This window comes from Carcharhinus amblyrhynchos, chromosome 9 (assembly GCF_965287045.1).
Source record: "Carcharhinus amblyrhynchos chromosome 9, sCarAmb.v2.hapA, whole genome shotgun sequence".
NCBI lineage: Eukaryota > Metazoa > Chordata > Chondrichthyes > Carcharhiniformes > Carcharhinidae > Carcharhinus > Carcharhinus amblyrhynchos.
The window spans coordinates 55,561,807-55,677,273 of record NC_137332.1 but is presented as its reverse complement, the minus strand read 5'-3'; the positions used below and the strand labels follow the sequence as shown (position 1 = coordinate 55,677,273).

The 115,467-nt window shown below is 42.6% G+C and overlaps 1 protein-coding gene across 1 annotated transcript; it reads left to right on the top strand.

Annotated features, from left to right (window-relative positions):
- Window positions 1-46,422: 46,422 nt before the first annotated feature.
- On the top strand, window positions 46,423-113,952 carry LOC145347823 (laminin subunit gamma-1-like). Its single transcript, XM_080195712.1, has 23 exons — window positions 46,423-46,711; window positions 62,953-63,141; window positions 69,555-69,675; window positions 72,326-72,424; window positions 75,036-75,172; window positions 77,589-77,711; window positions 78,691-78,880; window positions 79,370-79,482; window positions 82,074-82,295; window positions 86,923-87,090; window positions 88,685-88,918; window positions 89,559-89,734; window positions 93,389-93,545; window positions 95,019-95,224; window positions 96,294-96,370; window positions 96,488-96,625; window positions 98,707-98,851; window positions 102,159-102,308; window positions 103,173-103,287; window positions 103,745-103,944; window positions 105,254-105,412; window positions 109,221-109,320; window positions 110,722-113,952. Exons 1-23 carry the CDS (start codon window positions 46,618-46,620, stop codon window positions 110,973-110,975), a joined length of 3,567 nt encoding a protein of 1,188 aa, XP_080051838.1. The 5' UTR covers window positions 46,423-46,617; the 3' UTR covers window positions 110,976-113,952.
- Window positions 113,953-115,467: the final 1,515 nt, after the last annotated feature.

Here is a 115,467-nt window from a genome sequence, read left to right as displayed (position 1 = left end):
GTTGTTCATTCAGCAGCTTTCAAAGCTGCTGTTTTTCTGTGAGTTCTTTCTAATTGGCAGAGACTTGCCGACAAATTGGCAATGCAGGGTTTGTGTTCCTTTCTGACTGACGATAAGTACAGGTTCCTGTTGTTGATATGTCTCAACAGCAGAGTGAACAAAGGTGGGAATGTACAAAACAAGTCATTATACACGCTGGGTTGTGTTAAACCACAAGGGATAAGGCAAGCTTGGCTAATTGGCCGTTTTCGTTACATGGCGTAATCTCAGAGTTTATGGTGAAACCAGATGAATTAAGTTCAATCAGGATGATAATTCAAATTTTATTGCTGCCTTCTACGTTGTCTTTCCATTATAAACGAGTCCAATTTTCCAGCAGACATTTGAACAGGCACAACTCACAAGCTTCACAAAATTGCTCAACTCCTCACCCACCCCAACCACACCCCATCCTCAGACGTACACTTAAAAAAGAACTACATTATCCCATTGGATAGCTGGTGGTTTATTTCCTGCTTCATAATGCTTATTAAACCATAAAGATGGATCCATCCTTAAACTGGATAAAACATCTCATCCGAAATGTTAATCGGTTCCTTCTCAGATGTTGACTGGCCTGTTGTGCATTGCCAACATTGTCTGTTTTAGAGCACTTTTACATTCTGAAAATAGTCTTTAAACTCAGAAACTCAGAACGGGTTGCATGGTGGCGCAGTGGTAGCATTGCTGCCTCACAGCACCAGAGGCCCAGGTTCAATTCTGGCCTCAGGTGACTGGCTGTGTGGAATTTGCACATGCTCCCTGTGTCTGCGTGCGTTTCCTCTGGGTGCTCCAGTTTCTTCCCACACTCCAAAGATATGTGGCTAGGTGGATTGACCATGCTAAATTGTCCCTCAATATCAGGGGGATTAGCAGGGTAAATGTGTGGAGTTAAGGGGATTGGGCCTGGGTGAAATTGTTGTCAGTGCAGGCTCGATAGGCTGAATGGTCTCCTTCTGCACTGTAGAGATTCTATGAGTATGTAAGAGTACGTTCAATGTTTATTCGTTAGAGACCTGGAAAAGCATGCGTGATGCAAAGTGGTATATTATAGTCTTATGTTCCCACACCAAAACTGAACCTTGGCTCAGAGGAAGAACATTTGAGTTGGAAATCTGTGTATTTAAGTTCTACTCCAGGCATTCAGGCATGTAATCTAGCCTGACACTTTACTGAAAGAGTGCTACCTTTCACAGATACTATCTGAAACTTTGAAATTCCCTTCCTAAACCAAATATCCTGTGCCAGTGTTTAAAGAGCAGTGGAGTTCTACTGGTACTGGGGTCAACATTAATTCTATTACCAACATCAGTAGAATCAGATTAGGGGAGATAGTGATGGTTTTAAAAAAAAATTCCATTGATTGTGCGCATCACTGGCTAGTCCAGCATTTATTGCCCATCATTTATGACACAAAGGTTGGCCAGGTGGTTAACAGTGAGGCTGAGTGTCTTGGAATGCAAGAAGGTAGGAATGGGATGGTCAAATGGGCAGATAAGTGACAGATGGAATTTAACCCTGAAAAGTGTGAGGTGGGAGGAGTAATTTCACAAGGAAGTATTCAATGACTGGGAGGACACTAGGTAGCTCTATGGAACAAATGGACCTTGGTGTGCTTGTCCACAGATCTCTAAAGATGGAAGGACATGTTAGTAGGGTGGTGAAAAAAGCATATGGCACACTTGCCTTTATGAATTGAGGCATAGCAGCTAAAGCAGGGAAGTCATGTTGGAGTTGTATAAAACTTTGGTGAGGCCACAGCTAGAATACTGTGCGCAGTTCTGGTCGTTACATTAATGTGATTGGAAGGATGTGATTGCACTGGAGGGAGTGCAGAGGAGATTCACTAGGATGCTGCCTGGGATGGAACATTTAAGTTATGAAGAGAAATTGGGTATGCTTGGGGTGTTTCCATTGGAACCGAGAAGACTGAGGAATGACCTGATTCAGATGTGCAAGATTATGAGAGACATGGACAGGGTGGATAAGGAGCAGCTGTTTCCCTTAGTTGAAGGGACATAGGTTCAAGGTGAGGGGCTGGAGATTTGGTGGGGGGGAATGTGAGGAAAAGCCTTTTCACCCAGAGGGTGGTGACGGTCTGGAATGCGTTGCCTGGGAGGATGGTAGAGGTGGGTTATTTCCCATCCTTTAAAAAGTACCTGGATGAGCACATGGGACATCGTAACATTCAAGGGGATTTTCACAGTAACTTCATTGTAGTTTTAGTGTGAGCCTACTTGTGACACTAATAATAAATAAATAAAAGGCTATGGGCCAAGTGCTGGTAAATGGGATTAGGTGGTGGGAGGTCATGTTTTCGAGCATGTTGATGCAGACTTGATGGTTTGAAGGACCTCTTTTTCACTGTATGATGCTATGATCTGTAACTGCCCTTAAAAAGGTGGTGATGGGATGTCTTTTTCACTGCTATAGTCCTAAGGTGTAGATATACCCACGGTGCTGTTAGGGAGGGAGTTCCAGGATTTTGATCCAGTGACAGTGAAGGAATGGTGGTATATTTCCAAGTCAAGATGGTGAGTGGCTTGAAGAGACCTTGCCAGTGGTGCGAGAGATTTCAGGTTTGGAAGGTGTTGTTGAAGGAGCTTTGGTGAGTTTCTATAGTGCATCCTTTAGATGGAACACATTGTTGTCACTGTGCGGTAGTGATGGAGAGAGTGAATGTTTGTGGATGGGGTGCCAGTCAGGCTTTGTCCTGGATGGTGTTCAGCTTCTTGAATGTTGTTGGAGCTGCACTCACTCAGGCAAGTAGAAAGTATTCTACCACACTCATAACTTGTTCATTGCAGATGTTGGATAGGCACTGGGGAGTCAGGATGTAAGTTATTCATCACAGAATCCCATGACTCTGACCTGCTCTTGTAGCCACAGTTTTCAGATGGCTGGTCCAGTTCAGTTTCTGTCAGTGGTAACCTGCAAGATATTGATGGTGGTGGATTCAGCGAAAGTAATGCCATTGAATATCAATGGGAGATGGTTAAGAACGTAAGAACATAAGAAATAGGAGCAGGAGTAGGTCATCTAGCCCTTCGAGCCTGCCCCGCCATTCAATAAGATCATGGCTGATCTGTCGTGGCTCAGTTCCACATTCCCGCCCTCTCCCCATAACCCTTAAACAGACGTTAAACTAACCGGCCTATAATTCCCTGCCTTTTGCCTGGCACCCTTCTTAGAGGGAGCGAGCTATCTTGGATCTGGTGTTATGTAATGAGGCGGGTAGAATTAGGGGCCTTGTGGTGAAGGATCCTCTTGGGGAGAGTGATCATTGTATGGTGGAGTTTCTGGTGCAGATGGAGGAGGAGAAAGTGGGTTCCCGGACACGCGTCCTTTGTTTGAACAGAGGGGAGAACGGTAGGATGAGAGAAGAAGTAAATGGTCTCTTGTTGGAGATGGTTAATGCCTGGCACTTGTCTGGTGTGAATGTTGTGGTGATGTCACTGGATTTTAATCCAAAGGCCAAGGCTAATGCTTGGGCTAATGGGTTCAAATCCACCATGGCAGCTGGTGGAATTCAAATTTTATTTGTAACTCTGCAATCTAAAACTCGTCTCAGTAATGGTGACCATGATAACTAGCATTGATTGTTGTAGAAGAAACATCTGGTTCAATAATGTCATTTAGAGAAGGAAACCTGCCATTCTTACCTGTTCAGGCCTACATGTAACTTAGCATGGTCGACTCTTTGCTGACTTCTGCAATGGCCTAATAAGCACAGTGAGAAGTCTCACAACACCAGGTTAAAGTCCAACAGGTTTATTTGATAGCACAAGCTACAAGCTTTCAGAGCGCTGCTCCTTCATCAGATGAGTGGGAGTTCTGTTCAGAGAATTCTTACTGTGCTTATCCCAGTCCAATGCCGGCATCTCCACATCATGGCCTAGTAAGCCATTCAGTTTAATTAAGGATGGGCAGCAAATGCTAACCTTGCCAGTGACACCCACATCCCAGTAAAGAATTTTTAAAATTTGGCATTTTATCCTGAGATTGTGGGGGCTTTACTGTGCGTCATTATGCACTACAATTTTGCTACATTATTAGACTTCAAAAATACTTCACTGGCAAAACGCTTTGGGACGTTCTGTAGGTGTGAAAGGTGTTATATAAACACAAAGAACTTTAAAAAATACAAATTTTGGTTTCTCTCATTTGGAGTTCATATTTGCTTCAGTTATACATGAATTGAAACTTACAATCGACAAATCACAATTCACCAGATCTGAAAAGACAGCATCGTTTTAAAATAGCCTTCTATGTTTAATTTATATGTTGTTGCACTTAGTTAGCAGGGTTTGCCAAGAGATGGCAGCCTTGTACATTGCACAGTCACAATGAGGCAGAGTAAAGGTAAATGTGGCTCCTCCTCAGTTAAGTAAATTCATAGGATCTACACAGACAGAACACCTTTAAAATTATTTTGACTCAATTTTCAGTTACTCTCAGACTCTTCTACTCAATGCCTGTTTCTCTTCTCTGAACCACCTTGAGACATTATCTACATTAAAGGTGTTGATCTGGAATGTTCATTGTCAATGCCAGCAGCCCTTTACCACTGAGCTATCATCCTAGCTATATGCTGAAATCCTGTGGGTGTCTGGGCTTGAATTCACACTCAGAGACTTAGAGACACAGAGGCATCTGACTTCTCTCCGATGAGATATTAAGCCAAAACTACGTTTGTCCAGGTGGATATAAAAGATTCCATTATTACACAGAAGAGCAGGGAAATTCTCCCCAGAATCCTAGCCAATGTTTATCATAAAAACAGCTTATCTGTCCATTATTGTATTCTGTTGGACCTTGCTATGGTCAATAAAATAAAAGCAAATTACTGCAGATGCTGGAATCTGAAACCAAAAGAGAAAATATTGGAAAATCCCAGTAGATCTGGCAGCATCTGTAAGGAGAGATAAGAAATGGCATTTCGAGTCTGGACAAAGAGTCACCTGGACTCAAAATGTCGGCTGTTTTCTCTCCTTACAGATGGTGCCAGACCTGCTGAGATTTTCCAGCATTTTCTCTTTTGGTTTCTTGCTATGCTCAGATTGACTGTCGTGTTGTTTTGCATTTCCAAACTACTTCATTGACTGTAACATGCTTTGGGATATTCTGTGGTCATGAAAGGTGCTATATAAATCCTTTCCTTTTGTTCATGTATAGGTATTGAGTGATACTTTTCAGTCAGAATGGGTTACTGGGCAACAGTCAAATGGCTCATCTCTTTTCACTTTCACAGCTTGGAGTTGCTGAGCTTAACTTGTTTACTTGTTTGTTCATTTGCCAACTTCTCTGCGTTGTATTTGCAGTATTGTGGATCATGCTCATTATATTATTCACAAAACTAGATGCTCTAAAGCATATGTCCAAACAATGTATTAATAGCCTCTATCTTTCACTGTCCCGTGTGGCCTGGCTGGTTAATTTGCAGCAATAAATGAGTAGAATTATTTGCACCAATGATGTTAAGCATTGTCCTTTCTGCTTGTCTCTGGTGACTTTTCAATTATTCTCCTAGAATTGGCTCTGGTATCTCAGTTGATCTGAGTAAAGGATTCCTGACAGTTCTAGGTGTATTCTAAACTGTGCAAACTCCTGCTGCTTCCCATCTTTGATGATACCTTGTCTAACAAGATCAGTGACAAATCTATTTGATTGCAGATCTCAGAGCTGCTGCCCAGTTGTTTGAATTTCACTGTCACTTTAATCAACTCACAGCCCTCTCGCCACCACTTCTGTTAGCTGCTGAGGTTGTGACTGGCCCACTGATTGTTTGGAGTTTGCAGATTCAGTTTCAGTTTGCTTCCTGAGTGGGAGAATATTTCTCCATCAATTGGATCTTTTGGTGACCTCCAACTTTCCTGCCCTCCAGCTGATTCCACACAAGCCCTTTCTATGGAAGTACCTCCCTCAGTGAATCTCTGACACTCTACCCTCAAATACTTTCTAGACTGTGTTTGCCCTCCACTCCTGCCGCTGAGATTTGACAGTCGCCTGGCAATGCTCCATGCAGACTCTGCTCTATTTATGTTAACTTTATCCTATCACGGAGCCATGGGATTTTGTTTCCTCCCCCACAAATACCAGGATGTTCATTTTGCTAGGCAATCAGATGTAGGTATCGTGGGATTTTCCTGTGTCTATTCGTGTGCATGTTTTTGTTGCTGCTCCAGGGGTTTTATGCTAATCTTTCTGACATCTCATCCAACTCACTGTCCCAGTTCTGGCCGTGTGGACTCTGCTACCAGCTCAGCTCTTCCCACCCCTCTCTGTAACCCCCTGCAGAAAGTCTGTTCAAGGCCCTTGTCATCTACAAGCTTATTGATTTGCTCAGCCACACCTGAACCCTCCACCTCTGATGCACGAGTCCTCAGTAAAAATCACTACTCTCTCTCTCACACCTTAGACCTTAGTTCCCCCGGTACAGCGCTTATTTCTATTCCCTTATGTGCAGGGAATGTGGACTTCCGCAAGTTTGTCAGACAATTGGCTAAGGCATTCTTTACCAGGTTGCGTATAATGTTATTGGATCCTGCTGATGTCTGCTAAAACCCTTCATTAGAATCATCCAAGAATATAAAGATAACCTCTGACTTCTTTTCTCGCCTTGCCCACCTGGCTCCTCGATACAGGAGACACCCACTCAAGGTTGCAGTGAAGGTTATGGCAACCCTAAACGTTTTTGCAATTGGGTCCTCACAGACTGCCAACGGGGACCCTCTGTGTGATCTCCCAGTCCTCGGTCCACAAGTGTGTCTGCAAGGTGACGGAAGCCCTATTCACCGCAGCGGGCCAGTACATCAATGTTAACATGGGCCAGGCCCGGGCTGCAAGCTTTTCCCATTGCCAGCATGCTGATCCTGCAGAGAGCTATCAGTTGCAGACAGATTGCCCTGTGGTCCCCAAAACATCAGGCAATTCGTGAACAGAAAGAGGTTCCACTTCCAGAACATGCAGATAGTGTGCAGCTACAGGATCAGTAAAATACATGACGGCTTCATCCTGAGGAGCTCTGACATCTCCGGGGTCTTCAAGAACCAGCCCAGGCTGCGGGGTGGCTCATGGGGTCAAGGGCCACATGCTAAAGGCTTGACTGTTGATGCCATTGCGAAGACCAATACAGAGACTTGATACAATGAGGCCCAAGCAATCAGCTGGTCCATTGCCAAGCAGTGCATCAGGCTCCTGAAGGTGTGGTTTCGCTACCTGGACTGCTCTAGTGGGGCCTTCCTGTACAGACCCTGAGGTCTCCTGCATCATCATGGTCTGCTGTGTGCTCTTGGAGGAGGAGGGAGCTCTTGAAGACGTGGAGGAGAAAGAGGCTAAGGAGGAGGCCAGGAGATGAGGACATGTGGCGGCAAGGATCCATAAGGGCAGGGTAGCAAGGGGGGCCTTCAACACCACAAGGCTCAATCACTAGAGGGCGGGCAATCCACCACCTCATAAGCCCACGCCGTGAAGCCTGCAGCCCCCAACCTCTGATGTCCATATAGAATCATAGAACCCTACAGTGCAGAAAGAGGCATCTAGCCCATCGAGTTTTACCGACCACAATCCCAATCAGGCCCTACCCCCATATCGCTACATATTTACCCACAAATCCCTCTAACCTATGCATCTCACGACACTAGAGGGTAATTTTAGCATGGCCAATCAACCTAACCTGCACATCTTTGGACTGTCGGAGGAAACCCATGCAGACACGAGGGGAATGTGCAAACTCCACACAGATAGTGACCCGAGCTGGGAATTGAACCCAGGTCTCTGGAGCTGTGAAGCAGCAGTGCTAACCACTGTGCTGCTGTGCAGCCCCGCCATGGCTCCCATTGACATCACACCAGGGTGATGAGCCTGGGTTGGTCGTGTAAGCGAGTTACTGGTCCAGGCAGAGGGTGATGACGACTCACTACGTGGCACACCATGGTGCTGCCCTGTTGCAACACAAGTCTGACTCCTACTTGTTTTATGACTGCACACTGGCACCTGGGCTCATGATTGAGTGAGGGTTGGGAGCACCACTGTCCAGTTCAATGCCTGAGTGCAGGTGGGGGGAGGAGGTGCTGCTTTGTGGGGGTGTGGGGTGCATACCCAGAGCCCTGTGGATGTTGGGAATGTCATGCCAGGTCGTGTGACACAGTGGGCCTACAGGGCACCCACTTCTGGCACAGCTTGGGATGAGCACTAGTGCCACACCAGTTATGGATCTAGCACTGATGTTGGTAAATGGGGATTGTATACTTGGTGGGCCGAAGGGCCTGTTCCTCACAGAGTGATGCTATGAGCCTCTCTGGTATAGTCAGCTTATGGTCTTCCCTATAGGAGGCAAAGCACAGACAGATTCGTCACAGCTTTGGGGTTCAATAACATGAAGTGATGATATTTAACAGCCCAATGAAACAGTTATGTGTGATCCTCGACATTAACTATTGCCCTAAACCTAACTAGTACAGCCCTTCACCTGTGCCCTCTTGGTGACCCTGCAACTTCTTAATCCTACATGGTTTACCGCTATTTCAAGGTGTTTCCCCAGGATGTAGATTAGAGGAGGAGGTGGTTAGCTGTATTCCACACCCTCTGATGCCCTTGGTGGGTGTCCTCTGGAGGGCTGGGACCTGGAGGGCCCCAGCTGACTTTCTGGTAACACAGATGTATCCGTACCATCCTGTTTATCCCACTGCCTGTGTGATATCAGGAAGGCGGGATTCAGAGGCCTATTGACAGCTGGAGTCTCCCGAGTAGAAGGCCCCAGCATAGGTCCCAGTGTTTCCTCCTCCCTCCGGATGCCCATTGGCTCTAGGTCACTCCATGGGAATGGCAGAGCAGTTGGATTGAGCTCCAGAAACCCTGGCACCACCTGGCCCTGCACAACTGATGCCAGGGTTTCTGGAGCTCAGCCCAGATCCAAAAACACTCTCTTGCTGCCCAAACAAGGGCATTTAGTTTCTTCCTGCACTGGTGACCAATTCTCCATCCTAGTGTACAGGCACTGACTGCCACCACTACCTCACAGGCCCCGTTGGCCATGCAACCCCTGGCTCGTCATCCCTCCTAGAGGATGGAAATGTCCCTCCTCTCTTCCAAAGCATATGGCCCAGTTCTCCCTTCATGAATCATAAGAACATAAGAACATAAGAAATAGGAGCAGGAGTAGGCCATCTAGCCCTTCGAGCCTGCCCCGCCATTCAATAAGATCATGGCTGATCTGTTGTGGCTCAGTTCCACTTTCCCGCCCTCTCCCCATAACCCTTAATCCCCTCTCTTATCAAGAACCCATCAACCCGCTTCTTAAAAATATTTAGCGAGGCAGCCTCCACCACTTCAACGGGCAGAGAATTCCAGAGATTCACCACCCTTTGAGTGAAGAAGTTCCTCCTCAACTCCGTTCTGAACCGCCTCCCCTTTATCTTGAGGCTGTGCCTCCTAGTCCTACTGTCTTTTTTGAGCGGGAAGAGTCTCTCCACCTCTATCCTATCCATCCCATTCATCATCTTATACGTCTCAATGAGATCTCCCCTCATTCTTCTAAACTCTAACGAGTACAAGCCTAGTTTATTCAGCCTCTCCTCATAGCTCAATCCCCTCAACTCCGGTATCAGCCTAGTAAACCTCCTCTGCACTCCCTCCAGGGCCAAAATATCCTTGCGCAGGTGCGGCGCCCAAAACTGCACACAGTACTCCAGCTGCGGCCTCACCAATGCCCTATACAGCTGCAGCAAGACCTCCCTACTTTTATATTCAATCCCCCTCGCTATGAAGGCCAGCATCCCATTTGCCTTCCTGACCACCTGCTGCACCTGCAAGCTGGGTTTTTGTGACTCATGCACAAGGACCCCGAGGTCCCTCTGCACCGTCGCCTGCTGCAGTTTTTTGCCCCGTAAGTAATAGTCCTTCCTACCATTCTTCCTACCAAAGTGGACCACCTCACACTTGCCAACATTAAATTCCATTTGCCATTTCCTGGCCCATTCGCCCAGCCTATCTAGATCCTTCTGCAGACTCTCCACACCCTCCGCACAATTTGCCTTTCCCCCAATCTTGGTCGTCTAGGATCCAGCTTCCTGGCATGACTGCCTGTGTGGCTATTGGTAGTGCTTATATGCAGCTCTCCGTTGTTACTGCTGTACAGCTTCAGCCACTTTGAATGAGTGCCGGAGGGTCCATGCTGACAAGAAGTGCATCGAGGTTCCTTTATTGTACTAAGTGCTGTAAGATTGTGATTCACGGCTCTCTGAAACAAAGCAGTGCCCTTCACTCCTGTTTTCCCATTCCTTCAGTGCTAAGTTCGCCCCCTAAGTCTCAATTATGATAGTATGTTTTAGCATCATTGCTGATTTTACTAAATCTCATTGTCTTCAGCATCCCTATGGGACAATCTAGCAGCAATAAAATATTAATGTCAATGAATATATCAAATGTTGCTATGGCAGGGAGTAATGACAATCATTTCAATCCCAGAGGTGGCACAGATAGGTTGAATGGTGTCTTTCTGCCCACATTATATCAAAAGAACTGTGTAGGTGAAGGTGAAAGTCTAAGCAATTTTGTACAACAGATTGTGTTTCATTCTTCAAGCTCCAAAAGTGAAGTTATGGTCCAGAATTGGGTACACTTTGTTTGTCCTCACCACACCCCAACATACCAACCATTCAGGTATCGATAGTCTTGAGGAAAAACAAATGAATGAGCTTTACAGTGTTTACGAATCAGACCTGTGTGACTTTGATGTGGAGCAGCAATGTCCCACCTATATTAAATATGTTGTGTGATGAGTTGAGGATAGTTTAGTGTTTGAAAAGTTAAACTTTTCATGTTGAAACAAAGTCAGGATTGGTTTGAACAAACGTGGCACTCCTTTCTGGACAGCTGTTCAAATAGACCCTTTGGAACTAATGAGTACATTTTAAGAATTGAAGCTGTTGTGATCCAGCCAGATGATGACAAGTCAAGTAAACACTTCCTGTACACAGCAGACTACCACTCATTTTTCATTAGCTGTCATAAGTGTTACAACCAGGTGAGCAGTGAAACACTCCCCTTTATTCAGCCTCTTGGTTAGTCACACAAAGACTTTTTCATTTCTCTTTCCCCATGGACACCTTTTCAAATCCTAATTAATATTTATTATCTGTAGAGTAAACAATACGCCAATCACAGGATTTCTTGTGCCAAAGAAAGAGCAAGTTAATCAGTTACTAAATCACATGCAGCACACGCACATCATACGCAAACTACATGCAAACATATGCACGCCATACACACCACACACACGTCACATGCACACCACACACACTCACCACATACACACCATACGCACACATCAGATGCAAACACATGTACACCATGCCACACACACATGCACTGCACATGCACCCCATGCACATTGCATGCAGGCACATGCACACCACACACACGCACCACACGCAGACCACACATGTAGCATATGCGAACATGTGCACACCACACATACACCACACATGCACACCACACACAAACACATGTGCACCACACAAGCACCACACACAAATAAGTCCACACACACCACACACACACACACGCACACACACAACATGCACACATGCACATACAAATGCACACATGAGCACACCACATAACACACACACACACACACACACACACACACACACACACACACACACACACACACTGAAGCAAGCATGCACACGTCTCAGAAGTAAGGAAAATTAGGGTCTAAATAAGAAGTTGAAGAAATATATGGTTAAGTCCTTTGCTCGTCCTTGATGTGTAAATTGTTGAATGTTGTGGTCATTTTAAGTAATATGTTTCTTTACAATCCTGGAACTGAATTGAAGTCCATGTAGGTGTATTTTGTAAATCTGTAACCCGGCTTCCAGAGATTGATGAGTTCCTCATGAGGCTCTTTCCGATGGACATTCATTATCTCTATTGTTGGATCTTTAGACTATAGAATGGGCTTTTCTTAAATAGAGAGAGAGAGAAAGAGAGAGATACTTTGTACAAGTGCTACAACACTGTCCAACTATTTGGAGCACTCCACAGCTGTGTGACCGACCCATCCTTCACAACACCGGGAGCAGGGAGAACCTCAGTAAATAGTGACATCTGGGGAGGAATTTTACGTTCTCATCGTGCCCTCTTTGTGGTGGGAAAAATTTCATAAAATGGGGCATGATGAGATTAGCGGGATTGACGCCTGTTTTGGTGCCCATTCCCAATTTCCCAGGAAAAATAAATCGTCGTGATCATGACCCAGCCCAAAATGGGTGAAATGTCAACTTGCACTTTTTTTGTATTCATTGTAATGTAATTAGTGAGCTTCACTTCCAATCATTCCAGCTCTCCTGCCTTAACCACCTCGCTCACTTGCAGCTGGATCAATCAGGAAAACACCTCAAGGATAAAAGTCGCATTGGAGTGCTTGAGTTGAGAGGGTGAGCGAGGAAGTAAACCTCTGCTTTCAAACTGTTTTGTGTGCTGCTCAGGTGAGGGCTGTTTCATGGTGGCCATATTGCGTTTTGGGTTAGTGGGGGCCTGTGAGTGTGGGGTGGGGGGCTTACTGTTGTTCATGGGGTCTTCAGCCTCTCAGGATAGGCCTGGTTCAAAGCGCTGACCGTGGTTCTTAGCGCTGACTCTGGGTCCTAGTACTGGCAGCAGCAAGCACTGTTGCTGGTGTGGGATGGGCTGGAAAGGGCAGTGCTGCAGTCTCAGGACTTTTCAAGCAGCACTGTCTGTACCAGTACTGCATGGATTCTGGAGGTGTGTTTGTCAGAGGGGGTGGGAAATGGTGGGGGTGGGGTGGGAGCTGTTTTGCCATTCTGGTTTCTATGGAGGGATGGGGGAATGTCTGTTGCTGAGCTGGGAGCAGAGTTCTTTAACCTCTCCAGATTCCCCAAATCCCACCACCTCCTTCAGATTGACAAGATGCAACCCTGCTGAGGGAAAGTGTGTGCCCCACCTCGCCTCCACCGCCTCCAGCAACCTGGCCAGGTCAGCATCAGAAAATCGGGGAGCTGCCTCCCTGGAGCCCATTTCTTCCTGCACTGCCTGCCTGTCTGTCCATCCTTAGGGCTTTTATGGAGCTGTTCTGTGTTAAGGCAGATCAGCTACAGGCAGTTTTTAAAAATTCATTTGTGGGACGTGGGTGTTGCTGGCTGGCCAACATTTATTGCCCATCCCTAGTTACCCTTGAAAAGGTGATGGTGAACTGCCTTCTTGAATCGCCGCAGTCCATGTTCTGTGGGTTGACCCACAACGCTGTTAGGGAGGGAATTCCAGGATTTTGACCCAGTGACTGCGAAGGAACGGCGATATATTTCCAAGTCAGGATCGTGAGTGGCTTGGAGCGGAATTTACAGGTGGTGGTCTTCCCATTTATCAGCTGCCCTTGTCCTTCAAGATGGAAGTGGTCGTGCGTTTGGAAGGTGTCTTTGGTGAATTGCTGCAGTGCATCTTGTCAACAGTACACAGTGCTGCTACTGAGTGTCGGTGGTGGAGGGAGTGAATGTTTGTAGATGTGGTGCCAATCAAGTGGGCCACTTTGTGCTAGATGGTGTCAACCTTCTTGAGTGTTGTTGGAACTGTGCCCATTCAGGCAAGTGGGAGAATTCCATCACACTCCTGACTTGTGCCTTGTAGATGGTGCACAGGCTTTGGGGAGTCAGGAGGTGAGTTACTCGCTGCAGTATTTCTAGCCTCTGACCTGCTCTTGTAGCCACTGTGTTCATGTGGTGAGTCCAGTTGAGTTTCTGGTCAATGGTAGCCCTCAGGATGTTGACAATGGGGATTCAGTGATTGTCACACCGTTGAATGTCAAGGGTGGTGTTTAGAATGTCTCTTACTGGTGATGGTCATTGCCTGGCATTTCTATGGTGTGAATATTACTTGTCACTTGTCAGCCCAAGCCTTGAAATTGTCCAGATCTTTTTGCATTTCAGAATGAATTGCTTCAGTATGTGAGGAGTTGCAAATGGTGCTGAACATTGTGCAATTATTGGCGAACATCCTCACCTCGGACCTATGACAGAGGGAAGGTCGTTGATGAAGCAGCTGAAGATTGTTGGGCCTAGGACACTACCCTGAGGGAGTCCCACAGAGATGTCCTGGAGCTGAGATGACTGACCCTCCACAACCACAACCATCTTCCTATGTGCCAGGTATGACTCCAACCAGAAGTACATGTTTGATTGAATCACACGTCCGTTACAACATGCCAGCGAGTCTGATGCAGTTTGCTTTGTTACCATGGAAGGGAGGACGTCAGCACTTGCAGGTTTTCTGATGGAGGGGAGGTGGAGGAGGAATGGGGGTTGGGGTGATGGTGGTGAATCTGTGTGTTTGTGATGATGGGGGCAGGGGATAGAGAGTCAGATAGTCATCAGGGCTGGGGTTGTAATGAGGGGATCATGTGCAAAGGGGTCCGGGGTGGGGGGGGGGGGGGGTGGAGGTGGTGCTGGGATTTGGGGTTTTGAGAGAGTCAGTAATGTAGTGTTGGGGTAGGTGGTCCCTGGTATCTGTGGGGGGGGAGGGAGCTGTTGCATTCTCTGTTTCTGCCACAACTGGTTGATCAGGTTCCACATCCACAACTGGGATCCCTACTCCCAATCCAGGCAGATCTATCTGTACTGCTGCAGCCACCCACTAATCCCCTGTATCTGGCACCATTCTCATTTTCAGGTGATCCACATGCTGCTTGATAGGATATCCTTGCACCTCTACAATATAGGAGACTGGTCCTGTACTTTCCATGATCTTCCCAGCCATCCATGCTGGTCCAGCTGCAAAATTTCTGACCAGGACTAAATCCTCATCTCTGAAGACTTTGCTGCTCTTCCTTGAGTTGTGACTCTCTTTCTGAGAGGGTTGCATTGCCTCCACCTTCCCTGTCAAATTTGGATACAGAAATACCGTATCCAGTTGGGGTTAAAGGGACCAAGAGATATGGGGGAAAGACAGGATCAGAGTATTGAATTTGGCAATCAGCCAAGATCATAATGAATGGTGAAGCGTTCTTGAAGGGTCACATGTTCTAGTTTCTATGTGTGTTCCTATGTAAATCTAACTGTGTCCTTAGACCATGCCCCATTCGCATCTTGGCTGGCATGACTCTCCCATGACTGTCATCTAAGATTTCTGTGATAGAGGACAGGAAGGACTGGGAGGCCAAACTGTCTGTTGATGCAGCTGAAGCCACTGCCAACATACTTCTTACTGATGGGTTAACTTCCCCAGACTCTTCTACTTGTGCTTGACAAACCTCATTATTAATGTCCTTCTCGCTGTTCATTCCAAAGAAATTTGATTACCATGTCTGGTCTACTCATTGTTGTAGAGAAAGTCATCACATTGTAATGTTTCATCTGAGAAACATTTGATACATTTCAAGATAGTACAATCCGAGAGGAGGTGGAATTCTTTCATCCTGCACAGGGAGTTTGAATGCCTGTGGATTGTATATCCTGTTTGGCATTCCCCATCGTCTTGATAGGATTACAGTTGATTCAAGTCCTCCACTTTGCATTTTAATATCTTCTTTAACACTGGGTTTTGATGTCTGTAGATTACCCAAAATATCCCTCCACACTCGCTGGGTAGTCTTGTTTTTTCTTCTCAAGTTCATCTTGAAAGGGGGTCTCATATTTTGAAAGCAATTTGTGTTGGCTTAAAATAACAGCATTTAAATCAAAGGTTTTTTTAGAAATTGAGATTTCTTTTTGTTCATTCAAGGGGCATGGGTGTCACTGGCTGGCCAGCATTTATTGCCCATCCCTAGTTGCCTGTGGGCAGTTGAGAGTTAACCACATTGCTGTGGTTCTGGAGTCACATGTTGGCCAGACCGGGTAAGGATGGCAGTTTTCTTTGTGAACAAGGTGGGTTTTTCTGACAATTGGCAAAGGTTTCATAGTCATCAGTAGATTCTTCATTTATATTGAATTCAAATTCCACCATCTGCCATGGCGTGATTCGAACCCAGAGCGTTAGCTGAGTTTCTGGATTAATAGCTTAGCAATAATATTACCAGGCCATCACCCCCCATGTAGTTTCATACTTGTGGTTTAATGCAATGAAGATGTTTTCAAGAAAAATATCTCTGTTTATGTAGCAAATGCATGTCCAGTATCAAATCCATTGAGAAAATGTGACAGGAAATTCCAGTCAACTTCTGGACAAGTAAAAGAACTGGCGTTCATTGCCCAATGATCAGTGAAGGGAACATCACAGCATGCTCCCCACCCCATGCCACGTGGAGAAGCACTCCTACAATGGAAAGTCTGTTTTTGTTAAGTTTCTGAATGTTACATCTATAGTAGGGAAATCCAAATCCGGCTAGGGACCCTTCCTCAGCTGATAGCAATTCAGTTCAGGAAGAAGTCTTACAATAGGTGTTTGGTCTTTTATTAAAATATGCAAGTTTCTGAATGATGGTTTTAGGTGACTCCAGCGAATACTGCAAAAGTAGTGCGGGTCTGGATATATTCAAGCTGCCTTTGGGATGCGGAATCACAATAAATTTGTTTCGTTTTGCTCCTACTTTCTGCCTGGAAAACGGGCATAATCGAGCCCCCATTTCGACTTCTCTTGATTTTGGTCTTTTATATATTTGACAATCTCATTCTTCATCTTTTATCTAATATCCATGTCATTCCATCCATTGTAAATCATCTTCTGTCCTCCACAGAACTTACTTTCTTCTTTGTGTGATTGTTGTATATTTTATTTCCATTCTTTCCCTCTTTCTCTTATTCATTTTTACACCTGTAACATCTTCCAATTCTGAAAGAGGGTTCAATACCAGAAACATTGACTGTGCTCCCTTGGCAGATGTTGCCTGACCTGTTGAGTCTTTGCAGCCATTTCATTTTTTTTGCTTCAGAGAGTGGTTGGAGTTCATTGACTTTGTTTACAATATTTGGCAGAAGCGTTGGTTTTTGACTGGAAAATTCTTTCCTCAGCTGTGCTGCTTCAAGAATGGATGCTGCAAACTCCAGCAGTTTCAGGCAGGGAAATATTTTCCTTCTCACCATTGTGTCACAGAGTCCATCCCATGGGTTCACTGAGTGATCATTCCCATCTCTGTCTGTTATTATGGTGTAGGAGGAAGAGGAAATGAGAGAGACATAAAAGATAAGGTTACATTCAGAGGGAGGACCAGAGTCCACTGACCATAATCTCCCTAGGGAGGCCCATTAAAAACATTGTATCCTTTTACAAGTTGATATCCAAACATCCTTTTAAAGACAAATAAACAACTTGGAACACTTGGCTTCATATCACAAAATAATTTTACTGTATACAACCATTTAGGTGTGCATGGTGGCATAGTGGTTAGCACTGCTGCCTCACAGTGCCAGGGACCTGGGTTCAATTCCAGCCTTGAGTGACTGTCTGCGTGGGTTTCCTCTGGGTGCTCTGGTTTCCTCCCACACTCCAAAGGGTTAGGTTGATTGGCCGTGCTAAATTGCCCCTTAGTGTCAGGGGCACTAACAGGGTAGATATGTGGGGTTACAGGGATATGGTCTGGGTGGGATTATGGTTGGTGCAGACTCGATGGGCCGAATGGCCTCCTTCTGTACTGTGGGGATTCTATGATTAATGCAAAGTTACATTTCTAAACGTTAACAGTAAAGCTCTTTCAGCTACTCAACTTTGATCGTTCTTGTCGCTTGGGGAATCAATATAAGGTGTCTCTCCCTTCAAAGTCCCAAACCTCTATTGCCTTTCTGTGATGTTACTAAGACTTCAGGAAATGTTCTGTCTGTGTGTTTGGATTATTAGTGGTGCATTGGCTGCACTGTGGTGCCATGAGTCTCTGGGGACTGTGGGTTTGGGTCCTGAGAACTGGCTTCAGCATGCAGCACAGCAATACAGGTGTGTGGATGGTTTAGTCCTGCATCCTGATATAGGTGTAAGTAGCTATCTGAGGGTACACATGAGCGATTCACGTGAGCTTCTATGAGGACAAGGTAGATTCCAAACATTCATTTGGAGTTCTGGATCTGAGTGCCCACAGCATTGTTACTAAGCCTTCTCTGATACTGGCATTCAGGTTTTAATTTTTGAATGGATTGGGAGAAACAAAATAGTTGAAGCAGTGAAGACAATGGATTTCTAAACTGTATTCAGGACAGTGTTTGAAAAAAAGGAAGTCTTAGAATTTAAACCAACATTGCCTATACTTGATTTAGTGGTGAGTAATCAATCATACCCACTTCTGATGGTATAGAAACATTAATGCTCCACCATTAATAGAAACAGGGCGGCACAGGGATCCGAGTTCGATTCCTGGCTTGGGTCACTGTCTGTGTGGAGTTTGCACATTCTCCCCGTGTCTGCATGGGTTTCCTCCAGGTGCTCCGGTTTCCTCCCACAGTCCAAAGATGTGGGGGTTAGGTGTGTTGGCCATGCTAAATTGTCCCTTATTGTTGAGGGACTAGCTAGGGTAAATGCATGTGGATAGGGCCTGGGTGGGATTTGGTCTGTGCAGACTGAATGGGCTGAATGGCCTCCTTCTGCACTGTAGGATTCTGTGGTTAGAAAAGCTCTTGAAAAGGTCACAAGCATGATGAACTGAAGAGTATCTAAGAATGTTGTCTAGAATCCAAGCGATCATTAATAAAAAATGAAAAGGCTGAAATGACTTACCAAGAAATGTGTGATATATTGAAAGCTTACTTCATTCCCAAGCCATTGATGACTACTGAGTGATTTTTGCTTCTATAAATGAGGCCAATTCAAAGGGGAATCCATTTCTCAATTCGTAGCAACTCTGAAGGGACTGGCAGAGTGCCGTGAGTTTGGAAACATTCTTCAAGGCTGCCTCACAGGACTGGCTGGTTTGTGGCCTCCACCATTCAGGGAAAGTTATTGGCTGAAAAGAATTTACAGTTTAAGTCTGCATTGGACTTCCATGGAATTAGCTGCCAGAGAAGCAGCAGAATTGGGTGTTAGTGACCAGGTACATAAGGTAACGGAGGCCCCATAGGTTTTGGTGCCTCAAGCGAATGTCACCAATGTGGCAGGACAGGCCAGAAGGAATCGAATTGCTGGACATGACAGGCCCAATGTTGCAAGTGCAAGTGAGTGGGTCACAGTGCCTGGAATTACCAGGAGCAACTAAGCCCAGGAAGCCGGAGAAAATGGTCCATATTGCCAACCATTGAGAGGAGAGGGAGTCTGCCTGCTCCACAGGGAAACAGACAATTCAGAGAAACAAGAGTTCGGTCTGAACATTCTGTCGGTACAAGGTGGAGGGGATCAGTTCTGGGTTCTCCCTAAACTGGAGAGGAAAACCGTGAAAGTGGAAGTTGATACTGGGGTGGTAGTGTCCATGATACCAAAATCAGTGTACAGGGAAAAGTTAAAAACCCCGCTATTAAGGCAGCCAAAACCACATTCTGAACATATACTGAGCAAGTAGTTCCTCTCAAGGGTGTGTACTGGTGAAGGTGCAGGTGAAGGACCAATGTGCAGAATTGCCACTATATGTGGTGAACTGAACTTGCTCCACCATTCATTAAGATCATTTTGATCTTCTAACCAAACTCTTCTTTCCTGCCAACATTGCCAACCCTTCAGGATTGGCCTGGACGCTCCAGGATTTGAAGGTTTATTTCCAGGACACTGCTTTGTGCTACTCTGGAGAAAAATCACAGGGACACCAAACATTTTACTTTCTCAATTTCTTTAAACATTTCTCTTTGCCAGATATAAAAATATCAAAAATAGAGAAAAAAGGCTGTTTGGCTGGCAGTCATGGCCAGCTCAGTCACGGATCGCTCAGCTGGGTAATGAGTCTCTTTGTTTTCCAATTGCAATAAAAAGGCTGTGTTGGATGGATGTGATGGCTGACTAATAGCATGATCAATAGCAATAATGAAACCCGCAGGAGTACATTTAATCACCGTTGGCAACCATATTTGCTGCCCTTTCTGAATATCCCTTTATTATTGTCAAAAATCTATCCGCCTCTGTCTAGAATATACTCATGATGTGGAGATGCCGGTATTGGTAAACACAGTAAGAAGTTTCACAACATCAGGTTAAAGTCCAACACGTTCATTTGGTAGCAAAATCCACGAGCTTTCGGTGCGCTGCCCCTTCGTCAGATAAGTGTACTCTCCACCAGACACATTCACGTTCTCACATACACGCTCATTCCCACACACATTCACCCTCTCACACATATACTCACTCTCACCCACTTACCTGATGAAGGAGCAGTGCTCCAAATGCTAGTGGCTTTTGCTACCAAGTAAACCTGTTGGACTTTAACCTGATGTTGTGAAACTTCTTACTAGAATATGCTGATCATTAGAACTTTCACAACTCTCCCGAGTAGAATATTCCAAAGATAAACAACCCTTCACAAGTGAAGACATTTCTTCTCTCTCTCCTAAATGGCAAAGACATTATAGTAAGACCATAACTGTTAGTTCTAGACTCTCCAGCCAGGGAGAACAGCCTTTCAGCATCTACCTGACAGAGATCTGCTGGCCCCTTCAGCACCTCTTTATGTTGCTTTGAACAAGATCAGAAGGTCACCACCTCAGGAAATATGGGAGCTTATCAAGGATCTTATACTTTATAGCCCAGGGAGTTGTTACTCCAATCTCCTGCATTCCTGGGCTATTACGGTCCACAAAACAACATCATGTAGGCGTTTAATTAACCAACAATAGATTTTTTTTGTTTTATTGTGGAAGATTTGTAGCCTACTTACTGTAAGGGAGGTCGCGACTAACCCAATCAGCTGATTTTGAGTGAGTCAGTTAGTTGAATTCTCTGATTTATGATGGGCTCTGTTCTTTGAAGTTAAATGGAAAAGAAATGATATGTAGGAGGAATTTAGATTGTATCAGAAATAGTTAGAGCCAAATTTTATATAGCTCATGGCTATTAATTAAACCGGAAGATTAAATTACTACCTTGATTCCCTCTAGGTATTTTTATGATATGTACATTCTGATAGTTCTATGCTGTAGTTGCTTTCAGTTGTTCATCCTACACCAATCACATCTCCCTGTATACTTCCAGACTGTTGGTTGCTCCAGGCCATTATATATGAAGACTTGCATATCACTTGACTAACCATTTGCAACAGCATGTAGGATTTATGGAAAAATGGGTTCGATTCCTGGCTTGGGTCACTGTCTTTGTGGAGTTTGCACGTTCTCCCCATGTCTACGTGGGTTTCCTCCAGGTGCCCTGGTTTCCTCCCATAGTCCAAAAGATGTGCTGGTTAGGTGCATTGACCCGAACAAGTGCCAGAATGTGGCAACTAGGAGAATTTCACAGTAACTTCATTGCAGTGTTAACGTAAGCCTTACTTGTGGCTAATAAATAAATAAACTTTAAAATAGACTTTAAAAATAATTAGTGGATACGAATGACCAGAATGTGCTTTGGTTCAATTGTTCAATAATCTTTCTTATTTCATAGGTTTTGTATCACCCTCTATTACCAGCATCATTAATACTCTGCACAAAAACTAATATGGTTCACGTACAAATCAACATAGGTCATGTTCAAACCATTATAAAAATATTAGCATGCAAACAAGCACAGCTTGCACTGATGATTCATTATGGAATTCAACATATTTAGTTGAAAACAATGTCCTTGAAAAAGAAGGAAATGCGACAAAGCATAGCGTATAGTGGGGAATCATTCTCTCCTGGCCTTGTTCTTTCTATTTGACCTCAGGAAAATGTACTGAGACCTTTCTTGGCATACATAAAAGACCTTCCCAACAAGTTAAAAAACAGGGTGTGATTATTTGCGGATGACTGTGTGGTTAATACATCAGGGAAAACACAAGATCATATTAACTCATTGCAAGATGATCTTCAGGAATTGCAAAAATGACAGGACCAATTGGAGATGATATCCAATGCCAGAGAATGCTATAGTGTGTGCATTACTGACAAAATGGATTCAACAACAAGTAGTTTTTGGTTCATAATCAAATTCTCCATCAGGTAGACACATGATCATACCTGGGGGCTCATTTAAAAAAAAATGTTCAATGGAAATTCTACGTTCATCAGATTACATCTAAAGCAAACAAGGTTCTTGGATTTCTGAGGAGGAATCTTTGGTAACGAAACAAAAGTATCAGTGTTGCAGCTTACCAAACATTTGTTTGCCCAATCTTGAAGTACACAAGTTGGCAAGACATATAAATGAGACTGAAATGATCCAAAAGCATGATTTTGCATGATTCAGTATGGTTAGTATACCAGTTTCACATTCTTGTTCAAAGATTTGGAATGGGAATCATTACAGCAAAGGGGGAAACAAAATAGACAGACCATGTTCTATACAATATGGAATGGCCTGGTGGGATTTGGTAGAAGCAAGTATCTTGGTGTTCTCTGGCAAAGACAAAACAGAGGTGCCTATCCACATAAATTAAAAGACCATGAGTGGGACTTTCCAGTTCTTCCTACTGATGGGACTTTCTGGTTTTACTGAAGATGGGTTCCCCGGCAGCAGGACAGACAAGTGAAGCAAAGGCCATAGACTTTGGCGGGACAGGAAGACCCCATCAGCAGCCAATGGTGAGTTGTCTTGTCAAAGGCCTTACTGAAATCCACATAGACAACATCCATTGCCCTACTCTCATCAATCATCTTCGTCATTTCCTCGAAAAACTCGATCAAGTTCATGAGACACGACCTCCCCTTCACAAAACCATGTTGCCTCTCCAAGTGGGAATAAATTCTGACTCAAAGAATCCTCTCCAGTAATTTCCCTCCCATTGACGTACGGCTCACCGGCCTGTAATTACCTGGATTATCCTTGCTACCCTTCTTAAACAAAGGAACAACAGTGGCTATTCGCCAATCCTTTGGGACCTTTCCTGTAGCCAGTGAGGATACAAAGATTTCTTTTAAGGCTCCAGCAATTTCCTCCCTTGCCTCTCTCAGGAATTCTGGGGTACATCCCATCAGACCCTGGGGACTTGTCTACATTAATACCACCTCCTTTTTGACCTCAACATGATTCAAACTATCTACACATCCTTTCCCAGACTCATCATCCACCAAGTCCATCTCTTTGGTGAATGCTCATGCAAAGTACTCATTTAATACCTCACCCAGTTCCTCTGGCTCCACGCATAGATTCCCTCCCCTGTCCTCCCTGGCTCCCCTCTTGCTCTTTATATATGTATAAAAAGCCTTGGGATTTTCCTTAATCCCGCTGGCCAATAGCTTTTTGTGATCCCTTTTAGCCCTCCTTACTCTTTTCTTAAGTTTCTTCCTTTTTTCCTTGTATTCCACACTAGCTTTGTGTGTTCCCAGCCTCCTAGCCTTAACTAATGCTTCCTTTTTCTCTTTACCTCCCACATGCCAGATGTTAATTTGCCTTGAAACATCTGCCCCCAATCTACATTCTTCCATTCCTGACAAATATCATTGCAACCAGCCTTCTGCAATTTAGCACCTTCACTTGAGGACTACACTTATCTTTATCCATCAGTACCTTAAAGCTTATGAATTGTGGTCACTGTTGCCGAGCTGCTCCTGTACAGAAACATCGACCACCTGGCCAGGCTCATTCCCCAATACCAGATCCAGTATTGCCCCTTCCCTAGTTGGACTATCTATATACTGCTTCAAGAAGCCCTCCTGGATGCTCCTTACAAACTCCACTCCATCCATGCCCCTAGCACTAAGTGAGTCCCAGTCAGTATAGGGGAAATTAAAATCTCCCATCCCAACCACCCTGTTACTTTTACATGTTGCCAAAATCTGCCTGCATATCTGTTGCTCTATCTCCCGCTGGCAGTTGGACAGCTTATAGTAAATCCCCAAAATTGTGACTGCACCCTTCTTATTCCTGAGTTCCACCTATATTGCCTCGCTGTATGAGCCCTCCAAGGTGTCCTCCCATAGTACAGTTATGATATTTTCCTTAACCAGTCGTGCAACTCCCACAGCCTTTTTACAACCCCCGCTATCCTGCCTGAAAAATCTTTATCCTGGAATGTTAAGCTGCCAATCCTGTCCTTCCCTTAACTAAGTCTCTAAAATAGCAACAATATCATAGTTCTTAGTACTAATCTAAGCTCTAAGTTCATCTATCTAACCTGTTACACTTCTCACATTGAAACAAATGCACTTCAGTCCACCAGACCCTCTTTGATTAGCAACCCCACCCTGCCTACTCTTCCTCTGAGTCTTACTGGTCCGACTCTCTAGATCCCCTTCAGTTAATTCACCTTTGCTTTGGTTCCCCCCCCCCCCCCCCCCCCGCCAAACTAGTTTAAACCCTCCCGTCTGACGTTAGTAAACCTCCCAGCCAGAATATTTATGCCCTTCCAGTTTAGATGCAACCTGTCCTTCTTGTATAGGTCTCACCTGCCCTGGAAGAGATCCCAATGGTCCAGATATCTGAAACCCTCCCTTCTACACCAGCTACAGACATGGTTATACCTTCCCTTCCTCTCCCGAGGGCTGTTACATGAGCACTAGCCCGGGCAGTGATGTTATTAGTAGGCTATTCCATTGTGAAGGGCACAGATAGTAGAGCTCAATTCTGTGCACACCTTTTCAGCAGGAATCACTGGACTGTGATCAGAAGCAGAAAATTGGACTGACTGGGGGACAGTTCTCCCAAAAACATTCTAATTGTTGAAATTGTGGGAAAACTGGAGTAGTTCAAACCTTTTTTCAGTGGGAGTTCAGAGAAGAATCTCCCATACTCTGTGCAATGCAGAGGCTACCAGCATGAATATCATTAAATTTCAGGGGATGGGGCCTATTTCTGCAGGTGCACAGTGGTCCCAAACTGTCAGCCTGCAGTTTGTTGACCAGCCTGACTGCTGACCAGCAGGGACCCCCACACTGCTGCCCTCCTAGACTCCCCATGGCCTGATGGTGACCCCTGTCCATTTGTGGACCAGCCCCAAACCACGCCATCACAGCCCACCCCAATCTCCAGCCCTCCCTCTCCCCGGCAAGCAGACACCCCACCCCCTGCAGATCACCTCCTACTGAGCCCACCTTGATTGCTGGCCTCCCTCCAGCCCCGACTGGATCCCAATGCAGAATAGTAGTGAGATCCCCAACTCCATCGGTTACCCCTTGGCCCTGTCCATGCAGGCCCCACTCCCTAGGCACTGCTCTGACAGGCCATGCCCCCTTGGCACTGCCCCATGCCCAGTGGGCAGTGCTAAGGTTCCCCCTGGGCATTGGCATTTTCCCCCTGGCCAGTGCCAGGGGGGACAGGCTGGCTCTCCTAGGTAGCTGTGCCCAGGGAGCACCCCTCCCATCACCTGACCGTCTAGGGGCTGGATTGCCTCCTTCACTCCAATGGGGTTGTCCTGCTAGATCCCTGAAATTGGGAAGCTACAGTAATCCCCGGTGGAGTGAAACACTCTTGTGGGATGGGAGATGTTAGTGGGCCCGGATAAGCCAGTTCCGGGCCCACTAATAGCATTTAAGTAGTATGTTAAATACTATTTAAATAGTAGCCCCGCCTCTCAGCTGATTCCTGGCATGGCACAGACGCTGCTGGAAATCTAGGCCTGGGAGACGCTAGCACGATGCGAAAGCTTACGGGAATCCCACAAATCACCTGACTCACGACTCTCCTAGCCTGCTACGTTTAATAATTAGTGCAGCCAGATGGGAGAATCACCCCATTATTTCTCCCCAGTCTAGGTTTACTTTCAATCATGTCACTGTTGCCCTGTATGGGGTCCATTCATTCCTCAAATAGGCGGAGGGGGCACTGATATGTTGAGTTTCTTTTATTGAGCAGAATTTTAAATAAACACATTACAGAGAGTGAAAAAACAAAGAGAGAGAGAATGAGATACTAACAAAAGCCTGTCCTGATACAGACTTGACCCAAATCTCACTAAACACTGTATATAGAATTATAACTTTTCCATTATGTGTTGTGAATTTGCTTGATACAGGCTGTCACTAACTTTCATAAATAACTTGCAGCTGTGGCCATGAAAGCTTTGTTTTGGCTTGCTGTTTCTGCTTGCATTGTAACTTCGAAGAATGCAGTCAATTTCTCAAGCTAATCCCAGCATGCCTGCCGAGTTCACAATGTGGCCAAGTTAACTTTAAAAACTTAGCATTTAAATGTAATTACATAGGCAGAAATACCTTTATATGAAACCTTTGCCTAAATGCAGCAAACCATACACAGGGTCCACAACACCATGTCTGAGAAGATCTGATTGGGATCCTTCAGTTACCTGTTGTTCAAACAGATCATTGAGGGAGGATAATCTTAAAATATTTCTATCTAGGTTAGATATAATACATACTTGCCATTGAACTGGTGGCCACAGATCCATATAAAATTCAAAATCAAAAATTAAATACTGACAATAAGACTTGTGCATAAATAAAGGTAACAAGCTCTTTAATTCACAAATTAAAGCTGTGGCACGCAATGTTATTCCCTACTGCCGTCTCCAGCCTAGCTTAGTTGGTAGGACAATTCTCGTAAGCACAATCCTTCATGCTTAAGTAGAATTTGTGATGTTAACACTAACGGCTGCTGGGGAAGGTGAGAATGCCACATGATTCTACATGTACTGGGGGCATGACATACTCTCATTCATTTCCGTTCTACGTATATTTCAGAAGGAAAGGCAATTATTAATGTATATTAGTCATTATTCGTATTGCCAAACAGTGGCACCCAATCATGACAACAGGTTTACTGGACTGTGACTTATCAACATCTGATTAACTTATTTCCAGACAGAACACAAACACCAGAGAATGGTATATCATTTCTATGAGACAGAAAACTATTAGCTGGCTTGTGTGTAATCACTTCTCATCTTAATTAGATTCTCAGCCTCAATGCTTTTGCCTCACCACAGCACCATGTGGGTGATATGGACACAAATCTGGGTCTCGCTACTCATTTTCTAAAAATAATCCAGCCATAATGTTGAGCTGCAGTTAGTGACCTAGTTTATAATGCAATAAATGGAAAGTGTCTTTAAATTGCACTCACAGCAATAAGTTTCAGTCATTCTGGTTTCTAATTCCTCTTGACTCTTGTGTTTTCACGATCTCAGTTTATTGCCATGGAGACTCAGACTGCTGCTGTCATCACTGCTGCAGCCGCCAGTGTTCAAAGCAGCTTTCAGGCACTTGCTGTCTAAGATTGCTGAGGGGGACGGGGGCAGGAGAGGAGGGGGGAGGGGAATAGCAGTGAGTTTGTGCAGAATGAGTCCCTCTCAAGAAGACCCCATTCATCCTCCCACCATTGTTGCTCAGCCGGTGTCCTTGCTGTTGTCAGTCAGTCACAGAGCTGTAAAAAATACAGGTGCTACAGGGAGTTGCACTTTTCAGTCTAAGTATTGAAGGGGAGGTTAACCCTGGTCAAGTTACAGTTAAGTGTGGCCTACAGCCACCTGCTCCTTTGGTCTTCAGCATGAGTGCAACATGCTAACTCCAGCTCTAATGAAGAGGCATCCAGACGTGAAACGTTAGCTCTTCACAGATGCTGTCAGACCTGCTGAGATTTTCCAGCATTTTCTGTGTTTGTCGTTGATGCTAACCCCATGCCTAGCTTATGCAGGACCAATCAGGAAAGCACCCTGCAGCATGAAGGTATTCTGTGCTGCAGGTGGAAGGAGACCATGAATGAGCATGGGAAATGGCTCTGCCTTCTCTCAGCATTCTGCAGAGGCTGCTCCCTCCAGGACAACATAGTCCATTCCTCTGATATACCCAACACCTCTACCATCACTCATTATACCTTCCCATGCAATTGCAGAAGGTGTAACACCTGTCCCTTTACCTCTTCAGTGCTTACTATACAAGGTCTAAAATATTCATTCCAATTAACCAGCGTTGCACTTGTGCTTCTTTCAGTTTGATGTATTGCATTTGCTGCTCCCAAAATGGTCTTCCCTATATCGGAGAGACCAAGTGTAGACTGGGTGATTGCTTTGTTGAGCACCTTCAGTCTGTGTGCAATCAGGATCCTGACCTTCTGGTTACCTGCTGTTTTAACACATGGTCTTGCTCCCATACCCACATGTCTGTCGTTGGCTTGCTGCAATGTTCCAGTGAAGCTAAATGCAAACTGGAGGAACAGCATCTCATCTTCCAGCTAGGCACTTTACAGGCCTCCAGTCTCAACATCAAATTCAACAACTTCAGATGATTTGCTCTATCTCACCTTGACCCCCCCTTTGCTTTCATTCTATTTTATTTAATTTTTTATGTTCTCAATCTTTCATTTCTTTATTGTCTTTCTTCATTTTTCTCCCCCCAAATCTTCTCCCTACTTCATCCCCCATCTCTTACCTTTTTTCCCCCCGCATCCCCTTTTCTACAACCTACCTCTGTCCCATTTTCCCCCCCGCCACACCCAACATCTTCATCTGTCACAGGTTATAGCTTCTCTGCTGTTTGGCCATTCACACACTTTATTCTCTCTGTGAACAGCTATTAGCAGTCTTTACCCTTGGTTTCTACGGCTATGACTCATCTTTCATTCTCTCATCCTGCAGCATAAATATCTTCCACTTTCTATGCCTTTTAGTTTTGACAAAGAGTCATTTGACTCAAAGTCAACTCTTTTCTCTCCTTACAGATGCTGCCAGACCTGCTGAGATTTTCCATCATTTTTTTTGTGTTCTGTTATATAAGATGAGGCTGGAGAGTCCAGTGAAGAGTGGTGAAATGATGGTAGGAGTAATAGAGAAATTATCTTGTCCAGGAATACAGTTTATCTTGGGTAACAATTTAGCTAGCTCAAGGTAGGAGTGATGCTTACTGTGGTTAAAAAGCCAGTGGAAAATCAAACAACTGAGTTGTTGAAGGACGCATCTGCTGGGATTTTTCCTGATTGTGTAGTAACAAGGCTACAAAGTCATAGGTTAAGACAAGAGGAGAAATCAAAGAGTGAAAATAAGAAAGTTGAAGTTCAATTATCAGAAATGATTTTTGATCAGATGGTTGGAAAAAAACAAGAATGGGTGGAGGATCAGGTGGATATTTTTAGTCCTGAAAAATTGGCAGAGTTACAACAGAAAGATATAGAGATAAAACAGTTGTTTCAGAAAGCATACATGGAAGACGGAGCTGAGTGTTTGCCAAAGTGTTATTACCTTAAAAATGATGTTTTAGTAAGGAAATGGAGACCTTTACATATTCAGGTGGATGAAAGTGGGCAGACGTTCATCAAGTGGTTTTTTGATAATTTTAGAAAGGAGGTGTTGAGAGTAGCACATGAGGTACCAGTAGGAGGTCATTTGGAAGTAGGGAAAAATCAAGCTAAAATACAAATACATTTTTGTTGATCTGGACTGCATAAAGATGTGGTTAAATTTTGCCAGCCATGTCACACATGTCAAGTAATGGGGAAAACTCAAGTGGTGATGAAACCAGCACCCTTAATACCCATTGCAGCATTTGAGGAACCTTTTACAAGGGTCTTAATTGATTGTGTGGGACCCCTCCCTAAAACAAAAAGTGAGAATCATGATCTAATGACTGTAATAGATGTGTCTACTAGGTTTCCAGAGGCCATTCCATTATGCAATATTATATCTAAAAGGATTGTATAGGAGTTCCTTCAATTTTTTACTAGCTATGACTACCCACAGAAATACGTTCAGATCAAGGATTACATTTTACTAAGTTATTCAAAGAGGTAATGGAAAACTTAGGAATAATACAATTGAAATCAATTGTGTACTATCCAGAATCGCAGGAAGTGTTAGGGAGGTGGCATCAAACTTTAAAGACATCTCACATCTAAAATTCTGCTGCTTGTTTCTTAACCCACACACCTGGTATAATGTCACAGAGCTCTGTGCTCCGTTCCAATTATGAATTGGACAGTGAGTCCACATTGCAGATGGAGTGATTCTCTGTACCAGGGCTTTCAGGCCTGATCTGCAGCCTACCATAGCTACAGCACCAAGAGTACAAAATCCAACCGGGTGACCCCAGGGGATATTTTTTTCCTCACACTGAATATTCCTTGTGTCAATTCATGTTCAAGAAATGGGAGACTTCTTTGAGAATTCTATTTCGTATGTATACTCCACAAAGCCAACATGTGCGCATCACACCTCTCTCTCAACAATTTGAAGAATTAGATGCATTTCTGGGGCTGCATGATTCTTGATTAGCTGCAACTCTCTGCTTCATCGTGTTTTCTGAGAGGGGAACTGTTACAAGTCTTTGCTTGCACCATTATCCCCCACAGTTATCTTGGATTGTGGCAGGTAAAATCAAAGTTTCAGCAATTGTGAAAGGCTTCTCAGCCTGTGCAACCTGTTGGTGACAGTGTATGTGACCACTATACTACGTGCAGGATATATGACAGTATGTTTAATCATAGTGATCACACATACTATCACCATCACATGCACTGTCACAGATCCTGCACATAGTATAGCGATTACTTTCAACTGGAGCAATATCACTGACAGGTATAGTGGTTGGAGGGATGAGGTGTGGTGGTAACCCCACTGGTTCTGTGTGCGGTTTTTGGTTCTCAAATGATCCATGTGTTTCTTTACTGTTTATCCTTGGACATCTATTTCATCCGATACTGGGTCTGTTCTGGGGATCCAATTTGGATTGGTACCAAAATTCTTCCCATTATCAAGTCATCCATCAAATGCCTTCTCCATTTTTGTTGAGTCATGATGTTTCTTCTCTGCATTCTGTATTCCCTCTGTCCTCAGGGCCAAATTCAGAAATACAAGATCTAATCTTGTCTATTATGTCTGTCATTAGTCAATCAATAGGTGTAACACTTGGGGTGTTGTTCTGTAGGCGGTCACGAAATGGACTAATTTGATTTGTAGAGAGGCTGATGACTGTTTCTGCATGATGATTTTGAATGTTTGGACTGCTCACTCGGTCAGCCCATTTGAAGCAGGGTGGTAGGGTGCAGTTCAAATATGCTGAACACCGCTGCTTCTCATGAAACACTGGGATTACTAGCTAGTGAAAATAATCCCATTGTCAGATACTAGCACCTTGGGTAACCCATGGGTGATGAATGTCTGTTACAATTTCTTGATTGTTGCTGATAAGGTCATGGACTTCATTTCATGTATATCCAACCATTTGGAATGCGTATCTATTATAAACAGAAACATGGTGCTTATGAATGGTCCTGCAAAATTGACGTGTAGTCACACCCATGGTTGACCTGACCATTCCCAATGGTGCACTAGAGCTTCAGATAGCAATTTCAGCTGCATTTGACTTGGCCATATTGTTTGACTGGATCCTCAATGTTGGTATCTACCTCGGGCTATCATACATAACTGCATGTGAGCATCTTCATTTTGTATTCCCAGGATGGGTGCCATGCAACTCTTGTAGCAATAACTTTCTAATGGGAGTGGGAATGATCACCCTTGTTCCACATAATAATACACTGTCCTCACAACTTAACCCGACTTTTCTTATCTGAAAGGGCCTTAATTGCTTAGACCTTTTAACATAATGCCAGCCGTGGAGGACTGTAAGCTTAACTCAAGATAATACAGGATCTTTCTGGGTCTAAAACTGAACCAGTTATGCTGACACAGGCATTGTATCAAGAAACTTTAGGGCAAGATTAATTTGCTGTGGTACTGGAGCAGTAGGGGAAAGTAGCCTAAAGTGTCGGTATTTGAAATATGTGTGGCCGAGTAATGTTGAAACGTATACCCATAGGCTGCTAATGATAGAGCCTAGTGTTGAACCTTCATTGAAGTTATGGCACAAATGGCCTTATTCTCTTAAATAGGCCCAGTTGGTGTTAGAGGTCAGTGACTACTATGAAACGTTAACCATGAAACAACTGATGGAGTTTCTTCACTGTGAAGATGACGGTGAGTTCTCCTTTTTCGATTTGAGAGTGAGCTTTTTCAGCATTGGTCAGAGTCCTTGAGGCGTAGGCGATAAACCCTTCTGCACCATCCTCCTTCCTTCTGTAAGGAAACCTGTCACAGAGAAGAATAATCTCTTTTGAAGAGTCAAGATGGACTAAGAGACTGGATAACTACAATGTCAGTCTCTGGCCCAATTGGCCAGACAGATCACATAACCCTTTAAGGGGCAAGCTACCACATGTACATTTGTTCAGCAGTTATTAGTGGACATTAAAGATTTATTCTTGTCAGACGCATCACATATGCAGTGTAATGGTTTGTTCAAATGCTTCAGTATGGTATTGAACTCTGACTGAAAAGCTTTCAGGAGATTAATTCTCCCTGACATGATCCTGGATAGGTTCCAATCACTGTAGTTGATCATTTGTTAGTCACATTGAAGTGGAGAACACACCCAGGTTCCTCGCTGAGGCGTAGCCTGTGCTGGGAGCTATAGTAATTGTTAAAAAATAAACACAGCAATGATGGAAAGTCCAGGTACAGCAAACCGCCTCTGGGTGAACTTTTTTAACAGATGTGATCGTGGAAAATCCTATAGATTTGTGGAATCAAAATTGAGAAACTGGAACTGAGAGGATTTTCTTTAGAAATGTGCCATCTGGTTACATGCCACTGATAGAATCATAGAATCCCTATGGTACAGAAGGAGGCCATTCAGCCCATCAAGTCTGCACCAACCACATCTCCAGCTGAGCCCTATTCCCATAACTTTATGTATTTACCCTACTAATCGTCTTGAAGCTAGGGTCAATTTAGCATAGCTAATCAACCTAACCCACACATCTTTGGATTGTGGAAAGAAATCAGAGCACCTGGAGGAAACCCTGTAGGCACGCAAACTCCACATAGACAGTGACCTGAGGCCGGAATTGAACCTGGGTCCCTGGTAGTGTGAGGTAGAAATGCTAACCATTAGCTACTGTGCCACTGTACAGTGGAAGGAGGCCATTCAGCCCATCAAGTCTGCACTGACCACCTAACCCACACAGTTTTGGACTGTGGGAGAAAACCTATTCAGCTGAATAACAATGGCATTCAAATATCCTATTACCACCCTATTCTCAACAAGCTACTAGATACGTTGAGCCAGGAAAATGACAGGATCAATCCTTGGTTGGTGCTAAGTTTACCAACCTGAGCAGACTGTCAGTCTTTAGAGCATTTAGAGATAAACTAATAAGATCTTATAAAAAAAAATGTATTTTAAAAGTATTTCATTTAAAACCCTAATGTTATTGAAAAGTTATTGAGTACAAGGTTATTGTGGAAGGTCTTGTTAAGCCAATGAAGTGTCCCTATTACTAAGTTGTTCTTGTTAAGAGTACACCCATTTCCTGTTAGACCATGACTGTGGAGAAATGATACCAATGCAGACAAATGATACATAAGTTAAACAAACAATATAATGGTGTGGAATGTAATTGAGCAGATGGCACATCAATCCTCTTCCTTCCACTGAGGAGATTTTATTTTTCCTTATCAGAGGTTTCATTGTGCTTTATGTTAGCTGATAATCCCTCCCACTACCTGGAAAAGGCCAGGCAGTGTGCCTTAATGACTATCGGCTGGTGGCTCTGACATCCATCTGGCGGCAGCCTTAAATTTTTACACCACAACTTCCTTCCAAACCGCCAGTAGTATTTTCCAACCATCGATCCGCAAGTGTGCCAAAGAGGCAAAGAACAAAGAACAACACAGCACAGGAAACGGGCCCTTTGGCCCAACAAGCCCCCGCCGCCATTTTAACATTCAGTGAATGCCTCATTCCAATCCTCCTTCTACCTATGACTTTTGCCTACGCCTCTTGGATTCCACAATAAAGGTATGCAAATTTAGAGAATTATATGTGTGCCAGATTGAGGGAGGTCCAATTTAGGGACAATTTATTAACACCAATCATGATCTGGGGTGTAGGAGGAAACCGGAGCACCCAGAGAAAACCCACGCAAGCACGGGGAGAATGTGCAAACTCCCACAGACACCGACCCAAGTCAGAGATCCGACCCAGGTCCACGTATCTGCACAGCAAACAGTGATAGTCACTAAGCTGTCGTGTTGCTCGTCAGTTAGTCCAGTTTAACCGTACACTAACGACGTGAAGAACTAGGCAACTCTCAAAGCAACATCCAAGAGTAGCCCTCGCACGACCCACCGTGTGTATGCCCCTTGTTGGTCAACAAGGTGGACCGAATCACCTGTGGATGTAAAAAAAATCAATAAACATACACAGCTTATACAGACATTCACGGAAGATCCCCAGAAGCTCAAACATAAGAGGTGAGCCATACAATATGTTGGACAGCCCATAGGAATCTATTGATTCCCAGGAATGTCCTGAGGCTCTTGATCCTTATTTAGAACAGTCTTTTGTATCCCTCCATCTCTAGTCTGCTCATGCGCCTATCTAGGCAAGCCTTAAACAACTCTAGAGTGCCTGCTTCCACCACCCTACTTGGCAGTGCATTTCAGGCTCCCACAACCCTCTGTGTGAAAAACCTCCCTCTAACATCTGAATTATCTCACCCCTCTCACCCTAAGCCCATGGCCCCTCATGATTTTTGTATCCAACCTGGGAAAAAGCTTCCCACTGTTCACTCTATCTATATCCTTCATAATCTTATACATCTCTATTAGATCTCCCCTCATTCTCCGTCTCTCCAGGGAGAACAGCCCCAATTTGCCCAATCTCTCCTCATAGCTAAGACCTTCCATACCAGGCAGCATCCTGGAAGCCTCCTCTGCACTCTCTCCAGGGTCTCCACATCCTTCTGGTAGTACGGTGACCAGAACTGGACGCAGTACTCCAAATGCGGTCTAACCAACGTTCTATACAACTGCAACATTAGACACCAGCTTTTACGCTCTATATATCCCTTCCTATAAAGGCAAGCATACCATAAGCCTTCTTCGCCATCTTCTCCACCTGTACTGCCACCTTCAAGGGCTTGTGTACTTGCACATCTAGGTCCCTCTGTGTTTCTATACTCTTAATAGTCCTACCATTTATTGTACTACTCCCCCCATGTTATTTCTTTCAAAATGCATCACCTCGCATTTATCTGGGCTAAGTATGCCCTGTATGCTTGAGCTGGCCAGTACATTAAATTAGATCTGGACCAGCCCCACCCTGAAGCCCAGACTACAGGATTCCCAACCATCACAGGGATGCCAAATATGAAAGGGCTATTGACTGCACCCATGTTGCCCTCAAGGCCCTGGTCAAGAATCCAGGAAGATTCATGTACAGAAAGGACTTCCTTTCAATGGTGTGTGACCATCAGCTGAACATCATGCTAGACACCCTGTCAGCGTGTATTATAGCTTCATATTGCGGACTTCGTATATCCCGGAGATCTTTAAGGAGGAGCCTAGGGTGCAGAGATGGCTCTTGGGAGACATGGAATACCCACTTTGTACTTGGCTGACGACGCCTGTGCCGGGGCCTGAGACTGATGTGGAGAGCTGATATAATGAAGCTCACATCATCACCTGTTCAATAGTGGAACGGTCCATGGGGCTCCCCAAAATGCAGTTCAGATGCCTGAACAGCTCTGGCAGGGCCCTCCAATATAGCCCCCTGATATAGACCCCTGGCATTGTGGTGGTGTGCTGTGTCCTACACAACTTGGCGCAACAGCGAGGAGACCTTCTTGTGGAGAAGGAGGAGGGTGTGGAGGCCACCCAGCCGGGTGTCGCTGAGAAAGAGGCCACCCAGCAGGAAGAGGAGAAGGAGAGGAAGAGGAGGGGGACGTAGGGCAGGACAATGATGACAAGCAATACCACTCTGGCGCTGAAGGGCTAGCAGCAGCAAGGATCAGGCATGTGAAGATGGTGAGGAACGCTCTGATCACCAGGGGCTTTGGTCACTAGGGGCCTGTGTTGCCTCACGTGGGTTCCATTCTGCCGCTGGAGTTCTACAATCTCCTGCAACATTGTAACACCAAGGTGGTGGGCTTGGGTACACTGTGTTAGTGAGTTTCTGTGCCAGGCAGGAGGCTGATGATGACTTGCTAAGCACCATTGTGATGATGCTGTGGTGCAAACTAGTCTGATTCATACCTAAGCTCCGCATGCACGCTGGCAACTGGGCCCATGTCTGGGTGGTGGGTGAGAGAGCACTAACTCCCATGCAAGGCCCCAGGGGTGTGTGGTGGGGGAGTTGGGGGGGCAGGGGGGAAGGGAATTTCTCTTGGGTTCTTGGGATGATGGGAGATGCTATAAGCCGCTGCCAATGTATGCCACCCACTGTAGGCAGTGAATTATTTGAGTGCCTTGATTTTCTCAGTAGCATTGCATTGAGCAGCCTCCCCCACTGACATCAACAGGGCCCTTCTGTCGGCCATCAGGATAGGTATATTCCTGTTAGAGGCTAATTAGAGGCAAGTTAGTCACAGATACGGGGTGAAATAATATTTATTGTTGTCAATAATAGTGTTTTCCAAATAAGCGATAATATAAAAACATATGAACGTGAGGCTTTAAAGTGCCTAAATATTCTATCTACATAGTGTTGCCCTTCATCCGTGCCATCTTAGTGCCGCTACAACTTCTTTATTTTTGTGGCCTACCTCTGGCCTGTGATGCCCTTGGTGAGCATCCTCTAGAAGGCCTGGACCTTGAGGGCCCTGGCTGGCTTCCAGGTATCAGGGACATATGCATGACACTTTCTTCATCCCGCTGCCTCTGAGGTGCCCCGGTGTCAGGAAGGGGGGCAATCAGAAGGTTTAACCACAGCTGCAGTCTCCTGGGCCCTTGGGTCACTCCATGGGACGCCGGTCCTTCTGCAGTGAGCGGGACCAGAAGATCTCGCTGGCCATTGATTTGAAACTCGTTATCCTTGCCTGTAAATCCATCCAAAGCCTCCCCATTTCTTTAAATTTCTCTGGCCCCACAATCCTTGGAGATATCTGCAGTCAGCAAATTCTGTCCCTAATTTTGCTTTCTCCATTTGTGTTGGACAAGCCTACAGCTGCTGAGGCTGCAATCTCTAGGATTCACTCTCTAAACTTTGCTTTCTTCACATAAGCTCTTTAAAACGTACACTGTGACCAAGATTTTGGCCATTTATCCTAAAATTGTGTTCCATTGCTGGCTGTCTAATTTTGCTTGAGAATGTTTCTTTGAAGTGCCTTGGGGTGTTTTATTACAATAAAGATATCGGGTATGATTCTCCCAGCCCGCTATGCTGCTCTAGCAGAGCAACAGCTGGAAGACTCAAGCGGAGGCTATGTAGTGGGTTCCCCATCGGGCGCCATGGCCTCCGCGAGTCTCCAGCTCCAAGATTTCTGATGTAATCAGCGTGAGGAGCTGACTACAATATCGTTAGCGGGTCTGGCATTGAGGTCTCCAGGCCCGCTAGTGTCTCTCCCCATGCCAGGAATATTTCACTCCAGCAGGGTTTACAAAAATGCCCCACTTGTGGGGAGCTGGTGGCCCGACCCACTGGAGTGATTGGAGGTGTCCTGGGGGTAAGGAGAGGGTGCCCCTTGGGCATTACCAGCTCAGCTGTGCCAGCCTGGCCCCCTGGCACTGCCCAAGGGGCAAAGTGGCAATGCGCCTTGGCATAGCCCCCCAGGTATTGTGTAGTGCCAAGGAGTGGGGGCCAGAGGGGGCGGGTCCTAATGGGGGCTATTGGGTCCATGCCTCTGGGGGGGGGGGTGCGGAATCATGAGGCTTCCTGCTGCCATTTTGCATTTGGGATCATAGGCAGTAAGAGGGAGAACAGCGATTGGGGATGGCCATCAGCTTCCTTTTGGAGCTGTGGGACCCAGATCTTATGGATGTGCTTCTAAAAATAAGACTACTTGAGGAAATTTACACCTGTGTAGATATTTTGAGGTCAGTCTTCAAGAATGTGGGTAATTGGAAGTTTGACGCTGGAGTCTATGTTCTCATTAATGGTAACAATGGAAGCTTCTTCATTTTTGCGTGCATCAATGCAGCATATGGCATCCGTACTGGATTCTGCAGACGTTTCCAGGAATTTGTCATTGATTTCTGCTCCACTAAGGTACAGCCAATGCTGATGCCGAGAGGCAAGACTATACATTTCCTTGACTGGACATTTTAGCATCTTTTAGCACGTAGCATATTTACAATTTCAGCAGATAATGTGAGTAAATAAAATGATGACAATTGTATTTGTAGTATTGTACCAGACATTGACCAGGGGCATTCTTGCCAAGGTAGCTTGAATCAAATGTCTTTCTTTTTGTGAATGATGAATGAAAATTCCATGAACTTTATAAATTCCTCCAAGTTGAATTTCTCAAAAGGTTCTTTGTAAACTATTTTTGTGTAGATTATGCATTTTAATAAGCATGCAGTACAAATAATTTCATTATTTCCTTGCCCTGGTTTTCTCTCTTTTTCTCTCTCTCTCCGACTTATTTTGGCTGTTCTATTCAGCTGTGAGAAGCATCACAGTGTAATATATTCCTGTATCCAAGCACTTTTCTGCAATACTCACAGGATAATGATCCAGAAAAGCAGAATTCCTGGCTAATTGGTAGGTTCTCTGTTTAACCTTGAGAGATTAAACTGCCTTTGCAAGATTCAATTTTACATCAAGCAGTGCACTCAAGCCTTTGAGGAATTGGAGGACCTCAAATGATATAATTCTGTACAACATGTCACATAACTTCAGTTATTGTCAGGACAGCCTCAACTTGGGGAGAAGGGAGACAAGAGGTCATGGCAAGTGTCAGTATAGTGAGCTGTTTTTTTGCTTTGCAATTGCATGTTATCTCTTGCCTAATTCCACAGAAGTTGACATTGTTTTATTTGTATCCACCACCTAAGCAGAGTTAAATGAAAATTCCACTTTCATTTGGTATGCAGGGAACTCCAGCAATGCTAAATTCACTGTTATTAATTCATGTTTTCTCAACAAGGAAATGAATAATACATCTCAGCATTCCTTGGTGAGGGAAGAGATAAAATAATCAGCTTTTACTTCAGTTCACAGTGATCCCTGTATTCCGGAAAGTGAGCGGACACTAAGTAACATCAAGATCAGGATTCACTCTGTTGCCATGGGCAGTCAGGTAACTTGCTGCTGTGTCATGTCTACAGTCACATGATGCATCATCACTTGGGCTAAGTACAGGAAGGTTTATGGCTGGAACCACAAACCAAGATGAAACATGTCTTTTAGAAAGGAGGAGAGAATTTGGAGAGTTTGGATTAAAAATTGAGTTTGCAGCAGATTGTCTGGAAACCTGTATTGTGTTGTTAAAGGCATCTTGTTTGTCTTTTTTTTGCTGTGGATCACTATTGCTTTCCCATCCAACGTGCCATAGAATAGTTATGTATGGTAAACAAAATTCATTCAGATCTCACCTCACATCACATATGCATTTAAGGTTATTTGTCACATATTCCAAAGCCATGAGTGTACATTCCAGACTGAACTTTATTTTAATGACTTCATTTTATTATCAAAAAATCTAATCGGCCTCAAATGCTCCTTAGTCTAAAGAGGAAGAAAAATAATCAGCTGCAATGTCCACTCTAGATCACTATTTAATAGCCTCTATTGGCAAAAGAATTTGATAGTGATGCTTTCCATGGTTGAATAATCTGTTGACGTTCATTATCAAGCCTCATTTTGCTCAGTTCGTGTGAGTTTTGAGGAGTAAAACAGTAAATGTAGGGGATAGGTGATTATACAAATTGTCCTCAGTATGTTATTTTGAGAACTATGAGGTGGGCATGCAACCTGCCAATCTGATGTAAACTGGCATTGCAATGAAATCAGCAAGACTGGCAAATTGGACAGTTCCTATAGGCCCACTGTATTCACTGCTCCCAATGTGGTCTCCACTACATTGAGGAGATTAACGGTGACTGTTTTGTGGAAGGCCTTTGTTCCATTGATAAACATGACCCCTACCTTACAGTTACTCATCATTTGATTTCAGTATCTTGTTTTCAAGCCCACATGCCTGTCCTTGGCCTGCTGTAATGCTCCAGTGGAGCCCAACGTAAACTGGAAAAACAACACCTCATCTTCCAATCAGGCATGTTACAGTCTTCTGGACTCAATATAGAGTTCAACAACTTAAGGCTGTAGACTCCACTGCTCCCAACCCCACACCCTCCTCCCACATCTAAGAAAAACCCACTAATTTGATTTTCAAGTTTGCTGACGACACCACTGTAGTAGGTTGGATCTCAAATAATGACGAGACAGAGTACAGGAATGAGATAGAGAATTTGGTGAACTGGTGCGACAATAATAATCTCTCCCTCAATGTCAACAAAACAAAGGAGATTGCCATTGACTTCAGGAAGCTTAAAGGAGAACATGCTCCTGTCTACATCAAAGAGGATGAAGTAGAAAGGGTGGAGAGCTTCAACATTTTAGGTGTCCAGATCACCAATAACCTGTCCTGGCCCTTCCATGGCGACACTATAGTTAAGAAAACCCACCAATGCCTCTACTTTCTCAGAAGACTGAGGAAATTTGGCATGTCAGTTACGACTCTCGCCAACTTTTACAGATGCGCCGTAGAAAACATTCTTTCTGGTTGTATCACAACTTGGTATGACTCCTGCTCTGCCCAAGACCGCAAGGAACTATGAAAGGTCATGAATGTAGCCTAATCCATTACACAAACCAGCCTCCCATCCATTGACTCTATCAACACTTCCTGCTGCCTCTGCAAAGCAGCCAGCATAATTAAGGACCCCACGCACTTTTGACATTCTCTCTTGCACCTTCTTCCATCAAGAAAAAGATACAGAAGTCTGAGGTCACGCACCAACTAACTCAAGAACAGCTTCTTCTCTGCTGCTGTCAGACTTTTGAATGGACCTACCTCGCAATAAGTAGATCTTTCTCTACACCCTAGGTATGACTGAAACACTACATTCTGCACTCTCTTATTTCCCTCTCTATGAATAGTATGCTTTGTCTATATATCAAGCAAGAAACAATAATTTTCACTGTATGCTATTTCATGTGACAATAATAAAGCAAATCAAATCAAATATCTGAACATTCCCTCCCCATTTTGTAATTTGATCTTAGTTTTTTTCCCCCACTAGCTTGCCCCAACATAACCCCATCCCTCCCCTACTTGGTCACTTGTCCCTGACTGTTTAGTTTCTCCCATTAACACATTCACCTATTGCCACTATTAGGCTTCATCCTTTAATGGCACTATTGACATTCCCATTTGTCTGATGACAAATATGTCCATATCTCCTTTGCCCTGACCTATCCCTGGTCTTCTACTCTGCCCTAACTCCTTCACTGCATTTCAAACTGTATAACTCTGTACGTTTCTATCTTTCCTCAGCTCTGTAGAAGGGTCATTTAGTTCGGAACCATTAACTCTGTTTCTCTCCACAGATGCTGCCAGATTGGCTGAGTTGATTTCAGCATTTTCTGTTTTAATTACAGATTTCCAGCTTGTATATTATTAGGAGTGAGGTGAATTTTAACTTGTAGGACTGTTGGATTTGGGATCAGTTGGGGGTTAAATCTGAGCAAATTGACAGTGTGTAGGGAAGCCAACTCTAACCTGTGACTTCCACATTGAACTCCAATACATTAGGCTGTGTGTGCACAAGCCCTTTTGGGGAAGGAAGCTTGTTTGTTCAACATGTTACTCACTTATTTAGAGTGATAGTAACATGGTTCCTAAAAATATGGACTAGGAAGAAAGGTTGAACAAACCTGGATTGTTTTCATTGGCGTGTCAGAGGATGAGGGGGAGACCTGATTGAGGTTTATAAGACTATGACAGACTTGGATAGAGTGGATAGTCAGAGTTTTTTTTCCTCGGGACAAATGATCAATTACTCAGGGGCATAGGTTGAAAGTGAGAGGAGGAAAGTTTAAAAGAGATGTAAGGAGCAAATTTTTCACACAGAGGGTAGTGAATGCCTGGAATGTGCTGCTAGAAGTGGTGGAAGCAGATTCAATAACAACGTTCAAGAGGCATCTGGATAGATTGTAGAAGAAACAATCATAGAAACCGTACAATGCAGAAGGAGGCCATTCGGCCCATCGAGCCTGTGCCAACCACAATCCCACCCAGACCTTACCCCCATATCCCTACATATTTACCCGCTAATCCCTCTAACCATCTCATGACACTAAGGGGCAATTTTTAGCATGGCCAATCAACCTAACCCGCACATCTTTGGACTGTGGGAGGAAACCGGAACACACAGACACGAGGAGAATGTGCAAACTCCACACAGACAGTGGCCCAAGCCGGGAATCGAACCCAGGTTCCTGGAGCTGTGAAGCAGCAGTGCTAATCACTGTGCTACCACATATATGAATAGGCAGAGAATAGAGGGATATGGACCACATAGAGGCAAGAAAATATTAGATTAGAGAGACATCTATGTTGGCACAGACTCGTTGGGCCAAAGGTCCTTTTCCTGTGCTGTATTGTTCTTTGTTCTTCTTTGGTTTTGGCAACTTAACTTTGGGTCCACTGGTTTCCCCAGCTGCCTGGAATTTGTCACTGAAAGCAAAGTGGGAATGCAAAGTGAGGGGGCTGAAGATGTGACAAGGAGATATGCCAAGAAGCATTAAAATCCCCATTGCTGCTTCCTGACTTTCCTGTGTGACAGGCTTCGTTCCCAATTCTTGAGCTGGATGGTTGGGCTGAATTTTGATTTGATTTATTATTATTGTCATGTATTAGTATACAGTGAAAAGTATTGTTTCTTATGTGCTATACAGACAAAGCATACCATTCATAGAGAAGAAAAGGAGAGGGTGCAGAAGGTAGTGTTACAGTCATAGCGAGGGTGTGGAGAAAGGTTAGCTTTATATGAGGTAGGTCCATTCAAAAATCTGATGGCAGCAGGGAAGAAGCTGCTCTTGAGTTGGTTGGTACATGACCTCAGACTTTTGTATCTTTTTCCCGATGGAAGAAGGTGGAAGAGAGAATGTCTGGGATGCATGGGATCCTTAATTATGCTGGCTGCTTTTCTGAGGCAGCAGGAAGTGTAGACAAAGTTAATGGATGGGAGGCTGGTTTGTGTGATGGACTGGGCTACGGTCACAGCCCTTTGTAGTTTTGCCACTTGATTAAAAGTCCCACTATCAGTGTTGAAAATGGAAAGTCATCTCTCTTTGGTGGTGGTAGGACCCAGCATAGCAATCAAACATGATGGGGTGGCTCATTGCCATAAGCTGCCAGTCCCAACAGAAAGACCAACAGCTTAGAAGATGCAGCAGTGCCACTACTCATGCTGGCCATTGCTAAGGAAGCAGCTTCACAGAGGTAACGGCAAGTTCTGTTGAATATTTTTTGGTTTTCCCTCTTCCTTGGCATGAGTTCTATGCTGCAACATTATATATTGTAACTGGGTGATGGACAGCAGTGCATATTATTTCCATTGAGGGTTTCCATGATGAAGCATTCTCTCTTGTTCAGGCAATAGGCGACATCCTTATCAGTCCACAGTTCAAAGTGGTCTGAGCAATTGTGGTCACGATAAGATTGCTCCTAAACATTTTCATGAAGAATTTGACCTGAAGATCTTAGACATGGGCTGGAGATGACATTCTCACCAAATACCCACAGTTAGCTGATGAAGAGTAATTGGCCCTGGACAAAGGTCCATCTGAGAATTGGTAAATCTCTGTGGGGGACAATGGGTGAAGGGGTTCATGAAGCACCACTGCTGCTGGGAGGCCCCTCCATAGGCCTATCAAAAAGGAGACCATGCAGAATCCACCAGGAGGCTGCCAGGTTTATCCAGAGACTTCCCCACGTGGGGATGTACCCACCGGATGTTGGCAAAATACCTGTGCATGTGCACAATTAAACATAATTGGCCATTTAATTGGCACAACTGGGGGCAGCTGAGCTGCTGACTTTCCCATCGCTGGCAATATGGCAAAGTGATGGAAACACATCTGGCTCCCCTCCTGATACCATCCCCCACCATTTTAGCAGCCATCTTCTCTCCCAGTCCATTACCAATGGGGCTGTGAGCAGGTGATTGAGTGGGTGAAAGTGATTGAGTGAATGGATGAGAGTGCCTAGGTGAGCGAGTGAGTGGCTAAGTGATTGCATGAGTGAGTGAATGAGTAGCGATTGAGTGAGTGCATGAGTGAGTGAGTGAGTAAATGCTCAGTTATGGCCCTCATCCTGCCAATGCCACTGCTGATATTCACCCTCTGATCGGTTGGCAGCTCATGGGCTGTGTGGTTGTTGGATGATTGCTTATCTCCAGAGTCCTTGATCCTGAGGAAATCTTGCCTTCTACCCTGGGGCACTTCATACCCTTCCCCAACAGTGGCAATGTGGGACTTCCAGCAGTTCTTCATCCTGTGGGTGAGACCCTGCTGTAAATATGAAATCCTGCCTCATGTGAAAATTCAAATCTTCAAAAATTCAAAAATAGTGACATTGATTGAGATTGGCACTGAAAGGACAGAGTGCAGTAACAGGAGTAAGAAATAGCATTCAACCGGCTGGCCTCACTGATAGGTTTTCACGCCATATCATGTGCTCTGGACATAATAATTATTCATCCATGGGGATCATGCCATATTAGTGACTGGGCAGGCAAATCTGATTTGTTCAAGCTACTGTGACCTCAGAACTCCTCATCTCCGAGTGCTGTACGTGAAGGATGTCCTGCATAGAATTGAACTCTCTCAGCTTAGTAAAGATTCACATGTGTGGAAGCATGCAGCACCCAAATATAGTGATACCTCATTGGAGTGTGTGCTGGACAGGCTGGGCCCACCATGATGTCCCTTGCTCTGACCGTAGGGGCTCCCGCAAGATTACCAATCCAGCTCCAGCAGCGATCACAGCAGTGTTCAATGCTAATGCCTTGCAAAAGAGGGAAGCCACCCAGTGCAGGAAGAGGATGAATGATGTTGTATAATCCCTACAGTGCAGAAGGAGGCTATTCAGCCCAACGAGTCTGCACCAACTCTCTGACAGAGTTTCTTACCCAGGCCGTCTCCCCCACTCTATTCATGTAACCCCATGTATTTACCTGCTAATCCATGTAACCTATAAATCCTTTATAGGGCATACAAAGGCACACACTCAGTTTACAGTTTAAACTGTGTGTCTTTATATGCCTGTTTGTGATCAGAACTCCCCACTCACCTGATGAAAGGGAAAAGTCCCGAAAGCTAGTGGCATTTGCTACCAAATAAACCTGTTGGACTTTAACCTGGGGTTGTGAGACTTCCTACTGCGTTTACCCCAGTCTGACGCTGGCATCTCCACATCATGTAAACAACTCCACAGAACTTGCCCATAGTAAAGCCAGGAGGATGGCAGCGAAGACGCCTGTTCCCCACTTCACAAAGCGAGCCCTTACTTGCCTACTTAATGCCATAGAGGAGAGAAGGGGGACAATCTACCCTTAGACTGGTAGAAATGCCTCTAGCAAAATCACAAACCCTGCCTACGACATGGTAGCAGTACTGCTCAGTGCCAGTACCCTCCACAAGTGGACAGATGTGCAATGCCAAAAGAAGATGAACAGCCTATTCCGTTCTGCCAGAGTAAATGCTCCCTGTTTCCTCTCTACACTCCACCTTGCCGCCACTTCTTGGAGCAGGAGCGGGCCTGTACTGAGAGAGAGATGGGTCTATGAAAGAAAAGTGAGGAGCCAATGCAGTTTCATCCAGATGACCAAACTCAAGTGAGTTCTGTGTATCCCAGGTCATTACTCTGGCCATGTACTAATACCATGTTCCTTTCCTTGCATCATCTCATCAACCTGGCATATCCACCAGCAGGGTCCCAACCTCAACACCACCCTAGGGGAAGTCTTAGAGGACAACAGGAATGAAGATTCACAGCTATCACCCTATCATCCACTATCGCAGAGACATACACACTTGCATTTATATAGCACCTTTCACAATCACTTGATGTCTCAAAGTGCTTTACAGTGAATGAAGTACGTTTGATTTCTGGGTACTAATGACATCACGGTAGATGGAGATGAAACGGGAAAGTGGCTACTGGTGAGATACCCCTCCCCTACATTACTCACACTCAATGATTGGTCACTTGTGTGGTGCAAAATGGTGTCCGATACCTGTGAATCATATTATAGCATGAATCTGTAACCCCAGGATAAGAGGATGAAAGAAACCTCACTTACTTTGGCCAGAATCCAAATCCCACCGATTATGCTAATAAAACTAACTTAAATCAGCTTGTTTCCTTTAACTGCTCACATGTACTGATAGATAGTAAGTTACTGCAAAGCAATTCCAATATTTTGTCATTGTTTTTATTTACAAAGAGAACAAGGGCTTGAGTATTTATTTTACAGAAAGTGATGAGGTAGAGTGGAATGGCTCCGAAAACATTGGGAGCACGTTACCTTTCTCTGAATTGGTATCTTCCAAATGCTTGGCATGGTTCCAGAAATGATCAGCAAGGCAGGGCAGGGCAGGGCTTGATATTTTGCAAGAGTTGAGATTGGTTCTGAATGTTGGAGCAGGACATGTCTGATTACTGAGGGCTTGGCTCCTGTTCACGTCTGAATCACATTGGGAGACTTCGGATTGTTATTTGCTTGCAGGGAATTCTGAGATGTGTCAGAATTAGTCAGACAGGAAGACAATATAAGATCATTGAGTGAACTTTCCAGAGCGTACCTTTTTTCTTCTGCAATAAACCCTCTGTACAGATTGAAGCTCGTAGCTAAAGATGAATGCATGTTTCTCACTGGCACTGGCTGGCTTTATTTTTGTTTCATCCTGTGTGTCCGGCACCTACGTTTGGAATGGTAGCAGATATGTAGGTAGGTCTCTATGCTTACTTTTCAATGGTTGAAGCACTACAGCTAAAGTATTCAAGATCTTGCTGAGTTATGAATGATTAGCTTACAGTAGAACGTGATTGTAATATATTTTGCACTGAACTGGTTTTATAATATATTCAACCTGTGCACTAACTCATTACAAGTTCGGACTGATTGGCAGATCATAAATTGTACAGGCTTTTTTTACTGCTGGGCTATATTAAAGGAGGACCGTGCTGCAGTGCTGGGAGCTACCTGGATTCTGATTTTATTTCCTGGGGAGCTGGAAGAGTTTTAATACAAAGGGAAGTCTGTGATGAAATTAATTTGTTAAAATAAAACAGAAGCAGGCATGTTGTTTTTCCAATTATTAATAAAATTGAGTGGAGTTGAAACACAAGTCTCAATCTGATCAATGGGAGTAGGGTGACCATATGGTTAAAATAACAGTCACTTACTCCTAAGGGTGACCCCTAAGCGCTTCCACCTGGTGCCATTTGAAGCCCACACCTTTTGGGGCACCCACTCATCATAGGCAGATTTTGGTCACCTCATTGTATATAAATTAGGGCCCTATAACGCCATTAGGAACCCAATGTTATCTTAACCTAAAATGGACAATCCTACCCAGTGCTGGACTTGTCAGTAAATGGTAAGTCAGAGACACTGATACTGTATTTAAAGCAACATTCACCTCTAGCTAATTGGACCACAGCATGGTGGCACAATGGTTAGCACTGCTGCCTCACAGCATCAGGGACCCCAGGTTCAATTCCAGCCTTGGGCCACTGTCTGTGTGGAGTCTGCATGTTCTCCCTGAGTTCGTGTGGGTTTCCTTTGGTTTCCTCCCACAATCCACAGATGTGGGTCAGGTGGATTGACCATGCTAAGTAGCCCCTGAGTGTCAGGGGGATTAGCAGGATAAATAAGTGGGATTACAGGGATGGGGTATGGGTGGGATTGTTGTTGGTGCAGGCTCAATGGGCCGAACGGCCTCCTTCTACACTGTGACATTCGATAACATTTATCTATTTGGATTGCCTGATATGTTAGGTTGCTTTTTGCTTGCTTCTGGTGCCATTTCAACCTCATTTATCTCTATCTGCTTACCATGGTGCAAGTTTCATTTGGAGAAGAAGACAGCAGTAGGAGCAATAGCAGCAGCAAAGTAGAGGGCAGCGGGGGTGGTGGGGTGGTCTGCTGGTAGGATACTCTATGCGACATACAGAATGTACAGGTCAACAGTCACTTTCTGCATTAGCTCATGACACCTTTTTACAAACACTGAAACACAGATAGAAACGAAGCCAGGTGATCTCCAGAAATATTACTGAGTCACCAGGAAGATGAGGAGAGGGTTGTGTATCTAGGCAATTCTGGGGGCGCCCCAGCAATCTGCCTCAGAGATGCTGTGCTGCATCTGCATAACCTCAGCACACAGAGAGGCCTGCAGTTGTAGGAGCAGCAACACAAATAAGTGTTGGACAGGGAAGGCAGGAGGAAGTAGGGGAGGGGATGGCCTATTGGTATTATCGCTTGACTATTAATCCAGAAACTCAGCTAATGTCTTGGGGACCCAGCAGATGGTGGAATTTGAATTGAATAAAAAAATCTGGAATTAAGACTCTACCGATGACCATGAAACCATCGTTGATTGTCAGGAAAAGCCCATTTGGTTCACTAAAGTCCTTTGGAGATGGTAATCTGCCATCCTTACCTGGTTTGGCCTCCATGTGACTCCAGAGCCACAGCTATGTGATTGACTCTCAACTGCCCTCTGAAATGGCCGTGCAAGCCACTCAGTTCAAGGCAACTAATGATGGGCAACAAATACTGGCCCAGCCAGCGACGCCCATGTCCTACGAATTAATAAAAAGAAGCAAAAGTATGAATGCCACCTCACTGCCTTGCAGCAAGAGATACGAATGATCAGCTCATTGTTCAATGATTTGGTGACCTACTCATTTCTCTGTCCTGATAGCTTAGATGGAATTCCTCTGATTACTTCCTTCACTTCTCTCTACATCTTGGAAAACAAACATTCAGGCCTTTCGGACAACTCATATGCCAATGCCATACTGACAATAATGTAGAAGTGTTTAAGTTAATCGCAAATAATAATTGGCTTTTATTTATTTCTCAGGTAAATGATGAAAATCTATAGTTCCTTTCTTTATAGAAGCTCCAGAACTCTATTCCTCCAATGAGTTGTCTCCTCTTAGCTTCAATAAACCCAGTGTGAAACTGCTGTTCCTCGTATTTGAACCTTGAACTGTTCTTGGCTGGTGATGTATAGTTGCTCTAGCCTGAGTGCCCAGTGGCACACTGGTGTTTCTTGGCTGATGCTGAGGTAATTTGGCCCAGCTGACTTATCCGCACCCTAGCAAGTATTAATTCAGGTGGTAGCAATCATACAGATGTTTTGACATCCTCAGACATCCCATCAGGCCACCACTGCTCTTGTGTGGCTACAGGAGGGTAGATAACAAAAGAAAGTGACTTCTTGAAAGCCTCTAACATTATGGTTCTTCAAGCTATCCAAAATGGCCTTAAAGATGAGAAATCAGAAAAGTCTAGCCCTTTCATTCTCCAAATTTTGGAGGTTGCAAAAAGATTCTACTTCCTTAGGATCTGCCTACTTGATAAAATGGGGAATCAACTATGAAAAGCATCTTTCCAGTTGAGGTGATGCAGCTGATGAACATGTTGGTCTCTGAAGCACTGATGCATTATAGAGCTTTGGCTGCTAAGCTGCCGGCACAGAGCTTAGGAACATTGCACTGCTTTCACAAGATTGAAGGTCCACACCAGATCAACGCTTATTCATATGGTTCAAAAAAGGAATAAAATAGAAGAAGAATGGATAATTACAAATAATTTGATCTGGGTACTTGTCAAGATGACTTAGATTATCTTCAAGAGTATTATGACTAGTTAAAGATGCACAAAGTTGATAGAAACTCTGATTGCAGCTTCAAAGGGAAGCTGGACTGTGATGCTTGATGTCAGACATTCAGATGGAATAGGTTTAGATCAAAACAAGTGTCTCAAAACCACTTTTTTTTTTAATGTTTGACCTGTGACTATCAGATGTGTGTTGTTCAAATTATAGAATGCTGCAGAATGGTCGGCTTCTTATCTCGGTTATCAGTCGTACAATGTGCCTTGGTTACATTGTTGGTACTGTGGGGAGGGCCACAGATACGATCAGTGATGTAATCTTACTAGGCATGAACCTTGTCAATCTGGCTTTAGTCCAAGCTGCAGAACAAACTCCTACTTGACTTTTTGTTAAAATGGGCATATTGCTGGTTCTAGTTGGCAAACTTTTGTGGGACTGCTGTAATTGGTCTTAGTGCCCTGAGTTAATAAATCAAGATTCCTGTCTCTGTTCCTTATCTGCCATGGTATGAGATGTAGACAGGAACAAACATAAACTTGATGCCATGACCTCTCATAAATAATCTCCTGATGCTCATTTTCTGGGTCAGTGAGGCAAGGTACCAAATGTAAACCATACATTTACAGAAAGAGAAGGGAGACAGAGAAAATGATTCTGAGAACTAATTATTAGAATATAACATTCCAATTTCATTCCATTCTTCCTTACTGATTAATTGATCACTGCCTAATCATTAATCTTTACCCCCTTGCTGGAAGTAATCGTATGCTGGGTGTACCTACACCTCAGGGACTGCAGTGGTTCAAGAAGGCAGCTCAGCATCACCTTCTGAAGGGCAACCAGGGATGGGCAATAAATGTTGGCCTAGCCAGTGATGCCCAGATCTGTAAATGAATAAACAAAAGTCCATGATCAGTAGCTTAGTAATACTCCATGTCAAAGCTGTGATGCCCATTTGTCCATATCCCAGCTGAAAGTCCATGAATGCAGAAGGGGGCAACAGTGAAAGTGGCAATAACATTTTATTGTTCCCTTTCTCCAATTCACATGACATTGTGTGGTTTAAATTTTGGTAGTGAATAATTAAGAAAATTCTAATGAGAATGAACAACAGTTTCAGTGAGATGTGAATCTGGGACTTGGCTTCAACTCTGTTTAGCAGTTCTACATTGCTCCTAACTACTTCAGTCAATATTTCTACTGGATTTTTTCTATGAAATTTAGAAAATTACTGAGGTTTGAATTGAAAGCAATTTGAACAACAGAATTTTCAATAACATAGGCTGCAGAATTTCTTAGACATCAAAGTTTTAAGAGGTGATATATAAGTTAACTTGTACAGGACCTTACTGTGAAACAGTACTTCAAGAAGGTGGTTAACAAAAAATAGGGATGGACAATAAACACGAGCCTTGTCAGGGATACCCATATTCTGTAAATGAGTAAAAGAAAAGAGAATTCTTGTCTTCTAGGTAAACCAAGGATAGTATCAGGATTTTCATAGGGTTCCGAGATTTGTAGTTGTTCATAACAATTGTCTTTTTACGTGAAATTCACGGTGGACTTGAATTTGCTGTTGTTATTTTCAATTGGCCTAAATTGGATCGTATTTAAGTAGAAAAATTTCTTGCTGAAAAATAAACTTGACAGAAAGATAACAATAAATCAGCAGTTTGTCCACACTGGGAAAGTTTGGTGCATCACAAAATTTTATTTTCAAATAAACAATCAAGGGAGTCTAACAGGCCAAGAGGCAATATGTTCATATATGGCTGACAGACGTATGAGAAATTGTAAGATCAGGAGGAGAAAGTTCAATGTATAATGGAACCCACAATATTAGAAAGAGCAGATACATGACAGAAAATAGTGTATAATCAAAAATCCGCAAATGAGCTTCTGCTTTCAACAAAAGGAGAAGTTTTTATTCACTCCATCTGAAATAAAATGGCCAGAAGGACAGTTAAAATCAAGTATCTGTTTTTCTCACCTGATGCCAACGTGTGGGGCACGATTCACCCAAATCGGCACTAAGAGCCCATGCCAATGGGAAAATTGGAGTGTTTCTTATAGATGTTGACAGCGCCTGTCAGGTGGGATTCGCTCAGATGATAGATGCAAATTTATGCATTGTGGAATCATGCCAGCCAGCCCTGCAATACCACAGCAGTGGGTGAGGAGAGCATCTAACAGGTGGATCTTCCACTTTCAGCACTTTTGTGTCGGTCTATTTGATCTCTTCAAGACGTCCATTTTCATTCTTCAGTGGTGGGTCAGTGATATTGGGTGCCTGCTCAATATGACATCCGGATATGACAACAGGATGTGTGCAATCAAGCCTGCTCTGCTGTGGGAGATGGCATGAAATCCCTGAATAATTAATTATGCCAGGGAAGGAAGATATAGCCTGGTTTCTCATTAGTCTCCACCCTCTACCCCACTCCTGACACAGAACTTAGTCCCACATGGAAGGCTTCTACCTTTATGTCAATGGTTAAGGTCCCTGCCTGACACAGATGAACACCTTATTAACATATACGTAATCAGAAACCAATGATCGTTTTAGGACACTGAGGTAATGTTAATAGCCGACAGGCTGGAGTGACCACTGTAACTCCCTATCCCTTTTCTCACTTGTAGGACTGCTCATTCCCACCTTCCACTTTAGCTGAATATTGTTGGCTGGCCCAGGGCTCTCTGATCTTTATCTGTTTCCATCCCCCCCAATCCCCACACATCCATTTTGAGTGGACAACTGACTTGTGGGGTGGTGAAACTGGCCAATTTGCCCGTGGAGAATTCAGGTCTGCGAGTTATGCTGCTAAACCCTCCATGCCAACCTCTGCTTGAACACTGAAGTTAATTTTGTAAATAAATTCTTTCATTGCCAACAATTATTGGTCTCCTAGTACAAAGATGTGTCTCCTGCAAAGATGATGACTTGCACAAAAATTCCCACCAAGTAATTAAGGTTAATGGGAGTGCAACTAGTCAAGCCCCATTGTATTGCACTCTGAACAATTGCAAATTCAGGCATAAGAATAATGATGCCTTAGTTTCTGAATCAACGCCACACCCAATGACTGTTGCATACAGGGTAATTTCTTTGTGGGGAAAAGTGGCCCTCTATAGTGTTAGCTGTTTAAGCTGATCTCAATAACTTACGGTTAGATATAAAACAGTTTTTCCCACATCCACAATCTGCACTATAAGTTCTTTTAGAATTTTCTTGTAAGTGAATGCTCATTTAAGAAAGGCTCTTGAATTGGTTGATCCGAGTAATTCTTCTCCCCATTTTGGACCAAGAAGGTCCCAAGTTCAATTGCTGATCAGTGCTGAATGATATGACTTTAACCGTTCATAAGTGGCGACTCAGTAATTAGACAGGGAGTGATGGTATAGTATATACTTGCTTTCTTTGACAAACACTATTGCCCATTTTGATGTGCTAAATATAAATGCGGTTTTCAATAGGTATAGGTTATTATTTAGCAATTCACATAGCAGTAAGCTCATTTATACCACAATTCTTTTTGTGGTACACTCTCCCAGTTCTTATTTTCTCTTTCCTTTTCTGTGTGATGATAGTGTTAATGGCATAGACGTTATGTATCTGGGCTGCAGTTCCAGACATGTTTCAGGAAACCTATTTGCTGATTTGGAACTGTGTAAGCAACATTTCACTTCACTTACTCCAACATTGGTCACAAACCACTATTCCACCCAGTCTAGAAGTTGATAGCTGAATCAGTGTTGAAGCACCTGGATTGTGTTTTGTGAATAATATGTCCAGTGCACCAAAATGCTTAGAGGAAACAGACTTGAATTAAACATTCAGTGCTACATTCAAGACAGTTTAGAATCTTATATTTATCTTATAACCATTACATTATTCAAATATCTTCATAGTTTCTTCCTTTCAATTTCCTGTACTGAAATTACTAACTTGCACTGAGGTAAGACTCCATGGATGCTGTATAAAATATATACTACTGAGGATTGGAATATAAGAATAAGAAAACCTTGCTACCATTGTGTAGGGCTTTGGTGGGATCACACCTGGAGTACTGTGTGCAGTTTTGGTTTCCACATTTAGGGAAGGGTATATTTGCACTGAGAGATACAGCAAAGGTTCATTAAATTGGTCCCTGAGATAAGAGAGTTGTCTCACAACTGGACTGAATATATTAAGCTGATATTCACTGGGGTTAAAATGAATGAGAGGTTATCTAATTAAAACATACAAGATTCTGAACGGGCAAATGCTGAGGGAGTGTTTCCCTTGGCTAGGAAGTCTAGAACATAGAAACACAGTATCAGGATACGGGGATGATCATTTAGGACTGAGATATGGAGAAATGTCTTCATTCAGAGAGTTGTGCTTCTTTGGAAATTGGCACTCCCGAAGGTTGTGGAATGTTCCATCACTGAATATATTCAAGTCTGAGATAGATTTTTAATGTCTCAGAGAATCAAGCAATATGGAGAGTAGGCAGTAATGTGGAGTTAAGACATACAAGATCAACCATGACCATATTGTATGGAGTAGCAGGCAAAAGGGGTCACATAGTCTACACCTGTTCTGATTTCTTACTTTTTTCGTTAAGAAAAACGAGACAAGAACAGAAAATGGCTTCATCATGTGTTCCTTTGCTGATTGGTGGATAAATAAATCACATGTTATTGTACTGAACCATTCAGGACAGGTCTCAGTGTTTGGCATCTTTTTTTAAACTGATTTTGCTACAACGTATAGTGAAAGCTTTAATGTCTGTTTTTGTGAGCACATATTTTTATAATTTATCTTGTTATGTCATTTTCAAAGAGGAATAAAACTTAGGACAAATATTTTAAAACAACTTTTTTCACACACAGCATAGAATCATAGAGTACCTATAGTGCAGACAGAGGCCATTCTGGCCATCGAGGTTGCATGGGCTCTCTGATAGAACATCTTATCCAGGCAAAATCCCCCTCCCTGCCCTATCCTTGTAACCCCACATATTTATTCCACTAACCTCCCTATCTTTGGACACTAAAGGACAATTTGGCATGGCCAATCCACGTAACCTGCACACCTTTGGACTTGGGAGGAAACCGGAGCATCCAGAAGAAACCTACACAGACACAGGGAGAATGTGCAAACTTCACACAATCACCCAAGGCTGGAATCAAACCCAGGATGCTGATGCTGTGAGGCAGCAGTGCTAACCACTGTGCCACCGTGCATGGTGCAATCTCCTCTAGAAATATTTGTGACCAGATGAAAATAACACATTTTTTTGGATGACTGTTCTGATCTTAAATAGAAACATTAGTTTGTAACACCAGTGATCCCCTGTGATGTACTATGAAATATACGCACAGCATTTTGCAATCTTTAAGCTTATCTTCAAGCATAAACATATTTACAATGACGCCTATTTTTGGCCTATCAGCACAATCAGAGTCAAACATATACAGACAGACAATGTGCTTACTCTGTGGTTTATAGTGACTATGTCTGGGATGAGCAGTTAATGAGCCATGCCTGTGATGATTGGGTGCTTTGCATTGTCCCCCTGAGTAGCCTTTGAAACTGGCTAGGGGAATGATCCGACAATCACGGCTGAGGCCCTCACATGCAGGAACAAGCCTTGACGCCTCCTGAATAAAGAGAAGAGGGGGCCTTTGTGTGAGATCACAAAGCCTAGCTGTAACTTGCCTTTCTGAGTACTGAGTGCGAGTGTTGACTCTGATTTCAGCTTTTCATTCATTTGTAAGGACCAGGTGTCAGGCTTTCAGACAATCCCTTCCTGCACAGCTCGATGATAGCAACTGTAAAAATACAATAAAATTACATTACTAATATATTCCTGTTTCTGTGACCAATACTGAAATCTTGTTAGCTTACTTACTCAATCTATCTGTATCTTTTAAGACAGGATTTACACAACAATGGATTGGCAAATGACTCGTGAAGCGATCTGACATGCAGCAGTTACTCTGACAGCAATTGTGCCCCTGGGACAGATAGTTAGGAGTTCAGGCCTCATTGACATTAATTTGAGATTGTAAACTATTTTGGATGCCAGAAAACATTTTGATGAAGATTAGATGATAAAACGTGCGCCTATCCAGGTGGATCTCAAAACCCTCACGATTTTAATTGTTAAGAGGATGTTTGCTGTTTTCTCCTTGCACCAATTTCCTATAGATATAGGATTTTACTGTCTTTATCTATTGGGCATCTGTCATCTCCAAAAAAAGCAATAATTCCTTAACAGTTCTGCCTGTTGTTGAGCATTGTTACCCTGCAAAATAGATTTTGGAGATATTACAAATTTGCAGACGCTGGATGGAATGCTCTCAAAAAAATTCTAAGTGTTGAGTTTGAGTGAAAACTGGAGTAATTCATGTTGTTATTTTCAATGGGAGTTCAGAGAAGAATCTCCCACAGTCTGTGCACTGCAGAGGTCACCAGCATGAATATCATTGAAAACTATAATATCATTAAAAACTATTCCCAATGAGAGGGCGGCAACATAGCACTGAGTGAGGAAATGCACATGCGCCAATCTGTCAGTGGCCCCACAGTGATGGCCTCCCGATTGCTGGCCAGCTCAATCACTGGCAAGCCCCACGATCCCTGTAATACTGGCCCTCCACCCCCACAACCCCCACCCTTCCCCCCTCTAGGGCATGATCGCTGACCTCCTGATCATTCCTAGGCCAGTGTAGACATCCCATTCCCCCCTGGCCTGCCGCAATCTCCAGCACCCTCCACTGATTTTTTCACCCCCTTGCAGGCTGACTGTCCTCCTGCCTGATCTCTCCCCCACCCCCAGCTCACCCCAGTTGTTGACCTCCCTGCTTCCCCCACCGGTCCTGATCGCAGAGTGGCAGCAGGATCCCCACCCCCACCAATCCCACTCCCATATTCCCCATCTCCTTGGCACTGCCCCATGCCCAATGAGCAGTGCCAAGGTGCTCCCGGCATTAGCTCTTTTCTCCTTGGGCAGTGCGGGAGGCACAGGCTGGCACTGCCAGTGTGTGTCAATGATTAAGGGGCACACCCTGCCACCCAACCCTCTTGGGGGCCTCGATTGCCACCCCTTCATTCCAGCAGACTCGGGCCGTTAGCTCCCCGAAAATGGGGAGCAATTGTGAAATATTCTGGAGGGGTGGGAGATACTAGTGGGATACTTCAGTCCCAGGCCTGTTAATCATATTTAAATTGTATTACAATGAGCATGTCAATGGCTTTTGCGCTTCCCTACTGATTTCTGGCGCGGAGCAGATGTCGCTGGAAATTTGGAGCTGGGAGATGTAAGCGGGGTGCGAATGCTTGTGGAAAGCCCGTGAATGGGCTGACGTGAGAATCACCTGGCCCAATGCACTACAAATTTAGCATAGCAGGGTGGGAGAATCTCAGCCACTGTACCAGTTGCTGATCAGATAGAAAACCAGCCACCTTTGTTGAAAAGTTACTGACTTCTGATCCATGATGTGGGAAACCTTCGTCAGTACTAGAATCTGCACAGAGAGCAGTCAAGAGAATCAGCACAGCACACACTCTCTTTTTATGGCACTAACTGTCATCAAGTAAGTTTAAATGTTCTATGGGATTGTTAGTGAATGGTTGATGGATGAATTTTGGTGAGTGGATGGGTAGGGTGACGGTTGGTAGGCGGGTGGGAGGGATGAAGTGGATAAGTGGGTAGAATGGCAGACAGGTAGGGTGGCAAGTAGGTGAGGTAGTAGGGTGACTGGTAAGGTGGAAGATGGGTATGGGGAAGGTGGGTGTGTGGCCTGCAGGTGAGATGATAGGATGGCAGGTGCTTAGGGTGCAGGATGGCAGCTGGATAAAGTGGTAAGGTACAAGGTAGGGAGGTTGACAGGTATGCAAGGTGGCAGGTGGGTGTGATGGTAGGAGTAAAATAATTAATTAGACAATTACAGAATGGGACTAGGAAGCTAAAATTCTTCAATATTCAATCACTCAGTGCCTTGCCTTGGAGTAAGATTTTTATTGAACTAGTTATTGAACCTTCCTTTCCTTCTTTAAGGCCATTCCATTCTCAAAACTCATCTAGAAGCACAGAATCATAGAATCCCTACACCCTACAGTGCAGAAAGAGGCCATTGGGCTCATCGAGCCTGACCGACAACAATACCATCCAGGTCCTATCCCCGTAACCCCATGTATTGACCCTGCTGCTCCCCTTGATACTAAGGGGCAATTGAGCATGGCCAATCCACCTAACCTGCATATCTTTGGAGTGTGGGAGAAAACTGGAGCACCTGGAGGAAATCCACACAGATAGGGAAAATCTCACAGTCAGTCACCTGAGGCTGGATTTGAACCTGGGTCCCTGGTGCTGCGAGGCATCAGTGCTAACCACTGTGCCACTGCACCACCTTTCGCCTCTGTAAAGATGCTCTTTCACTGGTTTAGGGAAAACACAATTTGTTTATTTACAGGTTATAACTATACTGAGGCTTGCAGCCTTGTGACTGTATTCAGCTCCCAAGATGACTCTGAATACAGAAGCCCATGCTTCAGGGTGACCCCTCTACCCTGCTCCTTACTCTACAGATTGATCTTTAAAGGGACAATCACCACAATCTCCGTGATCAAACTTTTGATTACCCAACATAATATCAACCTTATCTCAATTTCTACTTTTGTGAAATGTTTTATTAAAAGGACAACGTATTCAGTTGAAATGACCCATGTTACTAACTATTACGAAGGGAGATACTTGCATGCCTAATGGTGTTTCCCAGATCTCCCTTGGTCTGGTCAAAGACAACAGGAAACTGGGATTCATTCTGTGAACACCATCTTGGCGATGGGCAGTATGTTCAGACAATGATGATTTTTCAGAGGAAACCTTACAGAGTTATGTAAGGTTCTTTTCAATACAACATTGCAGTAGGGCAAGATTACACTACTTCATAGTTCTAAAGTGCAAAGCCAGTAAGAACAGTTGTCAGAAAATATTCCCTTAAAGAAATGAAAGGTTAAGAAAGACTTACATTTATAAAAGGTCATTCATGGTTGTACAGAAGCACTTTTCAGCCAAAGAGCAAATGAAGTATTTTGGAATTAATTTTAGTCACGTATTTTAAATCTCAGGAACATTTGCACAGAAGTGATTATTATTTGTTTTGACAGGAAGAGAACCTGAGGCCTGATTGTATAACAGGAAGATGGTAAGGCATCAGTGTTCAAAAAGGACTCAGGAGCCTTTATCATGTCATTTTGTGATGAAATTGAAGAAAGTAACCAGGAATGGTCATGACTTTAGGCGGCGCAATAGTGTGGGGTGCAGGTAGGGTAATTGCTGCCATGTAGCTGGAATTATTGGTTATTTGCAGAACAAAATGAATGTAGAGGAATTCAAAAATCAGGATTAATTTTGGTCAGGACTCGGGTTAAACCTGAGGCCAATCCAAAAAAATTGTGACTATTGAGAAGTGACATACGACAGACATGGGAAATAAATAAGTAAATTTATTATACTGGGGACTGCTTAAATGCATCTAAAGGTGATAGTTGATAAAATATTGCAGAAAGAAAAGTATTAGTAATATCATTCTTTAGTTAGTATCCTGCTAATCCCAGGTGAGACATTAGTTACATAAGGCAAGCAATTTATTCATCATTTAGGCACTGAGAATCTATGGATATGAAAAATAAAGAGCATTGCTAATGAGAGTTCTAAGAATGATGAGTGTTATTGTGGCTGGATGTGTGTGTACTTAATGAGCTGCTTTATCATGAATTTGTACAGTGCGCTATAGGGTACTTGTCTCATGCCTCATTGAGGTGATCAATAAACATTGCATGGTTGAACTTCAATAAAAGCTTGGATCACAAACTACAAATCGCATTACTTCCAAGTCTGTTGAGATGCCAAAGTCAGGTTCCTGCTAAAGACATGAGGACATTTCGCCAATGTGTTTCAAAGTATGACTTAACAATACTGTATTACACTAATAATAATGAAGAATAAGGCACATGAGTAATGTTATAATGTTAGAGCTCAAATAAGACTCAAAACAAAACCACTGTCACTTTCAGATAACCAAGCACAGCTGTGATTAACACTTCATTAACACATTTACAACCCTGCAACCCTTAACTTGCAAACAGTGCAACCAGCAATGGGGAAAAAGATTGTAAATTATTTTCTTATGACCTTTTCTTATTAATAGGACAAGTGATTTATCCTTCAGAAACTAATGTATTCGCTATCTGCTTATCCTATGATACTGTGCCAAAAAATCGTCACACCACCACACAAGCAAAGTTTGTGATGTTGCATCATTCAAATCACTTACACGGTTATGAGAAATTGTTAACTGTTCATTAGTTGGATTAAATGTTTCAATGTAATTGTCAAAATATTGGACAGCTACTACTTACTTCATTCTAGTTTAAATTATAAATTGAAGTGTAACTCCATGTTTTCTCTGTGAACTAAATATTAGCAAATTCAGGATGGAAGGGAAAGGCTCTGTGTTGTAGTGCACCTCGATTTAAATACAGTGAGGATACAGGCAGGGGAAGAGTTTAGCCACATAGTACCATGCACTGCAACTCATGCAGCTGTTTTATAATATGTTTAAATGGAAGCTGCCAAATCATTGGTAATTATTGGCAAATTCCTGACACAAAATGCAATTTGAATTACAGCCATCTTTTGCAGATGTTATGGCCACAGTCACTTAGCACGTAATAGGACTGTTGTCACGTATGCTTCTGTGAAGTAGTTGAAACTGTTGTACAACATTTATTGCTGTGGGGTCATCATGTACTGGGCTGAAGCTTTTAAACTGCAGTAGCAAGGTCTGATTTTCATCAGATATTTGGCAAACATGCTTGTTAAGACATACTGGCTCCCTATCAGTTTATTGCATTTGGCCAGACTAGAAGGTATCAGGTTTCATCGCTGACAGTCTCTGTTCAGCTGGCAAAGCACGGGTGTTAGGTGTAGTTTAGTAGGTCCCAGTGCCCTTGAGCTAGGGAGGGGGAAATCAACTTGCACTTCTCTTGCTGATCACTACATGTAGTGATCCATGTTGGTAAGGATCTAAATCTAAAGAAGACATGAAAGTTAGATGGGCTGCCATGTGAATGTGGAATATGTTACTATTTTATATGGCCTACTCCTGCTCCTATTTCTTATTTCTTAAAACAGCCCACCATTCAAACTAAAGGGAAAGACCTTAAGATTAAGGAAGACTTAGGTCATGGAATCAAATACACTCTGTGCTTTGATAATAAAACATACAGTGGTTCTGAAGAACAATAAATACTCCGAACCAATAGGTCACATGGTAATGGCAAAATGGGGATTTGGCTATCTTTCAGGGCACTTGGCTGGCATTTGTGCCTGAGTTCTCACACGAAGGATTGGTACTTGGGTGAGATGCCCAAGGGTGAGCACTGCCAGTAGCACTGTATCCGTGCATGAGGCAATGCCTTCAGGACAAGCAAGGAGAAAGTGGGAAGTGACAAATAAAAGGGACATGATAAATACTCTTTTCTAGAAAGACAAGCACTATAAATCCACTCTGTGGACCGCATAGTTACAGTCACGACAAATACCAACTTCTCCTTGAATGTTCATCAGTTGCTGCTGTATGCAACGTATTGTAAACCATTGATGCATTTATGAAACAACAAGTATGATGGCAAGTACTGCTCTTTGCTGAATGATGTGGAAATGGTGTGAAAGATGTCACGCAGCTTGGAAAAAAGGAAGCAGCTGATTCTCTTGCATGTCTGTAAAGACGTGGATGCGATTCCACGGCACTGTGAAGGGAGATAGTGCTAGGTTTCTGATCTGAAAGAGAAACAGTGCCATCTTGTGTACTTTCTTGTACACTGGACTCTGCAACCTACCAGAGTATTGCTGATGTAAACTATATTTTTAATAACTTGCACTAAGAACCCTTAACCTAAAAGGTTGGGTCTGCTCATCTCATTAGATTTCATCATGGAAGTCAGCCATTTCATGAACAAAAATAGCCAAAGCTGCACTAAAGACACTTGTCTACTTGTGGCTGGCTTTAAAGTAGGAAATGTGTGTTTGATAACCATTGAAAATGAGTTGAACTACAGATCATAAGATAAAATGCTAGTATTCAGAACAGGAACTTGATTGATTGGAACCATAGTAGAAACAAATGTAAGAAAGGAATATTTGCATTTACATTTCACCTTATCATCTGATCAGATTGTCTTAAAATGCTGTACAATGAATGACTGTTTGATTGCAGTGACTAGGTAAACTATATAGAACTTGTTTTTTTTAAAAATTGTGTTATTTGCCTGTTTTACTAAAATATTTTTAATAAAGAAACATGTAAGATGTGCTCTAATAAAAGAGAAATGGCAGTTTCTAAAATTAAGTGCTGTTGGATACAGTATTTCTATTTTAAATTATAATAAATCATCTCTTATAAATAGTTGAGAGGTTGTAAGTAAGTTCCATGGTAATGTGCAGTGATATGTGAAAGTCTGGTTGAGATGGTGCCAAGCCATTCCATTTGGGTGAGATAGCTTTCAGAGATGTTAGAAAATAGCCCTTATGGGTTACTGTGGTTACTCTCTTCCCTACTGATATAATGCTTTTCATTACATTACTTTATGAATCTTGTGCTGTGGGTTTCCTTGCAATTTGTTACAATTTCAACTTTCTTAAATGTGATATTTAATTCCACGGGTAGTGTAATATTTTGTACCAAATCATTTGACAGTGAAATGGGGTTACAGGTCAAAGGTGAAGTATTCGATTACAGCCTTTCCTTTGTGCAGCTACATGAGCAGAACAGAATTATTATCCATGATTAGTGTGAACATCAAAGAAAATAACTGATCTTAGCCCATGCAGAAAAAGTTGTTTTATCAGTCAGGTGAACTTTGACCTCTGTTGCTAATGTATTGCTGCATCTGCTGATGAGTACTATCATGATGAGTGAGCACATTATAACTATAATAACTCCAGGAGTCAGCTACAAAGGAACAGTGCTTTATTGCACAAAATAAAATAAAGCAAAATCACAAGTCTTTGGTGAACACTATCAGGCCTCAACCAGGATGATATAATAATGGACCTGCTCAGAGGCCTGCTTTATAGACGGCTTGGTATGTGAGCTCTACCTGGTAAATAATTACCAATCACCAGAGAGCTCATATTCTACAAGTCCTACAATAATTCCCCATGTAAGTCCTGGGGGTTATCACAGGAATAATATGAATAAAAAATACACTGGTTTCAGTTAGTAGTGATGGCTTTGTCATTAGCAGACATTATTAATCATGTTATTTATTGTCTTGCCACAGCATGCAACTGTAATCGCAGGGCTTACCGATGCGAGTGGGACCCTAGGCTATACCAACAGACTGGAAGTGGTATACGTTGTTTGAACTGTGTCGGTAACACTGAAGGTCTACACTGTGAGAAATGTAAGGAAAATCACTACCTTCCCAGGCCAGGCGGACACTGTCAACCTTGCAGATGCAACTCACTAGGTAAGTGCATGGAATTAAAAATCATGCGTTTCTATAATGTTAAGTTGAAAGTTAAGCTTATATTGGATTAGGGTTAAGGTTAATCAGATTAAGAATGACATCTTGATCGATTTTTTATTTTACCTGAAAGAATGTGAGTGAGCTCTTGGGACCATTCTCTACCTTCAGTATTTGTTATCAATCTCCACATATGATTTGGTGAACACTGCTTGTTTGGGAGTATGTGTTAACAAGAAGCATTGAATCTCTAAAGTGCAAAGGGAGGCCATTCAGCCCATTGAGCCTGCACTGATAACAATCCCACCCAGGACCTACCCCATAACTCCACATATGTACTCTGCTAATCTCCCTGACACTAAGGGGCAATTTATCACAGCCAATCAACCTACCCTTTTTTTAAATTTATTTATTAGTGTCACAAGTAGGCTTACATTAACACTGTAATGAAGTTAGTGTGAAAATCCCCAAGTTACCACACTCCAGCGCCTGTTCTGGTACACTGAGGGAGAATTTAGCATGGCCACTCCACCTAACCAGCATATTTTTCAGACTGTGGGAGGAAATCAGAGCACCTGGAGGAAACCCATGCAGACACGGGGAGAATGTGCAGACTCTGCACAGACAGTGACCTAAGCTGGGCATCGAGCCTGGATCTCTGGCACTGTAAGGCAGCAGTGTTAACCACTGTACCAGTGTAACCTACACATCTTAGCAGTGTGGGAGGAAACCGGACCACCCAGAGGAAGCACATGCAGAATGTGCAAACTCCACACAGTCACCCTCGGCCGGGATTGAGCCTGGGTCGCTGGTGCTGTGAGACAGCAGTACTAACCTCTGTGCCACCTCACTGCCCTACCAACCAGTGCTCTCCATTTATTTTGCTGTAACATGAGGCCTTACTGTGATGGCTGTTATTCAGACCCTCTTCGACATGAGTCTGTTTTCATTTCTTTGTACTGTAATCATACATAATTCTAAGATCAGCTGATAGAAAGGGAATCTTGCATTTGTGGTTGATAACGTTCCCTTGATTTAAAACAGAAAAGACAACACAAACATAATTAGGAGAAAAATGTTGTTTGTGTACTGCAACTTCAAAGCAGTACTATGCAGACTTTGTAGATTCCCTGGCGGTAGGTAGCACCTACCAGTGGAGATCATGTAGGTTTCCTCAGTGATGTCAATGAAAAAAGCCATGCAGGTCCCATAGGTGATATCCCACAACAATGCCACCAAGTTCGTAAGTCGTGGAAACATTATGGCACAAAGAAGGCTGCTCATGCAGGCTCTTCATAGAGCAATCCCACCCCCCTGCTCAATCCCCATAGCTTTGTACACTTATGTCCCTCAATTTCCTTTTGAAACCACTAATCGTCTCTGCTTCCACCATCCTCACAAGCAGGGGCTTCAGTTTATTACCATTCACTGTTAAAAATACTTCTTCCTCAAGTCCTCACTTCCCATATTATATCTAAAACCTTAAACCTGTGTCTTCTAGTCCTTGTACAGTCAGCTAATGGTAACAGCTTTGTCTACATTGTTTAAACAGTCATAATTTCATGCATCTCTATCACAAAGTTCATAGAATCCCTGCAGTGCAGAAGGAGGCCATTTGGCCCATTGAGCCGGCACCGAAAACAATCCCACCCAAGCCCTATCCCTGCAACTCCTGTATTTACCCTACTTGTCCCCCTGACACTAAGGGGCAATTTAACACGGCCAATCTACCTAACCCGCACATCTTTGTGGGAGGAAACCGGAGCACCCAGAAGAAGCCCACGCAGACACGGGGAGACTGTATAAACTCCATACAGAAAGTGACCCGAGGCCGGAATCAAACCGAGGTCCCTAGCATTGTGAGACAGCTGTGCTAACTACTGTATCACTGTGCAACTCTAACCAGATCCTCCCCAATCTCTTAAATCCAAGAAGATCAACCCCATCTTCTCCAATCTAACCTCGTAGCTAACATCCCGCATCCCTGGAAACATCTTGCAAACCCTCTCAAAGGGCACTTGCTCTCCGAAACGGATATTGACCTTCCTCCAAAGGTGCCACAGAACCATATCCAAAAGGATAGCTTACCTCTCCAGACAGGTATTCTACCTCTCCAAAAAAATCTGGCAAGATTATACTTTCTCCTACCAGGCTTAGTGTGCATAAATTGTATTTTCCATTCCCTCCCTGTGAAAATCAGACCAGACTGAAGGCAGCTGCATTCTAACATGTGCAACTGCCTTTGTGAACCACAGATATTCTTCAACCCAGTCCGATTCCCCCCTCACTGCTAACGTGGCAGAGGTTGGGTTCAGGAGCAGGACTTCTGAATTCACGCCTCCAGTGCCAGATGGAGAACATTGCCAGCAGTGTGAAAATTCAGATCTAATTGTGGCCTAACCAGAACTTTTTAAGGCTGTATTTATGAAACAAAAGCTCCCGTACGCTTTGCTAATTACTCGCGTAATGTATCTAGTCATCTTCTGACATCTCTGCATATGAGCACCTGTTTCTCTGTACTTAGATCCCTGCACACTCTTTAGAACTGTGTCTCTAGGTCTATATTGCTTCTCATTGCCTCTTCTGACAAAATGCACCAGCTCTCACTTCTCTGTGTGGAGTTCTATCGGCCACTTATCTCCCCATTCTGCTAACCTAGTTACGTCCCGTTGCAGTCAAATGGTTTCATCCTCAGTGATTATAAAAACAGCCCAGAGGGTGATTTTCCCAAAAACAAATGCCCAATGGGCAGGAAAATGGATGATTTTCCTATCTGATCTTTGAGCGAACTTTGTCAGTTGAATTTCCGGCACTCTGTGCTTCACGCTGATAGCAGGGGGGAACGGGGCCTGATCCTGTCTGAGAGGCTGGCATCAGTGCTCTGAGTGGGTCACTGTGCATATGCCAATCTCCCAGCACTGGCTGCCCATCGCTGGCTTCCTGATCGCCAGCCTCCCAATGGCTTCCCTGATCCCTCTGATCCCTGCACCCGACCCTCCCCTGATTGCCAGCCACGGCCTCCCAATGGTTTTCTCAATCTCCCAATGGCCAGGCCAGCCCTGATCACTCCCTTCCCTCACCTGCTGACCGCTGTGCAGACTGCGCAGAAGCGCCCATCCCCCCACTCCACCACCACCACTGCCTGGTGCCTGGTGGGCAGTGCCAGGCTAGCACTGTCAGGGTACCAGGCTAGCATTGCCAGGGTGGCACTGACCACACCCCCCCATCCCCAACCTGCTGGGGGAGAGCCTCTGCCCCCACTAGCGAAGCCATCACACTTTGTCCATACTGCTGGGGGCCAGCTTTACTCTCTGCGAGTGGGAACCTTAGGAATTTTAGTGAGCCCAAACAATTAAGTCCCAGGCTCGCTAAAGAGATGCTAATCACTATTGGCATATTGTAATCAGCCTCATGCCATTTCCTGGCCCACAGCACAGCGGGCCGGGAAGATAGTAAAATTTATTTATTAGTTATAAGTAAGGCTTATTTTCTCTGCAATGAAGTTACTGTGAAATTCCCCTAGTCACCACAGTTCAGGTCAACGCATCTAACCAGCACAATTTTCAGAATGTGGGAGCAAACTAGAGCACCCTGAGGTGATCCATGCAGGCAGAGGGACAATGTGCAAACTCCTCACAGACAGTGACCCAAGCTGGGAATTGACCCCAGGTCTCTAGTGCTGTGAAGCAGCAGTGCTAACCACTGTGCTACTGTGCCCCCTGCATCTTTCAACCTGCAATCTGAAAAACAACCATTTACCATAATGTGTCGATTTCTGTCCCAAGACCAGTTTTTTTTTAATCCACACTGATATTGGCCATTTATTCCATGAGCCTCAATTTTGTTAACTGGCCTTTCACCAGGCCCTTTGTCAAATGCTTTCTTAAAATCCCATATAAGCAATATCTATTGCATTCTCTTCATCAACTTCCTCTGTTATTTCATGAAAATATTCAATAAGATTAGTCAAGCACGATCTGCCTTTAAAAAATCCTTGCTGCCTACAATTAGTTGGTTCAAATCTCTCCAAGTGTTGCTCCATCCCCCAACCCAAATATTGTTGCTAAAACTTTGCCAACCACTGATGTTAAATCTGTAGGTACCAGGAATGTCCATACACCCTTTCTTGAATAAGGGAATCACATATGCCTTTCTCTATACCTGTGGCACTACTCCTATATCAAGGGAAGTTTGGAAAATTATGGCAACACAACTGCAACCTCCACCTCACTTCATTCAGCAGCCTGAAATGCAAGCTATGCAGACCAGGCAATTTATCTAAGTATAGGCAACCTTTTCAGTACATCTGCCTATTAATTTTCATCCCCTGTTGCAACTACCATCTCTGCTTCTGTCGGTGTTCTGTCATCTCTCTTTTAGTAGACACTGATACAAATGCTTATTAAGCCTGTACCTCTAAGCATATATCATGTCTTTATTTCTAATTGGACCCACTCCACCTCTTACTACGTGCTCATTATTTACATGCCAATAGAAGATTTTTGGGTTCCTTCAGAGAATCAGTGTAGTCTATGAAATATGGCTTTATAATAGTGAAATATTAGCATATACTTCCCCCAGCCCAGTTGTTTTATCAGTTTGTGTATTTTTCTAAGCACATAATGATGTATATTGAGGCAATTAGACACTTTAATCTGTATACGTATGAAGCAGCAATTATGGGAGATAGCTATTTAGACGGAAAACAAATAGAAGTTGCAGCATCACTAAGACAGGAACAATATTTATCTTATAACAACGAGGGCTCTGTCTGGATTCTTTGCATTTTACAACAAATTATAATAAATACTACCAGTTTGATCTATCAAATCTGTATATGGAAAAACATGTTTATTTAAGTTTATTTATTTATATATTACAAAATGACTTACATTAATACTACAAGGCAGTTACTGCAAAATTCCCCTAGTCGCGACACTCCAGCACGTCTTTCAGACTGTGGGAGGAAACCAGAGCTCCTGGAGGGAACCCATGCAGATACAGAGCGAATGTGCAAACTCCACACAGACAGTGACCCAAGCCAGGGATCGAACCTGGGTCCCTGCTGCTGTGAGGCAGCAGTGCTAACCACTGTGCCACCATGCCACTCTACTGGTAATGTAAAAATAGCTGACTAATGGGATCAGCTATAATTAGTTATTATAACAGCTATTGGATAAATGCACTTTCATTTGATCTGCTCAGTACTCTTGACTGATTCAGAGCCTTGTGTGATTACACAGGTTGCACAGCCTGAGTACTATCCCTTCAGACCCCTTTAATAAGAATGGAAATGGCAACAACCAGAAATAGAGATAGTGAATCTCCTGTTAGTAGAAGTTTATTATTACCTTGTGACCAATCAACATATGTAGGCAAAACTAATAACAATAATTGGCTAGCTACTGTTATATTATTAATGTTATGTCTGCATAGGTACCCACTAATTTTATGAAAGATAAAATTACTCTGTTTGAATGACATTATAACTTAATGGGGAGGTGAATGGCTTAGCGATATTATCGCTAGACTATCAATCTAGCTAATGTTCTGGAGACCTGGGTTTGAATCCTGCTACAGCCAATGGTGGAATTTAAATTCAATAAAAAATATCTAGAATTAAGAATCTGCTGATGACCATGAAATGATTGTTGGAAAAACCCATCTCGTTCAATATTGCCCTTTTTTACCTGGTCTGGTCTCTCGTGACTCCAGAGCCACAGCAATGTGGTTGACTCTCAACTGTCCTCCAAGGCCAACTAGGGATGGTCAATAAATGCTGGCCAGCCAGCAACACCCGTGCTCCACTAATGAATAAAAAAAATTATATCTCATCTTTAGTGATATAAAACTGGTGACATCAAAGATTCCTTGGAAGTATGATCTTTTATATGATTTAACCAAGACAGCATCGAGAGTACCCAGGAAGCAGGTTGTTGCTCTGCTTACTGTCAAAGTTAAGAGAGAGTTTGAAGAAAAAATGAAGAAGAAAGAACGGCTTTGATTTTTGTCCATTGTTCATGTAGTAAACAGATTGCAATAGAGCGCATGGGATGGTTTTCATGTTAAGCAATAATTAAGGGAGTGCATTATTCAAAATTCTCTTTATCACATTGTTGAACCCTTTGAAAACACTGGAACAATGAGCTGTGTCTTGAACTGTGACATTGATATGCAACGTATTTGCAGCCAGCTTGTTCAGTATTACCCTCTCTATAATATCTACTTGAACCTCAGTTGTACTTATTTTCTAGACCCGAAGGCAGCAACTCTAATAATGCAAAACCCAGTTCTTTAGGATTATACTGAAGATCTGGATTATTGTCTTGAAATTCTGATCAGCAGTAAGTGTTAAGAAAACTGACATGAACTACATTTCATGCCTGCAACAAAACCCTGTTTTCATGTTTCCTCAGGTTCCACAGGAAGTAGTTGTGATGAATTTGGTCGTTGTAGGTGTAAACCAGAAGGTGTGATTGGAGACAAATGTGACAAATGTCAGCCTGGTTTTTACTCATTATCCAGCAATGGTTGCAAGTAAGTGAGCTGATAACTTCTCCTGACTGAAATTCCCCACCCCACAGTGTGACATACAAAAGCTGTACATTTAATGTATAATAGAAACAGAAAATTCTGGGAGGTCGATATTGTTATTGGGAACATGTTAGAGTATTTAGAAATACATAATTTAATCAAGCAGAGTCAGCATAGTTTCATGATGGGGAAATCATGCCTGACAAATTTATTAGAATTCTTTGAGGTGGTGTTGAGCAGGATGGATAACGATACCATACAAAAGGCTTCTTAATAAGATAAGTGCCCATGGTGTTGGCAGTAGCACATTAGCATGGCTGGGAGGATTAGTTAACCAATAGAAGACAGAGAGTTGGGATAAGAGGGACATTTTCAGAATGGCAACCTGTAACTAGTGGAATGCTATAGGAATCAGTGCTGGGGCTACAATTGTTTACATTATATGTTAATGGCTTGGATGAGGGAAGTGAATGCACAATTGCCAAGTTTGTGGATGATACAAAAACAGATGGGGAAGGCAAGTGACGAGGATGACACAAAGAACCTACAGAGGGATGGATATACACAGGTTAGGTTAGTGGACAAACACTTGGCAGATGAAATATAATGTAGGAAAATCTGAAGTTATGCACTTTGGTAGGGAGAATAAATGGGCAGAATATTATTTAAATGGGGAAAGATGGCAGAAAACTGCAGCACAATGGAATTTGGGATCCTCGTGCATGAAACATATAAAGCTAGCATAGAAGCTCAGAAGGTAATCAGGAAGACAAATGAAATATTGGCCTTTATTTCAAAGGAAATGGAATGTAAGGAAGGGGCCACTGTGGCACAGTAGTTAGCACCACTGCCTCACAGCACCAGGGACATGGGTTTGATTCTGGCCTTGGTCGACTGTCTGCGTGGAGTTCTCACATTCTCCTCTTGTCTGTGTTTGTTTCCTCTCACAGTCCAACAATGCACAGGTTAGGTGGATTGGCCATGCTAAACTGACCCTTTAATGTCCAAAGATGTGTAGGTTAGGTGAATTAGCTATGGTAAATGTGCACAGTTATGGGGCTAGCGCAGGAAGGTGTGCCTGAGTAAGCTGCTCCTTCAGAGCATTGGTGCAGGCTTGATGGGCTGAATGGACTTCTTCTGCACTGTAGGGATTCTATGTTCTATAAACTTAGGAAAGTCTTGCTAAACTATACAGTGCTAGTTAGACAAGTCTTGGGATACTATGAACAGTTTTGGTCCCCTTAGCTAAGGAAAGATATATCAGTATTGAAGGCAATCCAGAGAAGGTTCACCAGGTTGATTCCAGATAGGGAGGCATTTTTTGATGAGGAGAAGTTAAGTAAGTGAGACCTGTAGTCATTGGAGTTTAGAAGATTGAGTGGCAACCTCATTGAGACACGTAGGATTCTCAGGGGGCTTAACAGGGTAGGTGCTGAGAGGTTGATTCCCCTTGTGGGAGAGTTAAGCACCAGAGGGGATACTCCCGGAATACAGGGTCGCCCATTTAAGACAGAGATGAGAAGGAATTTATTCCCTTAGGTGCCAGTGAAACTGTTGAATTCTTTACCACAGAGGGCTGTAGAGGCTGGGTTGTTAAGTATGCTCAAGGAGGAGATAGACAGATTTTTAATTAGTAAGTGAATCATGGGTTATGGGGATAAAGCGGGAAAGTGAAGTTGAGAACTATCATGCCAGATCAGTGATGATCTCACTGAATGGCACAGCAAACCCGATGGGCTGATTTGTCTACTTCTGCTCCTACATCCTATAGTGTAGGCTAGCATTCTGTGTGTAGATCCTTTGTCAATTCTGCAATTGACAAGTAAACTGTCATTTTCCCTGTAGAGATACTGACAGATTTACTGTTTATTTGCAATATGGTCCGTTTTATTTACAATATGCAACTTTTGGAATTTTCTTATAATTTTGTCTCTGCACTTTCAACAGAATGTTACACTGCAGAAGGAAGCCATTTAGCTCAGTAAGGCTATATCAGTGTTTTGGTGACAAATAAGCCTCCCATGCTGTAATCCCAATGTATTGACATAAACCCACATCACTTCGTATGTCACAAAGTTGGCCTTTTGTTGGGATGGTAGCATAATGCTAATGTTACTTGGCTAGTAATGCAGAGGCCCAGATGAACGCTCCAGAGACATGAATACCGATCCCAGCGTGCCAGCTGGTGCAATTTGTACTCAATTAATTAATTAATCTGGAATAAAACATTAGATATATTGATAACAAGCATGAAACCACTAGATTGTTGTTTAAAACCTCACCTGGTTCATGAATGCCTTTCAGAGGAGAACGTCTGCTGTCCTTTATCTGGTCTGGCTCACATGTGACTTCCAACAGTAATGTGGTTGATTCTGAAATGGCCTAGCAAGCCACTCAGAGGGCAATTAAGGATGGGCAATAAATGCTGGCCTTGCCAGTATGAGTAAGAAGAGAAAAAACACCAGCTGCACCTCTCCATTATAATAAATTCTCTGCATGCAGAGCACCTATGGAACCACATGAAGTGCGAGATAGCACCTTAGGACCAGATGGGAGAAAATTATAAGGAAAAGCATTTGTTACTCGCAACAAATGAATCACTGCTTGATATACAGCTTATCTTTCATTGTTAAACTATATTTGGTATTGACAGGCGCTGTACATGTAATATGGCTGGCGTTACGGAAACCTGTGACGTTGAAAGAGGAACATGCACCTGTAAATATAATGTGGAAGGCTCCAACTGTAACCGGTAAGTGCTCTACATTTTGTTCAAAAAAATCAAGTTCAATTTTAAAGCTTTTAACACTACATTTGTAATGAATATTAACAAACAAGTTATTCTACATTCCTGAATTTGATTTAGCAGCGTTTTGCGTATTCTATACTGGTTAATTTGCTACTTTTTCAGCCATTCTCTGCAGTTTCATTCCATTAGTTTGTGAGCTTGCACCTACTGATGCATTTTTCTAAACTGCAACTTCTTTAAGGATCTTTAAAATTGGTTATTATTGTTTGTTTAAAAAACAGCTGGATACAGGGTGTTTTTTCAGGTTTAAATTTAATTGGGGACCATTCATGGAAAATAATTTGATTATAAAAACTTGCAACAAATCTGCAAAATATATATTGTATGTGACTGAACAGGCCAATTGTTGACACACAGTTCTTCGGAACATGGGGCAAGGATGCCCCACAAGGTAGTGGGATCCGGAGTGCAGGATTTGCTTCCATATCTTTTCTTCCCTGTTCTGCCTCACCATTGAGATGCTGTGACTGAAAATGTGAAGCAGTTTGGTGGACAGGTTATTTTGAATGATTGGTAGCAACTTCCTCTCAATCATTGTCAATGCTGCTACACTTCAGAATATCTTTGAAGTATTTACTTTGTCTTTCCCTGGAACACTCATTATGATATAGGAGTGTGGAGATGACTGCAGCTCTGTACACTAGGACTTCTGCTGACTTGCAGAGATCTTTGTTAGTAAATAGCCACAGGTTTGTAGAAGGTGGAGTTGATGTCATGTATCCGGTGTTGAATCTCCTTGTGCATGGTGGCCTTTTGAGAGAGGTGGCTACCTAAGTATAGGAAATGATTAACATATTCCAGAAGATAGTCACAATTGTCACATTCCTGAAGGTGGTGGTTGGTAGGGAAGTGGGTGGGGGAGGGAGGAGTGTGGTTGGAGAGGAGGGTATGTTCTTTTTCCTCCAGAATCCATAGGATGAGTGCATGGGACCTTGGGGCAGGATTTTTGTGCAACCTGCCATGTTTTTTGTTGTGGTGGGATTCGGTCCACTATAGGCCAAGAGCAGGATCTTCTGGTCCTGCCGCCATTCTCAAGGTGGTTTCCCATTGAAAGCATACTTTGCAGCTGTGAAACCTGCAGTGGAGGTGTGCCAGCAGCGGGACCAGAAGATTCCACTGGCATGAACGGCAAGGAAGTTCCGACCTTGATGTGAGCAAAGTTCCAATAGCTTTGAACACACCTACGGACTTTGCTGTTTCCCATCTATTTGATTTCTTATCGCAATCTCCCATTGATGGTAATCCATCAGTGGATTCTACCACACTGCACTGGGGGTAGACTGGTGATCATCAGCTGCCACTGTGGATTCACAGTTAAGGAGTTGTTAGAAATGTTCTTTCCAGTGTTGACGGATGGCATTGCCATCCTTAAAATGAGAAACGCAATCCTGTGAGTGAAGGAGATTTTGTTCATTTGACATTGGTCTATAGATGGTTCTCGTAACTTCAAAAAGGCTCCATATGTCATATTGTTTGCTTTCTCTTACCATCACATGTTCTTTATCTCCTGGATTTACCTTTGTGTTTCAACTTGAGCCTTGCTGCCTTCTTGATTTGTAGTTTTGGCTTATTCTGCCAGTTAATAAGACTGCTCGTTCTTATCTGTAGGAGGTCACTTATTTCAGCATTGTTTTCATCAAATGATGTTCAAATCAATGCTTTTGGCCAGAAGTCTAGTACAGATGAATTAATTTAATTCCACTGATTTAGATGTTAAATGCTAGAACATTTTCCCGACCGGTTGTGAACTGCATTTGACATCTGATTCTTAATGCTGAGACATTTGTCTTTTCTATCTTGGATTTTTGGGCTTTGGAATGTTTTAGTGCTAGGTGGATGTTCATTCAAGATTTAATAGTCTATGATCCATCTTGCAGGCATCAGTCTCCCACATGCATCAAGTGATGCAGACTTCACTTGGATCTTTGACCAGAGCAATGTTATAAAAAAAGGGAGGGCTAATGCTTTGATCTGGGATACCTCTCTGTAGTTTAGTATTTGTCCTACTGCTGGAAGAGGATGTTGTTAAATGAGACCATGCTGAGCACATTTTAGAGGGAGGATGCTATTTGCATTGGCAGTATTATGTAGCAATGCCTAGAGCACCAGAAAAAAGGCATCATTGCTAATTTAAATCGTCAGATCACAGGGCAGAGGAGTTGAATGAATCATCCTGTGTAATGGTTCAGGATGTAAATGCATGGTACTCAATTCTCTGGATGTGTTGTGTTAACAGTTGGTATGTGTTGGAAGCATTAAAAAGCACATATCAGTCACAGAGGTGAGAATTCAGCCTGGGTTCCCACTCCTAATTGGTATCCATTGACTTGTTCTGGAAAATGCAGTTAGTGATGGGAATAAGTTCTGAATGTGACATGCTGCACATTTTTTTTGTTTGTCAACAACTACTTTCTTATTTCACATATACAGCTGTTGCCCTCCATCATGAGTTAAAGGACTTGTATCTGTGTATCTGTACCCATAGGGGAGAATAACTGGTGGGGAGAAAAGGAAGAAGAATCATATATTCTAAATGTTTTATTCTCTCCCACAGTTGCAAGTCGGGTTATTATAATCTTCATCCAGACAACCCCATGGGTTGCTCAGCATGTTTCTGCTCTGGACACTCATCAGTCTGCAAGGTGGGAGATGGTTACAGGAAGGATAGCATCACTGCCACCTTCGATTCAGGTACTGCAGCAATTCGGCTGCAATGAATGAGATGTTATTCATTGTGAAGGGAGGCTGTAAGAAATTTAATTCAATTGTCTTTGAGAATGACTGAGAGAGATCATGGGCCAGAACTCATGGTGGGGCCAGTCCATAAAATTTAATATGAGTATGGAAAGAACAGCTGAGTAACCTAACTAAAAGGATCCCTGGAATGAGTTGCTTGTAAAGATCATGTGACATGCTATATAAATATGTAAAAAATATGAAGTATTATCAGAGGCTGCAATTGGACTCAGAACTCTTAGATTAGGACAAGGAAAAACTAGCCAGTCCAGGGTTCCTCTTGATGGTTACAAATCTCAGTCCTGATTATTCTTACTGGTCAAATAGTTTGTAAACGCTCATCGTTCAAAGAATAGATTCTGGAGTGCAATCATTTCCACAGAATTCTACACAGCAATGAATCAGTCCTTCAGCAGGTGAATGGGAAATATTAAGATGGAATGTGGGAGGAGAGCTATTCCCAGCTTTGCATGGATCTGTGCTCAAACTTGCACTGGGGACAGGGAAATTAACTTGATAAGTAAATGTTCCTATGATAACTGCATACAGTAGGGAATGGAGTCAAAGAGCTGAAAGATCATTTCAGATGTTTAACCCTTCATTGAATCAAAGACACAATTCCCATCACAGAGAATATAGAATAGAAACTAATATTGTTGTGATATCTTCAAAAGATCGTCAGATAAAAGAGCAGGAATAGACTATTTGGCCCCTTGGGTTTGTTGTATAAGATCATGGCCAATCTGATTATGGCTGTAACTATTTGTCTGACTACTACCATCCCCACCTGCCCTCCCCCACCATCTCCCACCCTTCCACCCACACATAACCAGATAACCCTTGATTCATTTGTAGATTAAAAATCTGTCTAACTCAGCTTTGAATGTATTCAATGACCCAGTCCCCAGTGCTCTCTGGAAAGGAGAATTCCAAAAACTAATGACCCTCTGAGAGAAGAAATTCCTCCTCACCCCCATCTTAAATGGGAGACTCCTATTTTTAAGCTGTGTTTCTCAGTTCTATATTCCCCCCAAAGGGGAACTGTCCTCACAACATCTACCCTATTAAGTATCTTCAGAATCTTATATGTTTCAATAAGGTCACCTCTCGTTCTTCTGAACACCAATGAGTATAGGCTCAAACTGCTCAAGATTTCCTCATAAGACAACGCTTTCACTCCAGGAATCATACTAGCTAACCTTCTTTGAGCTGCTTCCAATGCAATATATACATATGTCTACTACCAAAACTATTCTAGGTCTGGTCTCACCAATGCCAAGTACAGCTGTAACATGACTTCTCTACTTTTACCTTTGCAATCAAAGTCAGCATTCCATTGGCCTTCCTAATTACTTCATGCACCTGCATGCTAACTTTTTCTGATTCATGTGCGAGGATACATAAATTCCTCTGTACCACAGCATTGGCAGTCTCTCTCCATTTCAATAATGCTCTGCTTTTCTATTCTTCTGGACAAAATGGACAACTTCACATTTTGCGACATTATGCTCCATCTGCCAACTCATTGCCAACTCATTTAACCTATCTATACCCCATTGTGCCCTCCCCAAAGCTGAGTTTTCTCCCTATCTTTATTTGATCAGCTATAATACAATATGCCCCTTCATCCAAGCCATTAAAATAAATCAGAAATAATTGAAGCCCCAGTGCTTATTGCTATGGCATGCCACTCGTTACAGTTTGTCAATCTGAAATGGTCTATTTGTTTCCCATTAAGCAGCCACTCCTCTACTGATGCTAATATATCAACCTAACATCATGAGCTCTTAACTTGTTTATGGCACCTTATTGAATGCCTTCTGGAAATCCTAATATAGTGCACCTACTAGTTCCCCTTTATCTGTCCTGCTTGTTAGTGTGTATGTTTTATGGATGTATCTGTTAAGAGTAGCCATTATGAAATTGCAGTCACTCTATCAATATCATCACCTTAGTCAGAATGCTACTAAGCAAGATACCTCCGATTGAAATATCTCAGAATGGGAATATTCCACTAAACACCAAAATGATATTGCAATGCCAACAGTTTTACACAGTGGAATTATCAATAAACTATATAGTTTCAAGATTGTTGCCAGTGATATTGCATGACTGCTTAATGCACTCCTATCAAACCCCTCTTCATGAAATTAAGATAGTGAACAAATAATTTGTGTGTGAGCTCATTCAATGTTTGAACAAAAATGTTATAGATAACGATTTCCATGGTAATATCTTTCTCTGGCTTAAAGATAGAATAGTTTAACTTACTAATGTCAGCTAAATTGGGATATTGCTGCAAAATTAGACTGCTAATTGCCATGAATTATATAAAGGCATGTGTGGTTTATTGGTCTGTTCTTGTAAGCAGATACTGAAGGATGGAAAGCACAGTACCGCAGGAGTGGGGACCTTCCTCTCATGAGATCATCATCATCACGAGACCTTATCGTTCACTCTAGTGATGACTACCCAATATTCTTTGTTGCTTCGGGTGAGTTCAGAGTAATGATGGTTATTTCATGTATTAGCCTCACAATTTTGTTATTGCTGGTTCATTTTATGTATGTCAAAATGCTGATACATTCTTTGATAACCTACCCATATGAAATAGGACACAGTAACTTAACGTTTGGCTGTCCATCTCACACGTGACATATTCTGACCCATTTTGCAATCTCCTTAAGAATTGGCAATTTGCTGTTTTACACAGTTACATGTGGTTTGCAAGTCTTTGCCTCTAACACTCATTACTTCATAATATAAACATGGACTATAGGGTTAGATTGTCAACTTTTCTGAAGCTTACTATTTACAAGTATTTTGTTGATATTTATCCTAATGTTGTGCCTTACAATCTCACCTTAAAAAAGCATAAATTTTATGTGACACTCGATGTTGTTAATGGAAATAATTTGATTTTCAAGTTTGGTAATTTTTAAACATTTTTCAACAAGTTTTAAAAGATTGTTGGAATCTGCGATTCCCATATTTTTAAATCTTCATACTCTGGTTCCCTCACTGACATTGGCATAGCTCTGCAACCCTGAGGAGGTGCTAGTCTGTGACTTTATTGTAGGCATATTTACTCTGTTACTGCTGCATTAACAATGATACTCACCAGCTATCCCATCTGTATTCCTTGTTAACATCACGAGTGGAGCAAGTACACAAGAACTATAAGATATGATTTTTAAAAACTAATTATGTGAGTTAAATTCTGAAACCAGCGATCAAGTCAAGAGTACAATTGTCCATTGACTTTCACTACTCCATTATAAATGATCCACAACTCAATTCCTTTACAAGGATTAAGGAAGACAATGATTAAAGTGAATTTATCATTAATATTTGGCAATTGACAAGCCAGAACTCATACTCTGGCCTGTTCCAGGGTAAGAAACTGTGCTGTGCAGAATGATTGGCTGAGAATGATGTCCATTACTCATGCCACCTGTTTCTTTCATCTTTAGCCAAGTTCCTGGGAAATCAAGTGTTGAGTTATGGACAGAATCTCTCCTTCACATTCTATGTGGAAAGAAACGGTGCCTACCCATCAGTAGAAGATCTGATACTGGAAGGAGATAGTCAAACACTGACGGCTCAAGTGAATGCACAAAATAACCCAATCCCTTCCACGACAAAACAGACATATAACTACAGGTAGGTATTGCAGATGTTCTGAATTCAAGAGATCTTCTTTTCAGCTAACTCAGGAGTGGAATTCTTTTTGTACCAATCATGGCATAGGTTCATTCCATTTCCTGGGCATATTATGCATTACAATTAATGCTGTTTTGGCAAATGGAGCACTGGCCTGAGCTGCACTTAATAGGAATATTTCAGCATCAAATTCAAAGAGTATTGTCCGTCTATCAAAAGGATGTAAATTTTGCATTGATTACACTGATAAAATGATATAGTCAACTTTGTGGTAAGAAAATGATTGAATAAATGGAGTTAATTGTTTAATTGGCTATTTGAGACCCAACTCCATGATGCATTACTGGATAACTTCTTCACAAGAACATAAACAATGCCATTTCACTGGTCCAAAGGGCTATAATATCCTGTTGTTGTATTTCGTTTTTGTTAATTATCCAATGGTGGAGGTTCAAATGTAAAGATTAGTAACCTTGTTTTGCTTTGTAGGCTCCATGAGGGTTTGGAGTATGGATGGAAGCCATTTTTGACCTCCTTTGACTTCCAGCAGGTGCTCAGCAACCTCAAAGCCATCAAAATCCGTGGTACATACAGCAGGCAAAGTAAGTCTTCTGAAAGTTGACTTTATGCAGGTTCTTTAGAAGTTAAATTACTATTACTTACGTGGCGAAAAACTGCAGCAGGCGACGGTGCAGAGGGACCTCGGGGTCCTTCTGCATGAGTCGCAAAAACCCAGCTTGCAGGTGCAGCAGGTGGTCAGGAAGGCGACTGGGATGCTGGCCTTCATAGCGAGGGGGATAGAATATAAAAGTAGGGAGGTCTTGCTGCAGCTGTATAGGGCATTGGTGAGGCCGCAGCTGGAGTACTGTGTGCAGTTTTGGGCGCCGCACCTGCGCAAGGATATTTTGGCCTTGGAGGGAGTGCAGAGGAGGTTTACTAGGCTGATACCGGAGTTGAGGGGGTTGAGCTATGAGGAGAGGCTGAATAAACTAGGCTTGTACTCGTTAGAGTTTAGAAGAATGAGGGGAGATCTCATTGAGACGTATAAGATGATGAATGGGATGGATAGGATAGAGGTGGAGAGAATCTTCCCGCTCAAAAAAGACAGTAGGACTAGGGGGCACAGCCTCAAGATAAAGGGGAGGCGGTTTAGAACGGAGTTGAGGAGGAACTTCTTCACTCAAAGGGTGGTGAATCTCTGGAATTCTCTGCCCGTTGAAGTGGTGGAGGCTGCCTCGCTAAATATTTTTAAGAAGCTGGTTGATGGGTTCTTGATAAGAGAGGGGATTAAGGGTTATGGGGAGAGGGCGGGAATGTGGAACTGAGCCACGACAGATCAGCCATGATCTTATTGAATGGCGGGGCAGGCTCGAAGGGCTAGATGGCCTACTCTTGCTCCTATTTCTTATGTTCTTATGTAAATGAAGTAGAAGAAGGATAGTGTTAAAAATTAAGTCGAGAGGCAGAAGTAAGATAAAGTGAGAAAAGATTTATCTCTTGTCCATCCTTTGAGATGAAGATGACCATGTTCATCATCTGGGGTAATTGATAGAGTTGTGCTGGGTACGCAGGTAACTTCTAAGACACATCTGCACTCAGAAGGTGCTGCAAATAGGAGACGATATCACGGATGACTGAGTTTTGCATCCATTGCTGGTTCGCGATTTCCTCTCCTTGTGTTTTCTCTCTGCCTTGGACTTGCACTTGCTTCTGAAGGAGGATGCATCTCATTTCATCAGGTGCGGCAATCCTCGAGAAACTTTTCTCGGGACTCAAAGTTGATGTCAAAATTCCTGGTGACACCTTCATAATGTCCTTGAAGTGTTTCCTTTGGCGGCCATAAGTTCACACTCCAGATTCAATGGGCAGAATTTTATGGCCCTTCTCACTGGCTGGATCTTCCAGTCCTGCTGATGGTGACCCAGCCCACACTGTGGCAGGTTCCCTGATGGCAAAGTGTGCAGGCCACACAAAACACCATAGACATTGACGGGACCAGATGATCCTGTGGCCCCCACTGCTGGAAAACATGCCACTGTGTGACTGAAATCTCTCTGTGGGAGATTCATTTTGATAAACGGGGATCAAGCATTCTGGTTACTTGACCAGCTCAACTCAGTTGTGATATGTTGTGGGTGGTTGGTATGCCAACTCGGGTAAGCCCCTCAGTGTTTGGTATTTTGTCCTGGAATTCAATTTGCAGAGATTCCCTGAAGCAGCTCAAGTGGAAGTGGTTGAGCTTCTTGACAGGGCATTGTCATACTCGGACAGTATGCTGTCCAAGTCTCTCATGCATAGAGTAGAGTGAGCAGGACTGTTGCTCCATTGTCTTTCAGCTTGGCAGGCAGACACCCTGGCTGATGTTCAAAAGCTGAAGAAGGCCACACTTGTTTTGGCAACTCATGCATGTGTCTCAATATCAATATAGGCAGCTCAAGGGAGTATGATGCTGAGATGAGTGAACTACTCCACCAGGAACAGCTCCTGGTCATAGACTGAAACCTTGGGTGTGCGAGCCTAAAAATCCATTAAAGTATTGAAATACCTGAGCTCCAGGAAAAAACATTGATGGACACCTCTGGCTCATTGATTCATGCTGTCAATTATGTAATTTTTACTTACACAAGATAAAGATGTTTCAAATGCTTGCAGTTTCTGCTATTGATACTTGAAAGGGACAGAGTGGTTGGCTTTTTTATTTGCCTGTAGAAAAAAGCAGTTTATGTTTAAGAAAGTGTAAAGTTATCAATAAATGACTTTATAAAAAGCTTTTTTAAACATCCTATTGTCATTCTAAGATTCATTTCTTCCATACAATGTATTGAATGATCATAGAAGTACCATAGTTCACCATGGATTGTATAGGGGAGGCGTCATAGGAATGGTTGGGGAAATTGGGAGGTGCACCTTGTCATGGGGGTGAGGGGCCATAGAAGGGGTGGGGATGTTGGCATAGATTGCGTAGATGGGGCATAGGGAATGTTTGGGGGTCGATGGGTAGGGTTGGGAGACCTTACTTCTTCATTACAACTGGGACGAAGACCCACTGTGTTAAGGCAGGTCTGTAAAGTATACTCGTCATGGCTCCTGGCAGCCCCAGTAGCTGACTCCAACTCTTTCCCGGTTAGTCAATCCAACTGCAGTCTGCATCACATCTGTACACAGGAAGTAACTTAGATTCTTTCTATTACAGGTGCTGGACACATTGATAACGTGATTCTCCATACAGCCCGACCTGGTGTTGGAAGCCCTGCTCAGTGGGTTGAGAAGTGCACATGTCCAACAGGTTATGAGGGCCGGTTCTGTGAGAAATGTGCAAGAGGCTACACAAGGCAAAATCACAAACTTGGAAGTTTCAGCAAGTGTATGCCATGCACCTGTCGAGGTTCCAGTGATAACTGTGACCCTGAAACTGGTGAGCTGGTTGGTAGATTGGCTTCGATTACAGATCATGATTTATCACTCTGTTTCATTAAGCTTTGTGGCATGCTTGGTAAAAATAGATGGCAGTATAAATATTACTGGAGAACTTTGCATGGAATCCTGTATCTCATCAGATCACAGTAACTACTTTTGAGCTGAAATAATTGTTACAAGTGAAGATGTTCACTTTCTTTATTATCTTTCTAAGTTATTGGAAAGGGTCCTGAGAGATAGGATTTATGACCATTTGGAAAGATTCAGTTTAATCTGGGATGGTCAGCACGGTTTCGTGAGGGGTGAGTCCTGCCTCACCAAATTTAATTGAATTCTTTGAGGAGGTAACTGAGTGTGTGGATGAAGGTAGAGCAGTTGATGTCGTATACATGGATTTTAGTAAGGCGTTTGATAAGGTTCCCCATGGTAAGCTCATGAAGAAGATAAGGAGGTGTGGGATAGAAGGAAATTTGACCGATTGGATAAGTAACTGGCTGTCTCATAGAAGACAGAGGGTTGTGGTGGAGGGAAAATTTTCAGACTGGAGGCCAGTTACCAGCGGTGTACCACAGGGATCAGTGCTGGGTCCTCTGCTATTTGTGGTTTTTATCAATGACTTAGAAGAGGGTGCTGAAGGGTGGATTAGTAAATTTGCTAATGACACCAAGATTGGTGGAGTAGTGGATGAGATGGGGGGCTCTTGCAGGCTGCAAAGAAACATTGATAGGATGCAGAGCTGGGCTGAAAAGTGGCAGATGGAGTTTAACCCTGATAAGTGCGAAGTGATTCATTTTGGTAGGACAAACTTGAATGCAGATTACAGGGTCAATGGCAAGGTTCTGAGGTATGTGGAGGAACAGAGATCTTGGGGTTCATATCCACAGATCTCTGAAGGTGCCTCTCCAGTGGATAGAGCCATGAAGAAGGCTTATAGCGTGTTAGCGTTTATTAACAGGGGGTTTGAGTTTAAGAGCTGTGGGGTTATGCTGCAATTATACCGGATGTTGGTGAGACCACATTTGGAATATTGTGTTCAGTTCTGATCACCTCACTATAAGAAGGATGTGGAAACATTGGAGAGAGTGCAGAGGAGATTTACCAGAACGCTGCCTGGTTTGGAGGGTAGGTCTTATGAGGAAAGGTTGAGGGAGCTGGGGCTTTTCTCTTTACAGCAGAGGAGGATGAGAGGTTTTTAAGATGATGAGGGGGATAGAAGACATGTGCAGAAGTTATTTCCTCCGTTGATGTAGCTATTACTAGGGGGCATAACTATAAGGTTCATGATGGGAGATACGGGAGGGATGTCTGAGATAGATTCTTCACTCAGAGGGTGGTTGGAGTGTGGAACACACTGCCTGCTATGATAGTGGAGTCGAACACTTTAGGAACTTTCAAGTGGTTATTGGGTAAGCACTTGGGGCACACTAGAATTATAGGGAGTGTGATACTTAATCTTGGGTTTAGACATAGCTCGGCACAACATTGAGGGCCGAAGGGCCTGTACTGTGCTGTACTGTTCTATGTCTCGGGGTCCTTGTGCATGAGTCGCAAAAACCCAGCCTGCAGGTGCAGCAGGTGGTCAGGAAGGCGACTGGGATGCTGGCCTTCATAGCGAGGGGGATTGAATATAAAAGTAGGGAGGTCTTGCTGCAGCTATATAGGGCATTGGTGAGGCCGCAGCTGGAGTACTGTGTGCAGTTTTGGTCACCGCACTTACGCAGGGATATTTTGGCCTTGGAGGGAGTGCAGAGGAGGTTTACTAGGCTGATACCGGAGTTGAGGGGGTTGAGCTATGAGGAGAGGCTGAATAAACTAGGCTTGTACTCGTTAGAGTTTAGAAGAATGAGGGGAGATCTCATTGAGACATATAAGATGATGAATGGGATGGATAGGATAGAGGTGGAGAGACTCTTCCTGCTCAGAAAGGACAGTAGGACTAGGGGGCACAGCCTCAAGATAAAGGGGAGGCGGTTTAGAACGGAGTTGAGGAGGAACTTCTTCACTCAAAGGGTGGTGAATCTCTGGAATTCTCTGCCCGTTGAAGTGGTGGAGGCTGCCTCGCTAAATATTTTTAAGACGCGGGTTGATGGGTTTTTGATAAGCGAGGGGATTAAGGGTTATGGGGAGAGGGCGGGAAAGTGGAACTGAGCCACGACAGATCAGCTATGATCTTATTGAATGGCGGGGCAGGCTCGAAGGGCTAGATGGCCTACTCCTGCTCCTATTTCTTATGTTCTTATGTTTTGTGTTCTATTCCGGTGATTTTTATAAGCATTATCCATGTATTGCACAGAGTCAATCATTTGTTGCAAAGCTACATGTTTTTAAAGGATTTATTTGTGAGGTGAGTTCACTAGATTGCACAATGTGATGATAATTTATATCTTCACACACATCTTGCACTTTGGGACCTTGTCTTCCTCAAATGAACATGACATTTTCCAGCTTGGCTGGTGTGCTAAAACAGTGCAGGAAGATAAAGTCAAACTGTCTTGAAATAACAAGGCTTCACCACGTATCTTGATGTAATACGCAGTGTTGAATTAGGTATTTACAAAGTGGTAAAGGTTACCTAAACACATTTTGTAAATATATTGCCCATCTCTCACCAAGGATATCCCTTTTAAAAATCAGCTTTGGTGAAATTTGATATCCTTGTTCCTCAGACAATTTTTTCCTGTTGATCTATTTGATCAGTGAACATCAATAAAAAGCTGAGAAACACTGAGGCAAATTTTACCTTTCTGCCCACCATGGGAATTGGAGCAGGTGAGGGGTGGACCATGGAGACGTCTGTTGACTTTGGGTGGAATTTTCCGGTTTTGGGGTGAGCGAGTCTGAAGAATCCTGCCCACTAACTCTCAAGAGCAGCTAAGTCCAATATTGAGAAGATGGCATCGGAGCATTAATGTTAGCCAAATTGTTGCTGTGCTTTTGGATTCCAGCAAGTGCCACGTTTTAGATTAAAAATACATCACTGAAACATCCTTGATTTAATCTGTTGATCATAAATTCAGGTCTCTCACACCCTTGCATTCACCAACTTCTGTGGGCAGTTTTGATGGTAGTGCGATCAGTTAATAATTTAATAAAAGTTAGAAAACCTTGTAGAAATTACCAGAAAGAGAAACATTGTATTACATTTAATCATGAACCTTGCCAGCTTCTCCCTCATGACTTTGACCAAAGGTGGATTTGACTGATGGATCAAATTTACGATTTATTATGGTATTGCATAATATTTATGCCTGAGGCAACTTAGTGTTCATTTGAAAATTAAGAACAAAATCAATTACTAGCTGTATTTTCCATGCTTCATTTGTGAGGCAATTATCAATCAGGTAACTCACGCAATAAAGGACATCTTCAGAGCATTGGTCTACAGCCCAGAACATGTTAGATCACGCTCCTCAACTATAAGTCAAATCTGGAACACTATCAGGAAAAGGATAGAAAGGATCCTAACAATAATGACCAGGATGGTTCCAGGGATTAAGAGACTAAGCGTGGATGGTAAAATTTAATGCCCACGTCTTCCCTATCCCTCCCCAAACTGACCAAACAGATGAATTTAGAGGTAGGGCGTACACCTTGTTTGAAGACGTGTAGTGCTCAATTGAGGGACTCAGCAGCAAGAAAGTGCTCCATTGAGATCCACTGCCCTACCTTTCCTTCAATCCCTCCTCCCCTCTTTGCTAGTGACATGGTTTCCTCACCATGTCCACTATTCTGCCATGAGTTATATTTCTCCAGTAATCCAATAATGATCCCTGATGTTATTACCAGCAACAACCATCACTCCTAGTGGTACTGCTGATAATGGAGAGATGTTGGCCTTTGAATGGCTCTTAGCCTTCAGAGTCAAGATTTCCACCCTACTGGGGAAAGATCTAGAACTAAATGTCCCCATGGAGCCGGGGCATCCGGTAGAAGAGCTTCCACTGCCAATTAGGGATTTAATTCACTCTGGGCTCCTAAAGATTGGATCAGTGGGAATGCTAACAATTTTGTAGCAGATGTCAGTCCCTGTGTTACCAAGAAAAGCTCAAATGTCTGAACTTAGAACCACAGAATTCCAATAGTGCAGCAGGAGGCCATTCAGCCCACCAAGTCTGTACCAACTCTCCAAAAGATCATCTGACCCAGGCCCACCTTCCTCCTCCCCCATCCAATCCTTCATAACCTCACAAATTTACCATGGCTATTCCACCTAACCTACCTGTGTTGGGACATTAAGGGGCAACTTAGCGTGGTAACCCACCTAACCTACACATCTTTGGATTGTGGGAGGAAACCGAAGCACCCGGAGGTAAATGGAGACTGGAGCTAAAGGAAACTGAAGGGAGGTATGATACACTGTTCAAAGTATAGTTATAGATGAGGTAAATATAAGCAAATATTTAAATGGAAATGGATATAGGATAAAAGAGGAGGTTTTATGCAAAGTTAGTGTTCAATAAAAAAAAAATCCCATAAGATAGTGGAACATAATCACAGAGATGATAGTTGACTCAGTGTTAATCAACACCTTTAAAAATCAATATATGTTGGGTTGGAATTCAGTACCTGTATGTCCTGTCATTATTTTCACTATTAATAAAGTGCTTTTTCATGTTGCCTGCTAGGTTCCTGTTTCTCCAATGATCATCCCAGAAATTGCCCACATGGTTATTACATTGATTCTTCTGAACCAAGTGGCTGTAGGATTTGCCCCTGTCCAAGTGGTACAGGTTGTACTGTGACACCAGGGACAACAGAGGTAGTGTGTGTGGGCTGTCCGGCAAAAACAATGGGTAAGTTTTAGGTATAATCTATCAATTTTAAGCATAAAAATAACACCAGCAGAAAGAAACAACACTGCAAGATACTTTTGCACAAATACCCTGTTCAGCACTTCTAAGGTTAGATCCAATATTATTTATTCACCTTATACAGCACAGTTTGCTAATATGTGACTGCTTATGAAAAATGTATCCGTATAATCTAAAACTCTCTTCATTATCCATACTCCAATTATCTGCCTTCCTGAATGTTCATCCGAATATAATTGAAATGAAACCCCATTGCACAGTCCAAATAAAGATCTGTCTTATTTGTACTTCATTTGTAAATTAACATACACGATGCTACATTTATAACCTGACATGTGTCTCTTTTTCCTATCGCTACTTATTGCTATAAACCAGATGTTACAAATGTTGTTTTAATGACTCATGATTTTGATCTTTTCAGTCTGAGTGTCAGCCCACGCCCGCATTCCTACATGGTGAACCATCACTTCTTACTGCCTCAAGCTGCTCTCCCTCTTGGCAGACTAATTTGTCTATGAGTTTCAGGGATATCATAGAAACCTTTCTCCTCTCAAAGTCCATCTCCATGTCATCATGAATCACATAGTCTTTGTATCCAGGTCGGAATAATGATTAGCTATCCTACAGATCCACATTCTCTTCTATCTTGGAAGTGAATACACAGTTTAAAGCACAAATGTTTACAACAGATTCAAAACTTTTCTGAAACTTTGGAGACTCACCGTGAATCCATTGTTAAAGAACAGGCTATTGGCACCAAGTATAAACACTTTGTACTTCCATACCCAAAAATCAGCCCTTTCCACATTCCCCCCCCCCGAATTTCGACAAACAAATCACTCAGGTTTGCAGGCAGATAGACTGTAGTACAGTTCAATGAGCCCTTTTATTTTACTTTAAATTAAAGATACTTTCCCAACATATAACAATTTCATAAACATCATAATTGTAATGATAGACTACAGTGTACCTTTGAACTGCCATTACTGGCAATCAGCTTGTGCACAGTTAAGCTTCACAAACAGCAAATGAGGGGAAAGATCAAGTGATTATATACTTCCATTTGAAAAGGATTCACGGACTTTACATCAATTATAGTTCATAACACAGATCACCACAGAAGCTCACTGCTATTTCATGCTATTGAATTTCACCATTCTGTAGAATTCCACCAAATTATTATATCCACTATCATTAGAGAGAATTTCTATAGATCAAATGCCTATCCAGTCATTATCACTGTGTAGATATCAAACAGACCAAATCCTTTCCATTCATTTCACTATACAGAATTCAAATATATTGAGCCATTTCCATTCACTGCCGTTATAAAGTGTTCTTGTGCCAAACTCTTTTCCATTTGCACCTTATTATACAGATTGTTGAAGGATTAACCAGTTCTATTTTGACAATTAATTTAACATGACAGGGTTTATCAATGTGAGAAAAACATAGATGGACTTTGGTTTGTTGATAGTTGATTTGATGGAGTTTGCTTTTTGCTTAGTTAATACATATTTTGAGGTTCAAGCACATGAAATTTCCATTCCTTAATGTTACTATGCAAATTCCCTAGGTAAACGGTGTGAGATGTGTGAGGAAGGATACTATGGTAACCCACAGGCAGGCAGGCACTGCCAACCTTGTTCATGCAACAACAATGTTGATCCTAATTCGGTTAGAATCTGTGATCAGTGGACTGGAGAATGCCGGGAATGTCTGTACAATACTGCAGGACGCCACTGTGAGAGATGTAAAGATCGCTTTTATGGGAATGCACTTGCCTCCAATCCTACCGAAAAGTGCAAACGTAAGAATTGTCTTTGAACTGTATGTATGCTAGCTTATATTCCATGACATAAAGACGAGATTTTCCAACCGCATGCACCCAAAGATTGGATTTTCCTGCCCAAGGTCAGTAGACCTTTACACGGTCCACCAAATTTTCTGTTCCGCCTGCCAAAATTCCCATGGTCCGCGGGACGGGAAAATTCTGCCCAAAGTTTGCTATTTCATCAAAACAATTTTGCACAAAGCAAACCCAGTTCAACATTAAAGCAAGTTACAATCTGTCCTTTTTCTTTTATTCATTCATGGGATGTGGACATCGCTAGCTGGGACAGCATTTATTGCCTATTCCTAATTGCCCTTCAGCTGAGTGGCTTTGTATGGAATAGTATGGATGGGATTATCCAGTGTCCCTGCAACATGTTTCTCAGTGGTAGGAGGCAGCTCACCACTGGCCACTCAATGGAATTTCCCATTGAATCCTGCCGCTGCCACTGGAAAATCTGTGGTGGGGATGCGCCTTCAGTGGGACTGGAAGATCTTGCCAGTAGGAAGGACCAGAAAATCCCACCCACATGTTTCAATACTTAAACAACAGTCATGAAATTTTTACAAAATATGACTTATCGTACATTTTCATGTTATGATTGTTACTCTTACAGCATGCAACTGTGACCCAAGTGGTTCTTGGTCCTTACAGTGCAGGAATGATGGAACATGTGATTGCAAGTCAGGAGTCTTTGGAGATAAGTGTAACCAGTGTGCAGGAGACACCTATTACAATAGCACCACAGGATGCCAGGAGTGCCCAAACTGTTATCAAGCAGTAAAAAACAAGGTATGCATCTGACCCCCATTTGCACAAGAGTTGAAGAAGACATTAATACTGCACTTCGCTAAGAGAATATTAAGTCAGCTTTTGTTTTTAAGAATTTCCTCATTTCCACTTATTCAATGATATGTGGAAAATTATATCTATTTTTACACCATTCTTGCAGCTAATCTTATTAGCATACACTGGACAGAAACATCTGTCACAAACAAAGGAAAATCAGTGAGTGAATTTGAGTCTATTACTAGCATTAAACTGTCCATGAAGCTCCTCTTCTAGTACGAAGGCATCAATCTATCATTTGCATTACACACAGCATGTTCAACAAAAGATAACGGCAGAAGTTTTCAATTTTTAATGTAATGTGATTGAAAAAACAATTTAATGAGACAGGCAATGCAGGGTAGGCCTCACTGAGGAGAAATAAGTGGCAGAAGATTTACACAGAGGTTTTCTTAATAAGCATGAAAGATTGAAGAATCTACGGTATAGTCTAAGACTGGCAGAAATCGAGCATACAAATTTTCTCTATCTTAAATCAGCATTACACTGTACCTCTACTCGCACTGGAAAACACTAGATATTTGGGGCTGCTGAGTGGAAGTATTATTGTGTGATATTAATAATAGACACGTTACTGAGTTTGTGTCCACAAAAGCATTGACTTCTTTACCTTAAATGGGTTAAGCCTTTGTTAAAGTACCAAATGGAAGAATTACTTATCAATGAGAGAATACATATGTTATCAATATGATTTCACTCTCAAAAAGCCTTGTGAATAAGTGGTGAAGAATGGCAGATTACTATAGTTATAGGAACACTACTTGTGGGACCATGTAGTCATGTGTTAACAACACAACATGTTGCTGTTATCCCTTTCTCTACATTGCCACCAAAGATGGTGAGAAGATGGCACCTAGCCTATACCATTAAATACATCTACATAGTTGCATAGCTGTGAGTTAAATACACTTCCAGTAAGTATCTGTTCACAAATGTGACATTGTTGTTATATTAATATAAGAACATAAAGAACATAAGAAATAGGAGCAGGAGTAGGCCATCTAGCCCTTCGAGCCTGCCCCGCCATTCAATAAGATCATGGCTGATCTGTCGTGGCTCAGTTCCACATTCCCGCCCTCTCCCCATAACCCTTAATCCCCTCGCTTATCAAAAACCCATCAACCCGCGTCTTAAAAATATTTAGCGAGGTAGCCTCCACCACTTCAACGGGCAGAGAATTCCAGAGATTCACCACCCTTTGAGTGAAGAAGTTCTTCCTCAACTCCGTTCTAAACCGCCCCCCCTTTATCTTGAGGCTGTGCCCCCTAGACCTACTGTCCTTTCTGAGCGGGAAGAATCTCTCCACCTCTATCCTATCCATCCCATTCATCATCTTATACGTCTCAATGAGATCTCCCCTCATTCTTTTAAACTCTAACGAGTACAAGCCTAGTTTATTCAGCCCCTCCTCATAGCTCAACCCCCTCAACTCCGGCATCAGCCAAGTAAACCTCCTCTGCACTCCCTCCAAGGCCAAAATATCCTTGTGTAAGTATGGCGCCCAAAACTGCACACAGTACTCCAGCTGCGGCCTCACCAATGCCCTATACAGCTGCAGCAAGACCTCCCTACTTTTATATTCAATCCCCCTCGCGATGAAGGCCAGCATCCCATTTGCCTTCCTGACCACCTGCTGCACCACCTGCAAGCTGGGTTTTTGCGACTCATGCACAAGGACCCCGAGGTCCCTCTGCACCGTCGCCTGCTGCAGTTTTTTGCCACGTAAGTAATAATCCTTCCTACCATTATTCCTACCAAAGTGGACCACCTCGCACTTGCCAACATTAAATTCCATTTGCCAGTTCCTGGCCCATTCGCCCAGCCTACCTAGATCCTTCTGCAGACTCTCCACACCCTCCGCACAATTTGCCATTCCACCAATCTTGGTGTCATCAGCAAATTTGGAAACCTACACTCGGTTCCCTCCTCCAGATCATCTATATAAATGGTAAATAGCTGAGGCCCCAGCACCGACCCCTGGGGCATTCCACTAGTCACCAACTGCCAATCCGAATAGCACCCATTGACCCCCACTCTCTGCCTCCTATTTGACAACCAATCCTCTATCCACGCTAACACCCTACCCCCAACTCCCTGTCCCCTGACCTTCTGCAATAACCTCTTGTGAGGTACCTTGTCAAACGCCTTCTGAAAATCAAGAAAGACCACATCCACCGGCTCTCCTTTACCCACCGCCCTAGACACATCCTCATAGAACTCCAGTAAATTTGTCAGACACGACTTCCCTTTAACGAAACCATGCTGCGTCTGCTCTATCAAGCAATTGCCCTCAAGATGCCTCGCTATTTCCTCCTTAATGACGGATTCTAACATTTTACCCACAACAGACGTTAAACTAACCGGCCTATAATTCCCTGCCTTTTGCCTGGAACCCTTCTTAAACAACGGCGTAACATTAGCCATTTTCCAATCTTCCGGCACTTCCCCGGAATCCAGCGACGTTTGGAAAATAACCACCAATATGGCAGTCATCTTCATTTTGCAAATATGTTTTGTGAAGCATTACTAGTCATTACTGATGCTCAGTTTGTAAATTGCATTGACCAAATGGATAGTATATACATTTGAAAACTGGTTGAAAGCAGAACCCTACCCATCTGTATGCTTCAGTGTTTGAATTGACTCAAATTTCAACTATGGTGATCTGGACAGTGTTAGCACAGGTGGCCAGTGCCTGTGAAAATATATTCAACTCTAAACCACTGGGTGCAGGACAGCATGATTGAAAGTGGAAGTGGATAAGGCAAACGGATCTTGTAAAACAAAACAGACATTAACATCTGAAATCTCTTGTTGAACTGTAATTTTGGGAATTGTTCTCCTTGGAGTCACAGAGGAAATAATTCACAAAGAAACATAGGAAGCTATCACCCCCCCCCCCACGCTAACTTAATCACTCAATGTTATCAGGATGGCCTAGTCATGAGAAATAAATTACAGCCTGTGGATTTGCATATCTGATCTCCCGTATCCTTCTCACTTCATTTTAACATTTCACTGAATGCATTTTAAGCCCCCAGGCTTTGAGTACTTACCTTAAAATGACACTTAGCTATATTCTCCATCATTCTTCATTCTCAGATAGAACAATGCAGTGAAGTTAATTTGTAGTTTAACTTTTCAAACAAAAGCCTCACTATTTCTAACAACATTCTAACTGTGAACTTCCTACACATGTTTACAATTTCCTCATAACTAGGGGGCTACAAAAATTGGAGATTTGAAACGAAAGCACAAAAGCATCCTTTAGAAGTGAAGACGATTGTACTTTAAATCAATATTGCTTGACCATGAATTAGGTTATCGGATGTCAATGAGTTACCCTCTGGAACCCTAAAGCAATCACTTAAGTCACTGCCGATGTGAGATTCCCAAACTTCTTAAAGTTTTCCTTGCTTTATTTTGTTAGGAACCATATTTTACAGCTCCTTTCCGAGGTTTAAAAGAACTGTGAAGCTCTGTTTGCTCGATGTAAAATTTTGGATAGTAAGGAGCGTTAACTGCCTAAGTTGTTGGAATTTGTCTTTGATTTCTTGCTGTGTGCTTTTCATGTCATGTTGTGTGTCTATCATTCAGGTATTAAAACACAAGAATGTGGTTAGAGATCTGGAAATTTTAATCACAAAAATGAAGACAAATGGGAATCCATCACATGACAAGGACTTTGAGGAAAGACTGAGAAGAGCATCAATGTCCCTTAACAAAATGATGACTCAAGCTAAAGAAGTTGAAAGTAATTTTTTATTTTAGCTTGGTAACAAAACACTTTAAAGAGTTATATAAAGCAAAAATATAAAGTGTGGAATTCTCTGAAAAAAATTCTAAGTGTCAAATTTGTGTAAAAACTGGAGTAAATCCACTTGGTTCTTCCAGCAGGATTTTCAAGATGAATCTCCCACTCTCTAAGTACTGCAGAATGCACTAGCATGAATCTTATTAAAAGTCACAGGGCGTGGCCTATTCCCACTCAAGAGGCTGGCAGCAGCGCGCTGAGCAAACCACTGCACATGTGCTGATCTGCCAGAGCGGAGATTAGCACATGCACAGTAGCCCCGCACTGCCAGTCTCACAATCACTGGCCAGCTCAATCGCTGACCAGGCCTGCTCTCCCCAATACTACCACATAGAATGCCCAAGCCCCCGATCACAGGCTTTCTGGACATCTCTGGGCCAGCCCCAATCCTACAGCATTCTCACTGGCCCGCCTTGATCTCCCCCTTGCTCAACCCTGGCAGTCCCGATCGCCCTGACTGCCAACCACCCCGCCCCACCCCCCCCCCCGCAGCCCTAACTGCCCTCCCCTGTCCCCTCACTGCAACCCTGAACTCCTCAGTCCTGTGAATTTTCAGGGGGTAACCATCAGCCAGTGTGACTGTACGTCTTGGGGTAGTCTCACTTAGTGTCAGTGTTAGATTGTTGAGGCTGATAAAGTCTCCTTTGTTCAGATTGGCTGTAAAAATAATTCTGGAAGATCCTGGTTTTTTTTTGGATTCATTCACAATTTTATCCAGTTTTTTCCTGAAGGTGATGCTTGTTGGAACGTAGTTCTCCAGATTCTTCTTTTGTTTAAGGTGGGATGGAGAGGACATTTTCTGTTCTTTCTTCTTATTGAACCTTTTTTTATTTGCCTCTTCCAGGAAATAACATTGCTGTTTCATTGGGGTGGGGGCATGTGGGATAACATTGCTGTGTGACTGGGGAGTGGTGGGGTGGGTAGGGCAGAGTAAGAAGTATACAATCACAATACTTCAGGCTAGTCTTTTCCTGCTTGTAAATTTCATAGGCTTGTATGATATTAACTGTTCTCCAGCAATTCATCCAGGTAGAGCAATCTTCAAATATAATCCCTGGCAGGTTCACCAAGCCATCTGGCCAGGAGAAGTTAAGTCCAACGTTGATAATCATGTAACATTTATGATTGGACACCTTCCAATAAGAATAGAAAGTGGGATTGGGCACAATGGCTGATGGTTACCCCCCCTGAAAATTTACAGGTACTGAGGTAATATTAATACCCTTGCTAGCTGAGAGCAACTAACTTGAAACAGATTGAACCTGGGTTCTTCCTGGGCTAATGTAAAAAAAGAGACAGATTAGATGGTACAGTTGCCAAGCACAAGTGACGAGTGTGGTGACCTTCAAGAGGCACAACTTGAAGAATATACAATATTTGCCCTCAATAGTAAAAATCTGATTCTTTCTACAGTCGATGATGAAAACAATCTTGACCAATTGAAGAACCTTAACAAGAAGTTGGGAACAGAGACATCTCAGCTGAACACCATTGGGAAAACTGTTGATGAGACTAGAAAGTTAACACTAACATACAACAATCGCATCCGAGATACAGAGAGGTTGCTAAACAATGTCAGGACAAAGGTCCAGGAAAGTAGAACAAAATTGGGCCAAATGGTAAGTCCTCATGAGCCAAAAAGGGATTTTCTTATCAGTTGTTGTTTAAAAACTCAGTCAATAGCTCTGACAGATACAAAATAGAAAGAGCTACAGTGAAGACAAAAACATTTGTCGGCAGAGTGAATCGACCCAAGGCGGTCCTGGCATTTTAAACCTTTAAAACTTCACAAACTCTATACCAATGATAAGTATTGAGAGATATACAAGTTATGAGACAACCCATTGGTATGACACTGTCCCGTGTTATGACACAATGTCTTATTTTGTTGTGATATGGGCCCTTGTAATGAGAACTAGAACAAGAACTACATATGAAAGTTACACAATGTATTTGAACTGTGTGGGTGTTAATACAAACCTTGGAGGCATTATCAATTTATCTCACAATGTTCCAGGCTGACTCTCACCACGGATGGCACAGTGGCACAGTGGTTAGTGCTGTTACCTCACAGCGCCAAGGATCCAGGTTCGGTTCCCGGCTTTGGTCGCTGTCTGTGTGGAGTGTAGATTTCCTCCGGGTGCTCCGGTTTCCTCCCACAGTCTGAAAGATGTGTTGGTTAGGTGCATTGGCCGTGCTAAATTCTCCCTCAGTGTACCCAAACAGGTGTTGGAGGGTGGTGACTAGGGGAATTTCACAGTAACTTCATTGCAGTGTTAATATAAGCCTACTTGTGATTAATAAATAAACTTTACAAAAACAATGTTAAAGCTTCACAGTAGCTCATGAAAAGTTGCACTGTTCAATGTGAAACTGAATGTATACACCAGGATAGTAACCAAATTCAATCCCCGTCCTCTGTTGATCTAAGCTTGTGTTGCCATAATTAATTTCAATAGATTAGTTTCAGAGGGCAATGGGATTTCACTCTCACTGATACAAGGCAACTCTTAGAGGAAAATATGTTTATGTAGAATGAATATTTGGGCAAAATAATAGCGGATCACTAATATCAGGGAAGAGGAGTACAGCATTTTCGGGAGATCAGTTTTATTTTGTTAACTTTTAATGTTTAGATAGCTGAGATTTTGTTGCCAAGTGTAATAAGTGGACCATTTATTTTTACAGCCATCACTGCCAACGGGCCCTGTTGGAGGTAGCAACCTGGCAGGTCTAGCGGAGGAGGCTCGGAGATTGGCTGATAAGTAAGAGTGGTCTTTTAATTTACATTTCGATTTCCAACATATTTCCCAGTCGCAGTTTCATCTCAAAACTTCACCACAAAATATTAAGAGCTTATCTTTTTGTTTCCCTTCATTCAGGCATGTGAGAGATGCCGATGACATCGCACAGTTCAGTAAAACTGCTAACCAGTCATCATTTGAAGTCCTGGAATTGATTACTCAAGTTATCAAAGAGGATCAGAAAACCACAAAATCCATCAATCTCCTAAATCAGCAGTAAGTGGGAGCAAGTTTCAATGGGTGCTATCTGAGAATACTAATTTGAATGCTTGCATTACACATTATTTTTATATGTCATTGTAAGCAATCTCCATTTTTGAATGGAATGACAGTAAGAAGTCTATTGATTGGAGACAATGGGCTGGATTTTTATCCTCAAGGTGGCTTGTGGAGTTGGGCAAATTCCCAACTCGGCCTACCTTGGGAGAAAGTGGCTGCAAGGATGGGCTTTTCTGTGTGTGTGGGTGTGGTTGGGGGGTGGAGGTAGCATGAGTATGGGTTGCAATCAGGCCAGCTGATGAGGGAAGAGTTCAGAAGATGCTGGGTATATGGCAGGTTGTTTAGAAGACCAGAAAATCTCTCCAGCCCTTGCTCCTCACACCATCTCACTCCCTGCACACTCCTCATCTATGCCATCTTATGCCTTGCACCCATCCCCATGGCATCTCATGCCTCTATGCCAAGATATGCCCCTCAAACAAGCTCTATTACCTTCCATGTCCATTCACCCACCGTACACTTCATAAAAGCAGTGAATGCTGTAGTAGGATGTGTCAACTAAAACTTTAAATAAACAGTTATTCATGGATAACTTCCCACCTTCTTAAAAATCTCCCTTTTACTATTGGCCAATAAAAGTGTTAGTCATCCAGACCCTTGAAAGTATCAGAGGCTGCAAACATTGAGACCACTTTATCTTATGCAAGTGAACATTGTGAAATTGACAGCGTATATTAGAGAGCCAGAGCTCTCAATCAAGAAATGTGTCCCTGGGGCTCAGGTGTTTCAACGCATAATGGTTTTCGTGACTTTCAGCCAAGAATACATAATGAGACTGTGACTGACTCCACGAAAATTATAGAAGACCAGGATGCCTATTCCCATAATGGAGCCATCACGTTGGAAGGGAAGGGTGCAGGCTCACAACCCAAACCAGCTGCATCCTTGAAAGACATCCTGGAAATTGGGATAGGAATTTCAGAATTGGGATCAGCCCCCCATTTTTAAAGGGGTCCTGAACCATTCTGACTCTGTGAAAATTCAGTCTAAAAAATTTCCAAGCTCAGCTGAAACTATTAATATTCAAAATTGATTTTGCAATTGCAAGAAAAATCCACTTTTGATTTGGTAATGGTTGCAGTCAGAATTCATAGAGCCAAGACAGACAGCATCTTGTAGAACTCTGAACTATAATGAGTTGAATGATGTTGATCACTAATGAGCATGCACTGATGGTTCTGTAATATAACCCATGCCCTCTTACAAATCCACTAGGGGCCATATAGAAAATGTACTAATTATGAAGCTTTGTTAAGGGAAGAGTAGCTACAATTGTTTCTTTATCAGCAAAAGAACTGTAAACAGTACAATGAAAGTTCTATTATCTGACAGTGGCAGGAACCCCAAACGGAGTTGAAAAATTTGTACAAAGTCAAGCCAGTCACAGTAATGCCTTGAGTATGGGAATAAAGAGAAGTGTAGTCAGAGTAATCAATTGATTCATGTTTTAAGGGATTATCCCTTATCTTGACTGTTCCATGGCCTTTAAGGGACACCTTTTGCCCATCTTTCCAGGGCAGCCAGTGGAGACAGATCATGGGAGTCTCGGGGTAAACTTGAATAATTCAAGCAAGACTAAAAATGAGTGAACCAGCCAACAGAGAGAGAGATAATAATGTTATGACTCAGTAAGACTAGTTGTTTGTTTTAAGTGATTTTAACCCTTGCTGTTATGCTCTCGAGACCTCCCTCCCCCCATTCTCATGCCTACCAACCCTTTCTCCATTCAGTGCCCCTCGCTCACAGTCACCCCTCCATTAAGCTTCCCTTATTTTGTTTCACAAGAATTGGTCAGCCTGAGCATAATGCAAATAACGAGGGGAATATTTGTTGTTGGATCATCACAAAAAGTTAGAACTTAAAGAACAAGGTAAATTAATGGGCTATTTAATGAGGCAATGTCTTGGATAAAGAATTGCTCTGTGAAAATTCTGGTATAGAATCGAAATCCAGATAATGGATGCTGGACTGTATGTGTCATTTTATTTGCGTGACTCTAAGAGATTTCATTTTGTTAGGTCTAAGCAAATCAGAGATATAACAGAGGACCTAGATGAACAAGCAAACAGAATAACCACAAAAGCAGAGAAAGCTAGTGAGAAGGCTGAGAGGATTTTTGATGAGCTGAACAACTTGCCAGTGATTGATATAACCGTCCTTGAGGTAAGTAATATCTGAGAGTCTGTCTGTTGGATGTGGGAGCGGTTCATTCCATTAGTTCATGGAGCTGTGTCAACCTGTGGAATCTTGAAATGATTATAGCCAGGGAGAAGGTACTCAGTAAACTGAAGGGTTTAAAAGTAGATAAGTCCCCAGGACTTGATGGCCCACACTATAGGGTGTCAAAGGAGGTGACAGCAGAGATAGTGGATGCATTAGTTATGATATTCCAAAATTCCCTGGATTCTGGAAAGGTACCAGTGAACTGGAACATGCAAATGTGGCGCCTTATTCAAGGAAGAAAAGAGACAAAAAATGGGTAACTATAGACTATTGATTCTGTGATTGGAAAGTTGCTGGAGTCAATCATTAAGGAAGAGGTGACTGAAAGCAAAGCTCAATTTATCTGTGTCAACATGGTTTTGTGAAGGGCAAGTCTTGTTTGACAAACCTGCTAGAGTTCTTTGAGAATTTAATCACCAAGGTAGATAACGGGGATCCTGTGGATGTGGTCCATGTGGACTTCCAGAAGGCATTTAATAAGGTGCCACACAAGAGACTGATCCAGAAGGTTAGATCCCCTAGGGTTAGGAGTAGAATAGTGGCTAGATTGATGGTTGTCTGACTGATGGAAAGCAGAGGGTTGGGATAAATAGGTCCTTCTCCAGTTGGTGATCTGTAATTAGTTCAGTTCTTGGACCACAACTACTTACAATCTGTACCAATGATCTACAAGCAGGACAGACTACAATATAGCGAAATTTGCTGATGACATGAAAATACGTGGGAAAAGGAGCTGTGATGAGGAGATAAAATGTTTAAAAATAGATATTGACAGGTTAGGGGAATGGGCCAGAATCTGGCAGATGAAGTTTAATGTGGATAAATGTAAGGTTATCCACTTTGGCAGGAAATAAAAGGGCAAATTACTATTTAAAGGGGAAACAGATTCAAAAGGCATCTGTACAGAGGCATGTGGGTGTCCTTGTACATGAGTCTCAGAAAGTGGGTGTGCAGGTATAGATCTGTTATAAGGGAGGCAAATGGAATCTTGGCATTTATTGCAAAGGGTCTAGAATATAAAAGTAGAGAAGTGTGGTTACAATTGTATAAGGCATTGGTGAGACCACACTTGGAGTATTGTGTTCAGTTTTGGTCACCTTCTTTGAGGAAGGATGTGGCGGCATTGGAGATTGTTCAGAGGAGGCTCACTAGATTGATTCCAGGTTTAAAGGGACTCTGTCATTTGAGGAACAGTTGAGTAGCTTGGGCCTGTACTCGCTGGAGTACAGAAGACTGAGAGGGGATCTGATTGAGCTATATAAAATACTCAATGGGATTGATAAAGTAAATGTTAACCAAATGTTTCCCATTCTAGAACAGTTTAGGGCAAGAGGTGATAATTGTAGAGTAAGGGTTGTGATGGTTGTGAATCTATGGAACTCACTGCCCCAGAGATTCTGCAGTGAATGCAGAATCAATCAATGGATTCAAGAAAGAGATAGATAAATACATGATCAAAAGCAGGATGAAGGACTATGGGGGAAAAGGCAGGGAAGTGGAATTAGGATGAGATGGAGCCATGATCATTTAGAACAGGCTCGAAGGGCTGAATTGCCTACTTGTGCTCCTAATTCCTATGTTCCTTCCATCTCCAAGTATCCTGGCACCAAATAACTTTGGAAACTGTGCAGAAGTCACAAGAAGGCAAATTAAAGAAAGCACTCACAATTTCTCTTTTTATTATAATTTCATATCCATTCATTGACAATGATTGTGAACTTATTTTTAAAAAAAGAATCAGCTTTTAACTACTGGTAACTGTATGATGAATCCAGTTAGATGATAGTTGCCAGGCATGGATGGTATCAGGCCCTGCTAACCCACTTTAATACTGTCTAGTTTTAGACAGGTGAGACAGTCACTGCATAACAAAAAGCTAAATGTGTTTGCAGGAGTTCATTCCTTCATGAAAGGTGTTAGGTTTTTTTTAAAAAAGATTTTAAAATGAGTTCATTGAATTGATCTATTTGGAGTTGTGATCCTATTTAATCTTTTATTTTGCCCCTTTTCAGCACAAGGAACTGCAAGAATGAGCACTGAGTCATTTTTCAAAGTAGCAGTGTTAATTGTAAAGATATGAGCCATTCTCCCAGCCCGCTGCACTGTTTTAGCAGTGCAGGCACCAGGACAATCAAGTGGAAGCTGTTTAGTGGGCTTCCCTGCTGGGTACCATGGCCTCCCTGAGTCACTGGGTGCTGGATTTCCACTGCTGTCAGCTGCGTGCCAGAAATCGGCACAGAGCTAAAAAAAAATCATTCACCTGGCAATTTTAATATATTTTACATCTAATTAGTGGGCCTGGGAGTGAAATATCTGGGCCCGCTAGCCTCTCCCTCTCCAGTGGGGTTTACAGTAGTTCCCCACTTGCAGGGAGCTGGCAGCCTAACCCTGCTGGGGGGAAGGGGGTGTCATCAAGACCATCCCCAAGGAGCAAAGTGCCGATGCCCAGGGGGCACTTTGGCACTGCACACTGGGCATTGGCAGTGTTGAGCGGGGCCTAATGGGGTGGGGCCCAATGGGACTATTAGGCCCCACCCCATTAGGCTTCCTTGGGGGCTCAGTGGAGGTGGGAGTTCTGCTGCCACTCTGCACTTGGCCGTGACAGAGGGAGGGAGGTCAGCGATCAGGGCTGATGGTGGGGGCAGGTTTGGGAGACCGGGGCTGCTGGGGTGGGGGGAGGGGGAGGGTTGAAATCGAGGAGGGCCGGGGAGGGGGGTTGGTGAAGGCTGGCCCAGACATGCCTTGGGAAGGCGGGGGCAGCGATGGGGTCATGGGTGGGCGGGGTTGGGGGGGGGTTGGTGAAGTAGCAATGCAGGGGTTGCGGGGCTGGCCAGTGATTGAGCTGACAAGCAAAAGGGAGGCCAGCAGTGCGGGGGGTACTGCACATGCCCCAATCTTGGTGCTGACAGATTGGCACATGTGCTTTACTGCCAGCCTCCCCAGTGGGAATAGGCTCTACCCCCTGATTTTTTACATGAATCACACTAGGGCACTCTGTGATGCATAGAATTTGGGAGATTCATTTTGAAACTCCCGCGGAAAAGACCAGCAGGGTTTTTTCTAGATTTTATGCAAATTCAACACTTAGAATATTTCTGGGAGAATTGCCCCCAGTGTCACCCTTTCATGGAAATTCTTTCATCCTCACTATCTTGTCTTGCTTTGTCTGTACAATATGTATTAAATGTTCTGGATATTTGTTGCACAAAGTCGAAATGCAAAGTGTATCCTTGTTTTTGCCCCTCAGAATGAGGCAGATCAACTCCAGCTCCAAAAGAATACAATCGGATTTGAGCTGAATGAAAAGCTGAAATTATACGAAAGATTGAAGAATGATGTTAAAGATTTCCAGAGGAACATCAGAAAGATTTTGGAGAATGGAGAAATAGATCAAAGGGTAAGACCTTCACCTTACCTGTGATAGGAAAAGAGAGTTCTGGAAGATTGACATGTAATTTTGTTGCTCAATGTGTCACTTGAAAAAAAATCAAGATTGCACTTTGTTGCATGTGATTCAATAGTGACATAACCCATGCCTTGCTCTACAGCTGGCAACCCCACTATGAATAAAGACAGTATGCCTGTGTGTCTATAAACAAAAACCTGCATATTCATGACGTAAAATTGCAGAGTTAGCATTCTATTTGATGATGTGGAGATCCGGCATTGGACTGGGGTGGGCACAGTAAGAAGCCTCACAACACCAGGTTAAAGTTCAACAGGTTTATTTGGAATCACAAGCTTTGGAGCAGCGCTCACCTGATGAAGTAGCAACTTGTGATCTCAAATAAGCCTGTTGGACTTTAGCCTGATGTTATGAGACTTCTTGCTCTATTCGATAACCTACGTGCCTTCACAAACCCAAATCATCAACAATTTTTGATATCAGCTGTAGTTTTACTCAAGTGTATCTGAACAAGAATTAATTGTTTTGCAGTGGCGATACTGTCCCAATTCTGCATTAGCCTGTAGATTACAGAACTGAAAGATGGACACTAGAGGGTCCATACCAGGAATTTGTGCTCATGCACAAGGCTTTGTCCTTGGGAACAGGTAGGTGGAGAGTGGATCCACTGCCCAGGAGGTAGGAGGTGTTAATGATGGACCTTAGGCCATACCGATCTCAAAGTCAAATCCCTAAATACACTTCTGTCAGGGGATGTTTTGTACCAGTAATGCAAGTTCACATAGTCGGTCCTCAGATGTGCAGAGAATTTCCTGGATTTCTTGTAGCATTTTGACAAGCTTCATCTCTTTGCAGACTGCTGACATGTTATATGCCAGAGCAAATGCTGCCAAATACCTGGCAGAAGATGCTGTTGGAAAGGGGTCATACACATTGGAACAAGTTGATCGTATCTTAACTAATCTAAGAGGTATGTAATTAACCACCATACTGTTAGGATAAAATAACAAGCATTGCAATTATATGAAAACAGTTTCATCCAACATGAGGAGACCTGAGCAGCTGATTTCATTTAACCATTTGTTCATGAGATTTTCCCTTGTATTTTTCTTGTAAACTTATTTCCTGGTTGTCCCAAAATATCATAAGCAGATCTGCATTGTATTGGGCAAGGCTGGCTTCACAGAGACCAGGGCACTGATGTTTCATTTTCCATAGCTAATGTCTTTTACCTTGCTAAACACCAAGAAGTAATTTAATAATAGGAGCCAAAATAAGCAGAGGAAACATTGAATATTTAATCCCAACAGATATCATTGTTTGTGATATTGCTGTGTCTTTTGAATAAAATACCAAATTAGATCTAAGAAATGTGATGATATGAACTATCCTAACCTCATTGTCTACTCTTTGTTTCAATATTGCAGATTTTAACACCAGAGTGATCAGCAATAAAACGGCTGCTGAAAATGCTTTGAAAAAAATCCCTGGTATCATCAGGACCATTGATGGTGCGAAGACAAAGACTAATCAGGCTGAGGATGAATTGGGAAATGCAGAAACGACTGCCAGTGATGCCAAAAGGAAATCCAGGGAAGCAGATGTTATTGCCAATGAAGTTCTGAAGGTACTATTATTTACAATTAATTTTCAACGCTATTAAACAGTGTGAAATCAAATGTTAATGAGCAATTAATTTGCTTTGCAACTCTTTAGACCATTACTGGATGGCTCCTTATTGATTAATTTTGCTGTTGTCGCCTTGCATTGAAAAATCCTAACTTAAAAGGGACAATAAATATTCCACTCATGTAATCATTGCCACTGCTGCTGCTGTAATTTTTCAGGTTCAGCACAGTGAAGAAAATAAATAAAAACTGGACCAATGTCCTGTATAAGGAGAAAAAAATCTATATGGGCCTCCTTGTTGCCACTTGTACATATTTTAAAAACTATTTTCTTTGAACAAGCACTACAGTCATGAGGAGATGTTGAAAAGATTAGGACTGTTCTCCGTGGAGCAGAGAAGAGGTGACTGAATTGAGGCTTTCAAGATAAGAAGAGGTTTTGATAGAGTAGATGGAAGTCAACTATTTTCTATGGGGAGTAGGTCAATAACTTTACTTCATGGATTCAAAATTACTGGCAAAAGATTTCCAGCGAGTCTGAAGCCATTTTTGTCACTCAGAATTGTAAGGATCTGAACACTGTGCCTGAGCCTCTTTTTGCTCCTTTTGATAGACAGCATTCACAAACTCACGCAATACTGACAGAAGACAGTTTACCCTGATGGAAAGATTGTTTGCGCAGACATAGGGTGAGGGGCAGCATCAGAAGCAGTGCTAATATCATTCACAGTCAATTTGACTGCCAACACTTGTCATCTTGGCTTGTGCAATTATATCCTGACATAAATCATTCCTTCAGGAAAGAGATTTTTTCTTAAGGAAATAAAGAAAACTCTTTGAAAGATCTCACTTGCACCCTAAAGTTATTTGGCAAAACTCCAGGATATCAAACCAACCTGCAATCTGCATTATTCAACCCTGACTAGTTGTAATTCATAAATGACATTTCCAAGATTAGAGCAGTGCAAGGACCATCATATTCTGTAAAATATTTGACCATTTATGTCAAGCATTTATCTTTAAAATCTTTCCTTACTATACATTTCTTCAGCTTTTTTTTAGAAAAATGAGTAAACAACATGTGACTGTGCATGCTAAACCAATGTGACCAAGGCAAAATGCATAAATTTTAATTTCTCCTGCTCTGATATAATTTATCAACAGTAAAATCTTCCCGAATGTATTATCATGCTTTATATTGTCACTTCTTGCAGCTTGAATAATGTTCTGTCCAACACCATCTCTAACTTTTATGTTGACAATAACCTTCAACATGACCGTTTGTTATTGTTTCAATCCTATTAACAGAAGGCTGTCAAGTCTTTAGATGATGCAGATGCTACATTAACACTGGCCAGGTCGCTGGATACTGACGTGCAAGACATGGTAGAGGAACTGGACAGGCTGCAGACTGATGTAATAAATAAAGAGGGATCCGTGGGTGAAGATATAGCAGTGGCAGAGACGGTGAGATTTTTGTGGTTTTATTTACTCCAATTTACTGTAAGGTTTTATTCTTCTGCCTAATAGCCCTCTAAAATTCCACTTGTTATGATTTGACCAATTGCTGGGTTATGACACTTGGAGGGGCTGTGACTTGTTACTGCCTGAGAGATAAATATAGAAATCTGAGAAAGGGACAGTGCGATACTCCATAAGTCTTTGTATTCTAGTATTAGACAAATAGAAGGGGATTATTGGGTGGCTTTATGAAGTCTGGTATTTTTGAAAGCAAGAAACGGATCAAATGTCAATATTCTTCAATTTTCAACTACGCCACCATTGCCTCCTTGAATTGAGCAGGATTACTCTAAGGAGAAACTGGGTCAAATGGTCTCTTTCTGTGATGTACTGATTGTGGACTCTATACTTTGGATGGTAAGATTTCCAACCTTGTCACTGAAAAAAATCTGCGAAGAACTGATCCGCTGCCTGGAACTTGGGATGGAAGTACATTCGGACGTTGTGTGTGAAGGCAGGAAAACAGGCCTGAGGCAGGAAGTAATGAAGGGGATGGAGCCAGATTACAAAAGTTAGGGAGGGGGTCAACAGGGGATGCAGAGACTTTTGTGGAAATGGAGGGGGCGGGGGGAACCACAATCAGGAAAGCAGGATCATGAGAGAGGCACACACCTTCTTGGCCATGGTGTGAGCAGACCACGTGCCTTCTCCTTCCCCTGTATCTGACCTCCTCTCACCGACCTTAAAATTGTGGCCAGATGGGAAACAAACCTTCAGAGGAATATTGAGTGATTCTGGAATGATATTTTATCAGAGCAAAATGTATCAAAATCAGAAATTAGGAAATACTGTACAAAGAAATAATTGTGTTGTTAGTGTGTCACATGCCTGTTAGAGGTTCTCTAGTATATTTGAGTCCATCCTCTGGAGCTGAACTTTGGTTTCTCATGCCCGTGCAGAACCCCCTGCTGAGCTAACCCTTTTATTCATCTGGCTCACAGCCAAGCATGCATAATGAGATTCATCCACCCTTGTCCTAATCGAGGCTTGGCCTCTGAAGGTTTGCTTCCCATCTGGCCGCAATTTTAAGGTCGGTGAGAGGAGGTCAGATACAGGGGAAGGAGAAGGCACGTGGTCTGCTCACACCATGGCCAAGAAGGTGTGTGCCTCTCTCATGATCCTGCTTTCCTAATTGTGGTTCCCCCCGCCCCCTCCATTTCCACAAAAGTCTCTGCATCCCCTATTGACCCCCTCCCTAACTTTTGCAATCTGGCTCCATCCCCTTCATTACTTCCTGCCTCAGGCCTGTTTTCCTGCCTTCACACACAACGTCCGAATGTACTTCCATCCCAAGTTCCAGGCAGCGGATCAGTTCTTCGCAGATTTTTTTCAGTGACAAGGTTGGAAATCTTACCATCCAAAGTATAGAGTCCACAATCAGTACATCACAGAAAGAGACCATTTGACCCAGTTTCTCCTTAGAGTAATCCTGCTCAATTCAAGAAGGCAATGGTGGCGTAGTTGAAATGTTCCTGGGCTAACAATCCAGAGGCTCATGATAACGCTTTGGGGACATTGGTTCAAATCCCACCAAAGCTTTCTTAGTAAAAAATATATCTGGAATTGAAAGATAGTCTCAATAAGGGTGACCAAAAAACTACCATGGATTGTCATAAAAATCCACTCCATTCATTAATTTCTTTTTGGGAAAGAAATCCACCATCCTTACCCAGTCTGGCCTACAAGTGACTGCAGACCCACAGTAATGTGGTTGATTCTTAACTGCCCTCTGAAATAGCCGAGCAAACCACTCAGTTTGAAAGCAGCGAGGGATGGCCAACAAATTCTGATCTTGCCAGCAATGTTCATCACCCAGGAAAGAAACATACCCCATTCCTCTGCTGTAGCCCTGCAAGTTCATTTTCTACAAGTACCTATCAAATTCCTTTTGAAATCATTGATTGTCTTCACTTCCATCATCCTTGTAGGTAGGGAGTTCTTTGTTGTTATCACTTGTGTAAAAAAGCTCTTTACATCTCCAAAATCACCACCCAAAACCTTAAACCTGTGTCCTTTAATCCTTGTACCGACAGCTAATAGGAACAAATTCTGTTTGTCTACTATATCTAAAGCTGCCACGATCTTGTACATTTCTATCAGATTTTCCTTTGTTCCAAGGAGAAGACACTCAGCTCGCCAACCTAACTTTGTGACTGAAATCCTTCATCGCCGTAACCATTCTGGTAAATCTACTCTGCACGCTCTCAAAGACCCTCACGTCCTTGCTAAAGTGTGGTGACCAGAACTGGATGAAACACTGTCATTGTGGCTTAACTTAAGCTTTATGAATGCTTTATATGACTTCTCTGCTTTTATACTCAATAACCCTTTTTCTAAATCCCAAAATGCCATATGTTCTGTTAATTACTCTTTCACCTTCAAAAATCGATGCACGTGAACCACAGTGTCTTTCTATCCCTGTATACACTTTAGACTGATGTTGTTGAGTATGTCTGATCTCTCCTTATCCTTTCTGCCAAAATGCATCATGGCAAACTTCTCTGTATTAAATTTCATCTGCTACTTGTCTGCCCAGTCAGCCTATCTGTCTATACCCTGTTGTTGTCTTCATAGTTTGCCACACCCCAAATTTGTTCAAATATTTAAATTTTATTCTGCATTTCAATTTCTAGTAGTCACAGCACTGAATTCTTGGGAACCACAATGGCCTATGATTCTCCAGTATTAAAAACAATCATTTCTTAAGCCCATTTCTTCTCCAAGTTGACATTGGCCTTCCTATCCCATGAACCTCAATATTATCAACTAACTTTGATATCTTCTCAAATGCTTTCTTAAAATCCAAACAGACAACATTCACTGAATTCCCTTCATCAATCTTCCCTCTTACTTTATCAATAAATTCTATCAGTCAACCACAATCTGCCTTTTACAATCCATGTTGGCTATCCTTAATTAAGTCAAATCTGTCCAGATGCCTATGAGTTTTTTCCCTGATTTTTGTTTCCAAAATGTTCCCACATCCATGTTAATCTGAATGTCCTGTAGTTACTTGGAATGATCTAACATCCTCTGTAGAACAAAGGACAGTCCTCTGGTACATCATCCCTATCTAGGGAATCTTGGAAGATGTTCCACTATCTCTACACCTTCTTCCCTAGCAACCAGGATGTAAGTATTTGGAACAAGCAATTTATCGAATTTCGGCATTGCCAGCCTTTCCACTACCTCTTGCCAATCATTTTCATCCTATCCATTACATCTATTACCTCTGCTTCTACTAATGTTTTGTCAGTGTACTCTTCTTTAGTAAACACCAATACTCATAAAACATTTTAGCCTTGCCCTGTGCCACTAAGCATACATTACCATCCTTGTCTCTCATAGGCACCACCCTTTAGTTCTCTCACCTTTTTCTTTCATTGGGTAATGGTTTATACTCAATGACTGGAAGATCATTCAGTTATTGACGACATTCCCTCTTAGTGTTCATGTATGACCCTGAGCAGTAAATGTTGACAAGATTTTTAACACTGGGTGGCTAAGCTTAATTCTATTCTTGCCTAAAGGACTGTTCTGGATATTCTTTTAGTCAGGATATCTGGTATTGGTTAAGAGCAGGAACTAAATTTATTTTTCTTTCCTTCAGCGTCATTGTTACTGAGGACAATGCTACCACTCTCATCATGTCCAGTACTAAAATTGAGAAATTTAAATCCTGTTTGGAGCTGTTTCACTCTGCAAGCTGTTGTCACATGACATAGTGAACTTACCCATGCATTTACTGTTTCAGATTACAGACAACATAAATGATGCTAACATGAATATAGCAAGTGCAAAGGATTCCATAAAAAACACAATGGATTTGATAACCAAGTTACTGCTTTCTATGGGTGAGTGTAACGGAGTTAAGAACTGAGCTTGACGGCTGTGAATATAACGAAATCTCACTCTGCATTAGGTGTTTAGAAACAAAAAAGTTAAACATAAACCAAGAGGAAAAATGCTGGAAAATCTCAGCAGGCTTGGCAGCATCTGTATCTCTTTTGGTTTCAGATTCCAGTATCCATAGTAATTTGCTTTTATTAAATTAATCATAAACTTTGTCAAAAAGGCATCACTGCTATAAATCCTAGAGCAGTGTTGCAGTCTAACGAGAGTACAGTCTAGGAGTCCAAGGACCATATTTTCAACATTGCGATGGGTAGCTGGAGCTGGAAATTTTCCTGACTTGGCAGAGCCAGCTTGATAGCAAATGCCCTCGAGGGGTGAATGTGGGATGGAGTCAAACCCACCCCCAGAAAAGGATTGGACATGGCCAAAGGGGTCACTGCATGCTGAAGTGGGCCATTTAAAAGTTCTGCCTTAGTTATCTGGGACTTCCCCCTAGTTGTTTGCCTATTTTTAGCTCCTCTCGCCTCAAACCCTCAAACCCCCATCCACTCCCCATGCCACCTCTATGTCAATTACTACGTTACTAATGTAGAAAATGGGATAAATTGAAAAGGAGCTTTGCACATATACAGCTTACAGCATGACTTACCAACTGACAGAAGAGAACATGATTTACTGGCTGACAGTAGATACAGCACTTGCCTCTCTAACCAATGGTATTCAGTAACTCATAAAAACGTTGTGTACTATAGATGTAATACATTACATGGTGATGAGTTTTTGTTCGGCCTAAGGGCATCATTCTTTAGTCCCTGGCATTTGCTGCATACAAACCAGTGGGCGATTTGTTTCCAGGTCTTTGGCAATGCTATTCTATGCAGGTCACCAGGTCATATAGAATATGACCTGGTTTGATGTTGAGCATCCCTTGATTTTCTCTACATCCATGTGGGAAAGTGTTTGCCAGCTTCAGCTGTGATCAGGATTGGGAATTTAGGGACATTCAGTCACACTTGGCACTAAAGCACTGTATTAATTGTGCTGCTTCTGTGCTGCTCTGCATATGGAAGTTTCTAATTCAACACAAGTTACACAGGTTTGGAATTGAAGTACATATCAGTTTAAGGGTGAATTTTTAATGCTAATCTTTTGCAAAGGATCGTAACAGTGCATATGAAGTGGGAATTCAAAGTTTCAGAATGTATCTTTCAACATCTGATTTCTAGAGACTGTACAAGATTTTCCTGTGAAAACTCGATCTTACAATCTCCATCATTATTACTGAAATATTTGTAGCTGTCCCTATCTCACATCTATCCTATCTCGCCATTCCATATCTATATTTATCTCATGCATTTTTTAATCATGAAAGCATTGTTTATATCTTCTCTCTTTTGCAGGTAACCCAGCCGAGTTCGACATTAATAACTTACAACGTGTAGAGGATTCCCTGCAGCGCTCCAAAGATCTCTTGACCAAAGAACTTGTAATGAATCAACGGAATTTGGAAGAAATTGCCAGGCAGCAAAGAGAAGCAATAGCAGCTTATGACCAAAATATTCAGGACATCCTTGGAGATATTCAAAACCTAAAAGACATCAAAGCCACTTTACCTCATGGATGCTTCAACACTGCAGCCTATGAAAGACCTTAATTCCTTTGCATCCTCCCATAGAAACTGTACCATTAATACTATTTCTACTTTTAAGAAAGAACAGCAATAAAAAAATTACATTCCATGCAACATTTAGCTAGCATCAGAGAGACAGATAAAATGTGAACGTAGCAACGGCCTTTGCAAAAATAATTACTTTTAAATCCAAATTTGATTAAATTGGATGCCACCAGGCCCTTTCCATTATTTATTCTTTGTTGCATAGATTGCATTGTCTATTATGGTGCTAACTTCACACCGTCCCCACCTGTGCCTAACTGGGTTGCAATAAGAAGCAAAATGCTTAAATTGTTTTCAAAACTGAAGTCAGTTATTGAAATACTGGACCAGATAATTGTGAACTACTTTTAAAATTTATAAAATGCTGCAGAATTGCAGGTTTACTATTACAGGACTTGTTACAGGACTGCACAAAATTCTATTTAAAAATGACAATTCACAGCTAGATTAATTGTTTCACTTTCATCTCTTTGCATTTGTTCTGATACTGTCATTAATATTTGAAATCTGTTCCTTTCTGCAGTGACATAAAGGCAACATATGCCACATGTAATGCAAGTCTTTTTGTGTCCTTTACAGTATTTGTATATAATTGGCTGCTCTGATATATGCAGTTATTTTGTGTGAATTGTCAGGGTAATTGGTACTAAACAGCAATTTAACAAGGGCAAAATAAAATGAGAAAACTGCTTCCTGTTAGTGGATATGAGCTGAGGTATTGACTAGTTGGAGTGGAGGGCAGGGAAGAGAAATCAGCCGAGGTTCCATTCTTGATTGCCACTTATATAGATGTCAGAAAAGGTGACTTTCACGGTCTAAACTGACTTGGTATTTTGGCAAAGATCAAGTGCAGTATCAGATCAAGCACTGGATCAAGCCCAAGCGGCATTAGCACTGCTGCCTCACAACACCAGGGTCACGTTCAATTCTGGCCTTGGGTCACTTTCTATGTGGAGTTTGCACATTATCCCTGTGTCTGTGTGCGTTTCCTCCTGATGCTCCATTTTCCCCCCACAAAGTCTAAAGATGTGGATTAGGTTGATTGGCCATGCTAAATCGACCCTAGTGTCAAGCGGGTTAGCAGGGTAAATGCGTGGGGTTGTAGGAATAGGGCCTGGGTGAGATTGTGATCGGTACAGACTCGATGGGTCAAACAGCCTCTCCTGTACTGTAGGGATTGTATGAAGAAGGAGTGCTGTGCCTCATCTTGTAAGCTTGGACCTCGTTTGTCTCTCTTGAGGAAGTCATGAATTGGTCTCAATTGGATTTTGAATTTGGTTTTTGGAACAAGCAAGGAATGGATTTAGATTTGCCCAGTCCATTCTGAGCATTGGCTTTGTAACTTTAAGGATGGAGTAAAGAGCATTTTTAAAAACTGACATGTGAAGAATAGCCACTTAAGTGAATTACTGGAGATCTGCTGGTTCCCAGGGGAACCATTGCCAAATGAAATTCAGTTCTGTCAAGGGAGAATATCTGAGTGGGATGAAGAAATTGCAAGAAAGGAAAAGGAGATGAAAATGCTTCAATGTATCTGCAGTGTTCAATTTTCATGTTACTGTTTAAACTTAATATAGATTGACTGCTCTAATTGACAATGCTTGTCCAAAGGATTTGCTTGGTTTTTATATTTGTGAAGTTGAGTAGAAAATAATCACTCTTTAAAGTGATTTAGGCACTTTTTGAATATGTAACTCCCAGCTGGTTAAATCTTCAAGCAACTCTCTGAGCTCTGGCAGATCACAAAATGACAGGATCCTTGTCTCTGGTAATACATGTTTCAAACCTATGCTCTTGTTTGTGGAATTCAGTTCTGGTTAGGAATTTTGTTTCTATTTATCAGATCTTTAATATGTACAAGATCAACCACAGATACCTGTACTTTACTTATTTTCACCAGTTATCATGTGTTTATGAAAAATCGGTGCATGTTTTTGCCAGAGATTTTGAGGCTCAATGTTAGATAAAAATAGATCGAAAACTCTTATGTCAAAGTTTGGTCACTAATTTTATTAGGAACATAGGAATAACAAGATGCAAAAAGATGTCTAGTTTGTCTCTGTGTTGTGATATAACGATAATGAAGTTGAAGAATAATCCTAGCAATCAATCTTTCACCTATGTACAACAAATCCTGGACCAGCATGAAGAAAATTGTGGAGTTTTGAAAACCAAAAATCCAAAGCCATCTTTTCTTCAGAAGCACAGATAGAAGAAACTCTTGCAATAAATTTGAAGGAGAGTTCTGTTTTTTATGTGTCCCAAGTTCTAAAAGATACAGCATGTACTTACCATCAAACACCTGACATTACCTTTTGTCTGTACCATATCTGTCAGATGGTCTTGACGATATCCTTCCTGCTATCCTTAAGGAAGGATGGAATGACTGAAAATATGACACTTAAAAGTGTTCAGTAACAAGGAAATAGCAGGAGGTTTTGTTGGCAGGTTGGGGAAATAAATTGTATGATAGCAATATTGTGGATGCTTTCATGACGTCTTTATTACGTTGCAATCCAGTGATGAGGGCTAAGCTTCCCTTAGCAATATTGAATCATTTGGCACCCACCTGCCATTAGATTCTTCCATGAGTGTCTTAGTTTGGAAAGGAAACACAATTACTATTAAACATAATAGAAGAAATCGCAGAGCTACAGGAAAGAGCAGGAACAAATTATAGATCTTTAAAGGGCCAGTGTAGCCATATTGAATGGAATTACCTCCTTTGGTGCTGTATCATTCTTGTTTTAGGAGCTGGATTTTTTACTCAGAATTGGGGTGGGAGTGGGGAAGTTGGATTTAGGCCGGGAAACCTGGAAGAATGAGTATCCATCAGGTTTTACTGTATTTATTTTCTCTGTTCCCGACTGACTGAGGGGCTGGTTAGCTGACAGGCAGATAGGCTCTCGGCAACAGGCTCTAGTGAGAAGTGTTGGGGAGGGAGTGAGGGATCAGAGGCCAGGATTTAGTGACGTTGGGGGTGGGGGGGGGGGAGTGGAGAGCAGAGGCCAGGGTGCAGGGGTGGTTGAGCGATTGGAGGCCTGTAGGACTGGATGCTCGGTGTTGGATTGGAAGATTAGAAGTCTGTGGGATCAAAGGTTGGGGCTGGGTGATTTGGGCAATTCAGGACTTTAGGGACAAGACCAGAGACTCCATGGGGAGATCAGAAGGGTTATGCAGAGTGTCCTATTGCTGGGAGTTGGAAGTGCATGTATACTGAATGCAGCAGTTAAGTGGAGTTGCACTTTCCTCTTTGATACAATTCTCACCTTCCTTTAGTTGTTAGTTTCCTAAATGTTAAATTCTGCATCAATCTAAGGCTACCCAGCTTGCTATAAAGTTTGTTGCACCTATACCCTACAACTACCTATCATCCCACTCCCACTAAAATCAGGAGTGTGCCTGTTGGAGAGGTTCTGGAGTCAAACCTCTCACTTGATACAGAATGGCAGTTTTTTGGGGTTAAATTTATCCCTTATGTCTTTCATAAATTATTCAAAAGGCTGAAATTACCACAAAATGCAATGTATATTTGTGGCCATTTCCTGTGACGTGAGTTAGTGTCCAAAGGGATTGCGCCAAATGATTTTTAAAATTTAGTAGCTGACTTCAATATCTTTATTGTTGACCCTAATTTTTTTGTTCACTACGATTTGCTAATGTAAGAATGCATGAAACGGTCCTGTTTAGAAATGATCTTGGATACAATATTGCCTTTCACTGCATTAAGCTCACACATTTCATTCATTTTGCACAATCTCCATCATCGGGAACCACCCTGAAATGTTGTGAAGAAGCATTTCTGTCCCTTGGTTGATTTGCTGCTTTGAGGTTAATAGATACTAGAAAACTGACTGAACACGATATGATGAAATCAAAGTGATTTGACCTCATAGGCTGCACCCCCACGAAACTGTAACACTGAATGAAGAAAAACATGCATTGTTTTAGCAGCTGGTCACACACTTGTGATGTCCCAAAGTGCTTCATTCACCAAGGGATTATGCTCAATTTGGGGTCACTGTTTCTATGTATAGAGGGAAAAATGAGAAATTGCTGCATGAATCTATTTCCATGCACTCATTTGTTTGTCAGGCACCAACATCCATATTCTGTATCAAGTCAGGAAAGGCTGGAGTTTATTTTCCTCTAATGCTTTTCCTTTTGTAGACAGCTGGTTGAACGTTTCAGTCACAGGTTATATTTCGGATAATGTGATCTATTGTATTAAAATGCTAGACATTTTCATTCCTTTACTTATTTATTTTGAAACACACAGAGAATATGTTATGCAATCATGTTATTGCATGACAGTTGATTTGTGAAAAGCCTTGTTAGCTGTAAACTGATCTGGAGAGCTGGACACTCTTCATTTGTTTCAACCATCTTAAAGGCGTATAGTTATTCAGAAAAAATATTTGAAGAATTGTTGTTTGTTTGCTAAAACATGGTAGAATCATGTATATCACAT

Excerpts from the sequence above, each read along its gene's own strand:
- LOC145347823 (XM_080195712.1), top strand. The coding sequence starts at position 46,618 with ATGAATGCATGTTTCTCACTGGCACTGGCTGGCTTTATTTTTGTTTCA. Across the intron at positions 63,142-69,554 it reads TTGCAGATGCAACTCACTAG|GTTCCACAGGAAGTAGTTGT; the intron begins GTAAGTGCATGG and ends ATGTTTCCTCAG. Across the intron at positions 98,852-102,158 it reads TTGATATAACCGTCCTTGAG|AATGAGGCAGATCAACTCCA; the intron begins GTAAGTAATATC and ends TTTGCCCCTCAG.